The following is a 144,179-nucleotide window of genomic DNA, read 5'->3' as shown; positions in this document are numbered from 1 at the left end:
CACTCTTTGTCGCTTATCAAGCTGCAGCAACCAAAACGATGCTTCTGCATTTAGTCAAGCTTTTGCACCTACTAGTAGCTCCCCTTAGACTCTTCCTCTTCCTTATGTATACACTCAGAGCTACTTGCGCAGCAATGGTGGTGGGGTTGCTCTTGGCTAAAAGGAAGTTTCACTACCTTTGTCTAGGTTGAAACCATGTTACAAAAAAAAAAATGATGAATCCTTGGCCAATTGATCTTTTCATGGCTAATCTCTTATGTTGTCGATGAGTTCTTCCACCATTTCAAGCATGTGTGCCTTGATGGATGGCATCACCTGATGAAGCCTACACACTGGCATGAGCTCCTACTCCTCAAACTACTTACTCTTAGCATTCTCCTCACTAGCTCTCATCAAAGAGGTCAAATGCGGGAGCAAGGTTTGTGTTTCATCACTATGCAATTAAAAAGGTCTCCTCATCATCAATCTTTGAGATCTGTTGTAGCCATGCAAGCTACACAGAAGACAGAGCCCAAGGCTCTGGTACTTGAATCCAGGATGGGCAGCCTTGGTGCTAAAATTGCTCAAGGTACGGTCTTTGGGACTAGGAGTAGCATCGTTGATTGATAGGCCTCGCATTGTGACCCTTGAGCATGTGACTTCAAAGCTATAATAGAGAGTGAAGATTATTCTATTATAGAGCTTACGAGAGGTCCGAGTCCAAACCTATTGTCATGGCCTTGCTCGAAAACTCGAATGAGCTCCCAAGACTTTGACCTGCTTGCAAGGAACACCAGTTTTAGTGACCTTAATTTCAGTTAGCTCGAATCACAAAATGAACCTAAAGAGCTAGTTAGCTCGAATTGCAAAATGAGCCTAAAGAGCCACTTGATGTGTTCAGTTATCCTTCTTAATGGAGCTAAGCCTCTTTAGCAACGTAAGAGATTATGTGGTAGTCTTATACGATGAACTTACTTACTATAGTGATGGAGTACTTATCTCTGTTTATGCACTTACTGCAGTGATCGAGTACTTATCTCTGTTTATACACTTTAAGGCTATTGTAAATGATTCATTCTGTTATTAATGAATTTCTTGATTTAATAAGCTGTCCAAACTACTTTGATTTGTCAAGTTGTACCAAGATTAATTACTAATCATAAGATTATATCACTAATAAACTGTTAATAACTTTCTTGATCCATAAACTATCCAACTACTTTTATTTGTCAAGCTATTCTAAGATTAATAACTAATTATAAGATTAGTAGTATCACTATGTGAAAAGGTAGAAAAGTAAAACCTATAATCTAAGCATTTTGTTTCTTTTTTCCTCCCTCACCTTCTCCTTCTAACGCTATTGGCCACACCACTAACCTTGGCTCTCTTGTGATGTTGGTGATGGTGATCAAAGAGTTGAGAGCTCTAGGAGCTTGATGACGGCCACTAAGCTGAGAGCTAAGCTCGATGAGGCTACCTTTTTTAAAAATTAAAATGAAGCTTGTCATGTTTCTTTAATTATCGATGTGTGAATCACTTGTGATCCATGGACTTCACGAACACTGGCCCTGGTAAAGAAAATTAAAATAAATCTTTCTTAAAACATTGACTAGTGAGCCTTTGCTCGGAAGGGCCCCGAGAATAGAATTTATTGATTGGTGATTGATCAATACAGATCATGGGGGGTGGGCAATCAATCATGGCCAAGATCGACCACACCAGGTCCCCCCCCTCGATTCTGGGGCTCTATTCAAATAGGATTGCTATCGCTGTGCCGCTTCCTCCTATAATAAGAGTTAGGGTGTACGCGAAGTTTACAAAATGTCAGAGGAATAGTTAGGTGATGATACATAATATCTTTTGTCTATGATGGTTTTTTTTAAAACAATGTCTGTTGCACTCTTACGTTGTGATGATGGTCATATGTGGAACTTGTGTGTAGTTAACTCTACGCTGCCTAGAAAAACCCGTGATTTGTTGTTGTGTTCTCTCGACACTCACTCAGGGACAAAAGATAGAAGGCTAGAACAGATAATTCCATTGGGTGTAACAAAAGCCCGTAATTTCATAAGCGTTGTTTGCTTGACACTCAGTCAGGGACAAAAGATAGAAGGTGCTAGCACACATAATTCCACTCTGTGTAACTCTGAATTGCCCTTCATAAAAGTCCGTAATATGCTGCTGCTTATTTGTTGCAAGTAGGCAGCCCACTCTCTGTCGCTTATCAAGCTCAACCAAAATGATGCTTCTGCCTTTAGTGAAGCTTCTGCACCTACTGGTAGCTCCCCTTAGACTCTTCCTCTTCCTTATGTACTCAGAGCTACTTGCGCAGCAATGGTGGTGGGGTCGCCCTCGGCCTCGGCTAAATGGAAGTTTCACTACCTTTGTCAAGGTTGAAACCATGTTACAAAAAAAAAATTGATGAATCCTTGGCCAATTGATCTTTTCATGGCTAATCTCTTATGTTGTCGATGAGTTCTTCCACCATTTCAAGCATGTGTGCCTTGATGGATGGCATCACCTGATGAAGCCTACACACTGGCATGAGCTCCCACTCCTCAAACTACTTACTCTCAGCATTCTCCTCACTAGCTCTCATCAAAGAGGTCAAATGCGGGAGCAAGGTTTGTGTTTCATCACTATGCAATTAAAAAGGTCTCCTCATCATCAATCTTTGAGATCTGTTGTAGCCATGCAAGCTACACAGAAGACAGAGCCCAAGGCTCTGGTACTTGAATCCAGGATGGGCAGCCTTGGTGCTAAAATTGCTCAAGGTACGGTCTTTGGGACTAGGAGTAGCATCGTGGATTGATAGGCCTCGCATTGTGACCCTTGAGCATGTGACTTCAAAGCTATAGTAGAGAGTGAAGATTATGCTGTGATAGAGCTTACGAGAGGTCCGAGTCCAAACCTATTGTCATGGCCTTGCTGGAAAACTCGAATGAGCTCCCAAGACTTTGACCTGCTTGCAAGGAACACCAATTTTAGTGACCTTAATTTCAGTTAGCTCGAATCACAAAATGAACCTAAAGAGCTAGTTAGCTCGAATTGCAAAATGAGCCTAAAGAGCCACTTGATGTGTTCAGTTATCCTTCTTAACGGAGCTAAGCCTCTTTAGCGGCGTAAGAGATCATGTTGTAGTCTTATACGATGAACTTACTTACTGTAGTGATGGAGTACTTATCTCTGTTTATGCACTTTAAGGCTTTTGTAAATGATTCATTCTGTTATTAATGAATTTCTTGATTTAATAAGCTGTCCAAACTATTTTGATTTGTCAAGTTGTACCAAGATTAATTACTAATCATAAGATTATATCACTAATAAATTGTTAATAACTTTCTTGATCAATAAGCTATCCAACTACTTTGATTTGTCAAGCTATCCTAAGATTAATAACTAATTATAAGATTAGTAGTATTCTTTGTTGTTAGTCATTTTCTTCATCAAGAAACAGTTTTAATGACACTTAATCAATAAACTATTGGCATAATCTTGCACTATTATCACTAAGGTTCTATAACCTTTCTTTCTTGCATAAATTTTCAGCAATGTCTACTATTTTCTTGAAGTTTATAATAGTTTCTCTTAAAGAAACCGGATTCTTGCGCGACGAGAAGTAACTAAGATTTGATCAAGAATTACTCATTGTCACCGAGATTTGACTCTACACAAAATCTCTATAAACTTTGAAAATTTTACACCAGCATTCTTGAAATTTTGCTCTGCACAATAAACTGTCTAAAATTGCGAATCTGCATAGCAATTTGCATAAAATCCTCAAGAGATCTGTGATCTTCAATATGCACTCTTTCTTGATAAATTGCAGCAAGATTGCACAGTAATACTACACAACAATCTTCGAACAAATTCTGCAACACATCTAAAATTTGCATCACAACAATATTTCCTTTGAGTCGAATTTAAAACCAAGGAGTCGTATGACTCCCCCAGGGTCAAATGGAGAGGATAACAGACTCCCGGCAATGATGAAGCTAATCATGCAAGCACCTAGATTAAAAGGAAATCTGAACCATCCAAACTCCAAAAGAATGGCTCTCCAACCACCATTTGGGTCAAATGGTAACTATAGGAGAATAATGTGAATGATGAGACTAGTCCCAAATCCTCTTGTGTGAATAATCACCAAGAAAAGCCCAAGCCCTGCGAACCAATCCCACAATGCATTAAAAGCAAACACCATAGTGATCAGCCCTTGCAACAAACACCCTAGGTGATAATAAAACCCCCACAACTCACAAAATGCAATCATGTGCAATCACACCATAGTTATCATCCCTCACAAACACCTCATGTGAGCAAACCCTGAAGTAAATGAGATTATAAGAGGTAGGTCAAAGTATACAAAGTATACACACCCCAAAACACAATGCACAATGCGTGTGAGTAATCACCAAGAACCCAAGCCATGTGAACCAATCCCACAATGCATTAAAAGCAAACACCATAGTGATCAGCCCTTACAAACATCCCACGTGAGAATAAAACCCCCACGACTCACAAAATGCAATCATGTGTGAAGAGGCTCGGGCCACAACACCATAGTGATCATCCCTCACAAACACCTCAAGTGAGCAAACCCTAGCGTAAGTGACATTATAAGAGGTAGGTCAATAGCTCCGGTGTGAATGAAGTGGCCAAAATTGTGTAGAGGATCCCCAAGCGATGTGAATGGCCAAAGGGTTAGTAGATGGCAACAATGTGAACGGCCATCAAGTTAGGGCCTAAAGGGAACTATGTGAAAAGGTAGAAAAATAAAACCTATAATCTAAGCATTTTGTTTTTTTTCCTCCCTCACCTCCTTCTCCTTCTAACGCTTGACCTTGGCTCTCTTGTGATGTTGGTGATGGTGATCAAAGAGTTGAGAGCTCCAGGAGCTTGATGACGGCCACTAAGCTGAGAGCTAAGCTCGATGAGGCTACCTTTTTTAAAAATTAAAATGAAGCTTCTCATGTTTCTTTAATTATCGATGTGTCAATCACTTGTGATCCATGGACTTCACCAACACTGGCCCTGGTAAAGAAAATTAAAATAAATCTTTCTTAAAACATTGACGAGTGAGCCTTTGCTCGGAAGGGCCCCGAGAATAGAATTTATTGATTGGTGATTGATCAATACAGATTATGGGGGGTGGGCAATCAATCATGGCCAAGATCGACCACACCAGGTCCCCCCCCCTCGATTCTGGGGCTCTAGTCAAATAGGATTGCTATCGCTGTGCCGCTTCCTCCTATAATAAGAGTTAGGGTGTACGCAAAGTTTACAAAATGTCAGAGGAATAGTTAGGTGATGATACATAATATCTTTTGTCTATGATGGTTTTTTTTAAAACAATGTCTGTTGCACTCTTACGTTGTGATGCCTGGTCATATGTGGAACTTGTGTGTAGTTAACTCTATGCTGCCTAGAAAAACCCGTGATTTGTTGTTGTGTTCTCTCGACACTCACTCGGGGACAAAAGATAGAAGGCTAGATTAGATAATTCCATTGGGTGTAACACTCTGTGTTTCCCTTCACAAAAGCCTGTACTCAGTCAGGGACAAAAGATAGAAGGTGCTAGCACACATAATTCCACTCTATGTTGTTCTGCATTGCCCTTCATAAAAGTCCGTAATATGCTGCTGCTTATTTGTTGCAAGTAGGCAGCCCACTCTCTGTCGTTTATCAAGCTCAACCAAAATGATGCTTCTGCCTTTAGTGAAGCTTCTGCACCTACTGGTAGCTCCCCTTAGACTCTTCCTCTTCCTTATGTACTCAGAGCTACTTGCGCAGCAATGGTGGTGGGGTCGCTCTCGGCTAAATGGAAGTTTCACTACCTTTGTCAAGGTTGAAACCATGTTACAAAAAAAATTTGATGAATCCTTGGCCAATTGATCTTTTCATGGCTAATCTCTTATGTTGTCGATGAGTTCTTCCACCATTTCAAGCATGTGTGCCTTGATGGATGGCATCACCTGATGAAGCCTACACACTGGCATGAGCTCCTACTCCTCAAACTACTTGCTCTCAGCATTCTCCTCACTAGCTCTCATCAAAGAGGTCAAATGCGGGAGCAAGGTTTGTGTTTCATCACTATGCAATTAAAAAGGTCTCCTCATCATCAATCTTTGAGATCTGTTGTAGCCATGCAAGCTACAGAGAAGACAGAGCCCAAGGCTCTGTACTGGAATCCAGGATGGGCAGCCTTGGTGCTAAAATTGCTCAAGGTACGGTCTTTGGGACTAGGAGTAGCATCGTGGATTGATAGGCCTCGCATTGTGACCCTTGAGCATGTGACTTCAAAGCTATAGTAGAGAGTGAAGATTATGCTGTGATAGAGCTTACGAGAGGTCCGAGTCCAAACCTATTGTCATGGCCTTGCTGGAAAACTCGAATGAGCTCCCAAGACTTTGACCTGCTTGCAAGGAACACCAATTTTAGTGACCTTAATTTCAGTTAGCTCGAATCACAAAATGAACCTAAAGAGCTAGTTAGCTCGAATTGCAAAATGAGCCTAAAGAGCCACTTGATGTGTTCAGTTATCCTTCTTAACGGAGCTAAGCCTCTTTAGCGGCGTAAGAGATCATGTTGTAGTCTTATACGATGAACTTACTTACTGTAGTGATGGAGTACTTATCTCTGTTTATGCACTTTAAGGCTTTTGTAAATGATTCATTCTGTTATTAATGAATTTCTTGATTTAATAAGCTGTCCAAACTACTTTGATTTGTCAAGTTGTACCAAGATTAATTACTAATCATAAGATTATATCACTAATAAATTGTTAATAACTTTCTTGATCAATAAGCTATCCAACTACTTTGATTTGTCAAGCTATCCTAAGATTAATAACTAATTATAAGATTAGTAGTATTCTTTGTTGTTAGTCATTTTCTTGATCAAGAAACAGTTTTAATGACACTTAATCAATAAACTATTGGCATAATCTTGCACTATTATCACTAAGGTTCTACAACCTTTCTTTCTTGCATAAATTTTCAGCAATGTCTACTATTTTCTTGAAGTTTATAATAGTTTCTCTTAAAGAAACCGGATTCTTGCGCGACGAGAAGTAACTAAGATTTGATCAAGAATTACTCATTGTCACCGAGATTTGACTCTACACAAAATCTCTATAAACTTTGAAAATTTTACACCAGCATTCTTGAAATTTTGCTCTGCACAATAAACTGTCTACAATTGCGAATCTGCATAGCAATTTGCATAAAATCCTCAAGAGATCTGTGATCTTCAATATGCACTCTTTCTTGATAAATTGCAGCAAGATTGCACAGTAATTCTACACAACAATCTTCGAACAATTTCTGCAACACATCTAAAATTTGCATCACAACAATATTTCCTTTGAGTCGAATTTAAAACCAAGGAGTCGTATGACTCCCCCAGGGTCAAATGGAGAGGATAACAGACTCCCGGCAATGATGAAGCTAATCATGCAAGCACCTAGATTAAAAGGAAATCTGAACCATCCAAACTCCAAAAGAATGGCTCTCCAACCACCATTTGGGTCAAATGGTAACTATAGGAGAATAATGTGAATGATGAGACTAGCCCCAAATCCTCTTGTGTGAATAATCACCAAGAAAAGCCCAAGCCCTGCGAACCAATCCCACAATGCATTAAAAGCAAACACCATAGTGATCAGCCCTTGCAACAAACACCCTAGGTGATAATAAAACCCCCACAACTCACAAAATGCAATCATGTGCAATCACACCATAGTTATCATCCCTCACAAACACCTCATGTGAGCAAACCCTGAAGTAAATGAGATTATAAGAGGTAGGTCAAAGTATACAAAGTATACACACCCCAAAACACAATGCACAATGCGTGTGAGTAATCACCAAGAACCCAAGCCGTGTGAACCAATCCCACAATGCATTAAAAGCAAACACCATAGTGATCAGCCCTTACAAACATCCCACGTGAGAATAAAACCCCCACGACTCACAAAATGCAATCATGTGTGAAGAGGCTCGGGCCACAACACCATAGTGATCATCCCTCACAAACACCTCAAGTGAGCAAACCCTAGCGTAAGTGACATTATAAGAGGTAGGTCAATAGCTCCGGTGTGAATGAAGTGGCCAAAATTGTGTAGAGGATCCCCAAGCGATGTGAATGGCCAAAGGGTTAGTAGATGGCAACAATGTGAACGGCCATCAAGTTAGGGCCTAAAGGGAACTATGTGAAAAGGTAGAAAAATAAAACCTATAATCTAAGCATTTTGTTTTTTTTCCTCCCTCACCTCCTTCTCCTTCTAACGCTTGACCTTGGCTCTCTTGTGATGTTGGTGATGGTGATCAAAGAGTTGAGAGCTCCAGGAGCTTGATGACGCCACTAAGATGAGAGCGAAGCTCGATGAGGCTACCTTTTTCATCAAAAATTAAAATGAAGCTTGCCATGTTTCTTTAATTATCGATGTGTCAATCACTTGTGATCCATGGACTTCACGAACACTGGCCCTGGTAAAGAAAATTAAAATAAATCTTTCTTAAAACATTGACTAGTGAGCCTTTGCTTGGAAGGGCCCCGGGAATAGAATTTATTGATTGGTGATTGATCAATACAGATCATGGGGGGTGGGCAATCAATCATGCCCAAGATCGACCACACCAGCCCCCCCCCCCTCGATTCTGGGACTCTATTCAAATAGGATTGCTATCGCTGTGCCACTTCTTCCTATAATAAGAGTTAGGGTGTACGCGAAGTTTACAAAATGTCAGAGGAATAGTTAGGTGATGATACATAATATCTTTTGTCTATGATGGTTTGTTTTTAACAATGTCTGTTGCACTCTTACGTTGTGATGCCTGGTCATATGTGGAACTTGTGTGTAGTTAACTATACGCTGCCTAGAAAAACCCGTGATTTGTTGTTGTGTTCTCTCGACACTCAGTCAGGGACAAAAGATAGAAGGCTAGAACAGATAATTCCATTGGGTGTAACACTCTGTGTTTCCCTTCACAAAAGCTCGTAATTTGCTAAGCATTGTTTGCTTGACACTCAGTCAAGGACAAAAGATAGAAGGTGCTAGCACACATAATTCCACTCTGTGTAACTCTGCATTGCCCTTCATAAAAGTCCGTAATATGCTGCTGCTTATTTGTTGCAAGTAGGTGGCCCACTCTCTGTCGCCTATCAAGCTGCAGCAACCAAAATGATGCTTCTGCATTTAGTGAAGCTTTTGCACCTACTAGTAGCTCCCCTTAGACTCTTCCTCTTCCTTATGTATACACTCAGAGCTACTTGCGCAGCAATGGTGGTGGGGTTGCTCTTGGCTAAAAGGAAGTTTCACTGCCTTTGTCTAGGTTGAAACCATGTTACAAAAAAAAATTGATGAATCCTTGGCCAATTGATCTTTTCATGGCTAATCTCTTATGTTGTCGATGAGTTCTTCCAACATTTCAAGCATGTGTGCCTTGATGGATGGCATCACCTGATGAAGCCTACACATTGGCATGAGCTCCTACTCCTCAAACTACTTGCTCTCGGCATTCTCCTCACTGGCTCTCATCAAAGAGGTCAGATGCAGGAGCAAGGTTTGTGTTTCATCACTATGCAATTAAAAAGGTCTCCTCATCAATCTTTGAGATCTGTTGTAGCCATGAAAGCTACAGAGAAGACAGAGCCCAAGGCTCTGGTACTGGAATCCAGGATGGGCAGCCTTGGTGCTAAAATTGCTCAAGGTATTGTCTTTGGGACTAGGAGTAGCATCGTTGATTGATAGGCCTCGCATTGTGACCCTTGAGCATGTGACTTCAAAGCTTATAGTAGAGAGTGAAGATTATTCTATTATAGAGCTTACGAGAGGTCCGAGTCCAAACCTATTGTCATGGCCTTGCTCGAAAACTCGAATGAGCTCCCAAGACTTTGACCTGCTTGCAAGGAACACCAGTTTTAGTTACCTTAATTTCAGTTAGCTCGAATCACAAAATGAACCTAAAGAGCTAGTTAGCTCGAACTGCGAAATGAGCCTAAAGAGCCACTTGATGTGTTCAGTTATCCTTCTTAATGGAGCTAAGCCTCTTTAGCAACGTAAGAGATCATGTGGTAGTCTTATACGATGAACTTACTTACTATAGTGATGGAGTACTTATCTCTGTTTATGCACTTACTGTAGTGATGGAGTACTTATCTCTGTTTATACACTTTAAGGCTATTGTAAACGATTCATTCTGTTATTAATGAATTTCTTGATTTAATAAGCTGTCCAAACTACTTTGATTTGTCAAGTTGTACCAAGATTAATTACTAATCATAAGATTATATCACTAATAAATTGTTAATAACTTTCTTGATCAATAAACTATCCAACTACTTTGATTTGTCAAGCTATTCTAAGATTAATAACTAATTATAAGATTAGTAGTATCACTATGTGAAAAGGTAGAAAAATAAAACCTATAATCTAAGCATTTTGTTTTTCTTTTTCCTCCCTCACCTTCTCCTTCTAACGCTATTGGCCACACCACTAACCTTGGCTCTCTTGTGATGTTGGTGATGGTGATCAAAGAGTTGAGAGCTCCAGGAGCTTGATGACGGCCACTAAGCTGAGAGCTAAGCTCGATGAGGCTACCTTTTTTAAAAATTAAAATGAAGCTTCTCATGTTTCTTTAATTATCGATGTGTCAATCACTTGTGATCCATGGACTTCACGAACACTGGCCCTGGTAAAGAAAATTAAAATAAATCTTTCTTAAAACATTGACGAGTGAGCCTTTGCTCGGAAGGGCCCCGAGAATAGAATTTATTGATTGGTGATTGATCAATACAGATTATGGGGGGTGGGCAATCAATCATGGCCAAGATCGACCACACCAGGTCCCCCCCCCTCGATTCTGGGGCTCTATTCAAATAGGATTGCTATCGCTGTGCCGCTTCCTCCTATAATAAGAGTTAGGGTGTACGCAAAGTTTACAAAATGTCAGAGGAATAGTTAGGTGATGATACATAATATCTTTTGTCTATGATGGTTTTTTTTAAAACAATGTCTGTTGCACTCTTACGTTGTGATGCCTGGTCATATGTGGAACTTGTGTGTAGTTAACTCTATGCTGCCTAGAAAAACCCGTGATTTGTTGTTGTGTTCTCTCGACACTCACTCGGGGACAAGAGATAGAAGGCTAGAACAGATAATTCCATTGGGTGTAACACTCTGTGTTTCCCTTCACAAAAGCCCGTACTCAGTCAGGGACAAAAGATAGAAGGTGCTAGCACACATAATTCCACTCTATGTTGTTCTGCATTGCCCTTCATAAAAGTCCGTAATATGCTGCTGCTTATTTGTTGCAAGTAGGCAGCCCACTCTCTGTCGTTTATCAAGCTCAACCAAAATGATGCTTCTGCCTTTAGTGAAGCTTCTGCACCTACTGGTAGCTCCCCTTAGACTCTTCCTCTTCCTTATGTACTCAGAGCTACTTGCGCAGCAATGGTGGTGGGGTCGCTCTCGGCTAAATGGAAGTTTCACTACCTTTGTCAAGGTTGAAACCATGTTACAAAAAAAAATTGATGAATCCTTGGCCAATTGATCTTTTCATGGCTAATCTCTTATGTTGTCGATGAGTTCTTCCACCATTTCAAGCATGTGTGCCTTGATGGATGGCATCACCTGATGAAGCCTACACACTGGCATGAGCTCCTACTCCTCAAACTACTTGCTCTCAGCATTCTCCTCACTAGCTCTCATCAAAGAGGTCAAATGCGGGAGCAAGGTTTGTGTTTCATCACTATGCAATTAAAAAGGTCTCCTCATCATCAATCTTTGAGATCTGTTGTAGCCATGCAAGCTACAGAGAAGACAGAGCCCAAGGCTCTGTACTGGAATCCAGGATGGGCAGCCTTGGTGCTAAAATTGCTCAAGGTACGGTCTTTGGGACTAGGAGTAGCATCGTGGATTGATAGGCCTCGCACTGTCACCCTTGAGCATGTGACTTCAAAGCTATCGTAGAGAGTGAAGATTATGCTGTGATAGAGCTTACGAGAGGTCCGAGTCCAAACCTATTGTCATGGCCTTGCTGGAAAACTCGAATGAGCTCCCAAGACTTTGACCTGCTTGCAAGGAACACCAATTTTAGTGACCTTAATTTCAGTTAGCTCGAATCACAAAATGAACCTAAAGAGCTAGTTAGCTCGAATTGCAAAATGAGCCTAAAGAGCCACTTGATGTGTTCAGTTATCCTTCTTAATGGAGATAAGCCTCTTTAGCGGCGTAAGAGATCATGTTGTAGTCTTATACGATGAACTTACTTACTGTAGTGATGGAGTACTTATCTCTGTTTATGCACTTTAAGGCTTTTGTAAATGATTCATTCTGTTATTAATGAATTTCTTGATTTAATAAGCTGTCCAATCATAAGATTATATCACTAATAAATTGTTAATAACTTTCTTGATCAATAAGCTATCCAACTACTTTGATTTGTCAAGCTATTCTAAGATTAATAACTAATTATAAGATTAGTAGTATTCTTTGTTGTTAGTCATTTTCTTGATCAAGAAACAGTTTTAATGACACTTAATCAATAAACTATTGGCATAATCTTGCACTATTATCACTAAGGTTCTACAACCTTTCTTTCTTGCATAAATTTTCAGCAATGTCTACTATTTTCTTGAAGTTTATAATAGTTTCTCTTAAAGAAACCGGATTCTTGCGCGACGAGAAGTAACTAAGATTTGATCAAGAATTACTCATTGTCACCGAGATTTGACTCTACACAAAATCTCTATAAACTTTGAAAATTTTACACCAGCATTCTTGAAATTTTGCTCTGCACAATAAACTGTCTACAATTGCGAATCTGCATAGCAATTTGCATAAAATCCTCAAGAGATCTGTGATCTTCAATATGCACTCTTTCTTGATAAATTGCAGCAAGATTGCACAGTAATACTACACAACAATCTTCGAACAATTTCTGCAACACATCTAAAATTTGCATCACAACAATATTTCCTTTGAGTCGAATTTAAAACCAAGGAGTCGTATGACTCCCCCAGGGTCAAATGGAGAAGATAACAGACTCCCGGCAATGATGAAGCTAATCATGCAAGCACCTAGATTAAAAGGAAATCTGAACCATCCAAACTCCAAAAGAATGGCTCTCCAACCACCATTTGGGTCAAATGGTAACTATAGGAGAATAATGTGAATGATGAGACTAGCCCCAAATCCTCTTGTGTGAATAATCACCAAGAAAAGCCCAAGCCCTGCGAACCAATCCCACAATGCATTAAAAGCAAACACCATAGTGATCAGCCCTTGCAACAAACACCCTAGGTGATAATAAAACCCCCACAACTCACAAAATGCAATCATGTGCAATCACACCATAGTTATCATCCCTCACAAACACCTCATGTGAGCAAACCCTGAAGTAAATGAGATTATAAGAGGTAGGTCAAAGTATACAAAGTATACACACCCCAAAACACAATGCACAATGCGTGTGAGTAATCACCAAGAACCCAAGCCGTGTGAACCAATCCCACAATGCATTAAAAGCAAACACCATAGTGATCAGCCCTTACAAACATCCCACGTGAGAATAAAACCCCCACGACTCACAAAATGCAATCATGTGTGAAGAGGCTCGGGCCACAACACCATAGTGATCATCCCTCACAAACACCTCAAGTGAGCAAACCCTAGCGTAAGTGACATTATAAGAGGTAGGTCAATAGCTCCGGTGTGAATGAAGTGGCCAAAATTGTGTAGAGGATCCCCAAGCGATGTGAATGGCCAAAGGGTTAGTAGATGGCAACAATGTGAACGGCCATCAAGTTAGGGCCTAAAGGGAACTATGTGAAAAGGTAGAAAAATAAAACCTATAATCTAAGCATTTTGTTTTTTTTCCTCCCTCACCTCCTTCTCCTTCTAACGCTTGACCTTGGCTCTCTTGTGATGTTGGTGATGGTGATCAAAGAGTTGAGAGCTCCAGGAGCTTGATGACGCCACTAAGATGAGAGCGAAGCTCGATGAGGCTACCTTTTTCATCAAAAATTAAAATGAAGCTTGCCATGTTTCTTTAATTATCGATGTGTCAATCACTTGTGATCCATGGACTTCACGAACACTGGCCCTGGTAAAGAAAATTAAAATAAATCTTTCTTAAAACATTGACTAGTGAGCCTTTGCTTGGAAGGGCCCCGGGAATAGAATTTATTGATTGGTGATTGATCAATACAGATCATGGGGGGTGGGCAATCAATCATGCCCAAGATCGACCACACCAGTCCCCCCCCCCTCGATTCTGGGACTCTATTCAAATAGGATTGCTATCGCTGTGCCACTTCTTCCTATAATAAGAGTTAGGGTGCACGCGAAGTTTACAAAATGTCAGAGGAATAGTTAGGTGATGATACATAATATCTTTTGTCTATGATGGTTTGTTTTTAACAATGTCTGTTGCACTCTTACGTTGTGATGCCTGGTCATATGTGGAACTTGTGTGTAGTTAACTCTACGCTGCCTAGAAAAACCTGTGATTTGTTGTTGTGTTCTCTCGACACTCAGTCAGGAACAAAAGATAGAAGGCTAGAACAGATAATTCCATTGGGTGTAACACTCTGTGTTTCCCTTCACAAAAGCTCGTAATTTGCTAAGCATTGTTCGCTTGACACTCAGTCAAGGACAAAAGATAGAAGGTGCTAGCACACATAATTCCACTCTGTGTAACTCTGCATTGCCCTTCATAAAAGTCCGTAATATGCTGCTGCTTATTTGTTGCAAGTAGGTGGCCCACTCTCTGTCGCCTATCAAGCTGCAGCAACCAAAATGATGCTTCTGCATTTAGTGAAGCTTTTGCACCTACTAGTAGCTCCCCTTAGACTCTTCCTCTTCCTTGTGTATACACTCAGAGCTACTTGCGCAGCAATGGTGGTGGGGTTGCTCTTGGCTAAAAGGAAGTTTCACTGCCTTTGTCTAGGTTGAAACCATGTTACAAAAAAAATTTGATGAATCCTTGGCCAATTGATCTTTTCATGGCTAATCTCTTATGTTGTCGATGAGTTCTTCCACCATTTCAAGCATGTGTGCCTTGATGGATGGCATCACCTACTGAAGCCTACACATTGGCATGAGCTCCTACTCCTCAAACTACTTGCTCTCGGCATTCTCCTCACTGGCTCTCATCAAAGAGGTCAGATGCGGGAGCAAGGTTTGTGTTTCATCACTATGCAATTAAAAAGGTCTCCTCATCAATCTTTGAGATCTGTTGTAGCCATGAAAGCTACAGAGAAGACAGAGCCCAAGGCTCTGGTACTGGAATCCAGGATGGGCAGCCTTGGTGCTAAAATTGCTCAAGGTATTGTCTTTGGGACTAGGAGTAGCATCGTTGATTGATAGGCCTCGCATTGTGACCCTTGAGCATGTGACTTCAAAGCTTATAGTAGAGAGTGAAGATTATTCTATTATAGAGCTTACGAGAGGTCCGAGTCCAAACCTATTGTCATGGCCTTGCTCGAAAACTCGAATGAGCTCCCAAGACTTTGACCTGCTTGCAAGGAACACCAGTTTTAGTGACCTTAATTTCAGTTAGCTCGAATCACAAAATGAACCTAAAGAGCTAGTTAGCTCGAACTGCGAAATGAGCCTAAAGAGCCACTTGATGTGTTCAGTTATCCTTCTTAATGGAGCTAAGCCTCTTTAGCAACGTAAGAGATCATGTGGTAGTCTTATACGATGAACTTACTTACTATAGTGATGGAGTACTTATCTCTGTTTATGCACTTACTGTAGCGATGGAGTACTTATCTCTGTTTATACACTTTAAGGCTATTGTAAATGATTCATTCTGTTATTAATGAATTTCTTGATTTAATAAGCTGTCCAAACTACTTTGATTCGTCAAGTTGTACCAAGATTAATTACTAATCATAAGATTATATCACTAATAAATTGTTAATAACTTTCTTGATCAATAAACTATCCAACTACTTTGATTTGTCAAGCTTTTCTAAGATTAATAACTAATTATAAGATTAGTAGCATCACTATGTGAAAAGGTAGAAAAATAAAACCTATAATCTAAGCATTTTGTTTTTTTTTTCCTCCCTCACCTTCTCCTTCTAACGCTATTGGCCACACCACTAACCTTGGCTCTCTTGTGATGTTGGTGATGGTGATCAAAGAGTTGAGAGCTCCAGGAGCTTGATGACGGCCACTAAGCTGAGAGCTAAGCTTGATGAGGCTACCTTTTTTAAAAATTAAAATGAAGCTTCTCATGTTTCTTTAATTATCGATGTGTCAATCACTTGTGATCCATGGACTTCACGAACACTGGCCCTGGTAAAGAAAATTAAAATAAATCTTTCTTAAAACATTGACGAGTGAGCCTTTGCTCGGAAGGGCCCCGAGAATAGAATTTATTGATTGGTGATTGATCAATACAGATTATGGGGGGTGGGCAATCAATCATGGCCAAGATCGACCACACCAGGTCCCCCCCCCCTCGATTCTGGGGCTCTATTCAAATAGGATTGCTATCGCTGTGCCGCTTCCTCCTATAATAAGAGTTAGGGTGTACGCAAAGTTTACAAAATGTCAGAGGAATAGTTAGGTGATGATACATAATATCTTTTGTCTATGATGGTTTTTTTTAAAACAATGTCTGTTGCACTCTTACGTTGTGATGCCTGGTCATATGTGGAACTTGTGTGTAGTTAACTCTATGCTGCCTAGAAAAACCCGTGATTTGTTGTTGTGTTCTCTCGACACTCACTCGGGGACAAAAGATAGAAGGCTAGAACAGATAATTCCATTGGGTGTAACACTCTGTGTTTCCCTTCACAAAAGCCCGTACTCAGTCAGGGACAAAAGATAGAAGGTGCTAGCACACATAATTCCACTCTATGTTGTTCTGCATTGCCCTTCATAAAAGTCCGTAATATGCTGCTGCTTATTTGTTGCAAGTAGGCAGCCCACTCTCTGTCGTTTATCAAGCTCAACCAAAATGATGCTTCTGCCTTTAGTGAAGCTTCTGCACCTACTGGTAGCTCCCCTTAGACTCTTCCTCTTCCTTATGTACTCAGAGCTACTTGCGCAGCAATGGTGGTGGGGTCGCTCTCGGCTAAATGGATGTTTCACTACCTTTGTCAAGGTTGAAACCATGTTACAAAAAAAAATTGATGAATCCTTGGCCAATTGATCTTTTCATGGCTAATCTCTTATGTTGTCGATGAGTTCTTCCACCATTTCAAGCATGTGTGCCTTGATGGATGGCATCACCTGATGAAGCCTACACACTGGCATGAGCTCCTACTCCTCAAACTACTTGCTCTCAGCATTCTCCTCACTAGCTCTCATCAAAGAGGTCAAATGCAGGAGCAAGGTTTGTGTTTCATCACTATGCAATTAAAAAGGTCTCCTCATCATCAATCTTTGAGATCTATTGTAGCCATGCAAGCTACAGAGAAGACAGAGCCCAAGGCTCTGGTACTGGAATCCAGGATGGGCAGCCTTGGTGCTAAAATTGCTCAAGGTATTGTCTTTGGGACTAGGAGTAGCATCGTTGATTGATAGGCCTCGCATTGTGACCCTTGAGCATGTGACTTCAAAGCTTATAGTAGAGAGTGAAGATTATTCTATTATAGAGCTTACGAGAGGTCCGAGTCCAAACCTATTGTCATGGCCTTGCTCGAAAACTCGAATGAGCTCCCAAGACTTTGACCTGCTTGCAAGGAACACCAATTTTAGTGACCTTAATTTCGATTAGCTCGAATCACAAAATGAACCTAAAGAGCTAGTTAGCTCGAATTGCAAAATGAGCCTAAAGAGCCACTTGATGTGTTCAGTTATCCTTCTTAACGGAGCTAAGCCTCTTTAGCGGCGTAAGAGATCATGTTGTAGTCTTATACGATGAACTTACTTATTGTAGTGATGGAGTACTTATCTCTGTTTATGCACTTTAAGGCTTTTGTAAATGATTCATTCTGTTATTAATGAATTTCTTGATTTAATAAGCTGTCCAAACTACTTTGATTTGTCAAGTTGTACCAAGATTAATTACTAATCATAAGATTATATCACTAATAAATTGTTAATAACTTTCTTGATCAATAAGCTATCCAACTACTTTGATTTGTCAAGCTATCCTAAGATTAATAACTAATTATAAGATTAGTAGTATTCTTTGTTGTTAGTCATTTTCTTGATCAAGAAATAGTTTTAATGACACTTAATCAATAAACTATTGGCATAATCTTGCACTATTATCACTAAGGTTCTATAACCTTTCTTTCTTGCATAAATTTTCAGCAATGTCTACTATTTTCTTGAAGTTTATAATAGTTTCTCTTAAAGAAACCGTATTCTTGCGCGACGAGAAGTAACTAAGATTTGATCAAGAATTACTCATTGTCACCGAGATTTGACTCTACACAAAATCTCTATAAACTTTGAAAATTTTACACCAGCATTCTTGAAATTTTGCTCTGCACAATAAACTGTCTACAATTGCGAATCTGCATAGCAATTTGCATAAAATCCTCAAGAGATCTGTGATCTTCAATATGCACTCTTTCTTGATAAATTGCAGCAAGATTGCACAGTAATTCTACACAACAATCTTCGAACAATTTCTGCAACACATCTAAAATTTGCATCACAACAATATTTCCTTTGAGTCGAATTTAAAACCAAGGAGTCGTATGACTCCCCCAGGGTCAAATGGAGAGGATAACAGACTCCCGGCAATGATGAAGCTAATCATGCAAGCACCTAGATTAAAAGGAAATCTGAACCATCCAAACTCCAAAAGAATGGCTCTCCAACCACCATTTGGGTCAAATGGTAACTATAGGAGAATAATGTGAATGATGAGACTAGCCCCAAATCCTCTTGTGTGAATAATCACCAAGAAAAGCCCAAGCCCTGCGAACCAATCCCACAATGCATTAAAAGCAAACACCATAGTGATCAGCCCTTGCAACAAACACCCTAGGTGATAATAAAACCCCCACAACTCACAAAATGCAATCATGTGCAATCACACCATAGTTATCATCCCTCACAAACACCTCATGTGAGCAAACCCTGAAGTAAATGAGATTATAAGAGGTAGGTCAAAGTATACAAAGTATACACACCCCAAAACACAATGCACAATGCGTGTGAGTAATCACCAAGAACCCAAGCCGTGTGAACCAATCCCACAATGCATTAAAAGCAAACACCATAGTGATCAGCCCTTACAAACATCCCACGTGAGAATAAAACCCCCACGACTCACAAAATGCAATCATGTGTGAAGAGGCTCGGGCCACAACACCATAGTGATCATCCCTCACAAACACCTCAAGTGAGCAAACCCTAGCGTAAGTGACATTATAAGAGGTAGGTCAATAGCTCCGGTGTGAATGAAGTGGCCAAAATTGTGTAGAGGATCCCCAAGCGATGTGAATGGCCAAAGGGTTAGTAGATGGCAACAATGTGAACGGCCATCAAGTTAGGGCCTAAAGGGAACTATGTGAAAAGGTAGAAAAATAAAACCTATAATCTAAGCATTTTGTTTTTTTTCCTCCCTCACCTCCTTCTCCTTCTAACGCTTGACCTTGGCTCTCTTGTGATGTTGGTGATGGTGATCAAAGAGTTGAGAGCTCCAGGAGCTTGATGACGCCACTAAGATGAGAGCGAAGCTCGATGAGGCTACCTTTTTCATCAAAAATTAAAATGAAGCTTGCCATGTTTCTTTAATTATCGATGTGTCAATCACTTGTGATCCATGGACTTCACGAACACTGGCCCTGGTAAAGAAAATTAAAATAAATCTTTCTTAAAACATTGACTAGTGAGCCTTTGCTTGGAAGGGCCCCGGGAATAGAATTTATTGATTGGTGATTGATCAATACAGATCATGGGGGGTGGGCAATCAATCATGCCCAAGATCGACCACACCAGTCCCCCCCCCCCTCGATTCTGGGACTCTATTCAAATAGGATTGCTATCGCTGTGCCACTTCTTCCTATAATAAGAGTTAGGGTGTACGCGAAGTTTACAAAATGTCAGAGGAATAGTTAGGTGATGATACATAATATCTTTTGTCTATGATGGTTTGTTTTTAACAATGTCTGTTGCACTCTTACGTTGTGATGCCTGGTCATATGTGGAACTTGTGTGTAGTTAACTATACGCTGCCTAGAAAAACCCGTGATTTGTTGTTGTGTTCTCTCGACACTCAGTCAGGGACAAAAGATAGAAGGCTAGAACAGATAATTCCATTGGGTGTAACACTCTGTGTTTCCCTTCACAAAAGCTCGTAATTTGCTAAGCATTGTTTGCTTGACACTCAGTCAAGGACAAAAGATAGAAGGTGCTAGCACACATAATTCCACTCTGTGTAACTCTGCATTGCCCTTCATAAAAGTCCGTAATATGCTGCTGCTTATTTGTTGCAAGTAGGTGGCCCACTCTCTGTCGCCTATCAAGCTGCAGCAACCAAAATGATGCTTCTGCATTTAGTGAAGCTTTTGCACCTACTAGTAGCTCCCCTTAGACTCTTCCTCTTCCTTATGTATACACTCAGAGCTACTTGCGCAGCAATGGTGGTGGGGTTGCTCTTGGCTAAAAGGAAGTTTCACTGCCTTTGTCTAGGTTGAAACCATGTTACAAAAAAAAATTGATGAATCCTTGGCCAATTGATCTTTTCATGGCTAATCTCTTATGTTGTCGATGAGTTCTTCCAACATTTCAAGCATGTGTGCCTTGATGGATGGCATCACCTGATGAAGCCTACACATTGGCATGAGCTCCTACTCCTCAAACTACTTGCTCTCGGCATTCTCCTCACTGGCTCTCATCAAAGAGGTCAGATGCAGGAGCAAGGTTTGTGTTTCATCACTATGCAATTAAAAAGGTCTCCTCATCAATCTTTGAGATCTGTTGTAGCCATGAAAGCTACAGAGAAGACAGAGCCCAAGGCTCTGGTACTGGAATCCAGGAGGGGCAGCCTTGGTGCTAAAATTGCTCAAGGTATTGTCTTTGGGACTAGGAGTAGCATCGTTGATTGATAGGCCTCGCATTGTGACCCTTGAGCATGTGACTTCAAAGCTTATAGTAGAGAGTGAAGATTATTCTATTATAGAGCTTACGAGAGGTCCGAGTCCAAACCTATTGTCATGGCCTTGCTCGAAAACTCGAATGAGCTCCCAAGACTTTGACCTGCTTGCAAGGAACACCAGTTTTAGTTACCTTAATTTCAGTTAGCTCGAATCACAAAATGAACCTAAAGAGCTAGTTAGCTCGAACTGCGAAATGAGCCTAAAGAGCCACTTGATGTGTTCAGTTATCCTTCTTAATGGAGCTAAGCCTCTTTAGCAACGTAAGAGATCATGTGGTAGTCTTATACGATGAACTTACTTACTATAGTGATGGAGTACTTATCTCTGTTTATGCACTTACTGTAGTGATGGAGTACTTATCTCTGTTTATACACTTTAAGGCTATTGTAAACGATTCATTCTGTTATTAATGAATTTCTTGATTTAATAAGCTGTCCAAACTACTTTGATTTGTCAAGTTGTACCAAGATTAATTACTAATCATAAGATTATATCACTAATAAATTGTTAATAACTTTCTTGATCAATAAACTATCCAACTACTTTGATTTGTCAAGCTATTCTAAGATTAATAACTAATTATAAGATTAGTAGTATCACTATGTGAAAAGGTAGAAAAATAAAACCTATAATCTAAGCATTTTGTTTTTCTTTTTCCTCCCTCACCTTCTCCTTCTAACGCTATTGGCCACACCACTAACCTTGGCTCTCTTGTGATGTTGGTGATGGTGATCAAAGAGTTGAGAGCTCCAGGAGCTTGATGACGGCCACTAAGCTGAGAGCTAAGCTCGATGAGGCTACCTTTTTTAAAAATTAAAATGAAGCTTCTCATGTTTCTTTAATTATCGATGTGTCAATCACTTGTGATCCATGGACTTCACGAACACTGGCCCTGGTAAAGAAAATTAAAATAAATCTTTCTTAAAACATTGACGAGTGAGCCTTTGCTCGGAAGGGCCCCGAGAATAGAATTTATTGATTGGTGATTGATCAATACAGATTATGGGGGGTGGGCAATCAATCATGGCCAAGATCGACCACACCAGGTCCCCCCCCCTCGATTCTGGGGCTCTATTCAAATAGGATTGCTATCGCTGTGCCGCTTCCTCCTATAATAAGAGTTAGGGTGTACGCAAAGTTTACAAAATGTCAGAGGAATAGTTAGGTGATGATACATAATATCTTTTGTCTATGATGGTTTTTTTTAAAACAATGTCTGTTGCACTCTTACGTTGTGATGCCTGGTCATATGTGGAACTTGTGTGTAGTTAACTCTATGCTGCCTAGAAAAACCCGTGATTTGTTGTTGTGTTCTCTCGACACTCACTCGGGGACAAAAGATAGAAGGCTAGAACAGATAATTCCATTGGGTGTAACACTCTGTGTTTCCCTTCACAAAAGCCCGTACTCAGTCAGGGACAAAAGATAGAAGGTGCTAGCACACATAATTCCACTCTATGTTGTTCTGCATTGCCCTTCATAAAAGTCCGTAATATGCTGCTGCTTACTTGTTGCAAGTAGGCAGCCCACTCTCTGTCGTTTATCAAGCTCAACCAAAATGATGCTTCTGCCTTTAGTGAAGCTTCTGCACCTACTGGTAGCTCCCCTTAGACTCTTCCTCTTCCTTATGTACTCAGAGCTACTTGCGCAGCAATGGTGGTGAGGTCGCTCTCGGCTAAATGGAAGTTTCACTACCTTTGTCAAGGTTGAAACCATGTTACAAAAAAAAATTGATGAATCCTTGGCCAATTGATCTTTTCATGGCTAATCTCTTATGTTGTCGATGAGTTCTTCCACCATTTCAAGCATGTGTGCCTTGATGGATGGCATCACCTGATGAAGCCTACACACTGGCATGAGCTCCTACTCCTCAAACTACTTGCTCTCAGCATTCTCCTCACTAGCTCTCATCAAAGAGGTCAAATGCGGGAGCAAGGTTTGTGTTTCATCACTATGCAATTAAAAAGGTCTCCTCATCATCAATCTTTGAGATCTGTTGTAGCCATGCAAGCTACAGAGAAGACAGAGCCCAAGGCTCTGTACTGGAATCCAGGATGGGCAGCCTTGGTGCTAAAATTGCTCAAGGTACGGTCTTTGGGACTAGGAGTAGCATCGTGGATTGATAGGCCTCGCATTGTCACCCTTGAGCATGTGACTTCAAAGCTATAGTAGAGAGTGAAGATTATGCTGTGATAGAGCTTACGAGAGGTCCGAGTCCAAACCTATTGTCATGGCCTTGCTGGAAAACTCGAATGAGCTCCCAAGACTTTGACCTGCTTGCAAGGAACACCAATTTTAGTGACCTTAATTTCAATTAGCTCGAATCACAAAATGAACCTAAAGAGCTAGTTAGCTCGAATTGCAAAATGAGCCTAAAGAGCCACTTGATGTGTTCAGTTATCCTTCTTAACGGAGCTAAGCCTCTTTAGCGGCGTAAGAGATCATGCTGTAGTCTTATACGATGAACTTACTTACTGTAGTGATGGAGTACTTATCTCTGTTTATGCACTTTAAGGCTTTTGTAAATGATTCATTCTGTTATTAATGAATTTCTTGATTTAATAAGCTGTCCAAACTACTTTGATTTGTCAAGTTGTACCAAGATTAATTACTAATCATAAGATTATATCACTAATAAATTGTTAATAACTTTCTTGATCAATAAGCTATCCAACTACTTTGATTTGTCAAGCTATCCTAAGATTAATAACTAATTATAAGATTAGTAGTATTCTTTGTTGTTAGTCATTTTCTTGATCAAGAAACAGTTTTAATGACACTTAATCAATAAACCATTGGCATAATCTTGCACTATTATCACTAAGGTTCTACAACCTTTCTTTCTTGCATAAATTTTCAGCAATGTCTACTATTTTCTTGAAGTTTATAATAGTTTCTCTTAAAGAAACCGGATTCTTGCGCGACGAGAAGTAACTAAGATTTGATCAAGAATTACTCATTGTCACCGAGATTTGACTCTACACAAAATCTCTATAAACTTTGAAAATTTTACACCAGCATTCTTGAAATTTTGCTCTACACAATAAATTGTCTACAATTGCGAATCTGCATAGCAATTTGCATAAAATCCTCAAGAGATCTGTGATCTTCAATATGCACTCTTTCTTGATAAATTGCAGCAAGATTGCACAGTAATACTACACAACAATCTTCGAACAATTTCTGCAACACATCTAAAATTTGCATCACAACAATATTTCCTTTGAGTCGAATTTAAAACCAAGGAGTCGTATGACTCTCCCAGGGTCAAATGGAGAGGATAACAGACTCCCGGCAATGATGAAGCTAATCATGCAAGCACCTAGATTAAAAGGAAATCTGAACCATCCAAACTCCAAAAGAATGGCTCTCCAACCACCATTTGGGTCAAATGGTAACTATAGGAGAATAATGTGAATGATGAGACTAGCCCCAAATCCTCTTGTGTGAATAATCACCAAGAAAAGCCCAAGCCCTGCGAACCAATCCCACAATGCATTAAAAGCAAACACCATAGTGATCAGCCCTTGCAACAAACACCCTAGGTGATAATAAAACCCCCACAACTCACAAAATGCAATCATGTGCAATCACACCATAGTTATCATCCCTCACAAACACCTCATGTGAGCAAACCCTGAAGTAAATGAGATTATAAGAGGTAGGTCAAAGTATACAAAGTATACACACCCCAAAACACAATGCACAATGCGTGTGAGTAATCACCAAGAACCCAAGCCATGTGAACCAATCCCACAATGCATTAAAAGCAAACACCATAGTGATCAGCCCTTACAAACATCCCACGTGAGAATAAAACCCCCACGACTCACAAAATGCAATCATGTGTGAAGAGGCTCGGGCCACAACACCATAGTGATCATCCCTCACAAACACCTCAAGTGAGCAAACCCTAGCGTAAGTGACATTATAAGAGGTAGGTCAATAGCTCCGGTGTGAATGAAGTGGCCAAAATTGTGTAGAGGATCCCCAAGCGATGTGAATGGCCAAAGGGTTAGTAGATGGCAATAATGTGAACGGCCATCAAGTTAGGGCCTAAAGGGAACTATGTGAAAAGGTAGAAAAATAAAACCTATAATCTAAGCATTTTGTTTTTTTTCCTCCCTCACCTCCTTCTCCTTCTAACGCTTGACCTTGGCTCTCTTGTGATGTTGGTGATGGTGATCAAAGAGTTGAGAGCTCCAGGAGCTTGATGACGCCACTAAGATGAGAGCGAAGCTCGATGAGGCTACCTTTTTCATCAAAAATTAAAATGAAGCTTGCCATGTTTCTTTAATTATCGATGTGTCAATCACTTGTGATCCATGGACTTCACGAACACTGGCCCTGGTAAAGAAAATTAAAATAAATCTTTCTTAAAACATTGACTAGTGAGCCTTTGCTTGGAAGGGCCCCGGGAATAGAATTTATTGATTGGTGATTGATCAATACAGATCATGGGGGGTGGGCAATCAATCATGCCCAAGATCGACCACACCAGCCCCCCCCCTCGATTCTGGGACTCTATTCAAATAGGATTGCTATCGCTGTGCCACTTCTTCCTATAATAAGAGTTAGGGTGTACGCGAAGTTTACAAAATGTCAGAGGAATAGTTAGGTGATGATACATAATATCTTTTGTCTATGATGGTTTGTCTTTAACAATGTCTGTTGCACTCTTACGTTGTGATGCCTGGTCATATGTGGAACTTGTGTGTAGTTAACTCTACGCTGCCTAGAAAAACCCGTGATTTGTTGTTGTGTTCTCTCGACACTCAGTCAGGGACCAAAAATAGAAGGCTAGAACAGATAATTCCATTGGGTGTAACACTCTGTGTTTCCCTTCACAAAAGCTCGTAATTTGCTAAGCATTGTTCGCTTGACACTCAGTCAAGGACAAAAGATAGAAGGTGCTAGCACACATAATTCCACTCTGTGTAACTCTGCATTGCCCTTCATAAAATTCCGTAATATGCTGCTGCTTATTTGTTGCAAGTAGGTGGCCCACTCTCTGTCGCTTATCCAGCTGCAGCAACCAAAATGATGCTTCTGCATTTAGTGAAGCTTTTGCACCTACTAGTAGCTCCCCTTAGACTCTTCCTCTTCCTTATGTATACACTCAGAGCTACTTGCGCAGCAATGGTGGTGGGGTTGCTCTTGGCTAAAAGGAAGTTTCACTGCCTTTGTCTAGGTTGAAACCATGTTACAAAAAAAAATTGATGAATCCTTGGCCAATTGATCTTTTCATGGCTAATCTCTTATGTTGTCGATGAGTTCTTCCACCATTTCAAGCATGTGTGCCTTGATGGATGGCATCACTTGATGAAGCCTACACATTGGCATGAGCTCCTACTCCTCAAACTACTTGCTCTCGGCATTCTCCTCACTGGCTCTCATCAAAGAGGTCAGATGCGGGAGCAAGGTTTGTGTTTCATCACTATGCAATTAAAAAGGTCTCCTCATCAATCTTTGAGATCTGTTGTAGCCATGAAAGCTACAGAGAAGACAGAGCCCAAGGCTCTGGTACTGGAATCCAGGATGGGGAGCCTTGGTGCTAAAATTGCTCAAGGTATTGTCTTTGGGACTAGGAGTAGCATTGTTGATTGATAGGCCTCGCATTGTGACCCTTGAGCATGTGACTTCAAAGCTATAGTAGAGAGTGAAGATTATTCTATTATAGAGCTTACGAGAGGTCCGAGTCCAAACCTATTGTCATGGCCTTGCTCGAAAACTCGAATGAGCTCCCAAGACTTTGACCTGCTTGCAAGGAACACCAGTTTTAGTGACCTTAATTTCAGTTAGCTCGAATCACAAAATGAACCTAAAGAGCTAGTTAGCTCGAACTGCGAAATGAGCCTAAAGAGCCACTTGATGTGTTCAGTTATCCTTCTTAATGGAGCTAAGCCTCTTTAGCAACGTAAGAGATCATGTGGTAGTCTTATACGATGAACTTACTTACTATAGTGATGGAGTACTTATCTCTGTTTATGCACTTACTGTAGCGATGGAGTACTTATCTCTGTTTATACACTTTAAGGCTATTGTAAATGATTCATTCTGTTATTAATGAATTTCTTGATTTAATAAGCTGTCCAAACTACTTTGATTTGTCAAGTTGTACCAAGATTAATTACTAATCATAAGATTATATCACTAATAAATTGTTAATAACTTTCTTGATCAATAAACTATCCAACTACTTTGATTTGTCAAGCTATTTTAAGATTAATAACTAATTATAAGATTAGTAGTATCACTATGTGAAAAGGTAGAAAAATAAAACCTATAATCTAAGCATTTTGTTTTTTTTTTCCTCCCTCACCTTCTCCTTCTAACGCTATTGGCCACACCACTAACCTTGGCTCTCTTGTGATGTTGGTGATGGTGATCAAAGAGTTGAGAGCTCCAGGAGCTTGATGACGGCCACTAAGCTGAGAGCTAAGCTCGATGAGGCTACCTTTTTTAAAAATTAAAACGAAGCTTCTCATGTTTCTTTAATTATCGATGTGTCAATCACTTGTGATCCATGGACTTCACGAACACTGGCCCTGGTAAAGAAAATTAAAATAAATCTTTCTTAAAACATTGACGAGTGAGCCTTTGCTCGGAAGGGCCCCGAGAATAGAATTTATTGATTGGTGATTGATCAATACAGATTATGGGGGGTGGGCAATCAATCATGGCCAAGATCGACCACACCAGGTCCCCCCCCCTCGATTCTGGGGCTCTATTCAAATAGGATTGCTATCGCTGTGCCGCTTCCTCCTATAATAAGAGTTAGGGTGTACGCAAAGTTTACAAAATGTCAGAGAAATAGTTAGGTGATGATACATAATATCTTTTGTCTATGATGGTTTTTTTTAAAACAATGTCTGTTGCACTCTTACGTTGTGATGCCTGGTCATATGTGGAACTTGTGTGTAGTTAACTCTATGCTGCCTAGAAAAACCCGTGATTTGTTGTTGTGTTCTCTCGACACTCACTCGGGGACAAAAGATAGAAGGCTAGAACAGATAATTCCATTGGGTGTAACACTCTGTGTTTCCCTTCACAAAAGCCCGTACTCAGTCAGGGACAAAAGATAGAAGGTGCTAGCACACATAATTCCACTCTATGTTGTTCTGCATTGCCCTTCATAAAAGTCCGTAATATGCTGCTGCTTATTTGTTGCAAGTAGGCAGCCCACTCTCTGTCGTTTATCAAGCTCAACCAAAATGATGCTTCTGCCTTTAGTGAAGCTTCTGCACCTACTGGTAGCTCCCCTTAGACTCTTCCTCTTCCTTATGTACTCAGAGCTACTTGCGCAGCAATGGTGGTGGGGTCGCTCTCGGCTAAATGGATGTTTCACTACCTTTGTCAAGGTTGAAACCATGTTACAAAAAAAAATTGATGAATCCTTGGCCAATTGATCTTTTCATGGCTAATCTCTTATGTTGTCGATGAGTTCTTCCACCATTTCAAGCATGTGTGCCTTGATGGATGGCATCACCTGATGAAGCCTACACACTGGCATGAGCTCCTACTCCTCAAACTACTTGCTCTCAGCATTCTCCTCACTAGCTCTCATCAAAGAGGTCAAATGCGGGAGCAAGGTTTGTGTTTCATCACTATGCAATTAAAAAGGTCTCCTCATCATCAATCTTTGAGATCTGTTGTAGCCATGCAAGCTACAGAGAAGACAGAGCCCAAGGCTCTGTACTGGAATCTAGGATGGGCAGCCTTGGTGCTAAAATTGCTCAAGGTACGGTCTTTGGGACTAGGAGTAGCATCGTGGATTGATAGGCCTCGCACTGTCACCCTTGAGCATGTGACTTCAAAGCTATCGTAGAGAGTGAAGATTATGCTGTGATAGAGCTTACGAGAGGTCCGAGTCCAAACCTATTGTCATGGCCTTGCTGGAAAACTCGAATGAGCTCCCAAGACTTTGACCTGCTTGCAAGGAACACCAATTTTAGTGACCTTAATTTCAGTTAGCTCGAATCACAAAATGAACCTAAAGAGCTAGTTAGCTCGAATTGCAAAATGAGCCTAAAGAGCCACTTGATGTGTTCAGTTATCCTTCTTAACGGAGCTAAGCCTCTTTAGCGGCGTAAGAGATCATGTTGTAGTCTTATACGATGAACTTACTTACTGTAGTGATGGAGTACTTATCTCTGTTTATGCACTTTAAGGCTTTTGTAAATGATTCATTCTGTTATTAATGAATTTCTTGATTTAATAAGCTGTCCAAACTACTTTGATTCGTCAAGTTGTACCAAGATTAATTACTAATCATAAGATTATATCACTGATAAATTGTTAATAACTTTCTTGATCAATAAGCTATCCAACTACTTTGATTTGTCAAGCTATCCTAAGATTAATAACTAATTATAAGATTAGTAGTATTCTTTGTTGTTAGTCATTTTCTTGATCAAGAAACAGTTTTAATGACACTTAATCAATAAACTATTGGCATAATCTTGCACTATTATCACTAAGGTTCTATAACCTTTCTTTCTTGCATAAATTTTCAGCAATGTCTACTATTTTCTTGAAGTTTATAATAGTTTCTCTTAAAGAAACCGGATTCTTGCGCGACGAGAAGTAACTAAGATTTGATCAAGAATTACTCATTGTCACCGAGATTTGACTCTACACAAAATCTCTATAAACTTTGAAAATTTTACACCAGCATTCTTGAAATTTTGCTCTGCACAATAAACTGTCTACAATTGCGAATCTGCATAGCAATTTGCATAAAATCCTCAAGAGATCTGTGATCTTCAATATGCACTCTTTCTTGATAAATTGCAGCAAGATTGCACAGTAATACTACACAACAATCTTCGAACAATTTCTGCAACACATCTAAAATTTGCATCACAACAATATTTCCTTTGAGTCGAATTTAAAACCAAGGAGTCGTATGACTCCCCCAGGGTCAAATGGAGAAGATAACAGACTCCCGGCAATGATGAAGCTAATCATGCAAGCACCTAGATTAAAAGGAAATCTGAACCATCCAAACTCCAAAAGAATGGCTCTCCAACCACCATTTGTGTCAAATGGTAACTATAGGAGAATAATGTGAATGATGAGACTAGCCCCAAATCCTCTTGTGTGAATAATCACCAAGAAAAGCCCAAGCCCTGCGAACCAATCCCACAATGCATTAAAAGCAAACACCATAGTGATCAGCCCTTGCAACAAACACCCTAGGTGATAATAAAACCCCCACAACTCACAAAATGCAATCATGTGCAATCACACCATAGTTATCATCCCTCACAAACACCTCATGTGAGCAAACCCTGAAGTAAATGAGATTATAAGAGGTAGGTCAAAGTATACAAAGTATACACACCCCAAAACACAATGCACAATGCGTGTGAGTAATCACCAAGAACCCAAGCCGTGTGAACCAATCCCACAATGCATTAAAAGCAAACACCATAGTGATCAGCCCTTACAAACATCCCACGTGAGAATAAAACCCCCACGACTCACAAAATGCAATCATGTGTGAAGAGGCTCGGGCCACAACACCATAGTGATCATCCCTCACAAACACCTCAAGTGAGCAAACCCTAGCGTAAGTGACATTATAAGAGGTAGGTCAATAGCTCCGGTGTGAATGAAGTGGCCAAAATTGTGTAGAGGATCCCCAAGCGATGTGAATGGCCAAAGGGTTAGTAGATGGCAACAATGTGAACGGCCATCAAGTTAGGGCCTAAAGGGAACTATGTGAAAAGGTAGAAAAATAAAACCTATAATCTAAGCATTTTGTTTTTTTTCCTCCCTCACCTCCTTCTCCTTCTAACGCTTGACCTTGGCTCTCTTGTGATGTTGGTGATGGTGATCAAAGAGTTGAGAGCTCCAGGAGCTTGATGACGCCACTAAGATGAGAGCGAAGCTCGATGAGGCTACCTTTTTCATCAAAAATTAAAATGAAGCTTGCCATGTTTCTTTAATTATCGATGTGTCAATCACTTGTGATCCATGGACTTCACGAACACTGGCCCTGGTAAAGAAAATTAAAATAAATCTTTCTTAAAACATTGACTAGTGAGCCTTTGCTTGGAAGGGCCCCGGGAATAGAATTTATTGATTGGTGATTGATCAATACAGATCATGGGGGGTGGGCAATCAATCATGCCCAAGATCGACCACACCAGTCCCCCCCCCCCTCGATTCTGGGACTCTATTCAAATAGGATTGCTATCGCTGTGCCACTTCTTCCTATAATAAGAGTTAGGGTGCACGCGAAGTTTACAAAATGTCAGAGGAATAGTTAGGTGATGATACATAATATCTTTTGTCTATGATGGTTTGTTTTTAACAATGTCTGTTGCACTCTTACGTTGTGATGCCTGGTCATATGTGGAACTTGTGTGTAGTTAACTCTACGCTGCCTAGAAAAACCTGTGATTTGTTGTTGTGTTCTCTCGACACTCAGTCAGGAACAAAAGATAGAAGGCTAGAACAGATAATTCCATTGGGTGTAACACTCTGTGTTTCCCTTCACAAAAGCTCGTAATTTGCTAAGCATTGTTCGCTTGACACTCAGTCAAGGACAAAAGATAGAAGGTGCTAGCACACATAATTCCACTCTGTGTAACTCTGCATTGCCCTTCATAAAAGTCCGTAATATGCTGCTGCTTATTTGTTGCAAGTAGGTGGCCCACTCTCTGTCGCCTATCAAGCTGCAGCAACCAAAATGATGCTTCTGCATTTAGTGAAGCTTTTGCACCTACTAGTAGCTCCCCTTAGACTCTTCCTCTTCCTTGTGTATACACTCAGAGCTACTTGCGCAGCAATGGTGGTGGGGTTGCTCTTGGCTAAAAGGAAGTTTCACTGCCTTTGTCTAGGTTGAAACCATGTTACAAAAAAAATTTGATGAATCCTTGGCCAATTGATCTTTTCATGGCTAATCTCTTATGTTGTCGATGAGTTCTTCCACCATTTCAAGCATGTGTGCCTTGATGGATGGCATCACCTACTGAAGCCTACACATTGGCATGAGCTCCTACTCCTCAAACTACTTGCTCTCGGCATTCTCCTCACTGGCTCTCATCAAAGAGGTCAGATGCGGGAGCAAGGTTTGTGTTTCATCACTATGCAATTAAAAAGGTCTCCTCATCAATCTTTGAGATCTGTTGTAGCCATGAAAGCTACAGAGAAGACAGAGCCCAAGGCTCTGGTACTGGAATCCAGGATGGGCAGCCTTGGTGCTAAAATTGCTCAAGGTATTGTCTTTGGGACTAGGAGTAGCATCGTTGATTGATAGGCCTCGCATTGTGACCCTTGAGCATGTGACTTCAAAGCTTATAGTAGAGAGTGAAGATTATTCTATTATAGAGCTTACGAGAGGTCCGAGTCCAAACCTATTGTCATGGCCTTGCTCGAAAACTCGAATGAGCTCCCAAGACTTTGACCTGCTTGCAAGGAACACCAGTTTTAGTGACCTTAATTTCAGTTAGCTCGAATCACAAAATGAACCTAAAGAGCTAGTTAGCTCGAACTGCGAAATGAGCCTAAAGAGCCACTTGATGTGTTCAGTTATCCTTCTTAATGGAGCTAAGCCTCTTTAGCAACGTAAGAGATCATGTGGTAGTCTTATACGATGAACTTACTTACTATAGTGATGGAGTACTTATCTCTGTTTATGCACTTACTGTAGCGATGGAGTACTTATCTCTGTTTATACACTTTAAGGCTATTGTAAATGATTCATTCTGTTATTAATGAATTTCTTGATTTAATAAGCTGTCCAAACTACTTTGATTCGTCAAGTTGTACCAAGATTAATTACTAATCATAAGATTATATCACTAATAAATTGTTAATAACTTTCTTGATCAATAAACTATCCAACTACTTTGATTTGTCAAGCTTTTCTAAGATTAATAACTAATTATAAGATTAGTAGCATCACTATGTGAAAAGGTAGAAAAATAAAACCTATAATCTAAGCATTTTGTTTTTTTTTTCCTCCCTCACCTTCTCCTTCTAACGCTATTGGCCACACCACTAACCTTGGCTCTCTTGTGATGTTGGTGATGGTGATCAAAGAGTTGAGAGCTCCAGGAGCTTGATGACGGCCACTAAGCTGAGAGCTAAGCTTGATGAGGCTACCTTTTTTAAAAATTAAAATGAAGCTTCTCATGTTTCTTTAATTATCGATGTGTCAATCACTTGTGATCCATGGACTTCACGAACACTGGCCCTGGTAAAGAAAATTAAAATAAATCTTTCTTAAAACATTGACGAGTGAGCCTTTGCTCGGAAGGGCCCCGAGAATAGAATTTATTGATTGGTGATTGATCAATACAGATTATGGGGGGTGGGCAATCAATCATGGCCAAGATCGACCACACCAGGTCCCCCCCCCTCGATTCTGGGGCTCTATTCAAATAGGATTGCTATCGCTGTGCCGCTTCCTCCTATAATAAGAGTTAGGGTGTACGCAAAGTTTACAAAATGTCAGAGGAATAGTTAGGTGATGATACATAATATCTTTTGTCTATGATGGTTTTTTTTAAAACAATGTCTGTTGCACTCTTACGTTGTGATGCCTGGTCATATGTGGAACTTGTGTGTAGTTAACTCTATGCTGCCTAGAAAAACCCGTGATTTGTTGTTGTGTTCTCTCGACACTCACTCGGGGACAAAAGATAGAAGGCTAGAACAGATAATTCCATTGGGTGTAACACTCTGTGTTTCCCTTCACAAAAGCCCGTACTCAGTCAGGGACAAAAGATAGAAGGTGCTAGCACACATAATTCCACTCTATGTTGTTCTGCATTGCCCTTCATAAAAGTCCGTAATATGCTGCTGCTTATTTGTTGCAAGTAGGCAGCCCACTCTCTGTCGTTTATCAAGCTCAACCAAAATGATGCTTCTGCCTTTAGTGAAGCTTCTGCACCTACTGGTAGCTCCCCTTAGACTCTTCCTCTTCCTTATGTACTCAGAGCTACTTGCGCAGCAATGGTGGTGGGGTCGCTCTCGGCTAAATGGATGTTTCACTACCTTTGTCAAGGTTGAAACCATGTTACAAAAAAAAATTGATGAATCCTTGGCCAATTGATCTTTTCATGGCTAATCTCTTATGTTGTCGATGAGTTCTTCCACCATTTCAAGCATGTGTGCCTTGATGGATGGCATCACCTGATGAAGCCTACACACTGGCATGAGCTCCTACTCCTCAAACTACTTGCTCTCAGCATTCTCCTCACTAGCTCTCATCAAAGAGGTCAAATGCAGGAGCAAGGTTTGTGTTTCATCACTATGCAATTAAAAAGGTCTCCTCATCATCAATCTTTGAGATCTGTTGTAGCCATGCAAGCTACAGAGAAGACAGAGCCCAAGGCTCTGGTACTGGAATCCAGGATGGGCAGCCTTGGTGCTAAAATTGCTCAAGGTATTGTCTTTGGGACTAGGAGTAGCATCGTTGATTGATAGGCCTTGCATTGTGACCCTTGAGCATGTGACTTCAAAGCTTATAGTAGAGAGTGAAGATTATTCTATTATAGAGCTTACGAGAGGTCCGAGTCCAAACCTATTGTCATGGCCTTGCTCGAAAACTCGAATGAGCTCCCAAGACTTTGACCTGCTTGCAAGGAACACCAATTTTAGTGACCTTAATTTCAATTAGCTCGAATCACAAAATGAACCTAAAGAGCTAGTTAGCTCGAATTGCAAAATGAGCCTAAAGAGCCACTTGATGTGTTCAGTTATCCTTCTTAACGGAGCTAAGCCTCTTTAGCGGCGTAAGAGATCATGTTGTAGTCTTATACGATGAACTTACTTATTGTAGTGATGGAGTACTTATCTCTGTTTATGCACTTTAAGGCTTTTGTAAATGATTCATTCTGTTATTAATGAATTTCTTGATTTAATAAGCTGTCCAAACTACTTTGATTTGTCAAGTTGTACCAAGATTAATTACTAATCATAAGATTATATCACTAATAAATTGTTAATAACTTTCTTGATCAATAAGCTATCCAACTACTTTGATTTGTCAAGCTATCCTAAGATTAATAACTAATTATAAGATTAGTAGTATTCTTTGTTGTTAGTCATTTTCTTGATCACGAAACAGTTTTAATGACACTTAATCAATAAACTATTGGCATAATCTTGCACTATTATCACTAAGGTTCTATAACCTTTCTTTCTTGCATAAATTTTCAGCAATGTCTACTATTTTCTTGAAGTTTATAATAGTTTCTCTTAAAGAAACCGGATTCTTGTGCGACGAGAAGTAACTAAGATTTGATCAAGAATTACTCATTGTCACCGAGATTTGACTCTACACAAAATCTCTATAAACTTTGAAAATTTTACACCAGCATTCTTGAAATTTTGCTCTGCACAATAAACTGTCTACAATTGCGAATCTGCATAGCAATTTGCATAAAATCCTCAAGAGATCTGTGATCTTCAATATGCACTCTTTCTTGATAAATTGCAGCAAGATTGCACAGTAATACTACACAACAATCTTCGAACAATTTCTGCAACACATCTAAAATTTGCATCACAACAATATTTCCTTTGAGTCGAATTTAAAACCAAGGAGTCGTATGACTCCCCCAGGGTCAAATGGAGAGGATAACAGACTCCCGGCAATGATGAAGCTAATCATGCAAGCACCTAGATTAAAAGGAAATCTGAACCATCCAAACTCCAAAAGAATGGCTCTCCAACCACCATTTGGGTCAAATGGTAACTATAGGAGAATAATGTGAATGATGAGACTAGCCCCAAATCCTCTTGTGTGAATAATCACCAAGAAAAGCCCAAGCCCTGCGAACCAATCCCACAATGCATTAAAAGCAAACACCATAGTGATCAGCCCTTGCAACAAACACCCTAGGTGATAATAAAACCCCCACAACTCACAAAATGCAATCATGTGCAATCACACCATAGTTATCATCCCTCACAAACACCTCATGTGAGCAAACCCTGAAGTAAATGAGATTATAAGAGGTAGGTCAAAGTATACAAAGTATACACACCCCAAAACACAATGCACAATGCGTGTGAGTAATCACCAAGAACCCAAGCCGTGTGAACCAATCCCACAATGCATTAAAAGCAAACACCATAGTGATCAGCCCTTACAAACATCCCACGTGAGAATAAAACCCCCACGACTCACAAAATGCAATCATGTGTGAAGAGGCTCGGGCCACAACACCATAGTGATCATCCCTCACAAACACCTCAAGTGAGCAAACCCTAGCGTAAGTGACATTATAAGAGGTAGGTCAATAGCTCCGGTGTGAATGAAGTGGCCAAAATTGTGTAGAGGATCCCCAAGCGATGTGAATGGCCAAAGGGTTAGTAGATGGCAACAATGTGAACGGCCATCAAGTTAGGGCCTAAAGGGAACTATGTGAAAAGGTAGAAAAATAAAACCTATAATCTAAGCATTTTGTTTTTTTTCCTCCCTCACCTCCTTCTCCTTCTAACGCTTGACCTTGGCTCTCTTGTGATGTTGGTGATGGTGATCAAAGAGTTGAGAGCTCCAGGAGCTTGATGACGCCACTAAGATGAGAGCGAAGCTCGATGAGGCTACCTTTTTCATCAAAAATTAAAATGAAGCTTGCCATGTTTCTTTAATTATCGATGTGTCAATCACTTGTGATCCATGGACTTCACGAACACTGGCCCTGGTAAAGAAAATTAAAATAAATCTTTCTTAAAACATTGACTAGTGAGCCTTTGCTTGGAAGGGCCCCGGGAATAGAATTTATTGATTGGTGATTGATCAATACAGATCATGGGGGGTGGGCAATCAATCATGCCCAAGATCGACCACACCAGCCCCCCCCCCTCGATTCTGGGACTCTATTCAAATAGGATTGCTATCGCTGTGCCACTTCTTCCTATAATAAGAGTTAGGGTGTACGCGAAGTTTACAAAATGTCAGAGGAATAGTTAGGTGATGATACATAATATCTTTTGTCTATGATGGTTTGTTTTTAACAATGTCTGTTGCACTCTTACGTTGTGATGCCTGGTCATATGTGGAACTTGTGTGTAGTTAACTATACGCTGCCTAGAAAAACCCGTGATTTGTTGTTGTGTTCTCTCGACACTCAGTCAGGGACAAAAGATAGAAGGCTAGAACAGATAATTCCATTGGGTGTAACACTCTGTGTTTCCCTTCACAAAAGCTCGTAATTTGCTAAGCATTGTTGGCTTGACACTCAGTCAAGGACAAAAGATAGAAGGTGCTAGCACACATAATTCCACTCTGTGTAACTCTGCATTGCCCTTCATAAAAGTCCGTAATATGCTGCTGCTTATTTGTTGCAAGTAGGTGGCCCACTCTCTGTCGCCTATCAAGCTGCAGCAACCAAAATGATGCTTCTGCATTTAGTGAAGCTTTTGCACCTACTAGTAGCTCCCCTTAGACTCTTCCTCTTCCTTATGTATACACTCAGAGCTACTTGCGCAGCAATGGTGGTGGGGTTGCTCTTGGCTAAAAGGAAGTTTCACTGCCTTTGTCTAGGTTGAAACCATGTTACAAAAAAAAATTGATGAATCCTTGGCCAATTGATCTTTTCATGGCTAATCTCTTATGTTGTCGATGAGTTCTTCCACCATTTCAAGCATGTGTGCCTTGATGGATGGCATCACTTGATGAAGCCTACACATTGGCATGAGCTCCTACTCCTCAAACTACTTGCTCTCGGCATTCTCCTCACTGGCTCTCATCAAAGAGGTCAGATGCGGGAGCAAGGTTTGTGTTTCATCACTATGCAATTAAAAAGGTCTCCTCATCAATCTTTGAGATCTGTTGTAGCCATGAAAGCTACAGAGAAGACAGAGCCCAAGGCTCTGGTACTGGAATCCAGGATGGGCAGCCTTGGTGCTAAAATTGCTCAAGGTATTGTCTTTGGGACTAGGAGTAGCATCGTTGATTGATAGGCCTCGCATTGTGACCCTTGAGCATGTGACTTCAAAGCTTATAGTAGAGAGTGAAGATTATTCTATTATAGAGCTTACGAGAGGTCCGAGTCCAAACCTATTGTCATGGCCTTGCTCGAAAACTCGAATGAGCTCCCAAGACTTTGACCTGCTTGCAAGGAACACCAGTTTTAGTGACCTTAATTTCAGTTAGCTCGAATCACAAAATGAACCTAAAGAGCTAGTTAGCTCGAACTGCGAAATGAGCCTAAAGAGCCACTTGATGTGTTCAGTTATCCTTCTTAATGGAGCTAAGCCTCTTTAGCAACGTAAGAGATCATGTGGTAGTCTTATACGATGAACTTACTTACTATAGTGATGGAGTACTTATCTCTGTTTATGCACTTACTGTAGTGATGGAGTACTTATCTCTGTTTATACACTTTAAGGCTATTGTAAACGATTCATTCTGTTATTAATGAATTTCTTGATTTAATAAGCTGTCCAAACTACTTTGATTTGTCAAGTTGTACCAAGATTAATTACTAATCATAAGATTATATCACTAATAAATTGTTAATAACTTTCTTGATCAATAAACTATCCAACTACTTTGATTTGTCAAGCTATTCTAAGATTAATAACTAATTATAAGATTAGTAGTATCACTATGTGAAAAGGTAGAAAAATAAAACCTATAATCTAAGCATTTTGTTTTTCTTTTTCCTCCCTCACCTTCTCCTTCTAACGCTATTGGCCACACCACTAACCTTGGCTCTCTTGTGATGTTGGTGATGGTGATCAAAGAGTTGAGAGCTCCAGGAGCTTGATGACGGCCACTAAGCTGAGAGCTAAGCTCGATGAGGCTACCTTTTTTAAAAATTAAAATGAAGCTTCTCATGTTTCTTTAATTATCGATGTGTCAATCACTTGTGATCCATGGACTTCACGAACACTGGCCCTGGTAAAGAAAATTAAAATAAATCTTTCTTAAAACATTGACGAGTGAGCCTTTGCTCGGAAGGGCCCCGAGAATAGAATTTATTGATTGGTGATTGATCAATACAGATTATGGGGGGTGGGCAATCAATCATGGCCAAGATCGACCACACCAGGTCCCCCCCCCTCGATTCTGGGGCTCTATTCAAATAGGATTGCTATCGCTGTGCCGCTTCCTCCTATAATAAGAGTTAGGGTGTACGCAAAGTTTACAAAATGTCAGAGGAATAGTTAGGTGATGATACATAATATCTTTTGTCTATGATGGTTTTTTTTAAAACAATGTCTGTTGCACTCTTACGTTGTGATGCCTGGTCATATGTGGAACTTGTGTGTAGTTAACTCTATGCTGCCTAGAAAAACCCGTGATTTGTTGTTGTGTTCTCTCGACACTCACTCGGGGACAAAAGATAGAAGGCTAGAACAGATAATTCCATTGGGTGTAACACTCTGTGTTTCCCTTCACAAAAGCCCGTACTCAGTCAGGGACAAAAGATAGAAGGTGCTAGCACACATAATTCCACTCTATGATGTTCTGCATTGCCCTTCATAAAAGTCCGTAATATGCTGCTGCTTACTTGTTGCAAGTAGGCAGCCCACTCTCTGTCGTTTATCAAGCTCAACCAAAATGATGCTTCTGCCTTTAGTGAAGCTTCTGCACCTACTGGTAGCTCCCCTTAGACTCTTCCTCTTCCTTATGTACTCAGAGCTACTTGCGCAGCAATGGTGGTGAGGTCGCTCTCGGCTAAATGGAAGTTTCACTACCTTTGTCAAGGTTGAAACCATGTTACAAAAAAAAATTGATGAATCCTTGGCCAATTGATCTTTTCATGGCTAATCTCTTATGTTGTCGATGAGTTCTTCCACCATTTCAAGCATGTGTGCCTTGATGGATGGCATCACCTGATGAAGCCTACACACTGGCATGAGCTCCTACTCCTCAAACTACTTGCTCTCAGCATTCTCCTCACTAGCTCTCATCAAAGAGGTCAAATGCGGGAGCAAGGTTTGTGTTTCATCACTATGCAATTAAAAAGGTCTCCTCATCATCAATCTTTGAGATCTGTTGTAGCCATGCAAGCTACAGAGAAGACAGAGCCCAAGGCTCTGTACTGGAATCCAGGATGGGCAGCCTTGGTGCTAAAATTGCTCAAGGTACGGTCTTTGGGACTAGGAGTAGCATCGTGGATTGATAGGCCTCGCATTGTCACCCTTGAGCATGTGACTTCAAAGCTATAGTAGAGAGTGAAGATTATGCTGTGATAGAGCTTACGAGAGGTCCGAGTCCAAACCTATTGTCATGGCCTTGCTGGAAAACTCGAATGAGCTCCCAAGACTTTGACCTGCTTGCAAGGAACACCAATTTTAGTGACCTTAATTTCAATTAGCTCGAATCACAAAATGAACCTAAAGAGCTAGTTAGCTCGAATTGCAAAATGAGCCTAAAGAGCCACTTGATGTGTTCAGTTATCCTTCTTAACGGAGCTAAGCCTCTTTAGCGGCGTAAGAGATCATGCTGTAGTCTTATACGATGAACTTACTTACTGTAGTGATGGAGTACTTATCTCTGTTTATGCACTTTAAGGCTTTTGTAAATGATTCATTCTGTTATTAATGAATTTCTTGATTTAATAAGCTGTCCAAACTACTTTGATTTGTCAAGTTGTACCAAGATTAATTACTAATCATAAGATTATATCACTAATAAATTGTTAATAACTTTCTTGATCAATAAGCTATCCAACTACTTTGATTTGTCAAGCTATCCTAAGATTAATAACTAATTATAAGATTAGTAGTATTCTTTGTTGTTAGTCATTTTCTTGATCAAGAAACAGTTTTAATGACACTTAATCAATAAACCATTGGCATAATCTTGCACTATTATCACTAAGGTTCTACAACCTTTCTTTCTTGCATAAATTTTCAGCAATGTCTACTATTTTCTTGAAGTTTATAATAGTTTCTCTTAAAGAAACCGGATTCTTGCGCGACGAGAAGTAACTAAGATTTGATCAAGAATTACTCATTGTCACCGAGATTTGACTCTACACAAAATCTCTATAAACTTTGAAAATTTTACACCAGCATTCTTGAAATTTTGCTCTACACAATAAATTGTCTACAATTGCGAATCTGCATAGCAATTTGCATAAAATCCTCAAGAGATCTGTGATCTTCAATATGCACTCTTTCTTGATAAATTGCAGCAAGATTGCACAGTAATACTACACAACAATCTTCGAACAATTTCTGCAACACATCTAAAATTTGCATCACAACAATATTTCCTTTGAGTCGAATTTAAAACCAAGGAGTCGTATGACTCTCCCAGGGTCAAATGGAGAGGATAACAGACTCCCGGCAATGATGAAGCTAATCATGCAAGCACCTAGATTAAAAGGAAATCTGAACCATCCAAACTCCAAAAGAATGGCTCTCCAACCACCATTTGGGTCAAATGGTAACTATAGGAGAATAATGTGAATGATGAGACTAGCCCCAAATCCTCTTGTGTGAATAATCACCAAGAAAAGCCCAAGCCCTGCGAACCAATCCCACAATGCATTAAAAGCAAACACCATAGTGATCAGCCCTTGCAACAAACACCCTAGGTGATAATAAAACCCCCACAACTCACAAAATGCAATCATGTGCAATCACACCATAGTTATCATCCCTCACAAACACCTCATGTGAGCAAACCCTGAAGTAAATGAGATTATAAGAGGTAGGTCAAAGTATACAAAGTATACACACCCCAAAACACAATGCACAATGCGTGTGAGTAATCACCAAGAACCCAAGCCATGTGAACCAATCCCACAATGCATTAAAAGCAAACACCATAGTGATCAGCCCTTACAAACATCCCACGTGAGAATAAAACCCCCACGACTCACAAAATGCAATCATGTGTGAAGAGGCTCGGGCCACAACACCATAGTGATCATCCCTCACAAACACCTCAAGTGAGCAAACCCTAGCGTAAGTGACATTATAAGAGGTAGGTCAATAGCTCCGGTGTGAATGAAGTGGCCAAAATTGTGTAGAGGATCCCCAAGCGATGTGAATGGCCAAAGGGTTAGTAGATGGCAATAATGTGAACGGCCATCAAGTTAGGGCCTAAAGGGAACTATGTGAAAAGGTAGAAAAATAAAACCTATAATCTAAGCATTTTGTTTTTTTTCCTCCCTCACCTCCTTCTCCTTCTAACGCTTGACCTTGGCTCTCTTGTGATGTTGGTGATGGTGATCAAAGAGTTGAGAGCTCCAGGAGCTTGATGACGCCACTAAGATGAGAGCGAAGCTCGATGAGGCTACCTTTTTCATCAAAAATTAAAATGAAGCTTGCCATGTTTCTTTAATTATCGATGTGTCAATCACTTGTGATCCATGGACTTCACGAACACTGGCCCTGGTAAAGAAAATTAAAATAAATCTTTCTTAAAACATTGACTAGTGAGCCTTTGCTTGGAAGGGCCCCGGGAATAGAATTTATTGATTGGTGATTGATCAATACAGATCATGGGGGGTGGGCAATCAATCATGCCCAAGATCGACCACACCAGCCCCCCCCCCTCGATTCTGGGACTCTATTCAAATAGGATTGCTATCGCTGTGCCACTTCTTCCTATAATAAGAGTTAGGGTGTACGCGAAGTTTACAAAATGTCAGAGGAATAGTTAGGTGATGATACATAATATCTTTTGTCTATGATGGTTTGTCTTTAACAATGTCTGTTGCACTCTTACGTTGTGATGCCTGGTCATATGTGGAACTTGTGTGTAGTTAACTCTACGCTGCCTAGAAAAACCCGTGATTTGTTGTTGTGTTCTCTCGACACTCAGTCAGGGACCAAAAATAGAAGGCTAGAACAGATAATTCCATTGGGTGTAACACTCTGTGTTTCCCTTCACAAAAGCTCGTAATTTGCTAAGCATTGTTCGCTTGACACTCAGTCAAGGACAAAAGATAGAAGGTGCTAGCACACATAATTCCACTCTGTGTAACTCTGCATTGCCCTTCATAAAATTCCGTAATATGCTGCTGCTTATTTGTTGCAAGTAGGTGGCCCACTCTCTGTCGCTTATCCAGCTGCAGCAACCAAAATGATGCTTCTGCATTTAGTGAAGCTTTTGCACCTACTAGTAGCTCCCCTTAGACTCTTCCTCTTCCTTATGTATACACTCAGAGCTACTTGCGCAGCAATGGTGGTGGGGTTGCTCTTGGCTAAAAGGAAGTTTCACTGCCTTTGTCTAGGTTGAAACCATGTTACAAAAAAAAATTGATGAATCCTTGGCCAATTGATCTTTTCATGGCTAATCTCTTATGTTGTCGATGAGTTCTTCCACCATTTCAAGCATGTGTGCCTTGATGGATGGCATCACTTGATGAAGCCTACACATTGGCATGAGCTCCTACTCCTCAAACTACTTGCTCTCGGCATTCTCCTCACTGGCTCTCATCAAAGAGGTCAGATGCGGGAGCAAGGTTTGTGTTTCATCACTATGCAATTAAAAAGGTCTCCTCATCAATCTTTGAGATCTGTTGTAGCCATGAAAGCTACAGAGAAGACAGAGCCCAAGGCTCTGGTACTGGAATCCAGGATGGGGAGCCTTGGTGCTAAAATTGCTCAAGGTATTGTCTTTGGGACTAGGAGTAGCATTGTTGATTGATAGGCCTCGCATTGTGACCCTTGAGCATGTGACTTCAAAGCTATAGTAGAGAGTGAAGATTATTCTATTATAGAGCTTACGAGAGGTCCGAGTCCAAACCTATTGTCATGGCCTTGCTCGAAAACTCGAATGAGCTCCCAAGACTTTGACCTGCTTGCAAGGAACACCAGTTTTAGTGACCTTAATTTCAGTTAGCTCGAATCACAAAATGAACCTAAAGAGCTAGTTAGCTCGAACTGCAAAATGAGCCTAAAGAGCCACTTGATGTGTTCAGTTATCCTTCTTAATGGAGCTAAGCCTCTTTAGCAACGTAAGAGATCATGTGGTAGTCTTATACGATGAACTTACTTACTATAGTGATGGAGTACTTATCTCTGTTTATGCACTTACTGTAGTGATGGAGTACTTATCTCTGTTTATACACTTTAAGGCTATTGTAAATGATTCATTCTGTTATTAATGAATTTCTTGATTTAATAAGCTGTCCAAACTACTTTGATTTGTCAAGTTGTACCAAGATTAATTACTAATCATAAGATTATATCACTAATAAATTGTTAATAACTTTCTTGATCAATAAACTATCCAACTACTTTGATTTGTCAAGCTTTTCTAAGATTAATAACTAATTATAAGATTAGTAGCATCACTATGTGAAAAGGTAGAAAAATAAAACCTATAATCTAAGCATTTTGTTTTTTTTTTCCTCCCTCACCTTCTCCTTCTAACGCTATTGGCCACACCACTAACCTTGGCTCTCTTGTGATGTTGGTGATGGTGATCAAAGAGTTGAGAGCTCCAGGAGCTTGATGACGGCCACTAAGCTGAGAGCTAAGCTCGATGAGGCTACCTTTTTTAAAAATTAAAATGAAGCTTCTCATGTTTCTTTAATTATCGATGTGTCAATCACTTGTGATCCATGGACTTCACGAACACTGGCCCTGGTAAAGAAAATTAAAATAAATCTTTCTTAAAACATTGACGAGTGAGCCTTTGCTCGGAAGGGCCCCGAGAATAGAATTTATTGATTGGTGATTGATCAATACAGATTATGGGGGGTGGGCAATCAATCATGGCCAAGATCGACCACACCAGGTCCCCCCCCCCTCGATTCTGGGGCTCTATTCAAATAGGATTGCTATCGCTGTGCCGCTTCCTCCTATAATAAGAGTTAGGGTGTACGCAACGTTTACAAAATGTCAGAGGAATAGTTAGGTGATGATACATAATATCTTTTGTCTATGATGGTTTTTTTTAAAACAATGTCTGTTGCACTCTTACGTTGTGATGCCTGGTCATATGTGGAACTTGTGTGTAGTTAACTCTATGCTGCCTAGAAAATCCCGTGATTTGTTGTTGTGTTCTCTCGACACTCACTCGGGGACAAAAGATAGAAGGCTAGAACAGATAATTCCATTGGGTGTAACACTCTGTGTTTCCCTTCACAAAAGCCCGTACTCAGTCAGGGACAAAAGATAGAAGGTGCTAGCACACATAATTCCACTCTATGTTGTTCTGCATTGCCCTTCATAAAAGTCCGTAATATGCTGCTGCTTATTTGTTGCAAGTAGGCAGCCCACTCTCTGTCGTTTATCAAGCTCAACCAAAATGATGCTTCTGCCTTTAGTGAAGCTTCTGCACCTACTGGTAGCTCCCCTTAGACTCTTCCTCTTCCTTATGTACTCAGAGCTACTTGCGCAGCAATGGTGGTGGGGTCGCTCTCGGCTAAATGGATGTTTCACTACCTTTGTCAAGGTTGAAACCATGTTACAAAAAAAAATTGATGAATCCTTGGCCAATTGATCTTTTCATGGCTAATCTCTTATGTTGTCGATGAGTTCTTCCACCATTTCAAGCATGTGTGCCTTGATGGATGGCATCACCTGATGAAGCCTACACACTGGCATGAGCTCCTACTCCTCAAACTACTTGCTCTCAGCATTCTCCTCACTAGCTCTCATCAAAGAGGTCAAATGCGGGAGCAAGGTTTGTGTTTCATCACTATGCAATTAAAAAGGTCTCCTCATCATCAATCTTTGAGATCTGTTGTAGCCATGCAAGCTACAGAGAAGACAGAGCCCAAGGCTCTGTACTGGAATCCAGGATGGGCAGCCTTGGTGCTAAAATTGCTCAAGGTACGGTCTTTGGGACTAGGAGTAGCATCGTGGATTGATAGGCCTCGCATTGTGACCCTTGAGCATGTGACTTCAAAGCTATAGTAGAGAGTGAAGATTATGCTGTGATAGAGCTTACGAGAGGTCCGAGTCCAAACCTATTGTCATGGCCTTGCTGGAAAACTCGAATGAGCTCCCAAGACTTTGACCTGCTTGCAAGGAACACCAATTTTAGTGACCTTAATTTTAGTTAGCTCGAATCACAAAATGAACCTAAAGAGCTAGTTAGCTCGAATTGCAAAATGAGCCTAAAGAGCCACTTGATGTGTTCAGTTATCCTTCTTAACGGAGCTAAGCCTCTTTAGCGGCGTAAGAGATCATGTTGTAGTCTTATACGATGAACTTACTTACTGTAGTGATGGAGTACTTATCTCTGTTTATGCACTTTAAGGCTTTTGTAAATGATTCATTCTGTTATTAATGAATTTCTTGATTTAATAAGCTGTCCAAACTACTTTGATTTGTCAAGTTGTACCAAGATTAATTACTAATCATAAGATTATATCACTAATAAATTGTTAATAACTTTCTTGATCAATAAGCTATCCAACTACTTTGATTTGTCAAGCTATCCTAAGATTAATAACTAATTATAAGATTAGTAGTATTCTTTGTTGTTAGTCATTTTCTTGATCACGAAACAGTTTTAATGACACTTAATCAATAAACTATTGGCATAATCTTGCACTATTATCACTAAGGTTCTATAACCTTTCTTTCTTGCATAAATTTTCAGCAATGTCTACTATTTTCTTGAAGTTTATAATAGTTTCTCTTAAAGAAACCGGATTCTTGCGCGACGAGAAGTAACTAAGATTTGATCAAGAATTACTCATTGTCACCGAGATTTGACTCTACACAAAATCTCTATAAACTTTGAAAATTTTACACCAGCATTCTTGAAATTTTGCTCTGCACAATAAACTGTCTACAATTGCGAATCTGCATAGCAATTTGCATAAAATCCTCAAGAGATCTGTGATCTTCAATATGCACTCTTTCTTGATAAATTGCAGCAAGATTGCACAGTAATACTACACAACAATCTTCGAACAATTTCTGCAACACATCTAAAATTTGCATCACAACAATATTTCCTTTGAGTCGAATTTAAAACCAAGGAGTCGTATGACTCTCCCAGGGTCAAATGGAGAGGATAACAGACTCCCGGCAATGATGAAGCTAATCATGCAAGCACCTAGATTAAAAGAAAATCTGAACCATCCAAACTCCAAAAGAATGGCTCTCCAACCACCATTTGGGTCAAATGGTAACTATAGGAGAATAATGTGAATGATGAGACTAGCCCCAAATCCTCTTGTGTGAATAATCACCAAGAAAAGCCCAAGCCCTGCGAACCAATCCCACAATGCATTAAAAGCAAACACCATAGTGATCAGCCCTTGCAACAAACACCCTAGGTGATAATAAAACCCCCACAACTCACAAAATGCAATCATGTGCAATCACACCATAGTTATCATCCCTCACAAACACCTCATGTGAGCAAACCCTGAAGTAAATGAGATTATAAGAGGTAGGTCAAAGTATACAAAGTATACACACCCCAAAACACAATGCACAATGCGTGTGAGTAATCACCAAGAACCCAAGCCGTGTGAACCAATCCCAGAATGCATTAAAAGCAAACACCATAGTGATCAGCCCTTACAAACATCCCACGTGAGAATAAAACCCCCACGACTCACAAAATGCAATCATGTGTGAAGAGGCTCGGGCCACAACACCATAGTGATCATCCCTCACAAACACCTCAAGTGAGCAAACCCTAGCGTAAGTGACATTATAAGAGGTAGGTCAATAGCTCCGGTGTGAATGAAGTGGCCAAAATTGTGTAGAGGATCCCCAAGCGATGTGAATGGCCAAAGGGTTAGTAGATGGCAATAATGTGAACGGCCATCAAGTTAGGGCCTAAAGGGAACTATGTGAAAAGGTAGAAAAATAAAACCTATAATCTAAGCATTTTGTTTTTTTTCCTCCCTCACCTCCTTCTCCTTCTAACGCTTGACCTTGGCTCTCTTGTGATGTTGGTGATGGTGATCAAAGAGTTGAGAGCTCCAGGAGCTTGATGACGCCACTAAGATGAGAGCGAAGCTCGATGAGGCTACCTTTTTCATCAAAAATTAAAATGAAGCTTGCCATGTTTCTTTAATTATCGATGTGTCAATCACTTGTGATCCATGGACTTCACGAACACTGGCCCTGGTAAAGAAAATTAAAATAAATCTTTCTTAAAACATTGACTAGTGAGCCTTTGCTTGGAAGGGCCCCGGGAATAGAATTTATTGATTGGTGATTGATCAATACAGATCATGGGGGGTGGGCAATCAATCATGCCCAAGATCGACCACACCAGCCCCCCCCCCTCGATTCTGGGACTCTATTCAAATAGGATTGCTATCGCTGTGCCACTTCTTCCTATAATAAGAGTTAGGGTGTACGCGAAGTTTACAAAATGTCAGAGGAATAGTTAGGTGATGATACATAATATCTTTTGTCTATGATGGTTTGTCTTTAACAATGTCTGTTGCACTCTTACGTTGTGATGCCTGGTCATATGTGGAACTTGTGTGTAGTTAACTCTACGCTGCCTAGAAAAACCCGTGATTTGTTGTTGTGTTCTCTCGACACTCAGTCAGGGACCAAAAATAGAAGGCTAGAACAGATAATTCCATTGGGTGTAACACTCTGTGTTTCCCTTCACAAAAGCTCGTAATTTGCTAAGCATTGTTCGCTTGACACTCAGTCAAGGACAAAAGATAGAAGGTGCTAGCACACATAATTCCACTCTGTGTAACTCTGCATTGCCCTTCATAAAATTCCGTAATATGCTGCTGCTTATTTGTTGCAAGTAGGTGGCCCACTCTCTGTCGCTTATCCAGCTGCAGCAACCAAAATGATGCTTCTGCATTTAGTGAAGCTTTTGCACCTACTAGTAGCTCCCCTTAGACTCTTCCTCTTCCTTATGTATACACTCAGAGCTACTTGCGCAGCAATGGTGGTGGGGTTGCTCTTGGCTAAAAGGAAGTTTCACTGCCTTTGTCTAGGTTGAAACCATGTTACAAAAAAAAATTGATGAATCCTTGGCCAATTGATCTTTTCATGGCTAATCTCTTATGTTGTCGATGAGTTCTTCCACCATTTCAAGCATGTGTGCCTTGATGGATGGCATCACTTGATGAAGCCTACACATTGGCATGAGCTCCTACTCCTCAAACTACTTGCTCTCGGCATTCTCCTCACTGGCTCTCATCAAAGAGGTCAGATGCGGGAGCAAGGTTTGTGTTTCATCACTATGCAATTAAAAAGGTCTCCTCATCAATCTTTGAGATCTGTTGTAGCCATGAAAGCTACAGAGAAGACAGAGCCCAAGGCTCTGGTACTGGAATCCAGGATGGGGAGCCTTGGTGCTAAAATTGCTCAAGGTATTGTCTTTGGGACTAGGAGTAGCATTGTTGATTGATAGGCCTCGCATTGTGACCCTTGAGCATGTGACTTCAAAGCTATAGTAGAGAGTGAAGATTATTCTATTATAGAGCTTACGAGAGGTCCGAGTCCAAACCTATTGTCATGGCCTTGCTCGAAAACTCGAATGAGCTCCCAAGACTTTGACCTGCTTGCAAGGAACACCAGTTTTAGTGACCTTAATTTCAGTTAGCTCGAATCACAAAATGAACCTAAAGAGCTAGTTAGCTCGAACTGCGAAATGAGCCTAAAGAGCCACTTGATGTGTTCAGTTATCCTTCTTAATGGAGCTAAGCCTCTTTAGCAACGTAAGAGATCATGTGGTAGTCTTATACGATGAACTTACTTACTATAGTGATGGAGTACTTATCTCTGTTTATGCACTTACTGTAGTGATGGAGTACTTATCTCTGTTTATACACTTTAAGGCTATTGTAAATGATTCATTCTGTTATTAATGAATTTCTTGATTTAATAAGCTGTCCAAACTACTTTGATTTGTCAAGTTGTACCAAGATTAATTACTAATCATAAGATTATATCACTAATAAATTGTTAATAACTTTCTTGATCAATAAACTATCCAACTACTTTGATTTGTCAAGCTTTTCTAAGATTAATAACTAATTATAAGATTAGTAGCATCACTATGTGAAAAGGTAGAAAAATAAAACCTATAATCTAAGCATTTTGTTTTTTTTTTCCTCCCTCACCTTCTCCTTCTAACGCTATTGGCCACACCACTAACCTTGGCTCTCTTGTGATGTTGGTGATGGTGATCAAAGAGTTGAGAGCTCCAGGAGCTTGATGACGGCCACTAAGCTGAGAGCTAAGCTCGATGAGGCTACCTTTTTTAAAAATTAAAATGAAGCTTCTCATGTTTCTTTAATTATCGATGTGTCAATCACTTGTGATCCATGGACTTCACGAACACTGGCCCTGGTAAAGAAAATTAAAATAAATCTTTCTTAAAACATTGACGAGTGAGCCTTTGCTCGGAAGGGCCCCGAGAATAGAATTTATTGATTGGTGATTGATCAATACAGATTATGGGGGGTGGGCAATCAATCATGGCCAAGATCGACCACACCAGGTCCCCCCCCCCTCGATTCTGGGGCTCTATTCAAATAGGATTGCTATCGCTGTGCCGCTTCCTCCTATAATAAGAGTTAGGGTGTACGCAACGTTTACAAAATGTCAGAGGAATAGTTAGGTGATGATACATAATATCTTTTGTCTATGATGGTTTTTTTTAAAACAATGTCTGTTGCACTCTTACGTTGTGATGCCTGGTCATATGTGGAACTTGTGTGTAGTTAACTCTATGCTGCCTAGAAAATCCCGTGATTTGTTGTTGTGTTCTCTCGACACTCACTCGGGGACAAAAGATAGAAGGCTAGAACAGATAATTCCATTGGGTGTAACACTCTGTGTTTCCCTTCACAAAAGCCCGTACTCAGTCAGGGACAAAAGATAGAAGGTGCTAGCACACATAATTCCACTCTATGTTGTTCTGCATTGCCCTTCATAAAAGTCCGTAATATGCTGCTGCTTATTTGTTGCAAGTAGGCAGCCCACTCTCTGTCGTTTATCAAGCTCAACCAAAATGATGCTTCTGCCTTTAGTGAAGCTTCTGCACCTACTGGTAGCTCCCCTTAGACTCTTCCTCTTCCTTATGTACTCAGAGCTACTTGCGCAGCAATGGTGGTGGGGTCGCTCTCGGCTAAATGGATGTTTCACTACCTTTGTCAAGGTTGAAACCATGTTACAAAAAAAAATTGATGAATCCTTGGCCAATTGATCTTTTCATGGCTAATCTCTTATGTTGTCGATGAGTTCTTCCACCATTTCAAGCATGTGTGCCTTGATGGATGGCATCACCTGATGAAGCCTACACACTGGCATGAGCTCCTACTCCTCAAACTACTTGCTCTCAGCATTCTCCTCACTAGCTCTCATCAAAGAGGTCAAATGCGGGAGCAAGGTTTGTGTTTCATCACTATGCAATTAAAAAGGTCTCCTCATCATCAATCTTTGAGATCTGTTGTAGCCATGCAAGCTACAGAGAAGACAGAGCCCAAGGCTCTGTACTGGAATCCAGGATGGGCAGCCTTGGTGCTAAAATTGCTCAAGGTACGGTCTTTGGGACTAGGAGTAGCATCGTGGATTGATAGGCCTCGCATTGTGACCCTTGAGCATGTGACTTCAAAGCTATAGTAGAGAGTGAAGATTATGCTGTGATAGAGCTTACGAGAGGTCCGAGTCCAAACCTATTGTCATGGCCTTGCTGGAAAACTCGAATGAGCTCCCAAGACTTTGACCTGCTTGCAAGGAACACCAATTTTAGTGACCTTAATTTCAGTTAGCTCGAATCACAAAATGAACCTAAAGAGCTAGTTAGCTCGAATTGCAAAATGAGCCTAAAGAGCCACTTGATGTGTTCAGTTATCCTTCTTAACGGAGCTAAGCCTCTTTAGCGGCGTAAGAGATCATGTTGTAGTCTTATACGATGAACTTACTTACTGTAGTGATGGAGTACTTATCTCTGTTTATGCACTTTAAGGCTTTTGTAAATGATTCATTCTGTTATTAATGAATTTCTTGATTTAATAAGCTGTCCAAACTACTTTGATTTGTCAAGTTGTACCAAGATTAATTACTAATCATAAGATTATATCACTAATAAATTGTTAATAACTTTCTTGATCAATAAGCTATCCAACTACTTTGATTTGTCAAGCTATCCTAAGATTAATAACTAATTATAAGATTAGTAGTATTCTTTGTTGTTAGTCATTTTCTTGATCACGAAACAGTTTTAATGACACTTAATCAATAAACTATTGGCATAATCTTGCACTATTATCACTAAGGTTCTATAACCTTTCTTTCTTGCATAAATTTTCAGCAATGTCTACTATTTTCTTGAAGTTTATAATAGTTTCTCTTAAAGAAACCGGATTCTTGCGCGACGAGAAGTAACTAAGATTTGATCAAGAATTACTCATTGTCACCGAGATTTGACTCTACACAAAATCTCTATAAACTTTGAAAATTTTACACCAGCATTCTTGAAATTTTGCTCTGCACAATAAACTGTCTACAATTGCGAATCTGCATAGCAATTTGCATAAAATCCTCAAGAGATCTGTGATCTTCAATATGCACTCTTTCTTGATAAATTGCAACAAGATTGCACAGTAATACTACACAACAATCTTCGAACAATTTCTGCAACACATCTAAAATTTGCATCACAACAATATTTCCTTTGAGTCGAATTTAAAACCAAGGAGTCGTATGACTCTCCCAGGGTCAAATGGAGAGGATAACAGACTCCCGGCAATGATGAAGCTAATCATGCAAGCACCTAGATTAAAAGGAAATCTGAACCATCCAAACTCCAAAAGAATGGCTCTCCAACCACCATTTGGGTCAAATGGTAACTATAGGAGAATAATGTGAATGATGAGACTAGCCCCAAATCCTCTTGTGTGAATAATCACCAAGAAAAGCCCAAGCCCTGCGAACCAATCCCACAATGCATTAAAAGCAAACACCATAGTGATCAGCCCTTGCAACAAACACCCTAGGTGATAATAAAACCCCCACAACTCACAAAATGCAATCATGTGCAATCACACCATAGTTATCATCCCTCACAAACACCTCATGTGAGCAAACCCTGAAGTAAATGAGATTATAAGAGGTAGGTCAAAGTATACAAAGTATACACACCCCAAAACACAATGCACAATGCGTGTGAGTAATCACCAAGAACCCAAGCCGTGTGAACCAATCCCACAATGCATTAAAAGCAAACACCATAGTGATCAGCCCTTACAAACATCCCACGTGAGAATAAAACCCCCACGACTCACAAAATGCAATCATGTGTGAAGAGGCTCGGGCCACAACACCATAGTGATCATCCCTCACAAACACCTCAAGTGAGCAAACCCTAGCGTAAGTGACATTATAAGAGGTAGGTCAATAGCTCCGGTGTGAATGAAGTGGCCAAAATTGTGTAGAGGATCCCCAAGCGATGTGAATGGCCAAAGGGTTAGTAGATGGCAATAATGTGAACGGCCATCAAGTTAGGGCCTAAAGGGAACTATGTGAAAAGGTAGAAAAATAAAACCTATAATCTAAGCATTTTGTTTTTTTTCCTCCCTCACCTCCTTCTCCTTCTAACGCTTGACCTTGGCTCTCTTGTGATGTTGGTGATGGTGATCAAAGAGTTGAGAGCTCCAGGAGCTTGATGACGCCACTAAGATGAGAGCGAAGCTCGATGAGGCTACCTTTTTCATCAAAAATTAAAATGAAGCTTGCCATGTTTCTTTAATTATCGATGTGTCAATCACTTGTGATCCATGGACTTCACGAACACTGGCCCTGGTAAAGAAAATTAAAATAAATCTTTCTTAAAACATTGACTAGTGAGCCTTTGCTTGGAAGGGCCCCGGGAATAGAATTTATTGATTGGTGATTGATCAATACAGATCATGGGGGGTGGGCAATCAATCATGCCCAAGATCGACCACACCAGCCCCCCCCCCTCGATTCTGGGACTCTATTCAAATAGGATTGCTATCGCTGTGCCACTTCTTCCTATAATAAGAGTTAGGGTGTACGCGAAGTTTACAAAATGTCAGAGGAATAGTTAGGTGATGATACATAATATCTTTTGTCTATGATGGTTTGTCTTTAACAATGTCTGTTGCACTCTTACGTTGTGATGCCTGGTCATATGTGGAACTTGTGTGTAGTTAACTCTACGCTGCCTAGAAAAACCCGTGATTTGTTGTTGTGTTCTCTCGACACTCAGTCAGGGACCAAAAATAGAAGGCTAGAATAGATAATTCCATTGGGTGTAACACTCTGTGTTTCCCTTCACAAAAGCTCGTAATTTGCTAAGCATTGTTCGCTTGACACTCAGTCAAGGACAAAAGATAGAAGGTGCTAGCACACATAATTCCACTCTGTGTAACTCTGCATTGCCCTTCATAAAATTCCGTAATATGCTGCTGCTTATTTGTTGCAAGTAGGTGGCCCACTCTCTGTCGCTTATCCAGCTGCAGCAACCAAAATGATGCTTCTGCATTTAGTGAAGCTTTTGCACCTACTAGTAGCTCCCCTTAGACTCTTCCTCTTCCTTATGTATACACTCAGAGCTACTTGCGCAGCAATGGTGGTGGGGTTGCTCTTGGCTAAAAGGAAGTTTCACTGCCTTTGTCTAGGTTGAAACCATGTTACAAAAAAAAATTGATGAATCCTTGGCCAATTGATCTTTTCATGGCTAATCTCTTATGTTGTCGATGAGTTCTTCCACCATTTCAAGCATGTGTGCCTTGATGGATGGCATCACTTGATGAAGCCTACACATTGGCATGAGCTCCTACTCCTCAAACTACTTGCTCTCGGCATTCTCCTCACTGGCTCTCATCAAAGAGGTCAGATGCGGGAGCAAGGTTTGTGTTTCATCACTATGCAATTAAAAAGGTCTCCTCATCAATCTTTGAGATCTGTTGTAGCCATGAAAGCTACAGAGAAGACAGAGCCCAAGGCTCTGGTACTGGAATCCAGGATGGGGAGCCTTGGTGCTAAAATTGCTCAAGGTATTGTCTTTGGGACTAGGAGTAGCATTGTTGATTGATAGGCCTCGCATTGTGACCCTTGAGCATGTGACTTCAAAGCTATAGTAGAGAGTGAAGATTATTCTATTATAGAGCTTACGAGAGGTCCGAGTCCAAACCTATTGTCATGGCCTTGCTCGAAAACTCGAATGAGCTCCCAAGACTTTGACCTGCTTGCAAGGAACACCAGTTTTAGTGACCTTAATTTCAGTTAGCTCGAATCACAAAATGAACCTAAAGAGCTAGTTAGCTCGAACTGCGAAATGAGCCTAAAGAGCCACTTGATGTGTTCAGTTATCCTTCTTAATGGAGCTAAGCCTCTTTAGCAACGTAAGAGATCATGTGGTAGTCTTATACGATGAACTTACTTACTATAGTGATGGAGTACTTATCTCTGTTTATGCACTTACTGTAGTGATGGAGTACTTATCTCTGTTTATACACTTTAAGGCTATTGTAAATGATTCATTCTGTTATTAATGAATTTCTTGATTTAATAAGCTGTCCAAACTACTTTGATTTGTCAAGTTGTACCAAGATTAATTACTAATCATAAGATTATATCACTAATAAATTGTTAATAACTTTCTTGATCAATAAACTATCCAACTACTTTGATTTGTCAAGCTTTTCTAAGATTAATAACTAATTATAAGATTAGTAGCATCACTATGTGAAAAGGTAGAAAAATAAAACCTATAATCTAAGCATTTTGTTTTTTTTTTCCTCCCTCACCTTCTCCTTCTAACGCTATTGGCCACACCACTAACCTTGGCTCTCTTGTGATGTTGGTGATGGTGATCAAAGAGTTGAGAGCTCCAGGAGCTTGATGACGGCCACTAAGCTGAGAGCTAAGCTCGATGAGGCTACCTTTTTTAAAAATTAAAATGAAGCTTCTCATGTTTCTTTAATTATCGATGTGTCAATCACTTGTGATCCATGGACTTCACGAACACTGGCCCTGGTAAAGAAAATTAAAATAAATCTTTCTTAAAACATTGATGAGTGAGCCTTTGCTCGGAAGGGCCCCGAGAATAGAATTTATTGATTGGTGATTGACCAATACAGATTATGGGGGGTGGGCAATCAATCATGGCCAAGATCGACCACACCAGGTCCCCCCCCCCCTCGATTCTGGGGCTCTATTCAAATAGGATTGCTATCGCTGTGCCGCTTCCTCCTATAATAAGAGTTAGGGTGTACGCAACGTTTACAAAATGTCAGAGGAATAGTTAGGTGATGATACATAATATCTTTTGTCTATGATGGTTTTTTTTAAAACAATGTCTGTTGCACTCTTACGTTGTGATGCCTGGTCATATGTGGAACTTGTGTGTAGTTAACTCTATGCTGCCTAGAAAATCCCGTGATTTGTTGTTGTGTTCTCTCGACACTCACTCGGGGACAAAAGATAGAAGGCTAGAACAGATAATTCCATTGGGTGTAACACTCTGTGTTTCCCTTCACAAAAGCCCGTACTCAGTCAGGGACAAAAGATAGAAGGTGCTAGCACACATAATTCCACTCTATGTTGTTCTGCATTGCCCTTCATAAAAGTCCGTAATATGCTGCTGCTTATTTGTTGCAAGTAGGCAGCCCACTCTCTGTCGTTTATCAAGCTCAACCAAAATGATGCTTCTGCCTTTAGTGAAGCTTCTGCACCTACTGGTAGCTCCCCTTAGACTCTTCCTCTTCCTTATGTACTCAGAGCTACTTGCGCAGCAATGGTGGTGGGGTCGCTCTCGGCTAAATGGATGTTTCACTACCTTTGTCAAGGTTGAAACCATGTTACAAAAAAAAATTGATGAATCCTTGGCCAATTGATCTTTTCATGGCTAATCTCTTATGTTGTCGATGAGTTCTTCCACCATTTCAAGCATGTGTGCCTTGATGGATGGCATCACCTGATGAAGCCTACACACTGGCATGAGCTCCTACTCCTCAAACTACTTGCTCTCAGCATTCTCCTCACTAGCTCTCATCAAAGAGGTCAAATGCGGGAGCAAGGTTTGTGTTTCATCACTATGCAATTAAAAAGGTCTCCTCATCATCAATCTTTGAGATCTGTTGTAGCCATGCAAGCTACAGAGAAGACAGAGCCCAAGGCTCTGTACTGGAATCCAGGATGGGCAGCCTTGGTGCTAAAATTGCTCAAGGTACGGTCTTTGGGACTAGGAGTAGCATCGTGGATTGATAGGCCTCGCATTGTGACCCTTGAGCATGTGACTTCAAAGCTATAGTAGAGAGTGAAGATTATGCTGTGATAGAGCTTACGAGAGGTCCGAGTCCAAACCTATTGTCATGGCCTTGCTGGAAAACTCGAATGAGCTCCCAAGACTTTGACCTGCTTGCAAGGAACACCAATTTTAGTGACCTTAATTTCAGTTAGCTCGAATCACAAAATGAACCTAAAGAGCTAGTTAGCTCGAATTGCAAAATGAGCCTAAAGAGCCACTTGATGTGTTCAGTTATCCTTCTTAACGGAGCTAAGCCTCTTTAGCGGCGTAAGAGATCATGTTGTAGTCTTATACGATGAACTTACTTACTGTAGTGATGGAGTACTTATCTCTGTTTATGCACTTTAAGGCTTTTGTAAATGATTCATTCTGTTATTAATGAATTTCTTGATTTAATAAGCTGTCCAAACTACTTTGATTTGTCAAGTTGTACCAAGATTAATTACTAATCATAAGATTATATCACTAATAAATTGTTAATAACTTTCTTGATCAATAAGCTATCCAACTACTTTGATTTGTCAAGCTATCCTAAGATTAATAACTAATTATAAGATTAGTAGTATTCTTTGTTGTTAGTCATTTTCTTGATCACGAAACAGTTTTAATGACACTTAATCAATAAACTATTGGCATAATCTTGCACTATTATCACTAAGGTTCTATAACCTTTCTTTCTTGCATAAATTTTCAGCAATGTCTACTATTTTCTTGAAGTTTATAATAGTTTCTCTTAAAGAAACCGGATTCTTGCGCGACGAGAAGTAACTAAGATTTGATCAAGAATTACTCATTGTCACCGAGATTTGACTCTACACAAAATCTCTATAAACTTTGAAAATTTTACACCAGCATTCTTGAAATTTTGCTCTGCACAATAAACTGTCTACAATTGCGAATCTGCATAGCAATTTGCATAAAATCCTCAAGAGATCTGTGATCTTCAATATGCACTCTTTCTTGATAAATTGCAGCAAGATTGCACAGTAATACTACACAACAATCTTCGAACAATTTCTGCAACACATCTAAAATTTGCATCACAACAATATTTCCTTTGAGTCGAATTTAAAACCAAGGAGTCGTATGACTCCCCCAGGGTCAAATGGAGAGGATAACAGACTCCCGGCAATGATGAAGCTAATCATGCAAGCACCTAGATTAAAAGGAAATCTGAACCATCCAAACTCCAAAAGAATGGCTCTCCAACCACCATTTGGGTCAAATGGTAACTATAGGAGAATAATGTGAATGATGAGACTAGCCCCAAATCCTCTTGTGTGAATAATCACCAAGAAAAGCCCAAGCCCTGCGAACCAATCCCACAATGCATTAAAAGCAAACACCATAGTGATCAGCCCTTGCAACAAACACCCTAGGTGATAATAAAACCCCCACAACTCACAAAATGCAATCATGTGCAATCACACCATAGTTATCATCCCTCACAAACACCTCATGTGAGCAAACCCTGAAGTAAATGAGATTATAAGAGGTAGGTCAAAGTATACAAAGTATACACACCCCAAAACACAATGCACAATGCGTGTGAGTAATCACCAAAGAACCCAAGCCGTGTGAACCAATCCCACAATGCATTAAAAGCAAACACCATAGTGATCAGCCCTTACAAACATCCCACGTGAGAATAAAACCCCCACGACTCACAAAATGCAATCATGTGTGAAGAGGCTCGGGCCACAACACCATAGTGATCATCCCTCACAAACACCTCAAGTGAGCAAACCCTAGCGTAAGTGACATTATAAGAGGTAGGTCAATAGCTCCGGTGTGAATGAAGTGGCCAAAATTGTGTAGAGGATCCCCAAGCGATGTGAATGGCCAAAGGGTTAGTAGATGGCAACAATGTGAACGGCCATCAAGTTAGGGCCTAAAGGGAACTATGTGAAAAGGTAGAAAAATAAAACCTATAATCTAAGCATTTTGTTTTTTTTCCTCCCTCACCTCCTTCTCCTTCTAACGCTTGACCTTGGCTCTCTTGTGATGTTGGTGATGGTGATCAAAGAGTTGAGAGCTCCAGGAGCTTGATGACGCCACTAAGATGAGAGCGAAGCTCGATGAGGCTACCTTTTTCATCAAAAATTAAAATGAAGCTTGCCATGTTTCTTTAATTATCGATGTGTCAATCACTTGTGATCCATGGACTTCACGAACACTGGCCCTGGTAAAGAAAATTAAAATAAATCTTTCTTAAAACATTGACTAGTGAGCCTTTGCTTGGAAGGGCCCCGGGAATAGAATTTATTGATTGGTGATTGATCAATACAGATCATGGGGGGTGGGCAATCAATCATGCCCAAGATCGACCACACCAGCCCCCCCCCCCTCGATTCTGGGACTCTATTCAAATAGGATTGCTATCGCTGTGCCACTTCTTCCTATAATAAGAGTTAGGGTGTACGCGAAGTTTACAAAATGTCAGAGGAATAGTTAGGTGATGATACATAATATCTTTTGTCTATGATTGTTTGTTTTTAACAATGTCTGTTGCACTCTTACGTTGTGATGCCTGGTCATATGTGGAACTTGTGTGTAGTTAACTATACGCTGCCTAGAAAAACCCGTGATTTGTTGTTGTGTTCTCTCGACACTCAGTCAGGGACAAAAGATAGAAGGCTAGAACAGATAATTCCATTGGGTGTAACACTCTGTGTTTCCCTTCACAAAAGCTCGTAATTTGCTAAGCATTGTTGGCTTGACACTCAGTCAAGGACAAAAGATAGAAGGTGCTAGCACACATAATTCCACTCTGTGTAACTCTGCATTGCCCTTCATAAAAGTCCGTAATATGCTGCTGCTTATTTGTTGCAAGTAGGTGGCCCACTCTCTGTCGCCTATCAAGCTGCAGCAACCAAAATGATGCTTCTGCATTTAGTGAAGCTTTTGCACCTACTAGTAGCTCCCCTTAGACTCTTCCTCTTCCTTATGTATACACTCAGAGCTACTTGCGCAGCAATGGTGGTGGGGTTGCTCTTGGCTAAAAGGAAGTTTCACTGCCTTTGTCTAGGTTGAAACCATGTTACAAAAAAAAATTGATGAATCCTTGGCCAATTGATCTTTTCATGGCTAATCTCTTATGTTGTCGATGAGTTCTTCCACCATTTCAAGCATGTGTGCCTTGATGGATGGCATCACTTGATGAAGCCTACACATTGGCATGAGCTCCTACTCCTCAAACTACTTGCTCTCGGCATTCTCCTCACTGGCTCTCATCAAAGAGGTCAGATGCGGGAGCAAGGTTTGTGTTTCATCACTATGCAATTAAAAAGGTCTCCTCATCAATCTTTGAGATCTGTTGTAGCCATGAAAGCTACAGAGAAGACAGAGCCCAAGGCTCTGGTACTGGAATCCAGGATGGGCAGCCTTGGTGCTAAAATTGCTCAAGGTATTGTCTTTGGGACTAGGAGTAGCATCGTTGATTGATAGGCCTCGCATTGTGACCCTTGAGCATGTGACTTCAAAGCTTATAGTAGAGAGTGAAGATTATTCTATTATAGAGCTTACGAGAGGTCCGAGTCCAAACCTATTGTCATGGCCTTGCTCGAAAACTCGAATGAGCTCCCAAGACTTTGACCTGCTTGCAAGGAACACCAGTTTTAGTGACCTTAATTTCAGTTAGCTCGAATCACAAAATGAACCTAAAGAGCTAGTTAGCTCGAACTGCGAAATGAGCCTAAAGAGCCACTTGATGTGTTCAGTTATCCTTCTTAATGGAGCTAAGCCTCTTTAGCAACGTAAGAGATCATGTGGTAGTCTTATACGATGAACTTACTTACTATAGTGATGGAGTACTTATCTCTGTTTATGCACTTACTGTAGTGATGGAGTACTTATCTCTGTTTATACACTTTAAGGCTATTGTAAACGATTCATTCTGTTATTAATGAATTTCTTGATTTAATAAGCTGTCCAAACTACTTTGATTTGTCAAGTTGTACCAAGATTAATTACTAATCATAAGATTATATCACTAATAAATTGTTAATAACTTTCTTGATCAATAAACTATCCAACTACTTTGATTTGTCAAGCTATTCTAAGATTAATAACTAATTATAAGATTAGTAGTATCACTATGTGAAAAGGTAGAAAAATAAAACCTATAATCTAAGCATTTTGTTTTTCTTTTTCCTCCCTCACCTTCTCCTTCTAACGCTATTGGCCACACCACTAACCTTGGCTCTCTTGTGATGTTGGTGATGGTGATCAAAGAGTTGAGAGCTCCAGGAGCTTGATGACGGCCACTAAGCTGAGAGCTAAGCTCGATGAGGCTACCTTTTTTAAAAATTAAAATGAAGCTTCTCATGTTTCTTTAATTATCGATGTGTCAATCACTTGTGATCCATGGACTTCACGAACACTGGCCCTGGTAAAGAAAATTAAAATAAATCTTTCTTAAAACATTGACGAGTGAGCCTTTGCTCGGAAGGGCCCCGAGAATAGAATTTATTGATTGGTGATTGATCAATACAGATTATGGGGGGTGGGCAATCAATCATGGCCAAGATCGACCACACCAGGTCCCCCCCCTCGATTCTGGGGCTCTATTCAAATAGGATTGCTATCGCTGTGCCGCTTCCTCCTATAATAAGAGTTAGGGTGTACGCAAAGTTTACAAAATGTCAGAGGAATAGTTAGGTGATGATACATAATATCTTTTGTCTATGATGGTTTTTTTTAAAACAATGTCTGTTGCACTCTTACGTTGTGATGCCTGGTCATATGTGGAACTTGTGTGTAGTTAACTCTATGCTGCCTAGAAAAACCCGTGATTTGTTGTTGTGTTCTCTCGACACTCACTCGGGGACAAAAGATAGAAGGCTAGAACAGATAATTCCATTGGGTGTAACACTCTGTGTTTCCCTTCACAAAAGCCCGTACTCAGTCAGGGACAAAAGATAGAAGGTGCTAGCACACATAATTCCACTCTATGTTGTTCTGCATTGCCCTTCATAAAAGTCCGTAATATGCTGCTGCTTATTTGTTGCAAGTAGGCAGCCCACTCTCTGTCGTTTATCAAGCTCAACCAAAATGATGCTTCTGCCTTTAGTGAAGCTTCTGCACCTACTGGTAGCTCCCCTTAGACTCTTCCTCTTCCTTATGTACTCAGAGCTACTTGCGCAGCAATGGTGGTGGGGTCGCTCTCGGCTAAATGGATGTTTCACTACCTTTGTCAAGGTTGAAACCATGTTACAAAAAAAAATTGATGAATCCTTGGCCAATTGATCTTTTCATGGCTAATCTCTTATGTTGTCGATGAGTTCTTCCACCATTTCAAGCATGTGTGCCTTGATGGATGGCATCACCTGATGAAGCCTACACACTGGCATGAGCTCCTACTCCTCAAACTACTTGCTCTCAGCATTCTCCTCACTAGCTCTCATCAAAGAGGTCAAATGCGGGAGCAAGGTTTGTGTTTCATCACTATGCAATTAAAACGGTCTCCTCATCATCAATCTTTGAGATCTGTTGTAGCCATGCAAGCTACAGAGAAGACAGAGCCCAAGGCTCTGTACTGGAATCCAGGATGGGCAGCCTTGGTGCTAAAATTGCTCAAGGTACGGTCTTTGGGACTAGGAGTAGCATCGTGGATTGATAGGCCTCGCATTGTCACCCTTGAGCATGTGACTTCAAAGCTATAGTAGAGAGTGAAGATTATGCTGTGATAGAGCTTACGAGAGGTCCGAGTCCAAACCTATTGTCATGGCCTTGCTGGAAAACTCGAATGAGCTCCCAAGACTTTGACCTGCTTGCAAGGAACACCAATTTTAGTGACCTTAATTTCAATTAGCTCGAATCACAAAATGAACCTAAAGAGCTAGTTAGCTCGAATTGCAAAATGAGCCTAAAGAGCCACTTGATGTGTTGAGTTATCCTTCTTAACGGAGCTAAGCCTCTTTAGCGGCGTAAGAGATCATGTTGTAGTCTTATACGATGAACTTACTTACTGTAGTGATGGAGTACTTATCTCTGTTTATGCACTTTAAGGCTTTTGTAAATGATTCATTCTGTTATTAATGAATTTCTTGATTTAATAAGCTGTCCAAACTACTTTGATTTGTCAAGTTGTACCAAGATTAATTACTAATCATAAGATTATATCACTAATAAATTGTTAATAACTTTCTTGATCAATAAGCTATCCAACTACTTTGATTTGTCAAGCTATCCTAAGATTAATAACTAATTATAAGATTAGTAGTATTCTTTGTTGTTAGTCATTTTCTTGATCAAGAAACAGTTTTAATGACACTTAATCAATAAACTATTGGCATAATCTTGCACTATTATCACTAAGGTTCTACAACCTTTCTTTCTTGCATAAATTTTCAGCAATGTCTACTATTTTCTTGAAGTTTATAATAGTTTCTCTTAAAGAAACCGGATTCTTGCGCGACGAGAAGTAACTAAGATTTGATCAAGAATTACTCATTGTCACCGAGATTTGACTCTACACAAAATCTCTATAAACTTTGAAAATTTTACACCAGCATTCTTGAAATTTTGCTCTGCACAATAAACTGTCTACAATTGCGAATCTGCATAGCAATTTGCATAAAATCCTCAAGAGATCTGTGATCTTCAATATGCACTCTTTCTTGATAAATTGCAGCAAGATTGCACAGTAATACTACACAACAATCTTCGAACAATTTCTGCAACACATCTAAAATTTGCATCACAACAATATTTCCTTTGAGTCGAATTTAAAACCAAGGAGTCGTATGACTCCCCCAGGGTCAAATGGAGAGGATAACAGACTCCCGGCAATGATGAAGCTAATCATGCAAGCACCTAGATTAAAAGGAAATCTGAACCATCCAAACTCCAAAAGAATGGCTCTCCAACCACCATTTGGGTCAAATGGTAACTATAGGAGAATAATGTGAATGATGAGACTAGCCCCAAATCCTCTTGTGTGAATAATCACCAAGAAAAGCCCAAGCCCTGCGAACCAATCCCACAATGCATTAAAAGCAAACACCATAGTGATCAGCCCTTGCAACAAACACCCTAGGTGATAATAAAACCCCCACAACTCACAAAATGCAATCATGTGCAATCACACCATAGTTATCATCCCTCACAAACACCTCATGTGAGCAAACCCTGAAGTAAATGAGATTATAAGAGGTAGGTCAAAGTATACAAAGTATACACACCCCAAAACACAATGCACAATGCGTGTGAGTAATCACCAAGAACCCAAGCCGTGTGAACCAATCCCACAATGCATTAAAAGCAAACACCATAGTGATCAGCCCTTACAAACATCCCACGTGAGAATAAAACCCCCACGACTCACAAAATGCAATCATGTGTGAAGAGGCTCGGGCCACAACACCATAGTGATCATCCCTCACAAACACCTCAAGTGAGCAAACCCTAGCGTAAGTGACATTATAAGAGGTAGGTCAATAGCTCCGGTGTGAATGAAGTGGCCAAAATTGTGTAGAGGATCCCCAAGCGATGTGAATGGCCAAAGGGTTAGTAGATGGCAACAATGTGAACGGCCATCAAGTTAGGGCCTAAAGGGAACTATGTGAAAAGGTAGAAAAATAAAACCTATAATCTAAGCATTTTGTTTTTTTTCCTCCCTCACCTCCTTCTCCTTCTAACGCTTGACCTTGGCTCTCTTGTGATGTTGGTGATGGTGATCAAAGAGTTGAGAGCTCCAGGAGCTTGATGACGCCACTAAGATGAGAGCGAAGCTCGATGAGGCTACCTTTTTCATCAAAAATTAAAATGAAGCTTGCCATGTTTCTTTAATTATCGATGTGTCAATCACTTGTGATCCATGGACTTCACGAACACTGGCCCTGGTAAAGAAAATTAAAATAAATCTTTCTTAAAACATTGACTAGTGAGCCTTTGCTTGGAAGGGCCCCGGGAATAGAATTTATTGATTGGTGATTGATCAATACAGATCATGGGGGGTGGGCAATCAATCATGCCCAAGATCGACCACACCAGCCCCCCCCCCTCGATTCTGGGACTCTATTCAAATAGGATTGCTATCGCTGTGCCACTTCTTCCTATAATAAGAGTTAGGGTGTACGCGAAGTTTACAAAATGTCAGAGGAATAGTTAGGTGATGATACATAATATCTTTTGTCTATGATGGTTTGTCTTTAACAATGTCTGTTGCACTCTTACGTTGTGATGCCTGGTCATATGTGGAACTTGTGTGTAGTTAACTCTACGCTGCCTAGAAAAACCCGTGATTTGTTGTTGTGTTCTCTCGACACTCAGTCAGGGACCAAAAATAGAAGGCTAGAACAGATAATTCCATTGGGTGTAACACTCTGTGTTTCCCTTCACAAAAGCTCGTAATTTGCTAAGCATTGTTCGCTTGACACTCAGTCAAGGACAAAAGATAGAAGGTGCTAGCACACATAATTCCACTCTGTGTAACTCTGCATTGCCCTTCATAAAATTCCGTAATATGCTGCTGCTTATTTGTTGCAAGTAGGTGGCCCACTCTCTGTCGCTTATCCAGCTGCAGCAACCAAAATGATGCTTCTGCATTTAGTGAAGGTTTTGCACCTACTAGTAGCTCCCCTTAGACTCTTCCTCTTCCTTATGTATACACTCAGAGCTACTTGCGCAGCAATGGTGGTGGGGTTGCTCTTGGCTAAAAGGAAGTTTCACTGCCTTTGTCTAGGTTGAAACCATGTTACAAAAAAAATTTGATGAATCCTTGGCCAATTGATCTTTTCATGGCTAATCTCTTATGTTGTCGATGAGTTCTTCCACCATTTCAAGCATGTGTGCCTTGATGGATGGCATCACTTGATGAAGCCTACACATTGGCATGAGCTCCTACTCCTCAAACTACTTGCTCTCGGCATTCTCCTCACTGGCTCTCATCAAAGAGGTCAGATGCGGGAGCAAGGTTTGTGTTTCATCACTATGCAATTAAAAAGGTCTCCTCATCAATCTTTGAGATCTGTTGTAGCCATGAAAGCTACAGAGAAGACAGAGCCCAAGGCTCTGGTACTGGAATCCAGGATGGGGAGCCTTGGTGCTAAAATTGCTCAAGGTATTGTCTTTGGGACTAGGAGTAGCATTGTTGATTGATAGGCCTCGCATTGTGACCCTTGAGCATGTGACTTCAAAGCTATAGTAGAGAGTGAAGATTATTCTATTATAGAGCTTACGAGAGGTCCGAGTCCAAACCTATTGTCATGGCCTTGCTCGAAAACTCGAATGAGCTCCCAAGACTTTGACCTGCTTGCAAGGAACACCAGTTTTAGTGACCTTAATTTCAGTTAGCTCGAATCACAAAATGAACCTAAAGAGCTAGTTAGCTCGAACTGCGAAATGAGCCTAAAGAGCCACTTGATGTGTTCAGTTATCCTTCTTAATGGAGCTAAGCCTCTTTAGCAACGTAAGAGATCATGTGGTAGTCTTATACGATGAACTTACTTACTATAGTGATGGAGTACTTATCTCTGTTTATGCACTTACTGTAGTGATGGAGTACTTATCTCTGTTTATACACTTTAAGGCTATTGTAAATGATTCATTCTGTTATTAATGAATTTCTTGATTTAATAAGCTGTCCAAACTACTTTGATTTGTCAAGTTGTACCAAGATTAATTACTAATCATAAGATTATATCACTAATAAATTGTTAATAACTTTCTTGATCAATAAACTATCCAACTACTTTGATTTGTCAAGCTTTTCTAAGATTAATAACTAATTATAAGATTAGTAGCATCACTATGTGAAAAGGTAGAAAAATAAAACCTATAATCTAAGCATTTTGTTTTTTTTTTCCTCCCTCACCTTCTCCTTCTAACGCTATTGGCCACACCACTAACCTTGGCTCTCTTGTGATGTTGGTGATGGTGATCAAAGAGTTGAGAGCTCCAGGAGCTTGATGACGGCCACTAAGCTGAGAGCTAAGCTCGATGAGGCTACCTTTTTTAAAAATTAAAATGAAGCTTCTCATGTTTCTTTAAATATCGATGTGTCAATCACTTGTGATCCATGGACTTCACGAACACTGGCCCTGGTAAAGAAAATTAAAATAAATCTTTCTTAAAACATTGACGAGTGAGCCTTTGCTCGGAAGGGCCCCGAGAATAGAATTTATTGATTGGTGATTGATCAATACAGATTATGGGGGGTGGGCAATCAATCATGGCCAAGATCGACCACACCAGGTCCCCCCCCCTCGATTCTGGGGCTCTATTCAAATAGGATTGCTATCGCTGTGCCGCTTCCTCCTATAATAAGAGTTAGGGTGTACGCGAAGTTTACAAAATGTCAGAGGAATAGTTAGGTGATGATACATAATATCTTTTGTCTATGATGGTTTTTTTTAAAACAATGTCTGTTGCACTCTTACGTTGTGATGCCTGGTCATATGTGGAACTTGTGTGTAGTTAACTCTATGCTGCCTAGAAAAACCCGTGATTTGTTGTTGTGTTCTCTCGACACTCACTCGGGGACAAAAGATAGAAGGCTAGAACAGATAATTCCATTGGGTGTAACACTCTGTGTTTCCCTTCACAAAAGCCCGTACTCAGTCAGGGACAAAAGATAGAAGGTGCTAGCACACATAATTCCACTCTATGTTGTTCTGCATTGCCCTTCATAAAAGTCCGTAATATGCTGCTGCTTATTTGTTGCAAGTAGGCAGCCCACTCTCTGTCGTTTATCAAGCTCAACCAAAATGATGCTTCTGCCTTTAGTGAAGCTTCTGCACCTACTGGTAGCTCCCCTTAGACTCTTCCTCTTCCTTATGTACTCAGAGCTACTTGCGCAGCAATGGTGGTGGGGTCGCTCTCGGCTAAATGGAAGTTTCACTACCTTTGTCAAGGTTGAAACCATGTTACAAAAAAAAATTGATGAATCCTTGGCCAATTGATCTTTTCATGGCTAATCTCTTATGTTGTCGATGAGTTCTTCCACCATTTCAAGCATGTGTGCCTTGATGGATGGCATCACCTGATGAAGCCTACACACTGGCATGAGCTCCTACTCCTCAAACTACTTGCTCTCAGCATTCTCCTCACTAGCTCTCATCAAAGAGGTCAAATGCGGGAGCAAGGTTTGTGTTTCATCACTATGCAATTAAAACGGTCTCCTCATCATCAATCTTTGAGATCTGTTGTAGCCATGCAAGCTATAGAGAAGACAGAGCCCAAGGCTCTGTACTGGAATCCAGGATGGGCAGCCTTGGTGCTAAAATTGCTCAAGGTACGGTCTTTGGGACTAGGAGTAGCATCGTGGATTGATAGGCCTCGCATTGTGACCCTTGAGCATGTGACTTCAAAGCTATAGTAGAGAGTGAAGATTATGCTGTGATAGAGCTTACGAGAGGTCCGAGTCCAAACCTATTGTCATGGCCTTGCTGGAAAACTCGAATGAGCTCCCAAGACTTTGACCTGCTTGCAAGGAACACCAATTTTAGTGACCTTAATTTCAGTTAGCTCGAATCACAAAATGAACCTAAAGAGCTAGTTAGCTCGAATTGCAAAATGAGCCTAAAGAGCCACTTGATGTGTTCAGTTATCCTTCTTAACGGAGCTAAGCCTCTTTAGCGGCGTAAGAGATCATGTTGTAGTCTTATACGATGAACTTACTTACTGTAGTGATGGAGTACTTATCTCTGTTTATGCACTTTAAGGCTTTTGTAAATGATTCATTCTGTTATTAATGAATTTCTTGATTTAATAAGCTGTCCAAACTACTTTGATTTGTCAAGTTGTACCAAGATTAATTACTAATCATAAGATTATATCACTAATAAATTGTTAATAACTTTCTTGATCAATAAGCTATCCAACTACTTTGATTTGTCAAGCTATCCTAAGATTAATAACTAATTATAAGATTAGTAGTATTCTTTGTTGTTAGTCATTTTCTTGATCAAGAAACAGTTTTAATGACACTTAATCAATAAACTATTGGCATAATCTTGCACTATTATCACTAAGGTTCTACAACCTTTCTTTCTTGCATAAATTTTCAGCAATGTCTACTATTTTCTTGAAGTTTATAATAGTTTCTCTTAAAGAAACCGGATTCTTGCGCGACGAGAAGTAACTAAGATTTGATCAAGAATTACTCATTGTCACCGAGATTTGACTCTACACAAAATCTCTATAAACTTTGAAAATTTTACACCAGCATTCTTGAAATTTTGCTCTGCACAATAAACTGTCTACAATTGCGAATCTGCATAGCAATTTGCATAAAATCCTCAAGAGATCTGTGATCTTCAATATGCACTCTTTCTTGATAAATTGCAGCAAGATTGCACAGTAATACTACACAACAATCTTTGAACAATTTCTGCAACACATCTAAAATTTGCATCACAACAATATTTCCTTTGAGTCGAATTTAAAACCAAGGAGTCGTATGACTCCCCCAGGGTCAAATGGAGAGGATAACAGACTCCCGGCAATGATGAAGCTAATCATGCAAGCACCTAGATTAAAAGGAAATCTGAACCATCCAAACTCCAAAAGAATGGCTCTCCAACCACCATTTGGGTCAAATGGTAACTATAGGAGAATAATGTGAATGATGAGACTAGCCCCAAATCCTCTTGTGTGAATAATCACCAAGAAAAGCCCAAGCCCTGCGAACCAATCCCACAATGCATTAAAAGCAAACACCATAGTGATCAGCCCTTGCAACAAACACCCTAGGTGATAATAAAACCCCCACAACTCACAAAATGCAATCATGTGCAATCACACCATAGTTATCATCCCTCACAAACACCTCATGTGAGCAAACCCTGAAGTAAATGAGATTATAAGAGGTAGGTCAAAGTATACAAAGTATACACACCCCAAAACACAATGCACAATGCGTGTGAGTAATCACCAAGAACCCAAGCCGTGTGAACCAATCCCACAATGCATTAAAAGCAAACACCATAGTGATCAGCCCTTACAAACATCCCACGTGAGAATAAAACCCCCACGACTCACAAAATGCAATCATGTGTGAAGAGGCTCGGGCCACAACACCATAGTGATCATCCCTCACAAACACCTCAAGTGAGCTAACCCTAGCGTAAGTGACATTATAAGAGGTAGGTCAATAGCTCCGGTGTGAATGAAGTGGCCAAAATTGTGTAGAGGATCCCCAAGCGATGTGAATGGCCAAAGGGTTAGTAGATGGCAACAATGTGAACGGCCATCAAGTTAGGGCCTAAAGGGAACTATGTGAAAAGGTAGAAAAATAAAACCTATAATCTAAGCATTTTGTTTTTTTTCCTCCCTCACCTCCTTCTCCTTCTAACGCTTGACCTTGGCTCTCTTGTGATGTTGGTGATGGTGATCAAAGAGTTGAGAGCTCCAGGAGCTTGATGACGCCACTAAGATGAGAGCGAAGCTCGATGAGGCTACCTTTTTCATCAAAAATTAAAATGAAGCTTGCCATGTTTCTTTAATTATCGATGTGTCAATCACTTGTGATCCATGGACTTCACGAACACTGGCCCTGGTAAAGAAAATTAAAATAAATCTTTCTTAAAACATTGACTAGTGAGCCTTTGCTTGGAAGGGCCCCGGGAATAGAATTTATTGATTGGTGATTGATCAATACAGATCATGGGGGGTGGGCAATCAATCATGCCCAAGATCGACCACACCAGCCCCCCCCCCTCGATTCTGGGACTCTATTCAAATAGGATTGCTATCGCTGTGCCACTTCTTCCTATAATAAGAGTTAGGGTGTACGCGAAGTTTACAAAATGTCAGAGGAATAGTTAGGTGATGATACATAATATCTTTTGTCTATGATGGTTTGTTTTTAACAATGTCTGTTGCACTCTTACGTTGTGATGCCTGGTCATATGTGGAACTTGTGTGTAGTTAACTCTACGCTGCCTAGAAAAACCCGTGATTTGTTGTTGTGTTCTCTCGACACTCAGTCAGGGACAAAAGATAGAAGGCTAGAACAGATAATTCCATTGGGTGTAACACTCTGTGTTTCCCTTCACAAAAGCTCGTAATTTGCTAAGCATTGTTCGCTTGACACTCAGTCAAGGACAAAAGATAGAAGGTGCTAGCACACATAATTCCACTCTGTGTAACTCTGCATTGCCCTTCATAAAAGTCCGTAATATGCTGCTGCTTATTTGTTGCAAGTAGGTGGCCCACTCTCTGTCGCCTATCAAGCTGCAGCAACCAAAATGATGCTTCTGCATTTAGTGAAGCTTTTGCACCTACTAGTAGCTCCCCTTAGACTCTTCCTCTTCCTTATGTATACACTCAGAGCTACTTGCGCAGCAATGGTGGTGGGGTTGCTCTTGGCTAAAAGGAAGTTTCACTGCCTTTGTCTAGGTTGAAACCATGTTACAAAAAAAATTTGATGAATCCTTGGCCAATTGATCTTTTCATGGCTAATCTCTTATGTTGTCGATGAGTTCTTCCACCATTTCAAGCATGTGTGCCTTGATGGATGGCATCACCTGATGAAGCCTACACATTGGCATGAGCTCCTACTCCTCAAACTACTTGCTCTCGGCATTCTCCTCACTGGCTCTCATCAAAGAGGTTAGATGCGGGAGCAAGGTTTGTGTTTCATCACTATGCAATTAAAAAGGTCTCCTCATCAATCTTTGAGATCTGTTGTAGCCATGAAAGCTACAGAGAAGACAGAGCCCAAGGCTCTGGTACTGGAATCCAGGATGGGCAGCCTTGGTGCTAAAATTGCTCAAGGTATTGTCTTTGGGACTAGGAGTAGCATCGTTGATTGATAGGCCTCGCATTGTGACCCTTGAGCATGTGACTTCAAAGCTTATAGTAGAGAGTGAAGATTATTCTATTATAGAGCTTACGAGAGGTCCGAGTCCAAACCTATTGTCATGGCCTTGCTCGAAAACTCGAATGAGCTCCCAAGACTTTGACCTGCTTGCAAGGAACACCAGTTTTAGTGACCTTAATTTCAGTTAGCTCGAATCACAAAATGAACCTAAAGAGCTAGTTAGCTCGAACTGCGAAATGAGCCTAAAGAGCCACTTGATGTGTTCAGTTATCCTTCTTAATGGAGCTAAGCCTCTTTAGCAACGTAAGAGATCATGTGGTAGTCTTATACGATGAACTTACTTACTATAGTGATGGAGTACTTATCTCTGTTTATGCACTTACTGTAGTGATGGAGTACTTATCTCTGTTTACACTTTAAGGCTATTGTAAACGATTCATTCTGTTATTAATGAATTTCTTGATTTAATAAGCTGTCCAAACTACTTTGACTTGTCAAGTTGTACCAAGATTAATTACTAATCATAAGATTATATCACTAATAAATTGTTAATAACTTTCTTGATCAATAAACTATCCAACTACTTTGATTTGTCAAGCTATTCTAAGATTAATAACTAATTATAAGATTAGTAGCATCACTATGTGAAAAGGTAGAAAAATAAAACCTATAATCTAAGCATTTTGTTTTTCTTTTTCCTCCCTCACCTTCTCCTTCTAACGCTATTGGCCACACCACTAACCTTGGCTCTCTTGTGATGTTGGTGATGGTGATCAAAGAGTTGAGAGCTCCAGGAGCTTGATGAGGGCCACTAAGCTGAGAGCTAAGCTCGATGAGGCTACCTTTTTTAAAAATTAAAATGAAGCTTCTCATGTTTCTTTAATTATCGATGTGTCAATCACTTGTGATCCATGGACTTCACGAACACTGGCCCTGGTAAAGAAAATTAAAATAAATCTTTCTTAAAACATTGACGAGTGAGCCTTTGCTCGGAAGGGCCCCGAGAATAGAATTTATTGATTGGTTATTGATCAATACAGATTATGGGGGGTGGGCAATCAATCATGGCCAAGATCGACCACACCAGGTCCCCCCCCTCGATTCTGGGGCTCTATTCAAATAGGATTGCTATCGCTGTGCCGCTTCCTCCTATAATAAGAGTTAGGGTGTACGCAAAGTTTACAAAATGTCAGAGGAATAGTTAGGTGATGATACATAATATCTTTTGTCTATGATGGTTTTTTTTAAAACAATGTCTGTTGCACTCTTACGTTGTGATGCCTGGTCATATGTGGAACTTGTGTGTAGTTAACTCTATGCTGCCTAGAAAAACCCGTGATTTGGACAAAAGATAGAAGGCTAGAACAGATAATTCCATTGGGTGTAACACTCTGTGTTTCCCTTCACAAAAGCCCGTACTCAGTCAGGGACAAAAGATAGAAGGTGCTAGCACACATAATTCCACTCTATGTTGTTCTGCATTGCCCTTCATAAAAGTCCGTAATATGCTGCTGCTTATTTGTTGCAAGTAGGCAGCCCACTCTCTGTCGTTTATCAAGCTCAACCAAAATGATGCTTCTGCCTTTAGTGAAGCTTCTGCACCTACTGGTAGCTCCCCTTAGACTCTTCCTCTTCCTTATGTACTCAGAGCTACTTGCGCAGCAATGGTGGTGGGGTCGCTCTCGGCTAAATGGAAGTTTCACTACCTTTGTCAAGGTTGAAACCATGTTACAAAAAAAAATTGATGAATCCTTGGCCAATTGATCTTTTCATGGCTAATCTCTTATGTTGTCGATGAGTTCTTCCACCATTTCAAGCATGTGTGCCTTGATGGATGGCATCACCTGATGAAGCCTACACACTGGCATGAGCTCCTACTCCTCAAACTACTTGCTCTCAGCATTCTCCTCACTAGCTCTCATCAAAGAGGTCAAATGCGGGAGCAAGGTTTGTGTTTCATCACTATGCAATTAAAAAGGTCTCCTCATCATCAATCTTTGAGATCTGTTGTAGCCATGCAAGCTACAGAGAAGACAGAGCCCAAGGCTCTGTACTGGAATCCAGGATGGGCAGCCTTGGTGCTAAAATTGCTCAAGGTACGGTCTTTGGGACTAGGAGTAGCATCGTGGATTGATAGGCCTCGCATTGTCACCCTTGAGCATGTGACTTCAAAGCTATAGTAGAGAGTGAAGATTATGCTGTGATAGAGCTTACGAGAGGTCCGAGTCCAAACCTATTGTCATGGCCTTGCTGGAAAACTCGAATGAGCTCCCAAGACTTTGACCTGCTTGCAAGGAACACCAATTTTAGTGACCTTAATTTCAGTTAGCTCGAATCACAAAATGAACCTAAAGAGCTAGTTAGCTCGAATTGCAAAATGAGCCTAAAGAGCCACTTGATGTGTTCAGTTATCCTTCTTAACGGAGCTAAGCCTCTTTAGCGGCGTAAGAGATCATGTTGTAGTCTTATACGATGAACTTACTTACTGTAGTGATGGAGTACTTATCTCTGTTTATGCACTTTAAGGCTTTTGTAAATGATTCATTCTGTTGTTAATGAATTTCTTGAGTTAATAAGCTGTCCAAACTACTTTGATTTGTCAAGTTGTACCAAGATTAATTACTAATCATAAGATTATATCACTAATAAATTGTTAATAACTTTCTTGATCAATAAGCTATCCAACTACTTTGATTTGTCAAGCTATCCTAAGATTAATAACTAATTATAAGATTAGTAGTATTCTTTGTTGTTAGTCATTTTCTTGATCAAGAAACAGTTTTAATGACACTTAATCGATAAACTATTGGCATAATCTTGCACTATTATCACTAAGGTTCTACAACCTTTCTTTCTTGCATAAATTTTCAGCAATGTCTACTATTTTCTTGAAGTTTATAATAGTTTCTCTTAAAGAAACCGGATTCTTGCGCGACGAGAAGTAACTAAGATTTGATCAAGAATTACTCATTGTCACCGAGATTTGACTCTACACAAAATCTCTATAAACTTTGAAAATTTTACACCAGCATTCTTGAAATTTTGCTCTGCACAATAAACTGTCTACAATTGCGAATCTGCATAGCAATTTGCATAAGATCCTCAAGAGATCTGTGATCTTCAATATGCACTCTTTCTTGATAAATTGCAGCAAGATTGCACAGTAATACTACACAACAATCTTTGAACAATTTCTGCAACACATCTAAAATTTGCATCACAACAATATTTCCTTTGAGTCGAATTTAAAACCAAGGAGTCGTATGACTCCCCCAGGGTCAAATGGAGAGGATAACAGACTCTCGGCAATGATGAAGCTAATCATGCAAGCACCTAGATTAAAAGGAAATCTGAACCATCCAAACTCCAAAAGAATGGCTCTCCAACCACCATTTGGGTCAAATGGTAACTATAGGAGAATAATGTGAATGATGAGACTAGCCCCAAATCCTCTTGTGTGAATAATCACCAAGAAAAGCCCAAGCCCTGCGAACCAATCCCACAATGCATTAAAAGCAAACACCATAGTGATCAGCCCTTGCAACAAACACCCTAGGTGATAATAAAACCCCCACAACTCACAAAATGCAATCATGTGCAATCACACCATAGTTATCATCCCTCACAAACACCTCATGTGAGCAAACCCTGAAGTAAATGAGATTATAAGAGGTAGGTCAAAGTATACAAAGTATACACACCCCAAAACACAATGCACAATGCGTGTGAGTAATCACCAAGAACCCAAGCCATGTGAACCAATCCCACAATGCATTAAAAGCAAACACCATAGTGATCAGCCCTTACAAACATCCCACGTGAGAATAAAACCCCCACGACTCACAAAATGCAATCATGTGTGAAGAGGCTCGGGCCACAACACCATAGTGATCATCCCTCACAAACACCTCAAGTGAGCTAACCCTAGCGTAAGTGACATTATAAGAGGTAGGTCAATAGCTCCGGTGTGAATGAAGTGGCCAAAATTGTGTAGAGGATCCCCAAGCGATGTGAATGGCCAAAGGGTTAGTAGATGGCAACAATGTGAACGGCCATCAAGTTAGGGCCTAAAGGGAACTATGTGAAAAGGTAGAAAAATAAAACCTATAATCTAAGCATTTTGTTTTTTTTCCTCCCTCACCTCCTTCTCCTTCTAACGCTTGACCTTGGCTCTCTTGTGATGTTGGTGATGGTGATCAAAGAGTTGAGAGCTCCAGGAGCTTGATGACGCCACTAAGATGAGAGCGAAGCTCGATGAGGCTACCTTTTTCATCAAAAATTAAAATGAAGCTTGCCATGTTTCTTTAATTATCGATGTGTCAATCACTTGTGATCCATGGACTTCACGAACACTGGCCCTAGTAAAGAAAATTAAAATAAATCTTTCTTAAAACATTGACTAGTGAGCCTTTGCTTGGAAGGGCCCCGGGAATAGAATTTATTGATTGGTGATTGATCAATACAGATCATGGGGGGTGGGCAATCAATCATGCCCAAGATCGACCACACCAGCCCCCCCCCCCCCTCGATTCTGGGACTCTATTCAAATAGGATTGCTATCGCTGTGCCACTTCTTCCTATAATAAGAGTTAGGGTGTACGCGAAGTTTACAAAATGTCAGAGGAATAGTTAGGTGATGATACATAATATCTTTTGTCTATGATGGTTTGTTTTTAACAATGTCTCTTGCACTCTTACGTTGTGATGCCTGGTCATATGTGGAACTTGTGTGTAGTTAACTCTACGCTGCCTAGAAAAACCCGTGATTTGTTGTTGTGTTCTCTCGACACTCAGTCAGGGACAAAAGATAGAAGGCTAGAACAGATAATTCCATTGGGTGTAACACTCTGTGTTTCCCTTCACAAAAGCTCGTAATTTGCTAAGCATTGTTCGCTTGACACTCAGTCAAGGACAAAAGATAGAAGGTGCTAGCACACATAATTCCACTCTGTGTAACTCTGCATTGCCCTTCATAAAAGTCCGTAATATGCTGCTGCTTATTTGTTGCAAGTAGGTGGCCCACTCTCTGTCGCCTATCAAGCTGCAGCAACCAAAATGATGCTTCTGCATTTAGTGAAGCTTTTGCACCTACTAGTAGCTCCCCTTAGACTCTTCCTCTTCCTTATGTATACACTCAGAGCTACTTGCGCAGCAATGGTGGTGGGGTTGCTCTTGGCTAAAAGGAAGTTTCACTGCCTTTGTCTAGGTTGAAACCATGTTACAAAAAAAATTTGATGAATCCTTGGCCAATTGATCTTTTCATGGCTAATCTCTTATGTTGTCGATGAGTTCTTCCACCATTTCAAGCATGTGTGCCTTGATGGATGGCATCACCTGATGAAGCCTACACATTGGCATGAGCTCCTACTCCTCAAACTACTTGCTCTCGGCATTCTCCTCACTGGCTCTCATCAAAGAGGTCAGATGCGGGAGCAAGGTTTGTGTTTCATCACTATGCAATTAAAAAGGTCTCCTCATCAATCTTTGAGATCTGTTGTAGCCATGAAAGCTACAGAGAAGACAGAGCCCAAGGCTCTGGTACTGGAATCCAGGATGGGCAGCCTTGGTGCTAAAATTGCTCAAGGTATTGTCTTTGGGACTAGGAGTAGCATCGTTGATTGATAGGCCTCGCATTGTGACCCTTGAGCATGTGACTTCAAAGCTTATAGTAGAGAGTGAAGATTATTCTATTATAGAGCTTACGAGAGGTCCGAGTCCAAACCTATTGTCATGGCCTTGCTCGAAAACTCGAATGAGCTCCCAAGACTTTGACCTGCTTGCAAGGAACACCAGTTTTAGTGACCTTAATTTCAGTTAGCTCGAATCACAAAATGAACCTAAAGAGCTAGTTAGCTCGAACTGCGAAATGAGCCTAAAGAGCCACTTGATGTGTTCAGTTATCCTTCTTAATGGAGCTAAGCCTCTTTAGCAACGTAAGAGATCATGTGGTAGTCTTATACGATGAACTTACTTACTATAGTGATGGAGTACTTATCTCTGTTTATGCACTTACTGTAGTGATGGAGTACTTATCTCTGTTTATACACTTTAAGGCTATTGTAAACGATTCATTCTGTTATTAATGAATTTCTTGATTTAATAAGCTGTCCAAACTACTTTGATTTGTCAAGTTGTACCAAGATTAATTACTAATCATAAGATTATATCACTAATAAATTGTTAATAACTTTCTTGATCAATAAACTATCCAACTACTTTGATTTGTCAAGCTATTCTAAGATTAATAACTAATTATAAGATTAGTAGTATCACTATGTGAAAAGGTAGAAAAATAAAACCTATAATCTAAGCATTTTGTTTTTTTTTTCCTCCCTCACCTTCTCCTTCTAACGCTATTGGCCACACCACTAACCTTGGCTCTCTTGTGATGTTGGTGATGGTGATCAAAGAGTTGAGAGCTCCAGGAGCTTGATGACGGCCACTAAGCTGAGAGCTAAGCTCGATGAGGCTACCTTTTTTAAAAATTAAAATGAAGCTTCTCATGTTTCTTTAATTATCGATGTGTCAATCACTTGTGATCCATGGACTTCACGAACACTGGCCCTGGTAAAGAAAATTAAAATAAATCTTTCTTAAAACATTGACGAGTGAGCCTTTGCTCGGAAGGGCCCCGAGAATAGAATTTATTGATTGGTGATTGATCAATACAGATTATGGGGGGTGGGCAATCAATCATGGCCAAGATCGACCACACCAGGTCCCCCCCCTCGATTCTGGGGCTCTATTCAAATAGGATTGCTATCGCTGTGCCGCTTCCTCCTATAATAAGAGTTAGGGTGTACGCAAAGTTTACAAAATGTCAGAGGAATAGTTAGGTGATGATACATAATATCTTTTGTCTATGATGGTTTTTTTTAAAACAATGTCTGTTGCACTCTTACGTTGTGATGCCTGGTCATATGTGGAACTTGTGTGTAGTTAACTCTATGCTGCCTAGAAAAACCCGTGATTTGTTGTTGTGTTCTCTCGACACTCACTCGGGGACAAAAGATAGAAGGCTAGAACAGATAATTCCATTGGGTGTAACACTCTGTGTTTCCCTTCACAAAAGCCCGTACTCAGTCAGGGACAAAAGATAGAAGGTGCTAGCACACATAATTCCACTCTATGTTGTTCTGCATTGCCCTTCATAAAAGTCCGTAATATGCTGCTGCTTATTTGTTGCAAGTAGGCAGCCCACTCTCTGTCGTTTATCAAGCTCAACCAAAATGATGCTTCTGCCTTTAGTGAAGCTTCTGCACCTACTGGTAGCTCCCCTTAGACTCTTCCTCTTCCTTATGTACTCAGAGCTACTTGCGCAGCAATGGTGGTGGGGTCGCTCTCGGCTAAATGGAAGTTTCACTACCTTTGTCAAGGTTGAAACCATGTTACAAAAAAAAATTGATGAATCCTTGGCCAATTGATCTTTTCATGGCTAATCTCTTATGTTGTCGATGAGTTCTTCCACCATTTCAAGCATGTGTGCCTTGATGGATGGCATCACCTGATGAAGCCTACACACTGGCATGAGCTCCTACTCCTCAAACTACTTACTCTCAGCAGTCTCCTCACTAGCTCTCATCAAAGAGGTCAAATGCGGGAGCAAGGTTTGTGTTTCATCACTATGCAATTAAAAAGGTCTCCTCATCATCAATCTTTGAGATCTGTTGTAGCCATGCAAGCTACAGAGAAGACAGAGCCCAAGGCTCTGTACTGGAATCCAGGATGGGCAGCCTTGGTGCTAAAATTGCTCAAGGTATGGTCTTTGGGACTAGGAGTAGCATCGTGGATTGATAGGCCTCGCATTGTGACCCTTGAGCATGTGACTTCAAAGCTATAGTAGAGAGTGAAGATTATGCTATGATAGAGCTTACGAGAGGTCCGAGTCCAAACCTATTGTCATGGCCTTGCTGGAAAACTCGAATGAGCTCCCAAGACTTTGACCTGCTTGCAAGGAACACCAATTTTAGTGACCTTAATTTCAGTTAGCTCGAATCACAAAATGAACCTAAAGAGCTAGTTAGCTCGAATTGCAAAATGAGCCTAAAGAGCCACTTGATGTGTTCAGTTATCCTTCTTAACGGAGCTAAGCCTCTTTAGCGGCGTAAGAGATCATGTTGTAGTCTTATACGATGAACTTACTTACTGTAGTGATGGAGTACTTATCTCTGTTTATGCACTTTAAGGCTTTTGTAAATGATTCATTCTGTTATTAATGAATTTCTTGATTTAATAAGCTGTCCAAACTACTTTGATTTGTCAAGTTGTACCAAGATTAATTACTAATCATAAGATTATATCACTAATAAATTGTTAATAACTTTCTTGATCAATAAGCTATCCAACTACTTTGATTTGTCAAGCTATCCTAAGATTAATAACTAATTATAAGATTAGTAGTATTCTTTGTTGTTAGTCATTTTCTTGATCACGAAACAGTTTTAATGACACTTAATCAATAAACTATTGGCATAATCTTGCACTATTATCACTAAGGTTCTATAACCTTTCTTTCTTGCATAAATTTTCAGCAATGTCTACTATTTTCTTGAAGTTTATAATAGTTTCTCTTAAAGAAACCGGATTCTTGCGCGACGAGAAGTAACTAAGATTTGATCAAGAATTACTCATTGTCACCGAGATTTGACTCTACACAAAATCTCTATAAACTTTGAAAATTTTACACCAGCATTCTTGAAATTTTGCTCTGCACAATAAACTGTCTACAATTGCGAATCTGCATAGCAATTTGCATAAAATCCTCAAGAGATCTGTGATCTTCAATATGCACTCTTTCTTGATAAATTGCAGCAAGATTGCACAGTAATACTACACAACAATCTTTGAACAATTTCTGCAACACATCTAAAATTTGCATCACAACAATATTTCCTTTGAGTCGAATTTAAAACCAAGGAGTCGTATGACTCCCCCAGGGTCAAATGGAGAGGATAACAGACTCCCGGCAATGATGAAGCTAATCATGCAAGCACCTAGATTAAAAGGAAATCTGAACCATCCAAACTCCAAAAGAATGGCTCTCCAACTGTGAGATCCCCCTGTACCCACCGAGCAACGGATTCGGGTACTAGCAGCGGAAGTAGCACTTCTCGCACGGGACAGGGGTCCCACATTCGGGGCCTCGTCCACGGATATCCGGACAAGAGACTAATCCGTCGGTTTTTCCAAAACCGAACCCGAAAAAAACTTCCTACCCGGAAAGCACGGGCGATTCCACCAGGATAATTTTTTACTCTAACGTAGTCAAGATCATTACTGATCACGCTGATCCAACTGCACCTATAAAGATACTCGGTCGGATCAAGGAAGAAACTTGCACTTGGATCATTGGGATCAACGCTTTTTTCCCCATCAAGAGGCACAGCCGTTGATTCCTATCCATAGAACAATTACTATCCGGGACTTACTTCATCTATCGTAATAACAGAAATTGAGTCTCGGTTTACGGATCCATCAGTCCAGCCTAACCCCATCCGATCCCATGGGTTAGCCAACCGCCCAACCACTGTAGTGATGGGATCCAATTTGGAATTTGGTTAAGTTTTGTCCCGGGTACCAAGGAAGAGAGTTCCAAGGCCCCCTAGCCGGAAGTTCATGCAACATAAAATTAGGCACACCACTTACACACCCAATATGAAATTGCCTTTTTCTTATCATTAGTTAACTTTAAAACAATCCTTTAATGAAACCATAGTACCACTGATCACAGTCTTCCAATTTATCCGGTTGATCCTCAAATTTCCCATCATTCCTTCATCAGAGTATCTATGGCATCATTGGCAACTAGAACGCTCACCACCTGTCCACTCAGAGGCCGTTTCCATAGTTCCTAGCCCATAATACTCGGCAATATAATCACTTATCAAGATGGACTCTCGTTGAAGATCAGCAAGATCAACCAACAGATCCATATAAAAGAGCCATGGACTCATCCGTTGAGGACCAGCAAGGTCAGTCAACCAGATCCATGCCCGGTTTCACAAAACAACTCTTACTCCTTGTTCCAATATCTTCCTCGACGCACACGTGGGTATCCTAGGCGACCCAGAGCCCGAGCACCGTATGGTCAGCACCCTCTAGGATCCTTCGCAGGTGACCTAGCGCTTCACTCATAGGCCGCTTCCTTGGTCCCTCATCCACCGTACCGGAAGCTCACCATTTTAATCGAACCGAGGCTGGTCAAGACCTCGGTCGACCTTGCTACGCGAGACGTCCTCCATTGACTCTCCGTCAGCAGTTGCAACTTTATCAGTTAGGTCTCCACGACCTTAATCACAAGACGGTCAAAATGCTTCCCCAGCATTCTTGACATAAAACAGCCATTTACAAACAGCATTTACAAACAGTTTACAAATACAGTTTCTATATTAACTCTCATTTTTCCACATTGTTCCTCATTAATCCATATTACTTATTCCACATTCCATGTATATGTGTACTCATCCAATCACCTCTTTTTTCCATCTCTTCACTTCAGATTCCTTCACATCACATATCATATATTCACATCCATATCCACATCCATACATCCACATCCACATCCACATTGTAAGGTTCCCCCCTTTTCAAAAATGGGAGAAACGCTTAAGATAGTCCACTAAGTCTAAACTTGGAGAAAATTTCCTACTCATCGACACCTTGACCATACAGAGATTCAAGGATACGATTCATAGGTAAGACCTAGTTCTATCCCGCAGGGGGAGCGTGATCTTCTAAAAGTCAAATCACCCATAGGGTAATTTATCATAAATTGGGCAACTACTAGACTTGATTTCTAGAGGCAACGCTTTTTTCCTCATCCATGCGAGGCATAGCCGTTGGCCTAGTCTTCTAGAATAGAATTGCTCGAGAACCTATTTATCTAACGTAGGGCTTTCACTTAATATGTTGGAAAGCTACCCGACTAATCGGGTCCACCCGTCCGTAGGATGGTGCCGTCGGGGCATTCCATCCTCCCACTTTCCACCCTACTCACGCGTCAATTTGTTTTCTAATTAATCCTACCACACTGTTTGACATAAACAAATATGTTCCTTAATTAAGGCCCTTTCACAAGGTTTATTAAAACAGCCTTTGCCTTTTTCCACATTACAATAATGTCAAAGATAAGATTTATAAAAACAAAGTTTAAACATGAATCAATTTCATACAAGCCAAACTGGCTCTCTTATTCTTTTCCTTTATACCGCCGATGATCTAGAATTCGGCCTTCCAGCCTCCACATGCTGGGCAAAACCCTACGGGACCATACACCTCATCGTTGGCCGCTGGCGAGGACTCAAGCCGGCCTGTCGCCCTCTCAGGCTCCATCGCTCGATCCTCCCGCCCCTCAGAGGGATGTCTGCGCACTAGGGTGGGCTAATTTACCGCACTAGCCTGGGCCCTCAGAACTAGGTAGCATCATCACAATCACTTGCCTCAATCGGCAAACCTCATTCTCCCAATGGTATGAGGGATACCATGGGCCAACTCCGGGCCTTACTAACGTCTCCGCCGTCCGGCTATACAAGCACAAGAACGGGGCAGCGTCAAGGCAGGGAGAGTTGTACCTATACCTTAATTTAACCAAGATAACAATCCATTTACTCACTAAACCATAGGACTACAATCCATGTTACTTTCTTAAGAAAACAATCCTTTTCTCACACAGATTTTAGCATTTCAACTTGAGATTGCGATAAGACATTCTTTATTAAGGCATATGCTGTTGTTTAAAAGAATACAAACTTTAAATGGTAAATCAATCAGATAGATCACTTGTAACAATCAATAGAGAAGCCGGGGCAATACCTCAACCCCTAAGAATATATATAATTGAAAAACAAAATATGTATATACCTTATAGAAATTTGTCGTTTATCTCGTTGTCCTTGCTTGTTAACAAGAGCTTTAGAACTTGACATATGAGAATAGAGTCTTCTAATACCTTGTCCTTTGATTGAAATCATCCAATAATCTCCAAGCTTTATCTCCTCTTAATCATACTGTGATTCTCCTCTCTTTCTAAGATCTATGGCAAATTAGCCTTCTCCTACAGGTCTACAGCATAGTATTCTTTCTCTAAAAGAAAAGCTATGGAGTTTAGGTCTCTTCCTCCGAAAGACCATAGCAATCTAAGCTTATTTTCTGAGATATTAGATAAGAATGAAGGGATATATGCATCTCAAACTCTAGGATTACCTTGAGGCTACTTGCTGCCTTCTCACAGTTTCTCTGTGTAGAGACTCTGACAGAAACAGCAAATTGTTTCGGCCATAACTCTCTGATAAAAACTCAGAATATGGTCATATAACCAGTCAAAAGAACGGGAAGGCATCTGGTCTACAAGCCAACGCGGGCAGAATAGGCAAAAACGTCTGTATATAGCCACAAACGCGCCATCTTTAGAAACGCGTTGTTTTTCCACATTTTTAGTATGCATGGACTCTAAATGTGTAAAAGTACTCTAAATATGACCTCTTATCACTTAAACGCGAAATTCTACTTTTGGGAATACTTATCTCTTAATAAAACTTTCTTATCTTCTTATTTCTTTTAGGATTTTTGGAGCTAATATTTTTATTCTAATACTTTTCTAATGTTTCTAGCCTTATTGTCTCACTCTTTCTAATTACACTCTCTTTTCTTATTGAAATCTATATTAAAAGAGACACATACACACATGGCTTGGGAGGGACGTTACAATCTCCCCCACTTAAAAGATTCGAGATGTCCTCATCTCGCGAGCTGGGGTAGTATCTAAGTAAATCCTCCTGTCTCTTTCAAAGCGGTGTCCCCACTAGTTAAAAATCTTCTTTTATCTAAACATTGTTCCGAGTCCCTTATTTCATGTATTTGGCTTGTTTTATTTTACCTCCAAAAGGTCTTTATTATTCTAGAGTTAATTGGCCTTATTATCCTAATTTCTTGCATCCATATACCTCTCATATGATATGAACCTTCAAATTCATTCTATACCCCCATGCAGTAAGGTACTTAACAAATTATCATGGAAAAACGTAAGGGAATCAATCCTTTACGTAGTCTAACCTATGATAGCAATTTCATAATCTTAGTATCGTCTTGTAGAATACCTCTATTCATCATGCACATTACTTCACATGAATCTTGCACCAATCCTCTTCTATTTACTCATAGAAATACTTGTTGAATTCGGTTATCTTTAATCCTGCTATCCCTATTTCTTGACCTAATTTTTGCTCTAGCTCATGATTCCTTGTAGCCAGGGGTGGGCTTGACGTTCCTCTTGAATTAGGGGACCTCTTCTTGATTAACATGAAAGGACTCATGTTCTTCTCGACACTTTCTATATATATATATATAACTTTATCACAGTCTCTAGCTATAATTATGGCTTCTAAAATAGAGGATGGTTTTACATTCTTGATGAGGTTATTCAAAGGTAGATTAAGCTTCCAAATGAATCGATGGAGAAGAGTTACCTCATCCATCTCTAGAGCAAATCGGAGAAGTTTAACAAAAGTTTGGTGGTATTCTTTTAGGGTCTTTCTTTCTTGGGTTAGCTCTAAAAATTCGTTCATTTTATCCTCTTGAAATCCTAGAGGACAAAACCTTTCACGAAGGTGTACTTTCATGGCATCTCATAACTGATTCTAGCTCCAGTAGTGGTTAGATTGACAACAATGCTTCTAACTTTCTAGCTCCAATGGTTAGATTGACAACAATGCTCCCAACTAATTTAGCATTTCTTACGATTTTTAGACGCGAGCGAGGGTGAGCTTGCTTCTTTCATTGTATCCATGAAAAGCTCAAAACTATCAAATACTTATCATAGCGCTACATCTAAAGGCACTCTGGATTAATATATGTGAGATCTTCATTTTTTGAGAATTACACATCTGGTACCTTGGGATTGAAAGATTATCAAGATTGACACATCTAAGATAATTAGTTTTCTGAAAATTACACATCTAATATCTTGGGATTAACACATCTAAGAGCATGATCCTCTGGGAATTACACATCCGAAGTTAGACTCATGTTTGTCTGAGATGGGTTCTAGATCTTGGATGATCGTCCTAGTGTAAAGTATCGAATGGATGGCATTCACATGTCAACTATTCAAATCTTAATGGAGTTATAATCTTAATAATTTATAATATGCAAGTTAATGAGATATATCTTGAAATTTTCTCTAAACAAAGTTTCGGTCTATCCTTCTATTCAGTCTCTCACTAGTTTCTTCATTTAATCACCCTATGTTTTTCCTCACAAAAGGTTTTCTCCCCAATCTTATTTCTCAAGTTTATTGTACAAATATCTTGCGTGTGCACCCCCAAGATACAAGCACAATTTCATAAGATGATTGTCTCAACATGTGAGGATATTCAAACCACTTCTATGGCCAGTAGAGATGATTGATTCGTCATCATATGATAAACAATCACTTGTTTTAATCCCTTGACAGTTAACCTTTAAAAAACAAATCCTAAGAACTAAGATCGGCTCTGATACCACTTGTAAGGTTCCCCCCTTTTCAAAAATGGGAGAAACGCTTAAGATAGTCCACTAAGTCTAAACTTGGAGAAAATTTCCTACTCATCGACACCTTGACCATACAGAGATTCAAGGATACGATTCATAGGTAAGACCTAGTTCTATCCCGCAGGGGGAGCGTGATCTTCTAAAAGTCAAATCACCCATAGGGTAATTTATCATAAATTGGGCAACTACTAGACTTGATTTCTAGAGGCAACGCTTTTTTCCTCATCCATGCGAGGCATAGCCGTTGGCCTAGTCTTCTAGAATAGAATTGCTCGAGAACCTATTTATCTAACGTAGGGCTTTCACTTAATATGTTGGAAAGCTACCCGACTAATCGGGTCCACCCGTCCGTAGGATGGTGCCGTCGGGGCATTCCATCCTCCCACTTTCCACCCTACTCACGCGTCAATTTGTTTTCTAATTAATCCTACCACACTGTTTGACATAAACAAATATGTTCCTTAATTAAGGCCCTTTCACAAGGTTTATTAAAACAGCCTTTGCCTTTTTCCACATTACAATAATGTCAAAGATAAGATTTATAAAAACAAAGTTTAAACATGAATCAATTTCATACAAGCCAAACTGGCTCTCTTATTCTTTTCCTTTATACCGCCGATGATCTAGAATTCGGCCTTCCAGCCTCCACATGCTGGGCAAAACCCTACGGGACCATACACCTCATCGTTGGCCGCTGGCGAGGACTCAAGCCGGCCTGTCGCCCTCTCAGGCTCCATCGCTCGATCCTCCCGCCCCTCAGAGGGATGTCTGCGCACTAGGGTGGGCTAATTTACCGCACTAGCCTGGGCCCTCAGAACTAGGTAGCATCATCACAATCACTTGCCTCAATCGGCAAACCTCATTCTCCCAATGGTATGAGGGATACCATGGGCCAACTCCGGGCCTTACTAACGTCTCCGCCGTCCGGCTATACAAGCACAAGAACGGGGCAGCGTCAAGGCAGGGAGAGTTGTACCTGTACCTTAATTTAACCAAGATAACAATCCATTTACTCACTAAACCATAGGACTACAATCCATGTTACTTTCTTAAGAAAACAATCCTTTTCTCACACAGATTTTAGCATTTCAACTTGAGATTGCGATAAGACATTCTTTATTAAGGCATATGCTGTTGTTTAAAAGAATACAAACTTTAAATGGTAAATCAATCAGATAGATCACTTGTAACAATCAATAGAGAAGCCGGGGCAATACCTCAACCCCTAAGAATATATATAATTGAAAAACAAAATATGTATATACCTTATAGAAATTTGTCGTTTATCTCGTTGTCCTTGCTTGTTAACAAGAGCTTTAGAACTTGACATATGAGAATAGAGTCTTCTAATACCTTGTCCTTTGATTGAAATCATCCAATAATCTCCAAGCTTTATCTCCTCTTAATCATACTGTGATTCTCCTCTCTTTCTAAGATCTATGGCAAATTAGCCTTCTCCTACAGGTCTACAGCATAGTATTCTTTCTCTAAAAGAAAAGCTATGGAGTTTAGGTCTCTTCCTCCGAAAGACCATAGCAATCTAAGCTTATTTTCTGAGATATTAGATAAGAATGAAGGGATATATGCATCTCAAACTCTAGGATTACCTTGAGGCTACTTGCTGCCTTCTCACAGTTTCTCTGTGTAGAGACTCTGACAGAAACAGCAAATTGTTTCGGCCATAACTCTCTGATAAAAACTCAGAATATGGTCATATAACCAGTCAAAAGAACGGGAAGGCATCTGGTCTACAAGCCAACGCGGGCAGAATAGGCAAAAACGTCTGTATATAGCCACAAACGCGCCATCTTTAGAAACGCGTTGTTTTTCCACATTTTTAGTATGCATGGACTCTAAATGTGTAAAAGTACTCTAAATATGACCTCTTATCACTTAAACGCGAAATTCTACTTTTGGGAATACTTATCTCTTAATAAAACTTTCTTATCTTCTTATTTCTTTTAGGATTTTTGGAGCTAATATTTTTATTCTAATACTTTTCTAATGTTTCTAGCCTTATTGTCTCACTCTTTCTAATTACACTCTCTTTTCTTATTGAAATCTATATTAAAAGAGACACATACACACATGGCTTGGGAGGGACGTTACACACATTCACATCCATACATCTACATCTACATGCTTATCTCCATTTTCACATCCTCATTTATACATCCACATCCCATATCCACATTCATACATACACATCCATATCCACATCCACATCCACATCCACATTCACATCCATGCATCCACATCTACATGCTTACCTCCATTTTCACATCCTCATTTATACATCCACATCCCATATCCACATTCATACATACACATCCATACATCCACATCCACATCCACATACATACATACATCCACATCCACATTCCACATTCACATCTATACATCCACATCTACATTCACATTCACATACATCCACATCCACATTCCCATACATCCACATCTATACATCCACATTCCACATTCACATCTACATTCACATTCACATACATCCACATCTACATTCACATTCACATTCACATACATCCACATCCCCAATCCCATTCACATCTATACATCCACATCTACATCCACATACATACATACATCCACATCTATACATCCACATTCCACATTCACATCTACATTCACATTCACATACATCCACATCTACATTCACATTCACATACATCCACATCCCCATTCTCATTCACATCTATACATCCACATCTACATCCACATACATACATACATCCACATCCACATTCCACATTCACATCTATACATCCACATCTACATCCACATTCACATACATCCACATCCACATTTCCATTCACATCTATACATCCACATCCATTCACATCTATACATCCACATCTACATCCACATTTACATCTATGCATATACATCTTCATGCATATATCCATTTTCATGTTCATACATCCACACTCCCATCTCCATATCCACACATCCACATACATACATCCATTTTCACATTCCCATTTATATAACCCCATATACCTTCACATCTAATCTTTTACATCACATCCATTCTCGCCCTATCACAACCCATATACATCTTATCCTATCACATACACTTCTCACCTCATCCCCCCATACACATCTTAATTCATCTTATCACATCCTAACTTATTTCATAAGCATCTTATCACCTCTTATCACACCTCTTATCACATCCTATCACTTTCCATACGCATCTTATCAATTCTTATCACATCTCATACACCTCTTATCACATCTTATCACATTTCATATCTTTTTTTTTTAAAGAGAATTCTTTTATTTGATATAATATTTCTCTACACATTTATTTATACATAAATTCCATTTAAGGAGACTAACACTTTCGAAATTAAAATCAATCTTTTATGCATCTTCTTATGCATGATTTCAATTTGGTAGGAAATTATACTTTTAGAATAAAAGAATTTCTCTTATGCATCTAAGTTAAGCATAAAATCCATTTATGAGGAAAATCATACTTTTAGTATAAAAAGAATATCTTTTATGCATACCTATATGCATGAAATCCAATATGATAAAAGTAACACTTTTGATATAAAAATTTTTCCTTTATGCATACTTCTATGCATGAAAATTAAAAATGATAAAAGTAACACTTTTGATATAAAAATTTTCCTTTATGCATACTTCTATGCATGAAAATTAAAAATGATAAAAGTAACACTTTTGATATAAAAATTTTCTTTTATGCATACTTTTATGTATGAAATAAAAATGATAAAAGTAACACTTTTGATATAAAAATTTATCCATTATGCATACTTCTATGCATGAAAATAAAAATGGTAAAAATAACACTTTTGATATAAAAATTTATCCTTTATGCATAATATTAAAATTCAATTTCTCCATGATTATAATGAAATTCTTTCAATTAATCTAGGATGATGATTCCTAGAATATGGTAGGAAGTCCTCTTTTTATGCTTTGAATGAAAATTTTTTTATGCATAATTTTTATAAAAATTTTGCCATAGCTCCGCTGCTATGACTGATAAATCTCAATTTTTCTAAGGGATAAAGCTTATCATTAAGGAAATAATTAAAATGATTCACTAATTGGATCCTTAATCCATAATGGATTGAATCATCAATATACATAAACTAAAAGCATAAGAAAAAGCCATTAATTTGGCCTCAAGCATAACTTAATCTTGGGTTAAGGAAAAGCTTTATGAAAAGCTTGATTTGGATTGAGAATGGGTCATGAGTATGACCATTTCTTGAGTGAGAGAGAGAATTTACATAAGAATCATTAGAATTTAAACATAAATGAAAATTAACTTCAATAGCATTTATTAAATTATGTAACTCTTCACTACTATTCAAACTTCAATAGCATTTAAAAAAAACCATACCAATTAAACTTCTCAAGCTTGAGAGGGGTTGAGAAGAGAGAAACATTGAGAAATTATAGAAAGATGAATATTCACTAATTACCTTACAACTTGCTTGATTCTTTGTTCACGGTAGAGGCCCCCAACCAATCAATTGGTTAAGTATGTTGATGGAGCCACTAATGGGGATTGAAGAAAGAGGGAAGCTCCAAAAACTAGTGAATTATTAAATGAATTCACAGTTCTTGACTTAGGTGGAGTAGAGTAACGATGCATAAACACTATATATTTTTCAACAAAGGTGAAGCTTCTATTTATAGGAAAAATTGAGCTCCTAACCAAACAAACTGATTCTAGAATTTTCTAAATCAGTTTGGTCAATATTTGACCATTTTTAGGTCAGTTAAGCTAACTTTTTTGGAACTAGACTTGAATGAGGAGAGAGGAGAGATGAAATATCTCAATTTTTATGAGTTTAAAACTCATTCAAGCATGTGAAATATGCACCTCCTTTAAAGAACTCCCCTTCCTTACATATGTCATATTTTTAATATTGCTCATAGTTTTTTTACTAATAAACCTTGTACATTTTCAACTCTTCATCTTATGTGAAATATGCACCTCCTTTAAAGAACTCCCCTTCCTTACATATGTCATACTTTTAATATTGCTCATAATTTTTTACTAATAAACCTTGTACATTTTCAACTCTTCATCTTATGTGAAATATGCACCTCCTTTAAAGAACTCCTCTTCCTTACATATGTCATACTTTTAATATTGCTCATAATTTTTTACTAATAAACCTTGTACATTTTCAACTCTTCATCTTATGTGAAATATGCACCTCCTTTAAAGAACTCCTCTTCCTTACATATGTCATACTTTTAATATTGCTCATAATTTTTTACTAATAAACCTTGTACATTTTCAACTCTTCATCTTATGTGAAATATGCACCTCCTTTAAAGAACTCCTCTTCCTTACATATGTCATACTTTTAATATTGCTCATAATTTTTTACTAATAAACCTTGTACATTTTCAACTCTTCATCTTATGTGAGTATTTACTCACTTTTGGGTATCTTCTTTTTCAAATTGGATTTATCTCCTCCCTACACATGGATTGATGCTATTGGTCCATAGGAACCTTAATTGGACCATAATCCAAAAATTTCTGAAAATCTAGACCCTTAGACTAAGGTCCTTTATACACATTTCCAATTAATTCCAATTGCACATTGGAAAGTTCTTTTTGAATTTCTGTTTCAGGGAAACTTATTTTAATAAGATGAGATAATTTTCTATCCAAAAATATTAAAAATCTGAATATTCTCTCTCTAGAATATTTTCTCTCTCTAGGTTAAAACAGTTAGAAACAAGTCTTTTATATTTCTGAAGAGGGATTGATTATAGAAGAAGATACTAGACATCAAAAAGGGTTTGGGGGAGGAATCTTACACCAACCACCATTTGGGTCAAATGGTAACTATAGGAGAATAATGTGAATGATGAGACTAGCCCCAAATCCTCTTGTGTGAATAATCACCAAGAAAAGCCCAAGCCCTGCGAACCAATCCCACAATGCATTAAAAGCAAACACCATAGTGATCAGCCCTTGCAACAAACACCCTAGGTGATAATAAAACCCCCACAACTCACAAAATGCAATCATGTGCAATCACACCATAGTTATCATCCCTCACAAACACCTCATGTGAGCAAACCCTAAAGTAAATGAGATTATAAGAGGTAGGTCAAAGTATACAAAGTATACACACCCCAAAACACAATGCACAATGCGTGTGAGTAATCACCAAGAACCCAAGCCATGTGAACCAATCCCACAATGCATTAAAAGCAAACACCATAGTGATTAGCCCTTACAAACATCCCACGTGAGAATAAAACCCCCACGACTCACAAAATGCAATCATGTGTGAAGAGGCTCGGGCCACAACACCATAGTGATCATCCCTCACAAACACCTCAAGTGAGCAAACCCTAGCGTAAGTGACATTATAAGAGGTAGGTCAATAGCTCCGGTGTGAATGAAGTGGCCAAAATTGTGTAGAGGATCCCCAAGCGATGTGAATGGCCAAAGGGTTAGTAGATGGCAACAATGTGAACGGCCATCAAGTTAGGGCCTAAAGGGAACTATGTGAAAAGGTAGAAAAATAAAACCTATAATCTAAGCATTTTGTTTTTTTTCCTCCCTCACCTCCTTCTCCTTCTAACGCTTGACCTTGGCTCTCTTGTGATGTTGGTGATGGTGATCAAAGAGTTGAGAGCTCCAGGAGCTTGATGACGCCACTAAGATGAGAGCGAAGCTCGATGAGGCTACCTTTTTCATCAAAAATTAAAATGAAGCTTGCCATGTTTCTTTAATTATCGATGTGTCAATCACTTGTGATCCATGGACTTCACGAACACTGGCCCTGGTAAAGAAAATTAAAATAAATCTTTCTTAAAACATTGACTAGTGAGCCTTTGCTTGGAAGGGCCCCGGGAATAGAATTTATTGATTGGTGATTGATCAATACAGATCATGGGGGGTGGGCAATCAATCATGCCCAAGATCGACCACACCAGCCCCCCCCCTCGATTCTGGGACTCTATTCAAATAGGATTGCTATCGCTGTGCCACTTCTTCCTATAATAAGAGTTAGGGTGTACGCGAAGTTTACAAAATGTCAGAGGAATAGTTAGGTGATGATACATAATATCTTTTGTCTATGATGGTTTTTTTTTTAACAATGTCTGTTGCACTCTTACGTTGTGATGCCTGGTCATATTTGGAACTTGTGTGTAGTTAACTCTACGCTGCCTAGAAAAACCCGTGATTTGTTGTTGTGTTCTCTCGACACTCAGTCAGGGACAAAAGATAGAAGGCTAGAACAGATAATTCCATTGGGTGTAACACTCTGTGTTTCCCTTCACAAAAGCTCGTAATTTGCTAAGCATTGTTCGCTTGACACTCAGTCAAGGACAAAAGATAGAAGGTGCTAGCACACATAATTCCACTCTGTGTAACTCTGCATTGCCCTTCATAAAAGTCCGTAATATGCTGCTGCTTATTTGTTGCAAGTAGGTGGCCCACTCTCTGTCGCCTATCAAGCTGCAGCAACCAAAATGATGCTTCTGCATTTAGTGAAGCTTTTGCACCTACTAGTAGCTCCCCTTAGACTCTTCCTCTTCCTTATGTATACACTCAAAGCTACTTGCGCAGCAATGGTGGTGGGGTTGCTCTTGGCTAAAAGGAAGTTTCACTGCCTTTGTCTAGGTTGAAACCATGTTACAAAAAAAAATTGATGAATCCTTGGCCAATTGATCTTTTCATGGCTAATCTCTTATGTTGTCGATGAGTTCTTCCACCATTTCAAGCATGTGTGCCTTGATGGATGGCATCACTTGATGAAGCCTACACATTGGCATGAGCTCCTACTCCTCAAACTACTTGCTCTCGGCATTCTCCTCACTGGCTCTCATCAAAGAGGTCAGATGCGGGAGCAAGGTTTGTGTTTCATCACTATGCAATTAAAAAGGTCTCCTCATCAATCTTTGAGATCTGTTGTAGCCATGAAAGCTACAGAGAAGACAGAGCCCAAGGCTCTGGTACTGGAATCCAGGATGGGCAGCCTTGGTGCTAAAATTGCTCAAGGTATTGTCTTTGGGACTAGGAGTAGCATCGTTGATTGATAGGCCTCGCATTGTGACCCTTGAGCATGTGACTTCAAAGCTTATAGTAGAGAGTGAAGATTATTCTATTATAGAGCTTACGAGAGGTCCGAGTCCAAACCTATTGTCATGGCCTTGCTCGAAAACTCGAATGAGCTCCCAAGACTTTGACCTGCTTGCAAGGAACACCAGTTTTAGTGACCTTAATTTCAGTTAGCTCGAATCACAAAATGAACCTAAAGAGCTAGTTAGCTCGAACTACGAAATGAGCCTAAAGAGCCACTTGATGTGTTCAGTTATCCTTCTTAATGGAGCTAAGCCTCTTTAGCAACGTAAGAGATCATGTGGTAGTCTTATACGATGAACTTACTTACTATAGTGATGGAGTACTTATCTCTGTTTATGCACTTACTGTAGTGATGGAGTACTTATCTCTGTTTATACACTTTAAGGCTATTGTAAATGATTCATTCTGTTATTAATGAATTTCTTGATTTAATAAGCTGTCCAAACTACTTTGATTTGTCAAGTTATACCAAGATTAATTACTAATCATAAGATTATATCACTAATAAATTGTTAATAACTTTCTTGATCAATAAACTATCCAACTACTTTGATTTGTCAAGCTATTCTAAGATTAATAACTAATTATAAGATTAGTAGCATCACTATGTGAAAAGGTAGAAAAATAAAACCTATAATCTAAGCATTTTGTTTTTTTTTCCTCCCTCACCTTCTCCTTCTAACGCTATTGGCCACACCACTAACCTTGGCTCTCTTGTGATGTTGGTGATGGTGATCAAAGAGTTGAGAGCTCCAGGAGCTTGATGAGGGCCACTAAGCTGAGAGCTAAGCTCGATGAGGCTACCTTTTTTAAAAATTAAAATGAAGCTTCTCATGTTTCTTTAATTATCGATGTGTCAATCACTTGTGATCCATGGACTTCACGAACACTGGCCCTGGTAAAGAAAATTAAAATAAATCTTTCTTAAAACATTGACGAGTGAGCCTTTGCTCGGAAGGGCCCCGAGAATAGAATTTATTGATTGGTGATTGATCAATACAGATTATGGGGGGTGGGCAATCAATCATGGCCAAGATCGACCACACCAGGTCCCCCCCCTCGATTCTGGGGCTCTATTCAAATAGGATTGCTATCGCTGTGCCGCTTCCTCCTATAATAAGAGTTAGGGTGTACGCAAAGTTTACAAAATGTCAGAGGAATAGTTAGGTGATGATACATAATATCTTTTGTCTATGATGGTTTTTTTTAAAACAATGTCTGTTGCACTCTTACGTTGTGATGCCTGGTCATATGTGGAACTTGTGTGTAGTTAACTCTATGCTGCCTAGAAAAACCCGTGATTTGGACAAAAGATAGAAGGCTAGAACAGATAATTCCATTGGGTGTAACACTCTGTGTTTCCCTTCACAAAAGCCCGTACTCAGTCAGGGACAAAAGATAGAAGGTGCTAGCACACATAATTCCACTCTATGTTGTTCTGCATTGCCCTTCATAAAAGTCCGTAATATGCTGCTGCTTATTTGTTGCAAGTAGGCAACCCACTCTCTGTCGTTTATCAAGCTCAACCAAAATGATGCTTCTGCCTTTAGTGAAGCTTCTGCACCTACTGGTAGCTCCCCTTAGACTCTTCCTCTTCCTTATGTACTCAGAGCTACTTGCGCAGCAATGGTGGTGGGGTCGCTCTCGGCTAAATGGAAGTTTCACTACCTTTGTCAAGGTTGAAACCATGTTACAAAAAAAAATTGATGAATCCTTGGCTAATTGATCTTTTCATGGCTAATCTCTTATGTTGTCGATGAGTTCTTCCACCATTTCAAGCATGTGTGCCTTGATGGATGGCATCACCTGATGAAGCCTACACACTGGCATGAGCTCCTACTCCTCAAACTACTTGCTCTCAGCATTCTCCTCACTAGCTCTCATCAAAGAGGTCAAATGCGGGAGCAAGGTTTGTGTTTCATCACTATGCAATTAAAAAGGTCTCCTCATCATCAATCTTTGAGATCTGTTGTAGCCATGCAAGCTACAGAGAAGACAGAGCCCAAGGCTCTGTACTGGAATCCAGGATGGGCAGCCTTGGTGCTAAAATTGCTCAAGGTACGGTCTTTGGGACTAGGAGTAGCATCGTGGATTGATAGGCCTCGCATTGTGACCCTTGAGCATGTGACTTCAAAGCTATAGTAGAGAGTGAAGATTATGCTGTGATAGAGCTTACGAGAGGTCCGAGTCCAAACCTATTGTCATGGCCTTGCTGGAAAACTCGAATGAGCTCCCAAGACTTTGACCTGCTTGCAAGGAACACCAATTTTAGTGACCTTAATTTCAGTTAGCTCGAATCACAAAATGAACCTAAAGAGCTAGTTAGCTCGAATTGCAAAATGAGCCTAAAGAGCCACTTGATGTGTTCAGTTATCCTTCTTAACGGAGCTAAGCCTCTTTAGCGGCGTAAGAGATCATGTTGTAGTCTTATACGATGAACTTACTTACTGTAGTGATGGAGTACTTATCTCTGTTTATGCACTTTAAGGCTTTTGTAAATGATTCATTCTGTTGTTAATGAATTTCTTGATTTAATAAGCTGTCCAAACTACTTTGATTTGTCAAGTTGTACCAAGATTAATTACTAATCATAAGATTATATCACTAATAAATTGTTAATAACTTTCTTGATCAATAAGCTATCCAACTACTTTGATTTGTCAAGCTATCCTAAGATTAATAACTAATTATAAGATTAGTAGTATTCTTTGTTGTTAGTCATTTTCTTGATCAAGAAACAGTTTTAATGACACTTAATCAATAAACTATTGGCATAATCTTGCACTATTATCACTAAGGTTCTACAACCTTTCTTTCTTGCATAAATTTTCAGCAATGTCTACTGTTTTCTTGAAGTTTATAATAGTTTCTCTTAAAGAAACCGGATTCTTGCGCGACGAGAAGTAACTAAGATTTGATCAAGAATTACTCATTGTCACCGAGATTTGACTCTACACAAAATCTCTATAAACTTTGAAAATTTTACACCAGCATTCTTGAAATTTTGCTCTGCACAATAAACTGTCTACAATTGCGAATCTGCATAGCAATTTGCATAAGATCCTCAAGAGATCTGTGATCTTCAATATGCACTCTTTCTTGATAAATTGCAGCAAGATTGCACAGTAATACTACACAACAATCTTTGAACAATTTCTGCAACACATCTAAAATTTGCATCACAACAATATTTCCTTTGAGTCGAATTTAAAACCAAGGAGTCGTATGACTTCCCCAGGTTCAAATGGAGAGGATAACAGACTCCCGGCAATGATGAAGCTAATCATGCAAGCACCTAGATTAAAAGGAAATCTGAACCATCCAAACTCCAAAAGAATGGCTCTCCAACCACCATTTGGGTCAAATGGTAACTATAGGAGAATAATGTGAATGATGAGACTAGCCCCAAATCCTCTTGTGTGAATAATCACCAAGAAAAGCCCAAGCAAAGCCCAAGCCCTGCGAACCAATCCCACAATGCATTAAAAGCAAACACCATAGTGATCAGCCCTTGCAACAAACACCCTAGGTGATAATAAAACCCCCACAACTCACAAAATGCAATCATGTGCAATCACACCATAGTTATCATCCCTCACAAACACCTCATGTGAGCAAACCCTGAAGTAAATGAGATTATAAGAGGTAGGTCAAAGTATACAAAGTATACACACCCCAAAACACAATGCACAATGCGTGTGAGTAATCACCAAGAACCCAAGCCGTGTGAACCAATCCCACAATGCATTAAAAGCAAACACCATAGTGATCAGCCCTTACAAACATCCCACGTGAGAATAAAACCCCCACGACTCACAAAATGCAATCATGTGTGAAGAGGCTCGGGCCACAACACCATAGTGATCATCCCTCACAAACACCTCAAGTGAGCAAACCCTAGCGTAAGTGACATTATAAGAGGTAGGTCAATAGCTCCGGTGTGAATGAAGTGGCCAAAATTGTGTAGAGGATCCCCAAGCGATGTGAATGGCCAAAGGGTTAGTAGATGGCAACAATGTGAACGGCCACATCAAGTTAGGGCCTAAAGGGAACTATGTGAAAAGGTAGAAAAATAAAACCTATAATCTAAGCATTTTGTTTTTTTTCCTCCCTCACCTCCTTCTCCTTCTAACGCTTGACCTTGGCTCTCTTGTGATGTTGGTGATGGTGATCAAAGAGTTGAGAGCTCTAGGAGCTTGATGACGCCACTAAGATGAGAGCGAAGCTCGATGAGGCTACCTTTTTCATCAAAAATTAAAATGAAGCTTGCCATGTTTCTTTAATTATCGATGTGTCAATCACTTGTGATCCATGGACTTCACGAACACTGGCCCTGGTAAAGAAAATTAAAATAAATCTTTCTTAAAACATTGACTAGTGAGCCTTTGCTTGGAAGTTTGACTCTACACAAAATCTCTATAAACTTTGAAAATTTTACACCAGCATTCTTGAAATTTTGCTCTGCACAATAAACTGTCTACAATTGCGAATCTGCATAGCAATTTGCATAAAATCCTCAAGAGATCTGTGATCTTCAATATGCACTCTTTCTTGATAAATTGCAGCAAGATTGCACAGTAATACTACACAACAATCTTGGAACAATTTCTGCAACACATCTAAAATTTGCATCACAACAATATTTCCTTTGAGTCGAATTTAAAACCAAGGAGTCGTATGACTTCCCCAGGGTCAAATGGAGAGGATAACAGACTCTCGGCAATGATGAAGCTAATCATGCAAGCACCTAGATTAAAAGGAAATCTGAACCATCCAAACTCCAAAAGAATGGCTCTCCAACCACCATTTGGGTCAAATGGTAACTATAGGAGAATAATGTGAATGATGAGACTAGCCCCAAATCCTCTTGTGTGAATAATCACCAAGAAAAGCCCAAGCCCTGCGAACCAATCCCACAATGCATTAAAAGCAAACACCATAGTGATCAGCCCTTGCAACAAACACCCTAGGTGATAATAAAACCCCCACAACTCACAAAATGCAATCATGTGCAATCACACCATAGTTATCATCCCTCACAAACACCTCATGTGAGCAAACCCTGAAGTAAATGAGATTATAAGAGGTAGGTCAAAGTATACAAAGTATACACACCCCAAAACACAATGCACAATGCGTGTGAGTAATCACCAAGAACCCAAGCCGTGTGAACCAATCCCACAATGCATTAAAAGCAAACACCATAGTGATCAGCCCTTACAAACATCCCACGTGAGAATAAAACCCCCACGACTCACAAAATGCAATCATGTGTGAAGAGGCTCGGGCCACAACACCATAGTGATCATCCCTCACAAACACCTCAAGTTAGCAAACCCTAGCGTAAGTGACATTATAAGAGGTAGGTCAATAGCTCCGGGTGTGAATGAAGTGGCCAAAATTGTGTAGAGGATCCCCAAGCAATGTGAATGGCCAAAGGGTTAGTAGATGGCAACAATGTGAACGGCCATCAAGTTAGGGCCTAAAGGGAACTATGTGAAAAGGTAGAAAAATAAAACCTATAATCTAAGCATTTTGTTTTTTTTCCTCCCTCACCTCCTTCTCCTTCTAACGCTTGACCTTGGCTCTCTTGTGATGTTGGTGATGGTGATCAAAGAGTTGAGAGCTCCAGGAGCTTGATGACGCCACTAAGATGAGAGCGAAGCTCGATGAGGCTACCTTTTTCATCAAAAATTAAAATGAAGCTTGCCATGTTTCTTTAATTATCGATGTGTCAATCACTTGTGATCCATGGACTTCACGAACACTGGCCCTGGTAAAGAAAATTAAAATAAATCTTTCTTAAAACATTGACTAGTGAGCCTTTGCTTGGAAGGGCCCCGGGAATAGAATTTATTGATTGGTGATTGATCAATACAGATCATGGGGGGTGGGCAATCAATCATGCCCAAGATCGACCACACCAGCCCCCCCCTCGATTCTGGGACTCTATTCAAATAGGATTGCTATCGCTGTGCCACTTCTTCCTATAATAAGAGTTAGGGTGTACGCGAAGTTTACAAAATGTCAGAGGAATAGTTAGGTGATGATACATAATATCTTTTGTCTATGATGGTTTTTTTTTAACAATGTCTGTTGCACTCTTACGTTGTGATGCCTGGTCATATGTGGAACTTGTGTGTAGTTAACTCTACGCTGCCTAGAAAAACCCGTGATTTGTTGTTGTGTTCTCTCGACACTCAGTCAGGGACAAAAGATAGAAGGCTAGAACAGATAATTCCATTGGGTGTAACACTCTGTGTTTCCCTTCACAAAAGCTCGTAATTTGCTAAGCATTGTTCGCTTGACACTCAGTCAAGGACAAAAGATAGAAGGTGCTAGCACACATAATTCCACTCTGTGTAACTCTGCATTGCCCTTCATAAAAGTCCGTAATATGCTGCTGCTTATTTGTTGCAAGTAGGTGGCCCACTCTCTGTCGCTTATCAAGCTGCAGCAACCAAAATGATGCTTCTGCATTTAGTGAAGCTTTTGCACCTACTAGTAGCTCCCCTTAGACTCTTCCTCTTCCTTATGTATACACTCAGAGCTACTTGCGCAGCAATGGTGGTGGGGTTGCTCTTGGCTAAAAGGAAGTTTCACTGCCTTTGTCTAGGTTGAAACCATGTTACAAAAAAAAATTGATGAATCCTTGGCCAATTGATCTTTTCATGGCTAATCTCTTATGTTGTCGATGAGTTCTTCCACCATTTCAAGCATGTGTGCCTTGATGGATGGCATCACCTGATGAAGCCTACACATTGGCATGAGCTCCTACTCCTCAAACTACTTGCTCTCGGCATTCTCCTCACTGGCTCTCATCAAAGAGGTCAGATGCGGGAGCAAGGTTTGTGTTTCATCACTATGCAATTAAAAAGGTCTCCTCATCAATCTTTGAGATCTGTTGTAGCCATGAAAGCTACAGAGAAGACAGAGCCCAAGGCTCTGGTACTGGAATCCAGGATGGGCAGCCTTGGTGCTAAAATTGCTCAAGGTATTGTCTTTGGGACTAGGAGTAGCATCGTTGATTGATAGGCCTCGCATTGTGACCCTTGAGCATGTGACTTCAAAGCTTATAGTAGAGAGTGAAGATTATTCTATTATAGAGCTTACGAGAGGTCCGAGTCCAAACCTATTGTCATGGCCTTGCTCGAAAACTCGAATGAGCTCCCAAGACTTTGACCTGCTTGCAAGGAACACCAGTTTTAGTGACCTTAATTTCAGTTAGCTCGAATCACAAAATGAACCTAAAGAGCTAGTTAGCTCGAACTGCGAAATGAGCCTAAAGAGCCACTTGATGTGTTCAGTTATCCTTCTTAATGGAGCTAAGCCTCTTTAGCAACGTAAGAGATCATGTGGTAGTCTTATACGATGAACTTACTTACTATAGTGATGGAGTACTTATCTCTGTTTATGCACTTACTGTAGTGATGGAGTACTTATCTCTGTTTATACACTTTAAGGCTATTGTAAACGATTCATTCTGTTATTAATGAATTTCTTGATTTAATAAGCTGTCCAAACTACTTTGATTTGTCAAGTTGTACCAAGATTAATTACTAATCATAAGATTATATCACTAATAAATTGTTAATAACTTTCTTGATCAATAAACTATCCAACTACTTTGATTTGTCAAGCTATTCTAAGATTAATAACTAATTATAAGATTAGTAGTATCACTATGTGAAAAGGTAGAAAAATAAAACCTATAATCTAAGCATTTTGTTTTTTTTTTCCTCCCTCACCTTCTCCTTCTAACGCTATTGGCCACACCACTAACCTTGGCTCTCTTGTGATGTTGGTGATGGTGATCAAAGAGTTGAGAGCTCCAGGAGCTTGATGACGGCCACTAAGCTGAGAGCTAAGCTCGATGAGGCTACCTTTTTTAAAAATTAAAATGAAGCTTCTCATGTTTCTTTAATTATCGATGTGTCAATCACTTGTGATCCATGGACTTCACGAACACTGGCCCTGGTAAAGAAAATTAAAATAAATCTTTCTTAAAACATTGACGAGTGAGCCTTTGCTCGGAAGGGCCCCCAGAATAGAATTTATTGATTAGTGATTGATCAATACAGATTATGGGGGGTGGGCAATCAATCATGGCCAAGATCGACCACACCAGGTCCCCCCCCCTCGATTCTGGGGCTCTATTCAAATAGGATTGCTATCGCTGTGCCGCTTCCTCCTATAATAAGAGTTAGGGTGTACGCAAAGTTTACAAAATGTCAGAGGAATAGTTAGGTGATGATACATAATATCTTTTGTCTATGATGGTTTTTTTTAAAACAATGTCTGTTGCACTCTTACGTTGTGATGCCTGGTCATATGTGGAACTTGTGTGTAGTTAACTCTATGCTGCCTAGAAAAACCCGTGATTTGTTGTTGTGTTCTCTCGACACTCACTCGGGGACAAAAGATAGAAGGCTAGAACAGATAATTCCATTGGGTGTAACACTCTGTGTTTCCCTTCACAAAAGCCCGTACTCAGTCAGGGACAAAAGATAGAAGGTGCTAGCACACATAATTCCACTCTATGTTGTTCTGCATTGCCCTTCATAAAAGTCCGTAATATGCTGTTGCTTATTTGTTGCAAGTAGGCAGCCCACTCTCTGTCGTTTATCAAGCTCAACCAAAATGATGCTTCTGCCTTTAGTGAAGCTTCTGCACCTACTGGTAGCTCCCCTTAGACTCTTCCTCTTCCTTATGTACTCAGAGCTACTTGCGCAGCAATGGTGGTGGGGTCGCTCTCGGCTAAATGGAAGTTTCACTACCTTTGTCAAGGTTGAAACCATGTTACAAAAAAAAATTGATGAATCCTTGGCCAATTGATCTTTTCATGGCTAATCTCTTATGTTGTCGATGAGTTCTTCCACCATTTCAAGCATGTGTGCCTTGATGGATGGCATCACCTGATGAAGCCTACACACTGGCATGAGCTCCTACTCCTCAAACTACTTGCTCTCAGCATTCTCCTCACTAGCTCTCATCAAAGAGGTCAAATGCGGGAGAAAGGTTTGTGTTTCATCACTATGCAATTAAAAAGGTCTCCTCATCATCAATCTTTGAGATCTGTTGTAGCCATGCAAGCTACAGAGAAGACAGAGCCCAAGGCTCTGTACTGGAATCCAGGATGGGCAGCCTTGGTGCTAAAATTGCTCAAGGTATTGTCTTTGGGACTAGGAGTAGCATCGTTGATTGATAGGCCTCGCATTGTGACCCTTGAGCATGTGACTTCAAAGCTTATAGTAGAGAGTGAAGATTATTCTATTATAGAGCTTACGAGAGGTCCGAGTCCAAACCTATTGTCATGGCCTTGCTCGAAAACTCGAATGAGCTCCCAAGACTTTGACCTGCTTGCAAGGAACACCAATTTTAGTGACCTTAATTTCAATTAGCTCGAATCACAAAATGAACCTAAAGAGCTAGTTAGCTCGAATTGCAAAATGAGCCTAAAGAGCCACTTGATGTGTTCAGTTATCCTTCTTAACGGAGCTAAGCCTCTTTAGCGGCGTAAGAGATCATGTTGTAGTCTTATACGATGAACTTACTTACTGTAGTGATGGAGTACTTATCTCTGTTTATGCACTTTAAGGCTTTTGTAAATGATTCATTCTGTTATTAATGAATTTCTTGATTTAATAAGCTGTCCAAACTACTTTGATTTGTCAAGTTGTACCAAGATTAATTACTAATCATAAGATTATATCACTAATAAATTGTTAACAACTTTCTTGATCAATAAGCTATCCAACTACTTTGATTTGTCAAGCTATCCTAAGATTAATAACTAATTATAAGATTAGTAGTATTCTTTGTTGTTAGTCATTTTCTTGATCAAGAAACAGTTTTAATGACACTTAATCAATAAACCATTGGCATAATCTTGCACTATTATCACTAAGGTTCTACAACCTTTCTTTCTTGCATAAATTTTCAGCAATGTCTACTATTTTCTTGAAGTTTATAATAGTTTCTCTTAAAGAAACCGGATTCTTGCGCGACGAGAAGTAACTAAGATTTGATCAAGAATTACTCATTGTCACCGAGATTTGACTCTACACAAAATCTCTATAAACTTTGAAAATTTTACACCAGCATTCTTGAAATTTTGCTCTGCACAATAAACTGTCTACAATTGCGAATCTGCATAGCAATTTGCATAAAATCCTCAAGAGATCTGTGATCTTCAATATGCACTCTTTCTTGATAAATTGCAGCAAGATTGCACAGTAATACTACACAACAATCTTTGAACAATTTCTGCAACACATCTAAAATTTGCATCACAACAATATTTCCTTTGAGTCGAATTTAAAACCAAGGAGTCGTATGACTCCCCCAGGGTCAAATGGAGAGGATAACAGACTCCCGGCAATGATGAAGCTAATCATGCAAGCACCTAGATTAAAAGGAAATCTGAACCATCCAAACTCCAAAAGAATGGCTCTCCAACCACCATTTGGGTCAAATGGTAACTATAGGAGAATAATGTGAATGATGAGACTAGCCCCAAATCCTCTTGTGTGAATAATCACCAAGAAAAGCCCAAGCCCTGCGAACCAATCCCACAATGTATTAAAAGCAAACACCATAGTGATCAGCCCTTGCAACAAACACCCTAGGTGATAATAAAACCCCCACAACTCACAAAATGCAATCATGTGCAATCACACCATAGTTATCATCCCTCACAAACACCTCATGTGAGCAAACCCTGAAGTAAATGAGATTATAAGAGGTAGGTCAAAGTATACAAAGTATACACACCCCAAAACACAATGCACAATGCGTGTGAGTAATCACCAAGAACCCAAGCCGTGTGAACCAATCCCACAATGCATTAAAAGCAAACACCATAGTGATCAGCCCTTACAAACATCCCACGTGAGAATAAAACCCCCACGACTCACAAAATGCAATCATGTGTGAAGAGGCTCGGGCCACAACACCATAGTGATCATCCCTCACAAACACCTCAAGTGAGCTAACCCTAGCGTAAGTGACATTATAAGAGGTAGGTCAATAGCTCCGGTGTGAATGAAGTGGCCAAAATTGTGTAGAGGATCCCCAAGCGATGTGAATGGCCAAAGGGTTAGTAGATGGCAACAATGTGAACGGCCATCAAGTTAGGGCCTAAAGGGAACTATGTGAAAAGGTAGAAAAATAAAACCTATAATCTAAGCATTTTGTTTTTTTTCCTCCCTCACCTCCTTCTCCTTCTAACGCTTGACCTTGGCTCTCTTGTGATGTTGGTGATGGTGATCAAAGAGTTGAGAGCTCCAGGAGCTTGATGACGCCACTAAGATGAGAGCGAAGCTCGATGAGGCTACCTTTTTCATCAAAAATTAAAATGAAGCTTGCCATGTTTCTTTAATTATCGATGTGTCAATCACTTGTGATCCATGGACTTCACGAACACTGGCCCTGGTAAAGAAAATTAAAATAAATCTTTCTTAAAACATTGACTAGTGAGCCTTTGCTTGGAAGGGCCCCGGGAATAGAATTTATTGATTGGTGATTGATCAATACAGATCATGGGGGGTGGGCAATCAATCATGCCCAAGATCGACCACACCAGCCCCCCCCCCCTCGATTCTGGGACTCTATTCAAATAGGATTGCTATCGCTGTGCCACTTCTTCCTATAATAAGAGTTAGGGTGTACGCGAAGTTTAAAAAATGTCAGAGGAATAGTTAGGTGATGATACATAATATCTTTTGTCTATGATGGTTTTTTTTTAACAATGTCTGTTGCACTCTTACGTTGTGATGCCTGGTCATATGTGGAACTTGTGTGTAGTTAACTCTACGCTGCCTAGAAAAACCCGTGATTTGTTGTTGTGTTCTCTCGACACTCAGTCAGGGACAAAAGATAGAAGGCTAGAACAGATAATTCCATTGGGTGTAACACTCTGTGTTTCCCTTCACAAAAGCTCGTAATTTGCTAAGCATTGTTCGCTTAACACTCAGTCAAGGACAAAAGATAGAAGGTGCTAGCACACATAATTCCACTCTGTGTAACTCTGCATTGCCCTTCATAAAAGTCCGTAATATGCTGCTGCTTATTTGTTGCAAGTAGGTGGCCCACTCTCTGTCGCTTATCAAGCTGCAGCAACCAAAATGATGCTTCTGCATTTAGTGAAGCTTTTGCACCTACTAGTAGCTCCCCTTAGACTCTTCCTCTTCCTTATGTATACACTCAGAGCTACTTGCGCAGCAATGGTGGTGGGGTTGCTCTTGGCTAAAAGGAAGTTTCACTGCCTTTGTCTAGGTTGAAACCATGTTACAAAAAAAAATTGATGAATCCTTGGCCAATTGATCTTTTCATGGCTAATCTCTTATGTTGTCGATGAGTTCTTCCACCATTTCAAGCATGTGTGCCTTGATGGATGGCATCACCTGATGAAGCCTACACATTGGCATGAGCTCCTACTCCTCAAACTACTTGCTCTCGGCATTCTCCTCACTGGCTCTCATCAAAGAGGTCAGATGCGGGAGCAAGGTTTGTGTTTCATCACTATGCAATTAAAAAGGTCTCCTCATCAATCTTTGAGATCTGTTGTAGCCATGAAAGCTATAGAGAAGACAGAGCCCAAGGCTCTGGTACTGGAATCCAGGATGGGCAGCCTTGGTGCTAAAATTGCTCAAGGTATTGTCTTTGGGACTAGGAGTAGCATCGTTGATTGATAGGCCTCGCATTGTGACCCTTGAGCATGTGACTTCAAAGCTTATAGTAGAGAGTGAAGATTATTCTATTATAGAGCTTACGAGAGGTCCGAGTCCAAACCTATTGTCATGGCCTTGCTCGAAAACTCGAATGAGCTCCCAAGACTTTGACCTGCTTGCAAGGAACACCAGTTTTAGTGACCTTAATTTCAGTTAGCTCGAATCACAAAATGAACCTAAAGAGCTAGTTAGCTCGAACTGCGAAATGAGCCTAAAGAGCCACTTGATGTGTTCAGTTATCCTTCTTAATGGAGCTAAGCCTCTTTAGCAACGTAAGAGATCATGTGGTAGTCTTATACGATGAACTTACTTACTATAGTGATGGAGTACTTATCTCTGTTTATGCACTTACTGTAGTGATGGAGTACTTATCTCTGTTTATACACTTTAAGGCTATTGTAAACGATTCATTCTGTTATTAATGAATTTCTTGATTTAATAAGCTGTCCAAACTACTTTGATTTGTCAAGTTGTACCAAGATTAATTACTAATCATAAGATTATATCACTAATAAATTGTTAATAACTTTCTTGATCAATAAACTATCCAACTACTTTGATTTGTCAAGCTATTCTAAGATTAATAACTAATTATAAGATTAGTAGTATCACTATGTGAAAAGGTAGAAAAATAAAACCTATAATCTAAGCATTTTGTTTTTTTTTTCCTCCCTCACCTTCTCCTTCTAACGCTATTGGCCACACCACTAACCTTGGCTCTCTTGTGATGTTGGTGATGGTGATCAAAGAGTTGAGAGCTCCAGGAGCTTGATGACGGCCACTAAGCTGAGAGCTAAGCTCGATGAGGCTACCTTTTTTAAAAATTAAAATGAAGCTTCTCATGTTTCTTTAATTATCGATGTGTCAATCACTTGTGATCCATGGACTTCACGAACACTGGCCCTGGTAAAGAAAATTAAAATAAATCTTTCTTAAAACATTGACGAGTGAGCCTTTGCTCGGAAGGGCCCCGAGAATAGAATTTATTGATTAGTGATTGATCAATACAGATTATGGGGGGTGGGCAATCAATCATGGCCAAGATCGACCACACCAGGTCCCCCCCCCTCGATTCTGGGGCTCTATTCAAATAGGATTGCTATCGCTGTGCCGCTTCCTCCTATAATAAGAGTTAGGGTGTACGCAAAGTTTACAAAATGTCAGAGGAATAGTTAGGTGATGATACATAATATCTTTTGTCTATGATGGTTTTTTTTAAAACAATGTCTGTTGCACTCTTACGTTGTGATGCCTGGTCATATGTGGAACTTGTGTGTAGTTAACTCTATGCTGCCTAGAAAAACCCGTGATTTGTTGTTGTGTTCTCTCGACACTCACTCGGGGACAAAAGATAGAAGGCTAGAACAGATAATTCCATTGGGTGTAACACTCTGTGTTTCCCTTCACAAAAGCCCGTACTCAGTCAGGGACAAAAGATAGAAGGTGCTAGCACACATAATTCCACTCTATGTTGTTCTGCATTGCCCTTCATAAAAGTCCGTAATATGCTGTTGCTTATTTGTTGCAAGTAGGCAGCCCACTCTCTGTCGTTTATCAAGCTCAACCAAAATGATGCTTCTGCCTTTAGTGAAGCTTCTGCACCTACTGGTAGCTCCCCTTAGACTCTTCCTCTTCCTTATGTACTCAGAGCTACTTGCGCAGCAATGGTGGTGGGGTCGCTCTCGGCTAAATGGAAGTTTCACTACCTTTGTCAAGGTTGAAACCATGTTACAAAAAAAAATTGATGAATCCTTGGCCAATTGATCTTTTCATGGCTAATCTCTTATGTTGTCGATGAGTTCTTCCACCATTTCAAGCATGTGTGCCTTGATGGATGGCATCACCTGATGAAGCCTACACACTGGCATGAGCTCCTACTCCTCAAACTACTTGCTCTCAGCATTCTCCTCACTAGCTCTCATCAAAGAGGTCAAATGCGGGAGAAAGGTTTGTGTTTCATCACTATGCAATTAAAAAGGTCTCCTCATCATCAATCTTTGAGATCTGTTGTAGCCATGCAAGCTACAGAGAAGACAGAGCCCAAGGCTCTGTACTGGAATCCAGGATGGGCAGCCTTGGTGCTAAAATTGCTCAAGGTATTGTCTTTGGGACTAGGAGTAGCATCGTTGATTGATAGGCCTCGCATTGTGACCCTTGAGCATGTGACTTCAAAGCTTATAGTAGAGAGTGAAGATTATTCTATTATAGAGCTTACGAGAGGTCCGAGTCCAAACCTATTGTCATGGCCTTGCTCGAAAACTCGAATGAGCTCCCAAGACTTTGACCTGCTTGCAAGGAACACCAATTTTAGTGACCTTAATTTCAATTAGCTCGAATCACAAAATGAACCTAAAGAGCTAGTTAGCTCGAATTGCAAAATGAGCCTAAAGAGCCACTTGATGTGTTCAGTTATCCTTCTTAACGGAGCTAAGCCTCTTTAGCGGCGTAAGAGATCATGTTGTAGTCTTATACGATGAACTTACTTACTGTAGTGATGGAGTACTTATCTCTGTTTATGCACTTTAAGGCTTTTGTAAATGATTCATTCTGTTATTAATGAATTTCTTGATTTAATAAGCTGTCCAAACTACTTTGATTTGTCAAGTTGTACCAAGATTAATTATTAATCATAAGATTATATCACTAATAAATTGTTAATAACTTTCTTGATCAATAAGCTATCCAACTACTTTGATTTGTCAAGCTATCCTAAGATTAATAACTAATTATAAGATTAGTAGTATTCTTTGTTGTTAGTCATTTTCTTGATCAAGAAACAGTTTTAATGACACTTAATCAATAAACCATTGGCATAATCTTGCACTATTATCACTAAGGTTCTACAACCTTTCTTTCTTGCATAAATTTTCAGCAATGTCTACTATTTTCTTGAAGTTTATAATAGTTTCTCTTAAAGAAACCGGATTCTTGCGCGACGAGAAGTAACTAAGATTTGATCAAGAATTACTCATTGTCACCGAGATTTGACTCTACACAAAATCTCTATAAACTTTGAAAATTTTACACCAGCATTCTTGAAATTTTGCTCTGCACAATAAACTGTCTACAATTGCGAATCTGCATAGCAATTTGCATAAAATCCTCAAGAGATCTGTGATCTTCAATATGCACTCTTTCTTGATAAATTGCAGCAAGATTGCACAGTAATACTACACAACAATCTTTGAACAATTTCTGCAACACATCTAAAATTTGCATCACAACAATATTTCCTTTGAGTCGAATTTAAAACCAAGGAGTCGTATGACTCCCCCAGGGTCAAATGGAGAGGATAACAGACTCCCGGCAATGATGAAGCTAATCATGCAAGCACCTAGATTAAAAGGAAATCTGAACCATCCAAACTCCAAAAGAATGGCTCTCCAACCACCATTTGGGTCAAATGGTAACTATAGGAGAATAATGTGAATGATGAGACTAGCCCCAAATCCTCTTGTGTGAATAATCACCAAGAAAAGCCCAAGCCCTGCGAACCAATCCCACAATGTATTAAAAGCAAACACCATAGTGATCAGCCCTTGCAACAAACACCCTAGGTGATAATAAAACCCCCACAACTCACAAAATGCAATCATGTGCAATCACACCATAGTTATCATCCCTCACAAACACCTCATGTGAGCAAACCCTGAAGTAAATGAGATTATAAGAGGTAGGTCAAAGTATACAAAGTATACACACCCCAAAACACAATGCACAATGCGTGTGAGTAATCACCAAGAACCCAAGCCGTGTGAACCAATCCCACAATGCATTAAAAGCAAACACCATAGTGATCAGCCCTTACAAACATCCCACGTGAGAATAAAACCCCCACGACTCACAAAATGCAATCATGTGTGAAGAGGCTCGGGCCACAACACCATAGTGATCATCCCTCACAAACACCTCAAGTGAGCTAACCCTAGCGTAAGTGACATTATAAGAGGTAGGTCAATAGCTCCGGTGTGAATGAAGTGGCCAAAATTGTGCAGAGGATCCCCAAGCGATGTGAATGGCCAAAGGGTTAGTAGATGGCAACAATGTGAACGGCCATCAAGTTAGGGCCTAAAGGGAACTATGTGAAAAGGTAGAAAAATAAAACCTATAATCTAAGCATTTTGTTTTTTTTCCTCCCTCACCTCCTTCTCCTTCTAACGCTTGACCTTGGCTCTCTTGTGATGTTGGTGATGGTGATCAAAGAGTTGAGAGCTCCAGGAGCTTGATGACGCCACTAAGATGAGAGCGAAGCTCGATGAGGCTACCTTTTTCATCAAAAATTAAAATGAAGCTTGCCATGTTTCTTTAATTATCGATGTGTCAATCACTTGTGATCCATGGACTTCACGAACACTGGCCCTGGTAAAGAAAATTAAAATAAATCTTTCTTAAAACATTGACTAGTGAGCCTTTGCTTGGAAGGGCCCCGGGAATAGAATTTATTGATTGGTGATTGATCAATACAGATCATGGGGGGTGGGCAATCAATCATGCCCAAGATCGACCACACCAGCCCCCCCCCCCTCGATTCTGGGACTCTATTCAAATAGGATTGCTATCGCTGTGCCACTTCTTCCTATAATAAGAGTTAGGGTGTACGCGAAGTTTAAAAAATGTCAGAGGAATAGTTAGGTGATGATACATAATATCTTTTGTCTATGATGGTTTTTTTTTAACAATGTCTGTTGCACTCTTACGTTGTGATGCCTGGTCATATGTGGAACTTGTGTGTAGTTAACTCTACGCTGCCTAGAAAAACCCGTGATTTGTTGTTGTGTTCTCTCGACACTCAGTCAGGGACAAAAGATAGAAGGCTAGAACAGATAATTCCATTGGGTGTAACACTCTGTGTTTCCCTTCACAAAAGCTCGTAATTTGCTAAGCATTGTTCGCTTAACACTCAGTCAAGGACAAAAGATAGAAGGTGCTAGCACACATAATTCCACTCTGTGTAACTCTGCATTGCCCTTCATAAAAGTCCGTAATATGCTGCTGCTTATTTGTTGCAAGTAGGTGGCCCACTCTCTGTCGCTTATCAAGCTGCAGCAACCAAAATGATGCTTCTGCATTTAGTGAAGCTTTTGCACCTACTAGTAGCTCCCCTTAGACTCTTCCTCTTCCTTATGTATACACTCAGAGCTACTTGCGCAGCAATGGTGGTGGGGTTGCTCTTGGCTAAAAGGAAGTTTCACTGCCTTTGTCTAGGTTGAAACCATGTTACAAAAAAAAATTGATGAATCCTTGGCCAATTGATCTTTTCATGGCTAATCTCTTATGTTGTCGATGAGTTCTTCCACCATTTCAAGCATGTGTGCCTTGATGGATGGCATCACCTGATGAAGCCTACACATTGGCATGAGCTCCTACTCCTCAAACTACTTGCTCTCGGCATTCTCCTCACTGGCTCTCATCAAAGAGGTCAGATGCGGGAGCAAGGTTTGTGTTTCATCACTATGCAATTAAAAAGGTCTCCTCATCAATCTTTGAGATCTGTTGTAGCCATGAAAGCTATAGAGAAGACAGAGCCCAAGGCTCTGGTACTGGAATCCAGGATGGGCAGCCTTGGTGCTAAAATTGCTCAAGGTATTGTCTTTGGGACTAGGAGTAGCATCGTTGATTGATAGGCCTCGCATTGTGACCCTTGAGCATGTGACTTCAAAGCTTATAGTAGAGAGTGAAGATTATTCTATTATAGAGCTTACGAGAGGTCCGAGTCCAAACCTATTGTCATGGCCTTGCTCGAAAACTCGAATGAGCTCCCAAGACTTTGACCTGCTTGCAAGGAACACCAGTTTTAGTGACCTTAATTTCAGTTAGCTCGAATCACAAAATGAACCTAAAGAGCTAGTTAGCTCGAACTGCAAAATGAGCCTAAAGAGCCACTTGATGTGTTCAGTTATCCTTCTTAATGGAGCTAAGCCTCTTTAGCAACGTAAGAGATCATGTGGTAGTCTTATACGATGAACTTACTTACTATAGTGATGGAGTACTTATCTCTGTTTATGCACTTACTATAGTGATGGAGTACTTATCTCTGTTTATACACTTTAAGGCTATTGTAAATGATTCATTCTGTTATTAATGAATTTCTTGATTTAATAAGCTGTCCAAACTACTTTGATTTGTCAAGTTGTACCAAGATTAATTACTAATCATAAGATTATATCACTAATAAATTGTTAATAACTTTCTTGATCAATAAACTATTCAACTACTTTGATTTGTCAAGCTATTCTAAGATTAATAACTAATTATAAGATTAGTAGCATCACTATGTGAAAAGGTAGAAAAATAAAACCTATAATCTAAGCATTTTGTTTTTTTTTTCCTCCCTCACCTTCTCCTTCTAACGCTATTGGCCACACCACTAACCTTGGCTCTCTTGTGATGTTGGTGATGGTGATCAAAGAGTTGAGAGCTCCAGGAGCTTGATGAGGGCCACTAAGCTGAGAGCTAAGCTCGATAAGGCCACCTTTATTAAAAATTAAAATGAAGCTTCTCATGTTTCTTTAATTATCGATGTGTCAATCACTTGTGATCCATGGACTTCACGAACACTGGCCCTGGTAAAGAAAATTAAAATAAATCTTTCTTAAAACATTGACGAGTGAGCCTTTGCTCGGAAGGGCCCCGAGAATAGAATTTATTGATTGGTGATTGATCAATACAGATTATGGGGGGTGGGCAATCAATCATGGCCAAGATCGACCACACCAGGTCCCCCCCCCTCGATTCTGGGGCTCTATTCAAATAGGATTGCTATCGCTGTGCCGCTTCCTCCTATAATAAGAGTTAGGGTGTACGCAAAGTTTACAAAATGTCAGAGGAATAGTTAGGTGATGATACATAATATCTTTTGTCTATGATGGTTTTTTTTAAAACAATGTCTGTTGCACTCTTACGTTGTGATGCCTGGTCATATGTGGAACTTGTGTGTAGTTAACTCTATGCTGCCTAGAAAAACCCGTGATTTGTTGTTGTGTTCTCTCGACACTCACTCGGGGACAAAAGATAGAAGGCTAGAACAGATAATTCCATTGGGTGTAACACTCTGTGTTTCCCTTCACAAAAGCCCGTACTCAGTCAGGGACAAAAGATAGAAGGTGCTAGCACACATAATTCCACTCTATGTTGTTCTGCATTGCCCTTCATAAAAGTCCGTAATATGCTGCTGCTTATTTGTTGCAAGTAGGCAGCCCACTCTCTGTCGTTTATCAAGCTCAACCAAAATGATGCTTCTGCCTTTAGTGAAGCTTCTGCACCTACTGGTAGCTCCCCTTAGACTCTTCCTCTTCCTTATGTACTCAGAGCTACTTGCGCAGCAATGGTGGTGGGGTCGCTCTCGGCTAAATGGAAGTTTCACTACCTTTGTCAAGGTTGAAACCATGTTACAAAAAAAAATTGATGAATCCTTGGCCAATTGATCTTTTCATGGCTAATCTCTTATGTTGTCGATGAGTTCTTCCACCATTTCAAGCATGTGTGCCTTGATGGATGGCATCACCTGATGAAGCCTACACACTGGCATGAGCTCCTACTCCTCAAACTACTTGCTCTCAGCATTCTCCTCACTAGCTCTCATCAAAGAGGTCAAATGCGGGAGCAAGGTTTGTGTTTCATCACTATGCAATTAAAAAGGTCTCCTCATCATCAATCTTTGAGATCTGTTGTAGCCATGCAAGCTACAGAGAAGACAGAGCCCAAGGCTCTGTACTGGAATCCAGGATGGGCAGCCTTGGTGCTAAAATTGCTCAAGGTACGGTCTTTGGGACTAGGAGTAGCATCGTGGATTGATAGGCCTCACATTGTGACCCTTGAGCATGTGACTTCAAAGCTATAGTAGAGAGTGAAGATTATGCTGTGATAGAGCTTACGAGAGGTCCGAGTCCAAACCTATTGTCATGGCCTTGCTGGAAAACTCGAATGAGCTCCCAAGACTTTGACCTGCTTGCAAGGAACACCAATTTTAGTGACCTTAATTTCAGTTAGCTCGAATCACAAAATGAACCTAAAGAGCTAGTTAGCTCGAATTGCAAAATGAGCCTAAAGAGCCACTTGATGTGTTCAGTTATCCTTCTTAACGGAGCTAAGCCTCTTTAGCGGCGTAAGAGATCATGTTGTAGTCTTATACGATGAACTTACTTACTGTAGTGATGGAGTACTTATCTCTGTTTATGCACTTTAAGGCTTTTGTAAATGATTCATTCTGTTATTAATGAATTTCTTGATTTAATAAGCTGTCCAAACTACTTTGATTTGTCAAGTTGTACCAAGATTAATTACTAATCATAAGATTATATCACTAATAAATTGTTAATAACTTTCTTGATCAATAAGCTATCCAACTACTTTGATTTGTCAAGCTATCCTAAGATTAATAACTAATTATAAGATTAGTAGTATTCTTTGTTGTTAGTCATTTTCTTGATCAAGAAACAGTTTTAATGACACTTAATCAATAAACTATTGGCATAATCTTGCACTATTATCACTAAGGTTCTACAACCTTTCTTTCTTGCATAAATTTTCAGCAATGTCTACTATTTTCTTGAAGTTTATAATAGTTTCTCTTAAAGAAACCGGATTCTTGCGCGACGAGAAGTAACTAAGATTTGATCAAGAATTACTCATTGTCACCGAGATTTGACTCTACACAAAATCTCTATAAACTTTGAAAATTTTACACCAGCATTCTTGAAATTTTGCTCTGCACAATAAACTGTCTACAATTGCGAATCTGCATAGCAATTTGCATAAAATCCTCAAGAGATCTGTGATCTTCAATATGCACTCTTTCTTGATAAATTGCAGCAAGATTGCACAGTAATACTACACAACAATCTTGGAACAATTTCTGCAACACATCTAAAATTTGCATCACAACAATATTTCCTTTGAGTCGAATTTAAAACCAAGGAGTCGTATGACTTCCCCAGGGTCAAATGGAGAGGATAACAGACTCCCGGCAATGATGAAGCTAATCATGCAAGCACCTAGATTAAAAGGAAATTTGAACCATCCAAACTCCAAAAGAATGGCTCTCCAACCACCATTTGGGTCAAATGGTAACTATAGGAGAATAATGTGAATGATGAGACTAGCCCCAAATCCTCTTGTGTGAATAATCACCAAGAAAAGCCCAAGCCCTGCGAACCAATCCCACAATGCATTAAAAGCAAACACCATAGTGATCAGCCCTTGCAACAAACACCCTAGGTGATAATAAAACCCCCACAACTCACAAAATGCAATCATGTGCAATCACACCATAGTTATCATCCCTCACAAACACCTCATGTGAGCAAACCCTGAAGTAAATGAGATTATAAGAGGTAGGTCAAAGTATACAAAGTATACACACCCCAAAACACAATGCACAATGCGTGTGAGTAATCACCAAGAACCCAAGCCGTGTGAACCAATCCCACAATGCATTAAAAGCAAACACCATAGTGATCAGCCCTTACAAACATCCCACGTGAGAATAAAACCCCCACGACTCACAAAATGCAATCATGTGTGAAGAGGCTCGGGCCACAACACCATAGTGATCATCCCTCACAAACACCTCAAGTGAGCAAACCCTAGCGTAAGTGACATTATAAGAGGTAGGTCAATAGCTTTGGTGTGAATGAAGTGGCCAAAATTGTGTAGAGGATCCCCAAGCGATGTGAATGGCCAAAGGGTTAGTAGATGGCAACAATGTGAACGGCCATCAAGTTAGGGCCTAAAGGGAACTATGTGAAAAGGTAGAAAAATAAAACCTATAATCTAAGCATTTTGTTTTTTTTCCTCCCTCACCTCCTTCTCCTTCTAATGCTTGACCTTGGCTCTCTTGTGATGTTGGTGATGGTGATCAAAGAGTTGAGAGCTCCAGGAGCTTGATGACGCCACTAAGATGAGAGCGAAGCTCGATGAGGCTACCTTTTTCATCAAAAATTAAAATGAAGCTTGCCATGTTTCTTTAATTATCGATGTGTCAATCACTTGTGATCCATGGACTTCACGAACACTGGCCCTGGTAAAGAAAATTAAAATAAATCTTTCTTAAAACATTGACTAGTGAGCCTTTGCTTGGAAAGGCCCCGGGAATAGAATTTATTGATTGGTGATTGATCAATACAGATCATGGGGGGTGGGCAATCAATCATGCCCAAGATCGACCACACCAGCCCCCCCCCCCCTCGATTCTGGGACTCTATTCAAATAGGATTGCTATCGCTGTGCCACTTCTTCCTATAATAAGAGTTAGGGTGTACGCGAAGTTTACAAAATGTCAGAGGAATAGTTAGGTGATGATACATAATATCTTTTGTCTATGATGGTTTTTTTTTTAACAATGTCTGTTGCACTCTTACGTTGTGATGCCTGGTCATATGTGGAACTTGTGTGTAGTTAACTCTACGCTGCCTAGAAAAACCCGTGATTTGTTGTTGTGTTCTCTCGACACTCAGTCAGGGACAAAAGATAGAAGGCTAGAACAGATAATTCCATTGGGTGTAACACTCTGTGTTTCCCTTCACAAAAGCTCGTAATTTGCTAAGCATTGTTCGCTTGACACTCAGTCAAGGACAAAAGATAGAAGGTGCTAGCACACATAATTCCACTCTGTGTAACTCTGCATTGCCCTTCATAAAAGTCCGTAATATGCTGCTGCTTATTTGTTGCAAGTAGGTGGCCCACTCTCTGTCGCTTATCAAGCTGCAGCAACCAAAATGATGCTTCTGCATTTAGTGAAGCTTTTGCACCTACTAGTAGCTCCCCTTAGACTCTTCCTCTTCCTTATGTATACACTCAGAGCTACTTGCGCAGCAATGGTGGTGGGGTTGCTCTTGGCTAAAAGGAAGTTTCACTGCCTTTGTCTAGGTTGAAACCATGTTACAAAAAAAAATTGATGAATCCTTGGCCAATTGATCTTTTCATGGCTAATCTCTTATGTTGTCGATGAGTTCTTCCACCATTTCAAGCATGTGTGCCTTGATGGATGGCATCACCTGATGAAGCCTACACATTGGCATGAGCTCCTACTCCTCAAACTACTTGCTCTCGGCATTCTCCTCACTGGCTCTCATCAAAGAGGTCAGATGCGGGAGCAAGGTTTGTGTTTCATCACTATGCAATTAAAAAGGTCTCCTCATCAATCTTTGAGATCTGTTGTAGCCATGAAAGCTACAGAGAAGACAGAGCCCAAGGCTCTGGTACTGGAATCCAGGATGGGCAGCCTTGGTGCTAAAATTGCTCAAGGTATTGTCTTTGGGACTAGGAGTAGCATCGTTGATTGATAGGCCTCGCATTGTGACCCTTGAGCATGTGACTTCAAAGCTTATAGTAGAGAGTGAAGATTATTCTATTATAGAGCTTACGAGAGGTCCGAGTCCAAACCTATTGTCATGGCCTTGCTCGAAAACTCGAATGAGCTCCCAAGACTTTGACCTGCTTGCAAGGAACACCAGTTTTAGTGACCTTAATTTCAGTTAGCTCGAATCACAAAATGAACCTAAAGAGCTAGTTAGCTCGAACTGCGAAATGAGCCTAAAGAGCCACTTGATGTGTTCAGTTATCCTTCTTAATGGAGCTAAGCCTCTTTAGCAACGTAAGAGATCATGTGGTAGTCTTATACGATGAACTTACTTACTATAGTGATGGAGTACTTATCTCTGTTTATGCACTTACTGTAGTGATGGAGTACTTATCTCTGTTTATACACTTTAAGGCTATTGTAAATGATTCATTCTGTTATTAATGAATTTCTTGATTTAATAAGCTGGAGAATAGAATTTATTGATTGGTGATTGATCAATCATGGCCAAGATCGACCACACCAGGTCCCCCCCCTCGATTCTGGGGCTCTATTCAAATAGGATTGCTATCGCTGTGCCGCTTCCTCCTATAATAAGAGTTAGGGTGTACGCAAAGTTTACAAAATGTCAGAGGAATAGTTAGGTGATGATACATAATATCTTTTGTCTATGATGGTTTTTTTTAAAACAATGTCTGTTGCACTCTTACGTTGTGATGCCTGGTCATATGTGGAACTTGTGTGTAGTTAACTCTATGCTGCCTAGAAAAACCCGTGATTTGTTGTTGTGTTCTCTTGACACTCACTCGGGGACAAAAGATAGAAGGCTAGAACAGATAATTCCATTGGGTGTAACACTCTGTGTTTCCCTTCACAAAAGCCCGTACTCAGTCAGGGACAAAAGATAGAAGGTGCTAGCACACATAATTCCACTCTATGTTGTTCTGCATTGCCCTTCATAAAAGTCCGTAATATGCTGCTGCTTATTTGTTGCAAGTAGGTAGCCCACTCTCTGTCGTTTATCAAATCCTCAAGAGATCTGTGATCTTCAATATGCACTCTTTCTTGATAAATTGCAGCAAGGTTGCACAGTAATACTACACAACAATCTTTGAACAATTTCTGCAACACATCTAAAATTTGCATCACAACAATATTTCCTTTGAGTCGAATTTAAAACCAAGGAGTCGTATGACTCCCCCAGGGTCAAATGGAGAGGATAACAGACTCCTGGCAATGATGAAGCTAATCATGCAAGCACCTAGATTAAAAGGAAATCTGAACCATCCAAACTCCAAAAGAATGGCTCTCCAACCACCATTTGGGTCAAATGGTAACTATAGGAGAATAATGTGAATGATGAGACTAGCCCCAAATCCTCTTGTGTGAATAATCACCAAGAAAAGCCCAAGCCCTGCGAACCAATCCCACAATGCATTAAAAGCAAACACCATAGTGATCAGCCCTTGCAACAAACACCCTAGGTGATAATAAAACCCCCACAACTCACAAAATGCAATCATGTGCAATCACACCATAGTTATCATCCCTCACAAACACCTCATGTGAGCAAACCCTGAAGTAAATGAGATTATAAGAGGTAGGTCAAAGTATACAAAGTATACACACCCCAAAACACAATGCACAATGCGTGTGAGTAATCACCAAGAACCCAAGCCGTGTGAACCAATCCCACAATGCATTAAAAGCAAACACCATAGTGATCAGCCCTTACAAACATCCCACGTGAGAATAAAACCCCCACGACTCACAAAATGCAATCATGTGTGAAGAGGCTCGGGCCACAACACCATAGTGATCATCCCTCACAAACACCTCAAGTGAGCAAACCCTAGCGTAAGTGACATTATAAGAGGTAGGTCAATAGCTCCGGTGTGAATGAAGTGGCCAAAATTGTGTAGAGGATCCCCAAGCGATGTGAATGGCCAAAGGGTTAGTAGATGGCAACAATGTGAACGGCCATCAAGTTAGGGCCTAAAGGGAACTATGTGAAAAGGTAGAAAAATAAAACCTATAATCTAAGCATTTTGTTTTTTTTCCTCCCTCACCTCCTTCTCCTTCTAACGCTTGACCTTGGCTCTCTTGTGATGTTGGTGATGGTGATCAAAGAGTTGAGAGCTCCAGGAGCTTGATGACGCCACTAAGATGAGAGCGAAGCTCGATGAGGCTACCTTTTTCATCAAAAATTAAAATGAAGCTTGCCATGTTTCTTTAATTATCGATGTGTCAATCACTTGTGATCCATGGACTTCACGAACACTGGCCCTGGTAAAGAAAATTAAAATAAATCTTTCTTAAAACATTGACTAGTGAGCCTTTGCTTGGAAGGGCCCCGGGAATAGAATTTATTGATTGGTGATTGATCAATACAGATCATGGGGGGTGGGCAATCAATCATGCCCAAGATCGACCACACCAGCCCCCCCCCTCGATTCTGGGACTCTATTCAAATAGGATTGCTATCGCTGTGCCACTTCTTCCTATAATAAGAGTTAGGGTGTACGCGAAGTTTACAAAATGTCAGAGAAATAGTTAGGTGATGATACATAATATCTTTTGTCTATGATGGTTTTTTTTAACAATGTCTGTTGCACTCTTACGTTGTGATGCCTGGTCATATGTGGAACTTGTGTGTAGTTAACTCTACGCTGCCTAGAAAAACCCGTGATTTGTTGTTGTGTTCTCTCGACACTCAGTCAGGGACAAAAGATAGAAGGCTAGAACAGATAATTCCATTGGGTGTAACACTCTGTGTTTCCCTTCACAAAAGCTCGTAATTTGCTAAGCATTGTTCGCTTGACACTCAGTCAAGGACAAAAGATAGAAGGCGCTAGCACACATAATTCCACTCTGTGTAACTGTGCATTGCCCTTCATAAAAGTCCGTAATATGCTGCTGCTTATTTGTTGCAAGTAGGTGGCCCACTCTCTGTCGCTTATCAAGCTGCAGCAACCAAAATGATGCTTCTGCATTTAGTGAAGCTTTTGCACCTACTAGTAGCTCCCCTTAGACTCTTCCTCTTCCTTATGTATACACTCAGAGCTACTTGCGCAGCAATGGTGGTGGGGTTGCTCTTGGCTAAAAGGAAGTTTCACTGCCTTTGTCTAGGTTGAAACCATGTTACAAAAAAAAAGTGATGAATCCTTGGCCAATTGATCTTTTCATGGCTAATCTCTTATGTTGTCGATGAGTTCTTCCACCATTTCAAGCATGTGTGCCTTGATGGATGGCATCACCTAATGAAGCCTACACATTGGCATGAGCTCCTACTCCTCAAACTACTTGCTCTCGGCATTCTCCTCACTGGCTCTCATCAAAGAGGTCAGATGCGGGAGCAAGGTTTGTGTTTCATCACTATGCAATTAAAAAGGTCTCCTCATCAATCTTTGAGATCTGTTGTAGCCATGAAAGCTACAGAGAAGACAGAGCCCAAGGCTCTGGTACTGGAATCCAGGATGGGCAGCCTTGGTGCTAAAATTGCTCAAGGTATTGTCTTTGGGACTAGGAGTAGCATCGTTGATTGATAGGCCTCGCATTGTGACCCTTGAGCATGTGACTTCAAAGCTTATAGTAGAGAGTGAAGATTATTCTATTATAGAGCTTACGAGAGGTCCGAGTCCAAACCTATTGTCATGGCCTTGCTCGAAAACTCGAATGAGCTCCCAAGACTTTGACCTGCTTGCAAGGAACACCAGTTTTAGTGACCTTAATTTCAGTTAGCTCGAATCACAAAATGAACCTAAAGAGCTAGTTAGCTCGAACTGCGAAATGAGCCTAAAGAGCCACTTGATGTGTTCAGTTATCCTTCTTAATGGAGCTAAGCCTCTTTAGCAACGTAAGAGATCATGTGGTAGTCTTATACGATGAACTTACTTACTATAGTGATGGAGTACTTATCTCTATTTATGCACTTACTGTAGTGATGGAGTACTTATCTCTGTTTATACACTTTAAGGCTATTGTAAATGATTCATTCTGTTATTAATGAATTTCTTGATTTAATAAGCTGTCCAAACTACTTTGATTTGTCAAGTTGTACCAAGATTAATTACTAATCATAAGATTATATCACTAATAAATTGTTAATAACTTTCTTGATCAATAAACTATCCAACTACTTTGATTTGTCAAGCTATTCTAAGATTAATAACTAATTATAAGATTAGTAGCATCACTATGTGAAAAGGTAGAAAAATAAAACCTATAATCTAAGCATTTTGTTTTTTTTTTCCTCCCTCACCTTCTCCTTCTAACGCTATTGGCCACACCACTAACCTTGGCTCTCTTGTGATGTTGGTGATGGTTGGTGATCAAAGAGTTGAGAGCTCCAGGAGCTTGATGAGGGCCACTAAGCTGAGAGCTAAGCTCGATGAGGCTACCTTTTTTAAAAATTAAAATGAAGCTTCTCATGTTTCTTTAATTATCGATGTGTCAATCACTTGTGATCCATGGACTTCACGAACACTGGCCCTGGTAAAGAAAATTAAAATAAATCTTTCTTAAAACATTGACGAGTGAGCCTTTGCTCAGAAGGGCCCCGAGAATAGAATTTATTGATTGGTGATTGATCAATACAGATTATGGGGGGTGGGCAATCAATCATGGCCAAGATCGACCACACCAGGTCCCCCCCCTCGATTCTGGGGCTCTATTCAAATAGGATTGCTATCGCTGTGCCGCTTCCTCCTATAATAAGAGTTAGGGTGTACGCAAAGTTTACAAAATGTTAGAGGAATAGTTAGGTGATGATACATAATATCTTTTGTCTATGATGGTTTTTTTTAAAACAATGTCTGTTGCACTCTTACGTTGTGATGCCTGGTCATATGTGGAACTTGTGTGTAGTTAACTCTATGCTGCCTAGAAAAACCCGTGATTTGTTGTTGTGTTCTCTCGACACTCACTCGGGGACAAAAGATAGAAGGCTAGAACTGATAATTCCATTGGGTGTAACACTCTGTGTTTCCCTTCACAAAAGCCCGTACTCAGTCAGGGACAAAAGATAGAAGGTGCTAGCACACATAATTCCACTCTATGTTGTTCTGCATTGCCCTTCATAAAAGTCCGTAATATGCTGCTGCTTATTTGTTGCAAGTAGGCAGCCCACTCTCTGTCGTTTATCAAGCTCAACCAAAATGATGCTTCTGCCTTTAGTGAAGCTTCTGCACCTACTGGTAGCTCCCCTTAGACTCTTCCTCTTCCTTATGTACTCAGAGCTACTTGCGCAGCAATGGTGGTGGGGTCGCTCTCGGCTAAATGGAAGTTTCACTACCTTTGTCAAGGTTGAAACCATGTTACAAAAAAAAATTGATGAATCCTTGGCCAATTGATCTTTTCATGGCTAATCTCTTATGTTGTCGATGAGTTCTTCCACCATTTCAAGCATGTGTGCCTTGATGGATGGCATCACCTGATGAAGCCTACACACTGGCATGAGCTCCTACTCCTCAAACTACTTGCTCTCAGCATTCTCCTCACTAGCTCTCATCAAAGAGGTCAAATGCGGGAGCAAGGTTTGTGTTTCATCACTATGCAATTAAAAAGGTCTCCTCATCATCAATCTTTGAGATCTGTTGTAGCCATGCAAGCTACAGAGAAGACAGAGCCCAAGGCTCTGTACTGGAATCCAGGATGGGCAGCCTTGGTGCTAAAATTGCTCAAGGTACGGTCTTTGGGACTAGGAGTAGCATCGTGGATTGATAGGCCTCGCATTGTGACCCTTGAGCATGTGACTTCAAAGCTATAGTAGAGAGTGAAGATTATGCTGTGATAGAGCTTACGAGAGGTCCGAGTCCAAACCTATTGTCATGGCCTTGCTGGAAAACTCGAATGAGCTCCCAAGACTTTGACCTGCTTGCAAGGAACACCAATTTTAGTGACCTTAATTTCAGTTAGCTCGAATCACAAAATGAACCTAAAGAGCTAGTTAGCTCGAATTGCAAAATGAGCCTAAAGAGCCACTTGATGTGTTCAGTTATCCTTCTTAACGGAGCTAAGCCTCTTTAGCGGCGTAAGAGATCATGTTGTAGTCTTATACGATGAACTTACTTACTGTAGTGATGGAGTACTTATCTCTGTTTATGCACTTTAAGGCTTTTGTAAATGATTCATTCTGTTATTAATGAATTTCTTGATTTAATAAGCTGTCCAAACTACTTTGATTTGTCAAGTTGTACCAAGATTAATTACTAATCATAAGATTATATCACTAATAAATTGTTAATAACTTTCTTGATCAATAAGCTATCCAACTACTTTGATTTGTCAAGCTATCATAAGATTAATAACTAATTATAAGATTAGTAGTATTCTTTGTTGTTAGTCATTTTCTTGATCAAGAAACAGTTTTAATGACACTTAATCAATAAACTATTGGCATAATCTTGCACTATTATCACTAAGGTTCTACAACCTTTCTTTCTTGCATAAATTTTCAGCAATGTCTACTATTTTCTTGAAGTTTATAATAGTTTCTCTTAAAGAAACCGGATTCTTGCGCGACGAGAAGTAACTAAGATTTGATCAAGAATTACTCATTGTCACCGAGATTTGACTCTACACAAAATCTCTATAAACTTTGAAAATTTTACACCAGCATTCTTGAAATTTTGCTCTGCACAATAAACTGTCTACAATTGCGAATCTGCATAGCAATTTGCATAAAATCCTCAAGAGATCTGTGATCTTCAATATGCACTCTTTCTTGATAAATTGCAGCAAGATTGCACAGTAATACTACACAACAATCTTTGAACAATTTCTGCAACACATCTAAAATTTGCATCACAACAATATTTCCTTTGAGTCGAATTTAAAACCAAGGAGTCGTATGACTCCCCCAGGGTCAAATGGAGAGGATAACAGACTCCCGGCAATGATGAAGCTAATCATGCAAGCACCTAGATTAAAAGGAAATCTGAACCATCCAAACTCCAAAAGAATGGCTCTCCAACCATCATTTGGGTCAAATGGTAACTATAGGAGAATAATGTGAATGATGAGACTAGCCCCAAATCCTCTTGTGTGAATAATCACCAAGAAAAGCCCAAGCCCTGCGAACCAATCCCACAATGCATTAAAAGCAAACACCATAGTGATCAGCCCTTGCAACAAACACCCTAGGTGATAATAAAACCCCCACAACTCACAAAATGCAATCATGTGCAATCACACCATAGTTATCATCCCTCACAAACACCTCATGTGAGCAAACCCTGAAGTAAATGAGATTATAAGAGGTAGGTCAAAGTATACAAAGTATACACACCCCAAAACACAATGCACAATGCGTGTGAGTAATCACCAAGAACCCAAGCCGTGTGAACCAATCCCACAATGCATTAAAAGCAAACACCATAGTGATCAGCCCTTACAAACATCCCACGTGAGAATAAAACCCCCACGACTCACAAAATGCAATCATGTGTGAAGAGGCTCGGGCCACAACACCATAGTGATCATCCCTCACAAACACCTCAAGTGAGCAAACCCTAGCGTAAGTGACATTATAAGAGGTAGGTCAATAGCTCCGGGTGTGAATGAAGTGGCCAAAATTGTGTAGAGGATCCCCAAGCAATGTGAATGGCCAAAGGGTTAGTAGATGGCAACAATGTGAACGGCCATCAAGTTAGGGCCTAAAGGGAACTATGTGAAAAGGTAGAAAAATAAAACCTATAATCTAAGCATTTTGTTTTTTTTCCTCCCTCACCTCCTTCTCCTTCTAACGCTTGACCTTGGCTCTCTTGTGATGTTGGTGATGGTGATCAAAGAGTTGAGAGCTCCAGGAGCTTGATGACGCCACTAAGATGAGAGCGAAGCTCGATAAGGCTACCTTTTTCATCAAAAATTAAAATGAAGCTTGCCATGTTTCTTTAATTATCGATGTGTCAATCACTTGTGATCCATGGACTTCACGAACACTGGCCCTGGTAAAGAAAATTAAAATAAATCTTTCTTAAAACATTGACTAGTGAGCCTTTGCTTGGAAGGGCCCCGGGAATAGAATTTATTGATTGGTGATTGATCAATACAGATCATGGGGGGTGGGCAATCAATCATGCCCAAGATCGACCACACCAGCCCCCCCCCCTCGATTCTGGGACTCTATTCAAATAGGATTGCTATCGCTGTGCCACTTCTTCCTATAATAAGAGTTAGGGTGTACGCGAAGTTTACAAAATGTCAGAGGAATAGTTAGGTGATGATACATAATATCTTTTGTCTATGATGGTTTTTTTTTAACAATGTCTGTTGCACTCTTACGTTGTGATGCCTGGTCATATGTGGAACTTGTGTGTAGTTAACTCTATGCTGCCTAGAAAAACCCGTGATTTGTTGTTGTGTTCTCTCGACACTCAGTCAGGGACAAAAGATAGAAGGCTAGAACAGATAATTCCATTGGGTGTAACACTCTGTGTTTCCCTTCACAGAAGCTCGTAATTTGCTAAGCATTGTTCGCTTGACACTCAGTCCAGGACAAAAGATAGAAGGCGCTAGCACACATAATTCCACTCTGTGTAACTTTGCATTGCCCTTCATAAAAGTCCGTAATATGCTGCTGCTTATTTGTTGCAAGTAGGTGGCCCACTCTCTGTCGCTTATCAAGCTGCAGCAACCAAAATGATGCTTCTGCATTTAGTGAAGCTTTTGCACCTACTAGTAGCTCCCCTTAGACTCTTCCTCTTCCTTATGTATACACTCAGAGCTACTTGCGCAGCAATGGTGGTGGGGTTGCTCTTGGCTAAAAGGAAGTTTCACTGCCTTTGTCTAGGTTGAAACCATGTTACAAATAAAAATTGATGAATCCTTGGCCAATTGATCTTTTCATGGCTAATCTCTTATGTTGTCGATGAGTTCTTCCACCATTTCAAGCATGTGTGCCTTGATGGATGGCATCACCTGATGAAGCCTACACATTGGCATGAGCTCCTACTCCTCAAACTACTTGCTCTCGGCATTCTCCTCACTGGCTCTCATCAAAGAGGTCAGATGCGGGAGCAAGGTTTGTGTTTCATCACTATGCAATTAAAAAGGTCTCCTCATCAATCTTTGAGATCTGTTGTAGCCATGAAAGCTACAGAGAAGACAGAGCCCAAGGCTCTGGTACTGGAATCCAGGATGGGCAGCCTTGGTGCTAAAATTGCTCAAGGTATTGTCTTTGGGACTAGGAGTAGCATCGTTGATTGATAGGCCTCGCATTGTGACCCTTGAGCATGTGACTTCAAAGCTTATAGTAGAGAGTGAAGATTATTCTATTATAGAGCTTACGAGAGGTCCGAGTCCAAACCTATTGTCATGGCCTTGCTCGAAAACTCGAATGAGCTCCCAAGACTTTGACCTGCTTGCAAGGAACACCAGTTTTAGTGACCTTAATTTCAGTTAGCTCGAATCACAAAATGAACCTAAAGAGCTAGTTAGCTCGAACTGCGAAATGAGCCTAAAGAGCCACTTGATGTGTTCAGTTATCCTTCTTAATGGAGCTAAGCCTCTTTAGCAACGTAAGAGATCATGTGGTAGTCTTATACGATGAACTTACTTACTATAGTGATGGAGTACTTATCTCTGTTTATGCACTTACTGTAGTGATGGAGTACTTATCTCTGTTTATACACTTTAAGGCTATTGTAAATGATTCATTCTGTTATTAATGAATTTCTTGATTTAATAAGCTGTCCAAACTACTTTGATTTGTCAAGTTGTACCAAGATTAATTACTAATCATAAGATTATATCACTAATAAATTGTTAATAACTTTCTTGATCAATAAACTATCCAACTACTTTGATTTGTCAAGCTATTCTAAGATTAATAACTAATTATAAGATTAGTAGTATCACTATGTGAAAAGGTAGAAAAATAAAACCTATAATCTAAGCATTTTGTTTTTTTTTTCCTCCCTCACCTTCTCCTTCTAACGCTATTGGCCACACCACTAACCTTGGCTCTCTTGTGATGTTGGTGATGGTGATCAAAGAGTTGAGAGCTCCAGGAGCTTGATGACGGCCACTAAGCTGAGAGCTAAGCTCGATGAGGCTACCGTTTTTAAAAATTAAAATGAAGCTTCTCATGTTTCTTTAATTATCGATGTGTCAATCACTTGTGATCCATGGACTTCACGAACACTGGCCCTGGTAAAGAAAATTAAAATAAATCTTTCTTAAAACATTGACGAGTGAGCCTTTGCTCGGAAGGGCCCCGAGAATAGAATTTATTGATTGGTGATTGATCAATACAGATTATGGGGGGTGGGCAATCAATCATGGCCAAGATCGACCACACCAGGTCCCCCCCCCTCGATTCTGGGGCTCTATTCAAATAGGATTGCTATCGCTGTGCCGCTTCCTCCTATAATAAGAGTTAGGGTGTACGCAAAGTTTACAAAATGTCAGAGGAATAGTTAGGTGATGATACATAATATCTTTTGTCTATGATGGTTTTTTTTAAAACAATGTCTGTTGCACTCTTACGTTGTGATGCCTGGTCATATGTGGAACTTGTGTGTAGTTAACTCTATGCTGCCTAGAAAAACCCGTGATTTGTTGTTGTGTTCTCTCGACACTCACTCGGGGACAAAAGATAGAAGGCTAGAACAGATAATTCCATTGGGTGTAACACTCTGTGTTTCCCTTCACAAAAGCCCGTACTCAGTCAGGGACAAAAGATAGAAGGTGCTAGCACACATAATTCCACTCTATGTTGTTCTGCATTGCCCTTCATAAAAGTCCGTAATATGCTGCTGCTTATTTGTTGCAAGTAGGCAGCCCACTCTCTGTCGTTTATCAAGCTCAACCAAAATGATGCTTCTGCCTTTAGTGAAGCTTCTGCACCTACTGGTAGCTCCCCTTAGACTCTTCCTCTTCCTTATGTACTCAGAGCTACTTGCGCAGCAATGGTGGTGGGGTCGCTCTCGGCTAAATGGAAGTTTCACTACCTTTGTCAAGGTTGAAACCATGTTACAAAAAAAAATTGATGAATCCTTGGCCAATTGATCTTTTCATGGCTAATCTCTTATGTTGTCGATGAGTTCTTCCACCATTTCAAGCATGTGTGCCTTGATGGATGGCATCACCTGATGAAGCCTACACACTCGCATGAGCTCCTACTCCTCAAACTACTTGCTCTCAGCATTCTCCTCACTAGCTCTCATCAAAGAGGTCAAATGCGGGAGCAAGGTTTGTGTTTCATCACTATGAAATTAAAAAGGTCTCCTCATCATCAATCTTTGAGATCTGTTGTAGCCATGCAAGCTACAGAGAAGACAGAGCCCAAGGCTCTGTACTGGAATCCAGGATGGGCAGCCTTGGTGCTAAAATTGCTCAAGGTACGGTCTTTGGGACTAGGAGTAGCATCGTGGATTGATAGGCCTCGCATTGTGACCCTTGAGCATGTGACTTCAAAGCTATAGTAGAGAGTGAAGATTATGCTGTGATAGAGCTTACGAGAGGTCCGAGTCCAAACCTATTGTCATGGCCTTGCTGGAAAACTCGAATGAGCTCCCAAGACTTTGACCTGCTTGCAAGGAACACCAATTTTAGTGACCTTAATTTCAGTTAGCTCGAATCACAAAATGAACCTAAAGAGCTAGTTAGCTCGAATTGCAAAATGAGCCTAAAGAGCCACTTGATGTGTTCAGTTATCCTTCTTAACGGAGCTAAGCCTCTTTAGCGGCGTAAGAGATCATGTTGTAGTCTTATACGATGAACTTACTTACTGTAGTGATGGAGTACTTATCTCTGTTTATGCACTTTAAGGCTTTTGTAAATGATTCATTCTGTTATTAATGAATTTCTTGATTTAATAAGCTGTCCAAACTACTTTGATTTGTCAAGTTGTACCAAGATTAATTACTAATCATAAGATTATATCACTAATAAATTGTTAATAACTTTCTTGATCAATAAGCTATCCAACTACTTTGATTTGTCAAGCTATCCTAAGATTAATAACTAATTATAAGATTAGTAGTATTCTTTGTTGTTAGTCATTTTCTTGATCAAGAAACAGTTTTAATGACACTTAATCAATAAACTATTGGCATAATCTTGCACTATTATCACTAAGGTTCTACAACCTTTCTTTCTTGCATAAATTTTCAGCAATGTCTACTATTTTCTTGAAGTTTATAATAGTTTCTCTTAAAGAAACCGGATTCTTGCGCGACGAGAAGTAACTAAGATTTGATCAAGAATTACTCATTGTCACCGAGATTTGACTCTACACAAAATCTCTATAAACTTTGAAAATTTTACACCAGCATTCTTGAAATTTTGCTCTGCACAATAAACTGTCTACAATTGCGAATCTGCATAGCAATTTGCATAAAATCCTCAAGAGATCTGTGATCTTCAATATGCACTCTTTCTTGATAAATTGCAGCAAGATTGCACAGTAATACTACACAACAATCTTTGAACAATTTCTGCAACACATCTAAAATTTGCATCACAACAATATTTCCTTTGAGTCGAATTTAAAACCAAGGAGTCGTATGACTCCCCCAGGGTCAAATGGAGAGGATAACAGACTCCCGGCAATGATGAAGCTAATCATGCAAGCACCTAGATTAAAAGGAAATCTGAACCATCCAAACTCCAAAAGAATGGCTCTCCAACCACCATTTGGGTCAAATGGTAACTATAGGAGAATAATGTGAATGATGAGACTAGCCCCAAATCCTCTTGTGTGAATAATCACCAAGAAAAGCCCAAGCCCTGCGAACCAATCCCACAATGCATTAAAAGCAAACACCATAGTGATCAGCCCTTGCAACAAACACCCTAGGTGATAATAAAACCCCCACAACTCACAAAATGCAATCATGTGCAATCACACCATAGTTATCATCCCTCACAAACACCTCATGTGAGCAAACCCTGAAGTAAATGAGATTATAAGAGGTAGGTCAAAGTATACAAAGTATACACACCCCAAAACACAATGCACAATGCGTGTGAGTAATCACCAAGAACCCAAGCCGTGTGAACCAATCCCACAATGCATTAAAAGCAAACACCATAGTGATCAGCCCTTACAAAAATCCCACGTGAGAATAAAACCCCCACGACTCACAAAATGCAATCATGTGTGAAGAGGCTCGAGCCACAACACCATAGTGATCATCCCTCACAAACACCTCAAGTGAGCAAACCCTAGCGTAAGTGACATTATAAGAGGTAGGTCAATAGCTCCGGGTGTGAATGAAGTGGCCAAAATTGTGTAGAGGATCCCCAAGCAATGTGAATGGCCAAAGGGTTAGTAGATGGCAACAATGTGAACGGCCATCAAGTTAGGGCCTAAAGGGAACTATGTGAAAAGGTAGAAAAATAAAACCTATAATCTAAGCATTTTGTTTTTTTCCTCCCTCACCTCCTTCTCCTTCTAACGCTTGACCTTGGCTCTCTTGTGATGTTGTTGATGGTGATCAAAGAGTTGAGAGCTCCAGGAGCTTGATGACGCCACTAAGATGAGAGCGAAGCTCGATGAGGCTACCTTTTTCATCAAAAATTAAAATGAAGCTTGCCATGTTTCTTTAATTATCGATGTGTCAATCACTTGTGATCCATGGACTTCACGAACACTGGCCCTGGTAAATAAAATTAAAATAAATCTTTCTTAAAACATTGACTAGTGAGCCTTTGCTTGGAAGGGCCCCGGGAATAGAATTTATTGATTGGTGATTGATCAATACAGATCATGGGGGGTGGGCAATCAATCATGCCCAAGATCGACCACACCAGCCCCCCCCCCTCGATTCTGGGACTCTATTCAAATAGGATTGCTATCGCTGTGCCACTTCTTCCTATAATAAGAGTTAGGGTGTACGCGAAGTTTACAAAATGTCAGAGGAATAGTTAGGTGATGATACATAATATCTTTTGTCTATGATGGTTTTTTTTAAAACAATGTCTGTTGCACTCTTACGTTGTGATGCCTGGTCATATGTGGAACTTGTGTGTAGTTAACTCTATGCTGCCTAGAAAAACCCGTGATTTGTTGTTGTGTTCTCTCGACACTCACTCGGGGACAAAAGATAGAAGGCTAGAACAGATAATTCCATTGGGTGTAACACTCTGTGTTTCCCTTCACAAAAGCCCGTACTCAGTCAGGGACAAAAGATAGAAGGTGCTAGCACACATAATTCCACTCTATGTTGTTCTGCATTGCCCTTCATAAAAGTCCGTAATATGCTGCTGCTTATTTGTTGCAAGTAGGCAGCCCACTCTCTGTCGTTTATCAAGCTCAACCAAAATGATGCTTCTGCCTTTAGTGAAGCTTCTGCACCTACTGGTAGCTCCCCTTAGACTCTTCCTCTTCCTTATGTACTCAGAGCTACTTACGCAGCAATGGTGGTGGGGTCGCTCTCGGCTAAATGGAAGTTTCACTACCTTTGTCAAGGTTGAAACCATGTTACAAAAAAAAATTGATGAATCCTTGGCCAATTGATCTTTTCATGGCTAATCTCTTATGTTGTCGATGAGTTCTTCCACCATTTCAAGCATGTGTGCCTTGATGGATGGCATCACCTGATGAAGCCTACACACTGGCATGAGCTCCTACTCCTCAAACTACTTGCTCTCAGCATTCTCCTCACTAGCTCTCATCAAAGAGGTCAAATGCAGGAGCAAGGTTTGTGTTTCATCACTATGAAATTAAAAAGGTCTCCTCATCATCAATCTTTGAGATCTGTTGTAGCCATGCAAGCTACAGAGAAGACAGAGCCCAAGGCTCTGTACTGGAATCCAGGATGGGCAGCCTTGGTGCTAAAATTGCTCAAGGTATGGTCTTTGGGACTAGGAGTAGCATCGTGGATTGATAGGCCTCGCATTGTGACCCTTGAGCATGTGACTTCAAAGCTATAGTAGAGAGTGAAGATTATGCTGTGATAGAGCTTACGAGAGGTCCGAGTCCAAACCTATTGTCATGGCCTTGCTGGAAAACTCGAATGAGCTCCCAAGACTTTGACCTGCTTGCAAGGAACACCAATTTTAGTGACCTTAATTTCAGTTAGCTCGAATCACAAAATGAACCTAAAGAGCTAGTTAGCTCGAATTGCAAAATGAGCCTAAAGAGCCACTTGATGTGTTCAGTTATCCTTCTTAACGGAGCTAAGCCTCTTTAGCGGCGTAAGAGATCATGTTGTAGTCTTATACGATGAACTTACTTACTGTAGTGATGGAGTACTTATCTCTGTTTATGCACTTTAAGGCTTTTGTAAATGATTCATTCTGTTATTAATGAATTTCTTGATTTAATAAGCTGTCCAAACTACTTTGATTTGTCAAGTTGTACCAAGATTAATTACTAATCATAAGATTATATCACTAATAAATTGTTAATAACTTTCTTGATCAATAAGCTATCCAACTACTTTGATTTGTCAAGCTATCCTAAGATTAATAACTAATTATAAGATTAGTAGTATTCTTTGTTGTTAGTCATTTTCTTGATCAAGAAACAGTTTTAATGACACTTAATCAATAAACTATTGGCATAATCTTGCACTATTATCACTAAGGTTCTACAACCTTTCTTTCTTGCATAAATTTTCAGCAATGTCTACTATTTTCTTGAAGTTTATAATAGTTTCTCTTAAAGAAACCGGATTCTTGCGCGACGAGAAGTAACTAAGATTTGATCAAGAATTACTCATTGTCACCGAGATTTGACTCTACACAAAATCTCTATAAACTTTGAAAATTTTACACCAGCATTCTTGAAATTTTGCTCTGCACAATAAACTGTCTACAATTGCGAATCTGCATAGCAATTTGCATAAAATCCTCAAGAGATCTGTGATCTTCAATATGCACTCTTTCTTGATAAATTGCAGCAAGATTGCACAGTAGTACTACACAACAATCTTTGAACAATTTCTGCAACACATCTAAAATTTGCATCACAACAATATTTCCTTTGAGTCGAATTTAAAACCAAGGAGTCGTATGACTCCCCCAAGGTCAAATGGAGAGGATAACAGACTCCCGGCAATGATGAAGCTAATCATGCAAGCACCTAGATTAAAAGGAAATCTGAACCATCCAAACTCCAAAAGAATGGCTCTCCAACCACCATTTGGGTCAAATGGTAACTATAGGAGAATAATGTGAATGATGAGACTAGCCCCAAATCCTCTTGTGTGAATAATCACCAAGAAAAGCCCAAGCCCTGCGAACCAATCCCACAATGCATTAAAAGCAAACACCATAGTGATCAGCCCTTGCAACAAACACCCTAGGTGATAATAAAACCCCCACAACTCACAAAATGCAATCATGTGCAATCACACCATAGTTATCATCCCTCACAAACACCTCATGTGAGCAAACCCTGAAGTAAATGAGATTATAAGAGGTAGGTCAAAGTATACAAAGTATACACACCCCAAAACACAATGCACAATGCGTGTGAGTAATCACCAAGAACCCAAGCCGTGTGAACCAATCCCACAATGCATTAAAAGCAAACACCATAGTGATCAGCCCTTACAAAAATCCCACGTGAGAATAAAACCCCCACGACTCACAAAATGCAATCATGTGTGAAGAGGCTCGAGCCACAACACCATAGTGATCATCCCTCACAAACACCTCAAGTGAGCAAACCCTAGCGTAAGTGACATTATAAGAGGTAGGTCAATAGCTCCGGGTGTGAATGAAGTGGCCAAAATTGTGTAGAGGATCCCCAAGCAATGTGAATGGCCAAAGGGTTAGTAGATGGCAACAATGTGAACGGCCATCAAGTTAGGGCCTAAAGGGAACTATGTGAAAAGGTAGAAAAATAAAACCTATAATCTAAGCATTTTGTTTTTTTCCTCCCTCACCTCCTTCTCCTTCTAACGCTTGACCTTGGCTCTCTTGTGATGTTGGTGATGGTGATCAAAGAGTTGAGAGCTCCAGGAGCTTGATGACGCCACTAAGATGAGAGCGAAGCTCGATGAGGCTACCTTTTTCATCAAAAATTAAAATGAAGCTTGCCATGTTTCTTTAATTATCGATGTGTCAATCACTTGTGATCCATGGACTTCACGAACACTGGCCCTGGTAAATAAAATTAAAATAAATCTTTCTTAAAACATTGACTAGTGAGCCTTTGCTTGGAAGGGCCCCGGGAATAGAATTTATTGATTGGTGATTGATCAATACAGATCATGGGGGGTGGGCAATCAATCATGCCCAAGATCGACCACACCAGCCCCCCCCTCGATTCTGGGACTCTATTCAAATAGGATTGCTATCGTTGTGCCACTTCTTCCTATAATAAGAGTTAGGGTGTACGCGAAGTTTACAAAATGTCAGAGGAATAGTTAGGTGATGATACATAATATCTTTTGTCTATGATGGTTTTTTTTAAAACAATGTCTGTTGCACTCTTACGTTGTGATGCCTGGTCATATGTGGAACTTGTGTGTAGTTAACTCTATGCTGCCTAGAAAAACCCGTGATTTGTTGTTGTGTTCTCTCGACACTCACTCGGGGACAAAAGATAGAAGGCTAGAACAGATAATTCCATTGGGTGTAACACTCTGTGTTTCCCTTCACAAAAGCCCGTACTCAGTCAGGGACAAAAGATAGAAGGTGCTAGCACACATAATTCCACTCTATGTTGTTCTGCATTGCCCTTCATAAAAGTCCGTAATATGCTGCTGCTTATTTGTTGCAAGTAGGCAGCCCACTCTCTGTCGTTTATCAAGCTCAACCAAAATGATGCTTCTGCCTTTAGTGAAGCTTCTGCACCTACTGGTAGCTCCCCTTAGACTCTTCCTCTTCCTTATGTACTCAGAGCTACTTGCGCAGCAATGGTGGTGGGGTCGCTCTCGGCTAAATGGAAGTTTCACTACCTTTGTCAAGGTTGAAACCATGTTACAAAAAAAAATTGATGAATCCTTGGCCAATTGATCTTTTCATGGCTAATCTCTTATGTTGTCGATGAGTTCTTCCACCATTTCAAGCATGTGTGCCTTGATGGATGGCATCACCTGATGAAGCCTACACACTCGCATGAGCTCCTACTCCTCAAACTACTTGCTCTCAGCATTCTCCTCACTAGCTCTCATCAAAGAGGTCAAATGCAGGAGCAAGGTTTGTGTTTCATCACTATGAAATTAAAAAGGTCTCCTCATCATCAATCTTTGAGATCTGTTGTAGCCATGCAAGCTACAGAGAAGACAGAGCCCAAGGCTCTGTACTGGAATCCAGGATGGGCAGCCTTGGTGCTAAAATTGCTCAAGGTACGGTCTTTGGGACTAGGAGTAGCATCGTGGATTGATAGGCCTCGCATTGTGACCCTTGAGCATGTGACTTCAAAGCTATAGTAGAGAGTGAAGATTATGCTGTGATAGAGCTTACGAGAGGTCCGAGTCCAAACCTATTGTCATGGCCTTGCTGGAAAACTCGAATGAGCTCCCAAGACTTTGACCTGCTTGCAAGGAACACCAATTTTAGTGACCTTAATTTCAGTTAGCTCGAATCACAAAATGAACCTAAAGAGCTAGTTAGCTCGAATTGCAAAATGAGCCTAAAGAGCCACTTGATGTGTTCAGTTATCCTTCTTAACGGAGCTAAGCCTCTTTAGCGGCGTAAGAGATCATGTTGTAGTCTTATACGATGAACTTACTTACTGTAGTGATGGAGTACTTATCTCTGTTTATGCACTTTAAGGCTTTTGTAAATGATTCATTCTGTTATTAATGAATTTCTTGATTTAATAAGCTGTCCAAACTACTTTGATTTGTCAAGTTGTACCAAGATTAATTACTAATCATAAGATTATATCACTAATAAATTGTTAATAACTTTCTTGATCAATAAGCTATCCAACTACTTTGATTTGTCAAGCTATCCTAAGATTAATAACTAATTATAAGATTAGTAGTATTCTTTGTTGTTAGTCATTTTCTTGATCAAGAAACAGTTTTAATGACACTTAATCAATAAACTATTGGCATAATCTTGCACTATTATCACTAAGGTTCTACAACCTTTCTTTCTTGCATAAATTTTCAGCAATGTCTACTATTTTCTTGAAGTTTATAATAGTTTCTCTTAAAGAAACCGGATTCTTGCGCGACGAGAAGTAACTAAGATTTGATCAAGAATTACTCATTGTCACCGAGATTTGACTCTACACAAAATCTCTATAAACTTTGAAAATTTTACACCAGCATTCTTGAAATTTTGCTCTGCACAATAAACTGTCTACAATTGCGAATCTGCATAGCAATTTGCATAAAATCCTCAAGAGATCTGTGATCTTCAATATGCACTCTTTCTTGATAAATTGCAGCAAGATTGCACAGTAATACTACACAACAATCTTTGAACAATTTCTGCAACACATCTAAAATTTGCATCACAACAATATTTCCTTTGAGTCGAATTTAAAACCAAGGAGTCGTATGACTCCCCCAGGGTCAAATGGAGAGGATAACAGACTCCCGGCAATGATGAAGCTAATCATGCAAGCACCTAGATTAAAAGGAAATCTGAACCATCCAAACTCCAAAAGAATGGCTCTCCAACCACCATTTGGGTCAAATGGTAACTATAGGAGAATAATGTGAATGATGAGACTAGCCCCAAATCCTCTTGTGTGAATAATCACCAAGAAAAGCCCAAGCCCTGCGAACCAATCCCACAATGCATTAAAAGCAAACACCATCGTGATCAGCCCTTGCAACAAACACCCTAGGTGATAATAAAACCCCCACAACTCACAAAATGCAATCATGTGCAATCACACCATAGTTATCATCCCTCACAAACACCTCATGTGAGCAAACCCTGAAGTAAATGAGATTATAAGAGGTAGGTCAAAGTATACAAAGTATACACACCCCAAAACACAATGCACAATGCGTGTGAGTAATCACCAAGAACCCAAGCCGTGTGAACCAATCCCACAATGCATTAAAAGCAAACACCATAGTGATCAGCCCTTACAAATATCCCATGTGAGAATAAAACCCCCACGACTCACAAAATGCAATCATGTGTGAAGAGGCTCGGGCCACAACACCATAGTGATCATCCCTCACAAACACCTCAAGTGAGCAAACCCTAGCGTAAGTGACATTATAAGAGGTAGGTCAATAGCTCCGGGTGTGAATGAAGTGGCCAAAATTGTGTAGAGGATCCCCAAGCAATGTGAATGGCCAAAGGGTTAGTAGATGGCAACAATGTGAACGGCCATCAAGTTAGGGCCTAAAGGGAACTATGTGAAAAGGTAGAAAAATAAAACCTATAATCTAAGCATTTTGTTTTTTTTCCTCCCTCACCTCCTTCTCCTTCTAACGCTTGACCTTGGCTCTCTTGTGATGTTGGTGATGGTGATCAAAGAGTTGAGAGCTCCAGGAGCTTGATGACGCCACTAAGATGAGAGCGAAGCTCGATGAGGCTACCTTTTTCATCAAAAATTAAAATGAAGCTTGCCATGTTTCTTTAATTATCGATGTGTCAATCACTTGTGATCCATGGACTTCACGAACACTGGCCCTGGTAAAGAAAATTAAAATAAATCTTTCTTAAAACATTGACTAGTGAGCCTTTGCTTGGAAGGGCCCCGGGAATAGAATTTATTGATTGGTGATTGATCAATACAGATCATGGGGGGTGGGCAATCAATCATGCCCAAGATCGACCACACCAGCCCCCCCCCTCGATTCTGGGACTCTATTCAAATAGGATTGCTATCGCTGTGCCACTTCTTCCTATAATAAGAGTTAGGGTGTACGCGAAGTTTACAAAATGTCAGAGGAATAGTTAGGTGATGATACATAATATCTTTTGTCTATGATGGTTTTTTTTTAACAATGTCTGTTGCACTCTTACGTTGTGATGCCTGGTCATATGTGGAACTTGTGTGTAGTTAACTCTACGCTGCCTAGAAAAACCCGTGATTTGTTGTTGTGTTCTCTCGACACTCAGTCAGGGACAAAAGATAGAAGGCTAGAACAGATAATTCCATTGGGTGTAACACTCTGTGTTTCCCTTCACAAAAGCTCGTAATTTGCTAAGCATTGTTCGCTTGACACTCAGTCAAGGACAAAAGATAGAAGGTGCTAGCACACATAATTCCACTCTGTGTAACTCTGCATTGCCCTTCATAAAAGTCCGTAATATGCTGCTGCTTATTTGTTGCAAGTAGGTGGCCCACTCTCTGTCGCCTATCAAGCTGCAGCAACCAAAATGATGCTTCTGCATTTAGTGAAGCTTTTGCACCTACTAGTAGCTCCCCTTAGACTCTTCCTCTTCCTTATGTATACACTCAGAGCTACTTGCGCAGCAATGGTGGTGGGGTTGCTCTTGGCTAAAAGGAAGTTTCACTGCCTTTGTCTAGGTTGAAACCATGTTACAAAAAAAAATTGATGAATCCTTGGCCAATTGATCTTTTCATGGCTAATCTCTTATGTTGTCGATGAGTTCTTCCACCATTTCAAGCATGTGTGCCTTGATGGATGGCATCACCTGATGAAGCCTACACATTGGCATGAGCTCCTACTCCTCAAACTACTTGCTCTTGGCATTCTCCTCACTGGCTCTCATCAAAGAGGTCAGATGCGGGAGCAAGGTTTGTGTTTCATCACTATGCAATTAAAAAGGTCTCCTCATCAATCTTTGAGATCTGTTGTAGCCATGAAAGCTACAGAGAAGACAGAGCCCAAGGCTCTGGTACTGGAATCCAGGATGGGCAGCCTTGGTGCTAAAATTGCTCAAGGTATTGTCTTTGGGACTAGGAGTAGCATCGTTGATTGATAGGCCTCGCATTGTGACCCTTGAGCATGTGACTTCAAAGCTTATAGTAGAGAGTGGAGATTATTCTATTATAGAGCTTACGAGAGGTCCGAGTCCAAACCTATTGTCATGGCCTTGCTCGAAAACTCGAATGAGCTCCCAAGACTTTGACCTGCTTGCAAGGAACACCAGTTTTAGTGACCTTAATTTCAGTTAGCTCGAATCACAAAATGAACCTAAAGAGCTAGTTAGCTCGAACTGCGAAATGAGCCTAAAGAGCCACTTGATGTGTTCAGTTATCCTTCTTAATGGAGCTAAGCCTCTTTAGCAACGTAAGAGATCATGTGGTAGTCTTATACGATGAACTTACTTACTATAGTGATGGAGTACTTATCTCTGTTTATGCACTTACTGTAGTGATGGAGTACTTATCTCTGTTTATACACTTTAAGGCTATTGTAAATGATTCATTCTGTTATTAATGAATTTCTTGATTTAATAAGCTGTCCAAACTACTTTGATTTGTCAAGTTGTACCAAGATTAATTACTAATCATAAGATTATATCACTAATAAATTGTTAATAACTTTCTTGATCAATAAACTATCCAACTACTTTGATTTGTCAAGCTATTCTAAGATTAATAACTAATTATAAGATTAGTAGTATCACTATGTGAAAAGGTAGAAAAATAAAACCTATAATCTAAGCATTTTGTTTTTTTTTCCTCCCTCACCTTCTCCTTCTAACGCTATTGGCCACACCACTAACCTTGGCTCTCTTGTGATGTTGGTGATGGTGATCAAAGAGTTGAGAGCTCCAGGAGCTTGATGACGGCCACTAAGCTGAGAGCTAAGCTCGATGAGGCTACCTTTTTTAAAAATTAAAATGAAGCTTGTCATGTTTCTTTAATTATCGATGTGTCAATCACTTGTGATCCATAAACTTCACGAACACTGGCCCTGGTAAAGAAAATTAAAATAAATCTTTCTTAAAACATTGACGAGTGAGCCTTTGCTCGGAAGGGCCCCGAGAATAGAATTTATTGATTGGTGATTGATCAATACAGATTATGGGGGGTGGGCAATCAATCATGGCCAAGATCGACCACACCAGGTCCCCCCCCCTCGATTCTGGGGCTCTATTCAAATAGGATTGCTATCGCTGTGCCGCTTCCTCCTATAATAAGAGTTAGGGTGTACGCAAAGTTTACAAAATGTCAGAGGAATAGTTAGGTGATGATACATAATATCTTTTGTCTATGATGGTTTTTTTTAAAACAATGTCTGTTGCACTCTTACGTTGTGATGCCTGGTCATATGTGGAACTTGTGTGTAGTTAACTCTATGCTGCCTAGAAAACCCGTGATTTGTTGTTGTGTTCTCTCGACACTCACTCGGGGACAAAAGATAGAAGGCTAGAACAGATAATTCCATTGGGTGTAACACTCTGTGTTTCCCTTCACAAAAGCCCGTACTCAGTCAGGGACAAAAGATAGAAGGTGCTAGCACACATAATTCCACTCTATGTTGTTCTGCATTGCCCTTCATAAAAGTCCGTAATATGCTGCTGCTTATTTGTTGTTGCAAGTAGGCAGCCCACTCTCTGTCATTTATCAAGCTCAACCAAAATGATGCTTCTGCCTTTAGTGAAGCTTCTGCACCTACTGGTAGCTCCCCTTAGACTCTTCCTCTTCCTTATGTACTCAGAGCTACTTGCGCAGCAATGGTGGTGGGGTCGCTCTCGGCTAAATGGAAGTTTCACTACCTTTGTCAAGGTTGAAACCATGTTACAAAAAAAAATTGATGAATCCTTGGCCAATTGATCTTTTCATGGCTAATCTCTTATGTTGTCGATGAGTTCTTCCACCATTTCAAGCATGTGTGCCTTGATGGATGGCATCACCTGATGAAGCCTACACACTGGCATGAGCTCCTACTCCTTAAACTACTTGCTCTCGGCATTCTCCTCACTAGCTCTCATCAAAGAGGTTAGATGCGGGAGCAAGGTTTGTGTTTCATCACTATGCAATTAAAAAGCTCTCCTCATCAATCTTTGAGATTTGTTGTAGCCATGAAAGCTACAGAGAAGACAGAGCCCAGGGCTCTGGTACTGGAATCTAGGATGGGCAGCCTTGGTGCTAAAATTGCTCAAGGTACGGTCTTTGGGAATAGGAGTAGCATCGTGGATTGATAGGCCTCGCATTGTGACCCTTGAGCATGTGACTTCAAAGCTATAGTAGAGAGTGAAGATTTTTATGTGATAGAGCTTACGAGAGGTCCAAGTCCAAACCTATTGTCATGGCCTTGCTCGAAAGCCTGAATGAGCTCCCAAGACTTTGACCTGCTTGCAAGGAACACCAATTTTAGTGACCTTAATTTCAGTTAGCTCGAATCACAAAATGAACCTAAAGAGCTAGTTAGCTCGAATTGCAAAATGAGCCTAAAGAGCCACTTAATGTGTTCAGTTATCCTTCTTAACGGAGCTAAGCCTCTTTAGCGGCGTAAGAGATCATGTTGTAGTCTTATACGATGAACTTACTTACTGTAGTGATGGAGTACTTATCTCTGTTTATGCACTTTAAGGCTTTTGTAAATGATTCATTCTGTTATTAATGAATTTCTTGATTTAATAAGCTGTCCAAACTACTTTGATTTGTCAAGTTGTACCAAGATTAATTACTAATCATAAGATTATATCACTAATAAATTGTTAATAACTTTCTTGATCAATAAGCTATCCAACTACTTTGATTTGTCAAGCTATTCTAAGATTAATAACTAATTATAAGATTAGTAGTATTCTTTGTTGTTAGTCATTTTCTTGATCAAGAAACAGTTTTAATGACACTTAATCAATAAACTATTGGCATAATCTTGCACTATTATCACTAAGGTTCTACAACCTTTCTTTCTTGCATAAATTTTCAGCAATGTCTACTATTTTCTTGAAGTTTATAATAGTTTCTCTTAAAGAAACCAGATTCTTGCGCGACGAGAAGTAACTAAGATTTGATCAAGAATTACTCATTGTCACCGAGATTTGACTCTACACAAAATCTCTATAAACTTTGAAAATTTTACACCAGCATTCTTGAAATTTTGCTCTGCACAATAAACTGTCTACAATTGCGAATCTGCATAGCAATTTGCATAAAATCCTCAAGAGATCTGTGATCTTCAATATGCACTCTTTCTTGATAAATTGCAGCAAGATTGCACAGTAATACTACACAACAATCTTTGAACAATTTCTACAACACATCTAAAATTTGCATCACAACAATATTTCCTTTGAGTCGAATTTAAAACCAAGGAGTCGTATGACTCCCCCAGGGTCAAATGGAGAGGATAACAGACTCCCGGCAATGATGAAGCTAATCATGCAAGCACCTAGATTAAAAGGAAATCTGAACCATCCAAACTCCAAAAGAATGGCTCTCCAACCACCATTTGGGTCAAATGGTAACTATAGGAGAATAATGTGAATGATGAGACTAGCCCCAAATCCTCTTGTGTGAATAATCACCAAGAAAAGCCCAAGCCCTGCGAACCAATCCCACAATGCATTAAAAGCAAACACCATCGTGATCAGCCCTTGCAACAAACACCCTAGGTGATAATAAAACCCCCACAACTCACAAAATGCAATCATGTGCAATCACACCATAGTTATCATCCCTCACAAACACCTCATGTGAGCAAACCCTGAAGTAAATGAGATTATAAGAGGTAGGTCAAAGTATACAAAGTATACACACCCCAAAACACAATGCACAATGCGTGTGAGTAATCACCAAGAACC

This window comes from Cibotium barometz, chromosome 59 (genome assembly GCF_041138505.1).
Source record: "Cibotium barometz isolate CiBa-2024 chromosome 59, ASM4113850v1, whole genome shotgun sequence".
In the NCBI taxonomy this organism is placed as follows: domain Eukaryota; kingdom Viridiplantae; phylum Streptophyta; class Polypodiopsida; order Cyatheales; family Cibotiaceae; genus Cibotium; species Cibotium barometz.
Note: the sequence above shows the minus strand (reverse complement) of the source record.